This window comes from Cavia porcellus, unplaced genomic scaffold, assembly GCF_034190915.1.
Source record: "Cavia porcellus strain 051 isolate PalLab524CR breed Dunkin Hartley unplaced genomic scaffold, mCavPor4.1 scaffold_96, whole genome shotgun sequence".
Lineage (NCBI taxonomy): Eukaryota > Metazoa > Chordata > Mammalia > Rodentia > Caviidae > Cavia > Cavia porcellus.
In genome coordinates, this window is record NW_026947579.1 from 1,016,582 (window position 1) to 1,160,760 (window position 144,179).

Sequence of the window (144,179 nt, forward strand, 5' to 3'; positions counted from 1 at the left end):
TTTTACATTGCCACTGCATGTTTCCTGACCTCCACATGCTGACCAACCCGTGGTGCTTTTCTCCATTTTACATTGCGACTCAATGCCTTTCCTAATTCAGGCCCTCCGATTCACACCACCCCATGATGTTTTTATCACTCCTACTAGTGAATGGCCTGTTAGAAACCCTTACAATGCGCACCACCCCGCGATGTTTTTCAGAAACCTATCTTACATTGCCACTGCATGTTTCCTGACATCCCCATCCTGACCACCGCGTGGTGCTTTTCTCCATCCTACATTGCCACTCACTGCATATACAGATTCAGGCCCTCTGATTCACACCCCCCCGTGATGTTTTTCTCACTCCTACTAGTGAATGGCCTGTTAGAAACCCTTACAATGCGCACCACCCGCATTCTTTTTCAGAAACATATCCTACTTTTCCACTGCATGATTCCTGACCTCACCATGCTGACCACCCTGTGGTTCCTTTCTTCATCCTACATTGCCACACACTGCATATCCTAATTCAGGACCTCCGATTCACACCACCCCGTGATGTTTTTCTCACTCCTACTAGTGAATGGCCTGTTAGAAACACTTACAATGCGCACAACCCCTGATGTTTTTCGGAAACCTATCCTACAGTGCCACTGCATGTTTCCTTACCTCCCAATCCTCACCACCCCATGGTGCTTTTCTCCATTTTACCTTACCACTCACTGCCTATCCTGATTCAGACCCTTCGGTTCACACCACACCATGATGTAGTTCTCACTTCTACAATTTTTTTTTCTTTTTTTTTTTGCAGTGTAAGGTTACATATAATACAGAACTACAAAAAAAATACATAACAGTAAGAAATCACCTGTTAATAGATTACATATTATCATCTTGGAAATAGTTGCTCAAATCACAGTATCAAAGAATACAAAGTAGACATTTAAACAGAGAGACTACAAACAGCTGTGTTCAATGTTCCAAAAACATTAATATAGTCAGCTATTCGACATCCCTATACACACTTGCTGTTATATCCATTAGAGCTCTTTTTTCCCTTCCTCTCTTTTTACAACAAAATTTACACATTTTAGATTTTATTACTCCTTAGTTCTTATTACTTTTTTTTGGGGGGGGGAGAATAAAGTCAAATATGGCAGAACAAAGCTGTCAGTCAAAACCAAGGATAGACTTAGCACATGATGTAGAACAGAGTACACGGTTATTAACAGTAGTTATCAACGTTGTCTCTTGTTTCATTAAAAAGATTTGTCTATCTCATTAGATATTATAAAGTTTGACAAAACAGTAGAGAACAAGACCAATAAAACTTAGACATTGTAAACATTACAGGACTTCCAAAGGAGACAATAGTTAAACCAGAATGGGCATCTTAGTGAATCTTATTGCCTTCAAAGTAGTTGCCTATACTCTCAGACTTGATACTACCCCACAGAATGGAACAGAGTCTAATCAGTCAAAACAAGATCGTGGGAGCATTACAGGACTTCAAAACTAGTTAATAGGAAATCGAAAAGAGTTACTATTATATATCCTAATTTTTTTAATTTTTCCCTTAATTAAAATAAACATAAGAAATAACTAAATAATTTTTTTAAAGAATAATATTTACCATAGTGTCTGTCTTTTTCCTTGAGATATTTGGATAAAACTTCATATACTATAGCTTCAAATATTTCCATATCAAGAAGCCCAGAATAAAGCCTTTCTAATTAATAAGTGAAAAATTTTATAAGGCTTCAAGGCCACATAATGGGGAATCATGATTGCCACATATTTTCATATATTTGAATCATTACTTACATTAGGGAAACTATTCGGTATTCATACATGCGGGATTGATTTATTTCACTTATGAGTATGGTCTCAAGCTGCGCCCATTTATTGATAAATATCTCAATGTGATCCTTCTTTATAGCTGAATAATATTCCATTGTATAGAAATACCACAACTTTTTTATCCATTCTTCAGTTGATGGACACTTGGGTTGTTTCCAAGATCTGGCGATTACAAATTGTGCTGCTATAAACTTAGGTGCACATAAATCACTGTGGTATGATGCTTTCAGTTCTTCTGGGAATATGCCTAGAAGTGGAATAGCTGGAATAAATGGGATTTCCAATCCCAACTTTTTGAGAAACTTCCAGACAGACCTCCACAAAGGCTGTACCAGTCTACACTCCCACCAACAGTGCAGGAGAGTTCCTTTTTCCCCACATCCTCTCCAGCATTTGCTGTTGTTGGTTTTCTTGATCCTGGCCATTCTTTCAGGAGTGAGATGGAATCTCAGTGTGGTTTTAATTTGCATTTCTCTGATGACCAATGATGATGAGCATGTTTTCATATATTTATTTGCCATTTGCATTTCTTCATCTGAGAATTGCGTATTCATCTCAGATGCCCATTTTTGGATTGGATCTTTGAATTTTGGAGGTCTGAGTTTTTTTAATTCTTTATATGTTTTAGACAAGAGTCCCTTGTCTGAGAGAGAGTTCACTAAAATCTTTTCCCAGTTTGTGGGTTTTCTTTTCACTATGCTGGAGATTTCTTTTGACATGCAGAAACTTTTTAATAAGAAGTGGTCCCAGTTATTGATTCTGGGAAGTGTTTCCCGTGCGGTTTGAGTCCTGTTCATGAATTCTCTACCTACTCCTATGTCTCCAAGGTTTCTACCCACTTTGTCTTCCAATAGATTTAGTGTTTCTGTTTTAATATTCAGATCTTTGACCCATTTAGATTTTAATTTAGTACATGGTGATAGACATGGGTCTAGCTTTAGTTTTCGGCAAATGGAGAGCCAGTTTTTCCAGCACCATTTATTAAAGAGACTGTCATTCTTCCAGTGAACCTGCTTGGCTCCTTTATCAAAGATAAGGTGGTTGAGTGTGTTTGTAGTTGTGGTTGTATCTTCTAATCTATTCCATTGATCTTCGCCTCTGTTTTGATTCCAATACCATGTTGATTTTACTACTGTTGCTTTGTAGTATAATTTCAAGTCAGGGATTGTGATGCCTCCTGCTTTGCCTTTGCTGCTTAGAATTGCCTTTGCGATTCTAGGTCTCTTCTGGTTCCAGATGAAATTTAGGAGTGATTTCTCTAGATCTATAAGGTATGTTGATGGTATTTCTATTGGGATTGCATTGAATCTGTATAAGAGTTTTGGGAGAATGGCCATCTTCACAATGTTTGTTCTTCCTATCCATGAGCAAGGGATGTCTTTCCATTTTCTGAGATCATCTTCAATTTCCTTTTTCAGTGTATTATAGTTTTCACTGTATAAGTCTTTCACTTCTTTCGTAAGAGTAATTCCTAAATATTTCATTTTTTTGCTTGCTAATGTGAATAATCCAGTTTCTCTTATTTCCCTCTCTGTGATTTTGTTGTTTGAGTATAGGAATGCTATTGATTTCTGAGTATTGATTTTGTATCCAGCCACATTACTGAATTTATTTATTGTATCTAAGAGTCTTTCAATGGAACTTAGGGGGTCTTCTATGTAGAGTATCATGTCATCTGCAAACAACGACATCTTAACTTCTTCTTTTCCTATCTTTACCCCTTTTATTTCTCTTTCTTGCCTAATTGCTCTGGCTAGTACTTCCAGTACTATATTAAATAGGAGTGGTGATAAAGGACATCCTTGTCTTGTGCCTGATTTTAATGTAAAGGCTTTCAATTTTTGGCCATTTAGAATGATGCTGGCTGTTGGTTTGTCATAAATGGCCTTTATTATATTGAGGTAAAGACCATCTATTCCAATTTTCTGTAGAGTTTTTATCATGAATAAATGTTGGACCTTATCGAAGGCTTTTTCTGCATCTATAGAAATGATCATGTGATTCTTATTTTTGGCTTTATTGATATGGTGGATTACATTTATTGATTTGCGTATGTTGAACCATCCTTGCATTCCTGGGATGAATCCCACTTGGTCATGGTGTATAATCTTCTTGATGATTTGCTGGATCCTATTTGCCAATATTTTATTGAGGATTTTTGCATCTGTGTTCATTAGGGAGATCGGTCTATAGTTCTCTTTTTTAGTTGGGTCTTTCTCAGGTTTTGGTACTAGAGTAATATTTGCTTCCAGGAACGACTTAGGAAGGATTGCTTCCCTTTCAATTTCATTGAACAGTTTGAGGAGTGTCGGCATTAGGTCTTCTTTGTATTTCTTGTAGAATTCTGCAGTGAATCCATCTGGGCCTGGGCTCTTCTTGGTGGGTAAGGACTTAATTACATTTTCAATTTCAGTAACAGAGATTGGGTTATTCAACAGTTTTGCATCCTCTTGATCTAGCTTTGGCACTTCATATGCTTCTAAGAATCTGTCTATTTCTTCTGTGTTATCAAACTTTTGAGAGTAGAGGTTTTCGAAATAGGTGTTGATGATCTTCTGTATTTCTATTGGGTCTGTAGTGATTTCTCCTTTTTCATTTCTTATTGCATGAATTTGAGCTTTTTCTTCCCTTTTTTTAATAAGGTTGGCTAGGGGCTTATCGATTTTATTTATTCTTTCAAAGAACCAACTCTTTGATTTGTTGATTCTTTGGATTGTTTTCTTAGTCTCTATTGCATTGATTTCTGCTCTGATTTTTATAATTTCCTCTCTTCTTTTGGCTTTGGGCTTGACTTGCTCTTCTTTTTCTAGCTGTTTGAGGTGTAGCATCAAGTTATTTATTTGTATTCATTCTGTTTTCCTGATGTGGGAACTCAGTGCAATAAATTTTCCTCTCAGGACGGCTTTCATTGCATCCCACAGGTTCCGGTAAGTTGTATCTGTATTTTCATTTTCTTTTAGGTATTGTTTGATTTCTTCTTTAATTTCCTCTGTGACCCACTGATTACTCAAGAGTGTGTTATTCAGTTTCCATGTGTTTGTGGGATTTTTGCAGTATCTTTTATCATTAATTTCTAATTTCAGAGCGCTATGATCCGATAACATGCAAGGGATGATTTCAGCTCTTTTGCACTTGTTTAAATATGTTCTGTGAGCTAATATATGGTCTATTTTAGAAAATGATCCATGTACTGCTGAGAAGAATGTGTATTCCGATGTTGTTGGGTGGAACATCCTGTATATGTCTATCAAACCCATTTGTTCACAGGTATGATTCAGTTCTGTTATTTCTTTGCTCATTTTCTGTCTGGTTGATCTGTCCCTTGGTGTCAATGGCGTATTAAGGTCTCCTGTTACAATTGTGTTACTGATAATTTGAGTTTTCATTTCTGTTAATAATTGTTTTATATAACTTGGTGCTCTGGAGTTTGGTGCATATATATTTAAGATAGTTATCTCTTCCTCTTGGAGTTTTCCCCTTACAAGTATGTAGTGACCTTCTTTGTCCTTTATGGTCATTGTTGGTTTAAAGTTCACGTTGTCTGCAAACAGAATGGCTACTCCTGCCTTTTTTTGGATTCCTGCTGCATGAAGAATTGTTTTCCATCCTTTGACTTTCAGTCTGTGAGTATCTTTCTGGGTTAGATGGGTTTCCTGTAAACAGCATATGGTTGGATTTTGTTTCTTGATCCATTCTTCTAGTCTGTTTCTTTTGATTGGTGCATTGAGACCATTTACATTAATGGTTATTACTGTTAAATGCTGGTTAATTGTAGGAATGTTATCTCTCTGCTGTTGCATCTTTATCTTTCTGTTCTGTTTAATTATTTGCTTTGCTTAGTGGTTTTTTCCTTTGTGTATCTAAACTGTCTTTCAATATTTTTTGCAGGGTTGGTTTGGTGTTCATGAAGTTCTTCAGCTGTTCTTTGTCATGGAAGTATCGTATTGCACCATCTATTTTGAATGATAGTTTTGCAGGATATATCAGTCTTGGTTGGAAATCATTTTGCTTTAGGATCTGGAATATTTCACTCCATGCTCTTCTTGACTTTATCGTTTGTGCTGAGAAGTCTGCTGTGATTCTGATAGGTTTTCCTTTATAAGTGATCTGTCTTTTCTCTCTGACAGCTTTTAGTAATCTATTCTTGTGTTGGATTTCTGGGATGGTGATTATTATATGTCTGGATGTAGTTTTATTTTGGTTATGAGTGTTTGGAGTTCTATATGCTTCACTGATCTTGATGTCAGTTTCTGATCTCATGCTTGGGAAATTTTCAGCTATTACTTCTCTAAATATCCTCTTGACATCCTTTATGTTGTCTCCCTCTCTTTCATTAATCCCTATCATTCTTATGTTATTCTTCTTTGCATCGTCTTGCAGTTGTTGAATTGTTGTTTCCTGATTCCTTGTTATTTTCAAAAGATCTTTCCTTTCCTGTTCACTAGCTGCAATCATGTCTTCAAGGTCTGAAATTCTATCTTCACTTTCATTAAGGTGGTTTTTACAACTTTCAGTGGAGTTTTTTATTTCCTTTATATCTCTGTGCATCTGCATTATGTATTCTGTTTGTTTCTTATATTGCTCGTCTAGGGATTCTATCTTTTTGTTTAGTTCCTCCAATTTTTTATCTGTGTTTTCTTTAGATATATTTAGAATCTCTTTCATTTCTTTTATCATTTCTTCTTTTATCTGGGAGATTATTTCGAGCTTGAATTTCTTTAAAGCTTCCTGGAGTTGTTTGTCAACTTCAGTAGCTATTATGTCTGATATATAAGGTGGATGGGATATATTTTCTTCTATATACATTGCTCCTAGGGTTTCCTGAGATGGACTGGAGGTTTGAGGTTGTAATTTGGTCTTTCGTTTTGTCATTTTGTATATTTCTGTGTTTCAAGTGTTATTTGAAAGCTTCCTCAGGATCTGTTGAAAATCCCCTTCTATGCTTGGAGCTACTGAGACTCTGACACCACACTACCCCAAGCCATTGGGCCTGCAGAACCAGTGTCCCTCCTCTGCCTGCTCAGAACTCCGCAGTTCCAGACAAGCTGGGCCTCAGGGACACTGTGCGCCCACCTGCCCCTTGGAAGATCCACAGCTCTTCAATTGCAGCCGGGTTAGGGTGCTCTCCACAGGCCGCAGTGCCTCAGGAGCCTGTGTTCCCTCCCTGCTTGCAGAGATATCCACAGTCCTCTAGGCAAAGGAAGGGACTTCTGCAGGCACTCCAGTTCCGCCCAGCTCCTCCTCTGCAGGAGATGGCTAGGTGCGGCTGGGCTCGGGGGTTAGTGTAGGCCCGCCCATCCGTCAGGAGCTCAGCAGACTTCCAAGTGTAGCCGGGGGGGGGGATGGGGAGGCAGCTGTAGTGGCCTCTAACCCACTGCTCCACTTCTCTGCACCCAGAAGCCTGGGGGGTCCGGAACAGTCAGAGATTTGGGCAGACTGTGCTGAGCACTCACTACAGGCTGAGGTGCCTCAGGAAGCTGCGATGCCTCCTTGCTTGCAGAAGTATTCAGTCCTTCAGACAAAGGAACGGGCTTCAGCAGGGACTCCGGATCTGCCCAGCTCCTCCTCTGCAGTCACTTCTACAATTTAATGGCCTGTTAGAAACCCTTACAATGCGCACCACCCCACGATGTTTTTGAGAAACCCATCCTGCATTGCCACTGCATGATTCATGATCTCCCCATGCTGACCAACCTGTGGTGCTTTCTCCATTTTACATTACCACTCACTGCCTATCCTGATTCAGGCCCTCTGATTCACACCACACCATGATGTATTTCTCACTCCTACTAGCTAATGGCCTGGTAGAAACCCTTACAATGCGCACCACCCAACGATATTTTACAGAAACCTATCCTACATTGCCACTGCATGTTTCCTGACCTCCGGGTCCTGACCACCTCCTCATGTTGATCACCCCATGGTGCTTTTCTCAATTTTACATTGCCACTCACTGCCTATCCTGATTCAGGCCCTCCGATACATACCAACCTGTGAGGTTTTTCTCACTCCTATTAGTGAATGGCCTGTTAGAAACCATTTCAATGCGCACCACCACACGATTTTTTTCAGAAACCTAACTTACATTGCCACTGCATGTTTCCTGCCCTGCCCATGCTGACCACCCGTGGTGCTTCTCTCCATGCTACATTACCACTCACAGTCTATCCTGATTCAGGCCCTTTGATTCACACCACATCATGATGTATTTCTCACCCCTACTAGTGAATGGCCTGTTAGAAACACTTACAATGGGCACCACACCGCAGTGTTTTTCAGAAACCTATCCTACATTGCCTCTGCATGTTTCCTGACCTCCCCATGCTGACCACCCCTTGTTGCTTTTCTCCATCCTACATTGCCACTCACTGCCTATCCTGATTCAGGCCCTCTGATTCACACCACCCCGTGATGTTTTTCTCACTCCTACTAGTGAATGGCATGTTAGAAACCCTTACAATGCGCACCACCCGCGTTGTTTTTCAGAAACCTATCCTACATTCCCACTGCGTGTTTCCTGACCTTCTCATGCTGACAACCCCCTGGTGCTTTTCTCCATCGTACATTGCGACTCCCTGCCTATCATAATTCAGGCCCTCCGATTCAACCACCCTGTAATGTTTTTCTCACTCCTACTATTAAATGGCCTGTTAGAAACACGTACAATGCGCACCACCCCGCGATGATTTTCAAAACCTATACTACATTGCCACTGCATGTTTCCTGACCTACCCATGCTGAACATCACGTGCTGCTTTTCTTCATCCTACATTGCCAATCACTGCCTATCCTAATTCAGGCCCTCCGATTCACACCAGCCCGGGATGTTTTTCTGACTCCTAATAGTGAATGGCCTGTTAGAAACACTTACATTGCGCACCACCCAGGCGATGTTTTTCAGAAACCTATCCTACATTGCCACTGCATGTTTCCTGACCTCACCATCCTGACCAACTTGTGAAGCTTTTCTCCATGCTACATTGCCAATCACTGCCTATGCTAATTCAGAACATCTGATTCACACCACCCCGTGATGTTTTTCTCACTCCTACGAGTGAATGGCCTGTTACAAACCCTTACAATGCGCACAACCCCATGATGTTTTTCAGAAAAAAATATCCTACATTGCCACTGCATGTTTACAGCCCTCCCCATGCTGACTACCACTGGTGATTTTCTCCATCCTACATTGCCACTTGCTGCCTATCCTGATTCATCCCCTTCGATTCACACCACACCGCGATGTTTTTCTCGCTCGTACTAGTCAATGGCCTGTTAGAAACCCTTACAATTCGCACCACCCCGTGATGTTTTTCAGAAATCTATCCTACATTGACAATGCATGTTTCCTGACCTCCCCATGATGACCGACCCGTTGTGCCTTTCTCCATCCTACATCGCCACTCACTGCCTATCCTAATTCAGGCCCTCCAATTCTCACCACCCTGTGATGTTTTTCTCATTCCTACTAGTGAATGGCCTGTTAGAAACCTTTACAATTCTGACGACCCTGCGATGTTTTTCAGAAACCTATCCTACATTGCCACTGCATGTTTTATGATCTCCCCATGATGACCAACCTTTGGTGCTTTCTCCATTTTACATTACCACTCACTGCCTATCCTTATTCAGGCCCTGTGATTCACAAAACACCATGATGTATTTCTCACTCCTACTAGCTAATGGCCTGGTAGAAACCCTTACAATGCGCACAACCACACGATGTTTTGCAGAAACCTATCCTACATTGCCAGTGCATGTTTGTTGACCTCCCCATCCTGACCACACCGTGGTGCTTTTCTCCATCCTACATTCCCACTCACTGCCTATCCTGATTCAGGCCCTCTGATTCACACCACCCGGTGATGTTTTTCTTAGTCCTACTAGTAAATTTCCTGTTATAAACCTAACAATGCGCACCACCCTGCGGTGTTTATCAGAAACCTATCCTACATTGCCACTGCATGTTTCCTGACCTCCCCATGCTGACCACCCCTTGGTGCTTTTCTCCATCCTACATTACCTCTCACTGCCTATCATAATTCAGGCCCTTCGATTCAAACCACCCCGTGATGTTTTTCTCACTCCTACTAGTTAATGGCCTGCAAGAAAACTTTACATTGCGCACCACCATGCGATGTTTTACAGAAACCTATCTTACATTGTCACTGCATGTTTCCTGTCCTCCCCATGCTGACCACCCCGTGGTGCTTTTCTCCATTTCACATTGCCACTCACTGCCTTTCTTAATTTAGGCCTTCCGATTAACACCACCCCCTGATGTTTTGCTCACTCCTACTAGTGAATGGCCTGTTAGAAACCCTTACAATGCGCACACCCCGCGATGTTTTTCAGAAACCTATCCTACATTACACTGCAAGTTTCCTGACCTCCCCATCCTGACCAACCCGTGGTGCTTTTCTCCATCCTACATTGCCACTCACTGCCTATACAGATTCAGGCCCTCTGATTCACACCACGCCGTGATGTTTTTCTCACTCCTACTAGTGAATGGCCTGTTAGAAACCCTTACAATGCCCACCACCCGCGTTCTTTTTCAGAAACCTATCCTACATTGCCACTGCATGTTTCCTGACCTCACAATGCTGACCACCCCGTGGTCCTTTTCTTCATCCTACATTGCCACTCACTGCATATCCTAATTCAGGACATCTGATTCACACCACCCCTTGATGTTTTTCTCACTCCTAGTAGTGAATGGCCTGTTAGAAACACAATGCACACCACCCCGCGATGTTTTTCAGAAACCTATCCTACAGTGCCACTGCATGTTTCCTGACCTCACCATCCTGACCACATTCTGGTGCTGTTCTCCATGCTAAATTGCCAATCACTGCGTATACTAATTCAGAACATCTGATTCACACCACCCCGAGATTTTCTCACTCCTACCAATGAATGGCCTGTTAGAAACCCTTACAATGCGCACCATTCCGTGATGTTTTTCAGAAAAAGTATCCTACATTGCCACTGCGTGTTTCCTGACCTCACCATGCTGACCACCCCATGGTGCTTTTCTCCATCCTACATTGCCACTCACTGCCTATCATAATTCAGGCCCTCCGATTCAAACCACCCCGTGATGTTTTTCTCACTCCTTCTATTGAATGGCCTGTTAGAAACATGTACAATGCGCACCACCCCGCGATGATTTTCAAAACCTATCCTACATTGCCACTACATGTTTCCTGACCTCCCCATGCTGAAAACCCCGTGGTGCTTTTCTTCATCCTACATTGCCACTCACTGCCTATCCTAATTCAGGACCTCCGATTCACACCAGCCCGGGATGTTTTTCTGACTCCTACTAGTGAATGGCCTGTTAGAAACACTTACAATGCGCACCACCCAGGCGATGTTTTTCAGAAATCTATCCTACATTGCCACTGCATGTTTTCTGACCTCCCCATCCTGACAAACTTTTGGAGCTTTTCTCCATGCTACATTGCGAATCACTGCCTATGCTTATTCAGAACGTCTGATTCACACTACCCCGTGATGTTTTTCCCACTCCTACTAGTGAATGGCCTGTTAGAAACCCTTACAATGCGCACCACCCCGTGATGTTTTAAACAAAAATATCCTACATTGCCACTGCATGTTTCCTGCCCTTCCATGCTGACCACCGCTGGTGCTTTTCTCCATCCTACATTGCCACTCACTGCCTACCCTAATTCAGGCACTCTGATTCACACCACCCGGTGATGTTTTTCTTAATCTTACTAGTGAATGGAATGTTAGAAAACCTTACAATTCGCAACACCCCGCGATGTTTTTCAGAAACCTGTCCTACATTGCCAATGCATGTTTCCTGACCTCCCCGTGATGACCAAACCGTGGTGCTTTTCTCCAGTCTTCATTGCCACTCACCGCCTATCCTAATTCAGGCCCTCGGATTCACATCGGCCCATGATGTTTTTCTCCCTCCTACTAGTGAATGGCCTGTTAGAAACCATTACAATTCTCACCACGCCGCGATGTTTGTCAGAAACCTATCCTACATTGCCACTGCATGTTTCCTGACCTCCCCATGATGACCAACACGTGGTGCTTTTCTCCATTTTACATTATCACTCACTGTCTATCCTGGTTCAGGCCCTCCGATTCACATCACACCATGATGTAGTTCTCACTTCTAATAGTGAATGGCCTTTTAGAAACCCTTACAATGGGCACCACCCCGCCATGTTTTTCAGAAACCTATCCTACATTGCCACTGCATGTTTTCTGACCTCCGCATGCTGACCACCCCGTGGTGCTTTTCTCCATCCTACATTCCCACTCACTGCCTATCATTATTCAGGCCCTCTGATTCAAACCACCCCGTGATATTTTTCTCACTCCTACTAGTTAATGGCCTGTTAGAAAACATTATAATGTGCACCACCCCGCGATGTTTTTCAGAAACCTATCCTACATTGCCACTGCATATTTCCTGACTTCCCCATCCTGACCACCCCGTGGTGCTTTTCTCCATCCTACAGTGCCATTCACTGCCTATCCTGATTCAGGCCCTCCGATTCACACCACCACGTGATGTTTTTCTCAGTCCTACTAGTAAATTTCCTGTTAGAAACACTTACAATGTGCACCACCCTGCGATGTTTTTCAGAAACCTATCATACAGTGCCAATGCATGTTTCGTGACTTCCCCATCCTGACCACCTTCTGGTGCTTTTATCCATGCTACATTGCCAATCACTGCCTATCCTAATTCAGAACTTCTGATTCACACCACTCCGTGATGTTTTTCTTACTCCTACCAATGAATGGCCTTTTAGAAACCCTTACAATGCGCACCACCCCGTGATGTTTTTCAGAAAAATATCCTACATTGCCACTGCATGTTTCCTGCCCTCCCCATGCTGACCACCCCTGGTGCTTTTCTCCATCCTACATTGCAACTTACTGCCTATCCTGATTCAGCCCCTCTGATTCACACCACACCGTGATGTTTTGCTCGCTCCTAGTAGTCAATGGCCTGTTAGAAAACCTTACAATTCGCAACACCCCGCGATATTTTTCAGAAACCTGTCCTACATTGCCAATACATGTTTCCTGACCTCCACATGATGACCAAACCGTGGTGCTTTTCTCCATCCTTCATTGCCACTCACGGCCTATCCTAATTCAGGCGCAAGGATTACACCGCGCCGTGATGTTTTTCTCACTCCTACTAGTGAATGGCCTGTTAGAAACCCTTACAATGCGCACCACCCGTGTTGTTTTTCAGAAACCTATCCTACATTGCCACTGCGTGTTTCCTGACCTCCGCATGCTGATCACCCCATGGTGCTTTTCTCAATTTTACATTGCCACTCACTGCCTATCCTGATTCAGGCCCTCCGATACACACCAACCTGTGATGTTTTTCTCACTCCTATTAGTGAATGGCCTGTTAGAAACTATTTCAATGCGCACCACCAAACGATTTTTTTCAGAAACCTATCTTACATTGCCACTGCATGTTTCCTGCCTTCCCCATGCTGACCACCCGTGGTGCTTTTCTCCATGCTACATTACCATTCACTGTCTATCCTGATTTAGGCCCTTTGATTCACACCACACCATGATGTATTTCTCAATCCTACTAGTGAATGGCCAGTTAGAAACCCTGACAATTGGCACCACCCCGCAATGTTTTTCAGAAACCTATCCTACATTGCCACTGCATGTTTCCTGACCTCCCCATGCTGACCACCCCTTGTTGCTTTTCTCCATCCTACATTGCCACTTACTGCCTCTCCTGATTCAGACCCTCGGATTCACACCACCCCGTGATGTTATTCTCACTCCTACTAGTGAATGGCCTGTTAGAAACCCTTACAATTCGCACTACCCGCGTTGTTTTTCAGAAACCTATCCTACATTGCCACTGCGTGATTCCTGACCTCCCCATGCTGACCACCCCGTGTTGCTTTTCTCCATCCCACATTGCCACACACTGCCTATCGTAATTCAGGCCCTCCGATTCAAACCACCCTGTGATGTTTTTCTCACTCCTACTATTGAATGGCCTGTTAGAAACACGTACAATGCGCACCACCCCGCGATGATTTTCAAAACCTATCCTACATTGCCACTGCATGTTTCCTGACCTCCCCATGCTGAACACCCCGTGGTCCTTTTCTTCATCCTACATTGCCACTCACTGCCTATCCAATTCAGGACCTCTGATTCACACCAGCCCGGGATGTTATTCTGAATCCAACTAGTGAATGGCCTGTTAGAAACACTTACAATGCGCACCACCCAGGCGATGTTTTTCAGAAACCTATCCTATATTGAAACTGCATGTTTCCTGACCTCCCCATTCTGACCAACTTGTGGAGCTTTTCTCCATGCTACATTGCCAATCACTGCTTATCCTAATTCAGAACATGTGATTCACACCACCCCGTGATGTTTTTCTCCCTCCTCCTTGTGAATGGCCTGTAAGAAACCCTTACAATGCACACCACCCCGTGATGTTTTTCAGAAAAATATCCTAAATTGCCACTGCATGTTTCCTGCCCTCCTCATGCTGACCTCCCCTGGTGATTTTCTCCACCTACATTGCCACTTACTGCCTATCCTGATTCAGCCCCTCTGATTCACACCACATCGTGATGTTTTTCTCGCTCGTACTAGTCAATGGCCTGTTAGAAAACCTTACAATCGCAACACCGCGCGATCTTTTTCAGAAACCTGTCCTACATTGCCAATGCATGTTTCCTGACGTAACCATGATGAGCAAACCATGGTGCTTTTCTCCATCCTTCATTGCCACTCACCGCCTATCCTAATTCAGGTCCTCGGATTCACACCGCCCCGTGATGCTTTTCTCACTCCTACTAGTGAATGGCCTGTTAGAAACACTTACAATGCGCACCACCCCGCGATGTTTTTCAGAAACCTATTCTACAGTGCCACTGCATGTTTCGTGACCTCCCAATCCTGACCATTTTCTGGTGCTTTTCTCCATGCTACATTGCCAGTCACTGCCTTTCCTAATTCAGAACATCTGATTCACACCACCCCGTGATGTTTTTCTCACTCCTACCAATGAATGGCCTTTTAAAAATCCCTTACACTGCGCACCAGCCCGTGATAATTTTCAGAAAAATATCCTACATTGCCACTGCATGTTTCCTGCCCTCCCCATGCTGACCACCCCTGGTGCTTTTCTCCATCCTACATTGCCACTTACTGCCTATCCTGATTCAGCCCCTCTGATTCACAACACAACGTGATATTTTTCTCGCCCCTACTAGTGAATGGCCTGTTAGAAACCCTTACAGTGCGCATCACTCCGCGATGTTTTTCAGAAACCTGTCCTACATTCCCAATGCATGTTTCTTGACCTCCCCATGATGACAAAACCGTGGTGCTTTTCTCCATCCTTCATTGCCACTCACCGCCTATCCTAATTCAGGCCCTTGGATTCACACCGCCCCGTGATGTTTTTCTCACTCCTACTACTGAATGGCCTGTTAGAAACCCTTACAATTCTCACCACCCCGCGTTGTTTTTCAGAAACCTATCCTACATTGCCACTGCATGTTTCCTGCCCTCCCCATGCTGACCACCCCTGGTGCTTTTCTCCATCCTACATTACCACTTACTGCCTATCGTGATTCAGCCCCTCCGATTCACACCACACCGTGATATTTTTCTCGCCCCTACTAGTGAATGGCCAGTTAGAAACCCTTACAGTGCGCATCACTCCGCGATGTTTTTCAGAATCCTATCCTACATTGGCACTGCATGTTTCTTTAATTCCCCATCCTGACCACACCGTGGTGCTTTTCTCTTTCCTACATTGCCACTCAGTGCCTATCCTAATTCAGGCCCTCCGATTCACACAACCCCGTGATGTTTTTCTCACTCCTACAAGTGAATGGCCTCTTAAAAACCCTTACAATGCGCACCACCCCGGGATTATTTTCAGAAACATATCCTACATTGCCACTGCATGTTTCCTGACATCTCCATGCTGACCACCCCGTGGTGCTTTTCTCCATCCTACATTGCCACTCACTGCCTCTCCTAATTCAGCCCCTCCGATTCACACCCCCCCATGATGTTTTTCTCACTCCTACTAGTGAATGGCCTTTTAGAAACCATTTCAATGGGCACCAACAAGCGATTTTTTACAGAAACCTATCTTACATTGTCCCTGCATGTTTCCTGACTTCCACATCCTAATCAACCCGTGGTGCTTTTCTACATCCTACATTGCCACTCACTGCCTATCCTGATTCAGGGCGTCCGATTCGCACCACCCTGTGATGTTTTTCTCACACCTACTTGTGAATGGCCTGTTAGAAACGCTTACAATTCGCACCACCCCACGATGTTTTTGAGAAAACTAACCTACATTGTCATTGCATGTTTCCTGACTTGTCCACGCTGACCAACCCGTGGTGCTTTTCTCCTTCCTACATTGCCACTGACTGCCTATCCGAATTCAGGGCCTCTGATTCGCACCACCCTGTGATGTTTTTCTCACTCCTACTAGTGAATTGTCTGTTAGAAACCCTTACAATACGCACCCCCCCCGCGATGTTTTTCAGAAACCTATCCTACATTGCCACTGCATGTTTCCTGACCTCCCCATGCTGACCAACCCATGGTGCTTTTCTCAATCCTACATTGTCACTCACTGCCTATCCTGATTCAGGCCTTCCGATTCACACCACCCCTGATGTTTTTCTGACTCCTACTACTGAATGGCCTGTTAGAAAACTTACAATGTGCACCACCGGGTGATGTTTTTCAGAAACCAATCGTACATTTCCACTGCAAGTTTCCTGACCTCCCCATGTTGACTGCCCATTGGAGCTTTACTCCATCCTACATTGCCACTCACTGCCTATCCTAATTCAGGCCCTCCGATTCACACCACCACATGATGTTTTTCTCACTCCTACTAGTGAATGGCGTGTAAGAAACCCTTACAATGCGCACCGGCCCGCTATTTTTTTCAGAAACCTATCCTACATTGCCACTGCATGTTTCCTGACTTCCCCATGCCGACCACGCCGTGGTGCTTTTCTCCGTCCTATATTGCCACTCACTGCCTATTCAGATTCAGGCCTTCCGATTCACACCACCCGGTTATGTTTTTCTCACTCCTACTAGTGAATGACCTTTTAGAAACCCTTACAAGGCGCACCACCCCGCTATGTTTTTCAGAAACCTATCCTACGTTGCCACTCCATGTTTCTTGCCCTCCCCATGCTGACCACCACTGGTGCTTTTCTCCATCCTACATTGCCACTTACTGGCTATCCTGATTCAGCCCCTAAGATTCACACCACACTGTGATGTTTTTCTCGCTCCTAATATTCAATGGCCTGTTAGAAACCTTTACAATGGGCACCATCCCGTGGTGGTTTCAGAAACCTATCCTACATTGGCAATGCATGTTTCCTGACTTCCCCAGGCGGACCAACCCGTGGTGATTTTCTCCATCCTACATTGCCACTCACTGCCTATCCTAATTCAGGTCCTCTGATTAACACCACCCCGTGATGTTTTTCTCACGCCTACTAGTGAATGGCCTGTTAGAAAGCCTTACAATGCGCACCACCCAGCGATGTTTTTCAGAAACCTACCCTATTTGCCTACTGAACGTTTCCTGACCTCTACATGCTGAACACGCCTGGTGCTTTTCTCCTTCCTACATTGTCACTTACTGCCGATCCTATTTCAGGCCCTCCGATGCACAACACCCCTGATGTTTTTCTCACTCCTACTAGTGAAGGGCCTTTAAGAAACCCTTACAAAGCGCACCACAACGTGATGTTTTTCAGAAACATATCCTACATTGCCACTCCATGTTTCTTGCCCTCCCCATGCTGACCACCCCTGGTGCTTTTCACCATCCTACTTTGCCACTTACTGCCTATCCTGATTCAGCCACTCCAATTCACACCACACCGTGATGTTTTTCTCGCTCCTAATATTGAATGGCCTGTTAGAAAGCCTTACAATGCGAACCACCCCGCGGTGTTTTTCAGAAACCTATACTACATTGGGAATGCATGTTTCCTGACCTCCCCCGGCTGACCATCCTGTGTTGCTTTTCTCCATCCTACATTGCCACTCACTGCCTATCCTAATTCAGGCCCTCCGATTCACACAACCCCGTGATGTTTTTCTCACTCATACTAGTGAATGGCCTGTTAGAAAGCCTTACAATGCTCACCACCCGGCGATGTTTTTCAGAAACCTATCCTTCATTGCCACTGCATGTTTCCTGACCTCCCCATGCTGACCACCCGCTGGTGCTTTTGTCCATCCTGCATTGCCACTCACTGCCTATCCTAATTCAGGCCCTACGATTCACACCACCCCGTGATGTTTTTCTCACTGCTACAAGTGAATTGCCTGTTGGCAAACCTTACAATGTGCACCGCCCTGCGATGTTTTTCAGAAACCTATCCTACATTTCCACTGCATGTTTCCTGACCTCCCCATGCTGGCCACGCTGTGGGGCTTTTCTGCATGCTTCATTGTCACTCACTGACTATCCTTATTTTGGCCCTCCAATTAACACCTCCCCAGGATGTTTTTCTCACTCCTAATACTGAATGGCCTGTTAGAAACCCTTACAATGCGCACCACCCCGCTATGGTTTTCAGAAACCTATCCTATATTGCCACTGCATGCTTCCTGACTTCCCCATGCTGACAACGCCATGGGACTTTTCTCCATCCTACATTGTCACTCACTGCCTATCCTAATTCAGGCCCTCCGATTCACACGACCCCTGATGATTTTCTCACTCCTACAAGTGAATGGCCTGTTAGAAACCTTTACAATGCGCACCACCGGGCGATGATATTCAGAAACCTATCCTACATTGCCACTGCAAGTTTCCTGCCCTCCCCATGTTGACTGCCCCATGGTGCTTTTCTCCATCCTACATTGCCATTCACTGCGTATCCTAATTCAGGCCCTCCGATTCACACCACCCCTGATGATTTTCTCACTCCTACTAGTGAAAGGCCTGTTAGAAACCCTTACAATGTGCACCACCCCACGATGTTTTTCACAAACCTAACCTACATTGCCACTGCATGTTTCCTGACCTCCCAATGCTGACCACCCCCGGGTGCTTTTCTCCATCCTACATTGCCACTCACTGACTATTCTGATTCAGGCCCTCCGATTCACACCACCCCGTGATGTTTTTCTCACTGCTCTTAGTGAATGGCCTGTTAGAAACCTTTACAATACACACCACCCCGCGATATTTTTCAGAAACATATCCTGCATTGCCACTGCATGTTTTCTGACATCTCCATGCGGACCACCCCCTGGTGCTTTTCTCCATCCTACATTGCCACTCACTGCCTATCCTAATTCAGCCCCTCCTATTCACACCACCCCATGATGTTTTTCTCACTCCTACTAGTGAATGGCCTGTTAGAAACCCTTTCAATGGGCACCACCACCCGATTTTTATCGGAAACCTATGTTACTTTGGCCCTGCATGTTTCCTGACTTCCACATCCTAATCACACCGCGGTGCTTTACTACATCCTACATTGCCACTCACTGCCTATCCTGATTCAGGCCATCCAATTCACACCACCGCGTGATGTTTTTCTCACTCCTACTTGTGAATGACCTATTATAAACACTTACAATTCACACCAAACCTCGATGTTTTTCAGAAAACTATTCTACATTGCCACTGCATGTTTCCTGACCTCCCCATGCTGACCACCCCGTGGTGCTTTTCTCAGTCCTATATTGCCACTCACTTCCTAACCAAATTCAGGCCCTCTGATTCACACAACTCCGTGATGTTTTTCTCACTCTTACTAGTGAATGGCCTGTTAGAATCCCTTACAATGCTCACCACCCCGCGATGTTTTTCAGAAACATATCCTACATTGCCACTGCATGTTTCCTGACCTCCCCATGCTAACCAGCCTGTGGTGTTTTTCTCCATCCTAAATTGCCTCTCACTGCCTATCCTAATTCAGGTCTCCCGATTCACAACACCCCATGATGTTTTTCTCACTCCTACTAGTGAAGCGCCTTTAAGAAACCTTGCAATGCTCACCACCGCACGATGTTTTTCAGAAACCTAACCTACATTGCCACTGCATGTTTCTTACCATCCCCATGCTGACCACACCTGGTGCTTTTCTCCATCCTATATTACCACTCAGTGCCTATCATAATTCAGGTTCTCCGACTCACACCACCCCGTGATGTTATTCTCACTCCTAATAGTGAATGGCCTGTTAGAAACACTTTCAATGGGCACCACCACCCGATTTTTATCGGAAACCTATGTTACTTTGGCCCTGCATGTTTCCTGACTTCCACATCCTAATCACGCCGTGGTGCTTTTCTACATCCTACATTGCCACTCACTGCCTATCCTGATTCAGGCCATCCAATTCACACCAGCCCGTGATGTTTTTCTCTCTCCTACTTGTGAATGGCCTGTTATAAACACTTACAAATCACACCAAACCGCGATGTTTTTCAGAAAACTATTCTACATTGCCACTGCATGTTTCCTGACCTCCCCATGATGACCACCCCGTGTGCTTTTCTCCTTCCTACATTGCCACTCACTGCCTAACCTAATTCAGGCCCTCCGATTCACAGAACCCCGTGATGTTTTTCTCACTCTTACTAGTGAATGGCCTGTTAGAAACCCTTACAATGCTCACCAGCCCGCGATGTTTTTCAGAAACATATCCTACATTGCCACTGCATGTTTCCTGACCTCCCCATGCTAACCAGCCTGTGGTGTTTTTCTCCATCCTAAATTGCCTCTCACTGCCTATCCTAATTCAGGTCTCCCGATTCACACCATCCCGTGCTGTTTTTCTCACTCCTACTAGTGAAGCGCCTTTAAGAAACCTTGCAATGCTCACCACCGCACGATGTTTTTCAGAAACCTAACCTACATTGCCACTGCATGTTTCTTACCCTCCCCATGCTGACCACACCTGGTGCTTTTCTCCATCCTATATTACCACTCAGTGCCTATCATAATTCAGGTTCTCCGACTCACACCACCCCGTGATGTTATTCTCACTCCTAATAGTGAATGGCCTGTTAGAAACACTTTTAATGGGCACCACCACCCGATTTTTATCGGAAACCTATGTTACTTTGGCCCTGCATGTTTCCTGACTTCCACATCCTAATCACGCCGTGGTGCTTTTCTACATCCTACATTGCCACTCACTGCCTATCCTGATTCAGGCCATCCAATTCACACCACCCCGTGATGTTTTTCTCTCTCCTACTTGTGAATGGCCTGTTATAAACACTTACAAATCACACCAAACCGCGATGTTTTTCAGAAAACTATTCTACATTGCCACTGCATGTTTCCTGACCTCCCCATGATGACCACCCCGTGTGCTTGTCTCCTTCCTACATTGCCACTCACTGCCTAACCTAATTCAGGCCCTCCGATTCACAGAACCCCGTGATGTTTTTCTCACTCTTACTAGTGAATGGCCTGTTAGAAACCCTTACAATGCTCACCAGCCCGCGATGTTTTTCAGAAACATATCCTACATTGCCACTGCATGTTTCCTGACCACCCCATGCTAACCAGCCTGTGGTGTTTTTCTCCATCCTAAATTGCCTCTCACTGCCTATCCTAATTCAGGTCTCCCGATTCACACCATCCCGTGCTGTTTTTCTCACTCCTACTAGTGAAGCGCCTTTAAGAAACCTTACAATGCTCACCACCCCACGATGTTTTTCAGAAACCTAACCAACATTGCCACTGCAAGTTTCCTGCCCTCCCCATGCTGACCACCCCTGGTGCTTTTCTCCATCCTATATTACCACTCATTGCCTATCCTAATTCAGGTTCTCCAACTCACACCACACCGTGATGTTTTTGTAACTCGTAGTCGTGAATGTCTTGTTAGAAACCCTTACAATAAGCACCATCCCGCAATGTTTCTCAGAAATGAATCCTACATTGCCACTGCATGTTTCCTGACCTCCCAATGCTGACCAGCCCGAGGTGCTTTTCTCCATCCTACATTGCCACTCACTGACTATCCTAATTCAGGTCTCCCGATTCACACCACCCCGTGATGTTATTCTCACTCCTACTAGTGAATGGCCTTTTAGAAACCCTTACAATGAGCACCACCCGGCGATGTTTTTCAGAAACCTATCCTAGATTGGCACGGCATGTTTCCTGACCTCCCCATGCTGACCACACTGTGGTGCTTTTCTCCATCCTACATTGCCACTCACTGCCTATCCTAATTCATGCCCTCCGATTCACACCACACCGTGATGTTTTACTCACTCCTACTAGTGAATAGCCTCATAGAAACCCTTACAATGTGTACCACCCCGCGATGTTTTTCAGAAACATATCCTGCATTTCCACTGCATGTTTCCTGACCTCCCCATGCTGACCACCCCGCCGTGCTTTTCTCCATCCTACATTGCCACTCCCTGCCTATCCAAATTCAGGCCCTTCGATTCACACAACACTGTGATGTTTTTCTCACTCCTACTAGTGAATGGCCTGTTAGAAACCCTTACAATGCGCACCAACACGCTATTTTTTTTTCAGAAACCTATCCTACATTGCCACTGCAAGTTTCCTGACCTCCCCATGTTGACCGCCCCATGGTGATTTTCTCCATCCTATATTGCCACTCACTGCCTATCCTAAGTCAGCCCTGCGATTCACACCACCCCATGATGTTTTTCTCACTTCTACTAGTGAATGGTCTGTTAGAAACCCTTTCAATGTGCACCACCACGCGATTTTTCTCAGAAACCTATCTTACTTTGGCACTGCATGTTTCCTGACTTCCACATCCTAATCACCCCGTGGTGCTGTTCTATATACTACATTGCCACTCACTGCCTATCCTGATTCAGGCCGTCCGATTCACACCACCCCGTGATGTTTTTCTCACTCCTACTTGTGAATGGCCTGTTAGAAACACTTACAATTCGCAACACCCCGCGATGTTATTCAGAAAACTATCCTACATTGCCACTGCATGTTTCATGACCTCCCCATGCTAACCAGCGTGTGGTGTTTTTCTCCATCCTACATTACCACTCACTGCCTATCCTAATTCAGGTCCTCCGACTCACACCACACCGTGATGTTTTTCTCACTCCTAGTCGTGAATGGCATGTTAGAAACCTTTACAAAGCGCACCACCCCACGATGCTTTTCAGAAACATATCCTGCATTGCCACTGCATGTTTTCTAACATCTCCATGCTGCCCAAGATGTGGTGCTTTTCTCCATCCTACATTGTCACTCACTGCCTATCCTAATTCAGCCCCTATGATTCCCACCACCCCATGATGTTTTTCTCACTCCTACTAGTGAATGGCCTGTTGAAAGCCTTACAATGCGCACCACCCCGCGATTTTTTTCAGAAACCTAAATTACATTGGCCCTGCATGTTTCGTGACTTCCACATGCTGACCCCCCAATGGTGCTTTTCTCCAACTTACATTGCCACTCACTGCCTATCCTGATTCAGGCCATCCGATTCACACCACCCCGTGATGTTTTTCTCACTCTTACTTGTGAATGGCCTGTTAGAAACACTTACAATGCGCACCACGCCACGATGTTTTTCAGAAACATATCCTACATTGCCCTGCATGTTTCCTGACCTCCACATGCTGACCACCCCGTGGTGCTTTTCTCCATCTTACATTGCCACTCACTGCCTATCCTGATTCAGGCCCTCTGATTCACACCACCCGTGATGTTCTTCTCACTCCTACTAGTGAATGGCCTGTTAGAAACCCTTACATTGCGCACCCTCCTGCAATGTTTTTCAGAAACCTATCCTAGATTGGCACTGCATGTTCTCTGACTTCCACATGCGGACCACCGAGTGGTGCTTTTCTCCATCTTACATTGCCACTCACTGCCTATCTTGATGAAGGCCACCCGAATCACAGCACCCCGTGATGTTTTTCTCACTCTTACTCGTGAATGGCCTGTTAGAAACCCATAAATGCGCACCACCCCGCGATGTTTTTCAGAAACCTATCCTACATTGCCACTGCTTGTTTCCTGAAATCCCCATGCACGACCCGTGGTGCTTTTCTCCATCCTACATTGCCACTCACTGCCTCTCCTGATTCAGGCCATCCGATTCACACAATCTGTGGTGTTTTTCTCACTCCTACTATTGAATGGCCTGATAGAAACCAGTACAGGGCGCACTTACCCCCGATGTTTTTCAGAAACCTATCATACATTGCCACTGCATGTTTCCTGACCTCCCCATGCTGACCACCCCATGGTGCTTTTCTCCTTCCCAGATTGCCACTCACTGCCTAATATAATTCAGGCCCTCCGATTCACACAACCCCGTGATGTTTTTCTCACTCCTACTAGTGAATGGCCTGTTGGAAACCCTTACAATGCGCACCACCCCGCGATGTTTTTCAGAAACATATCCTGCATTGCCACTGCATGTTTTCTGACATCTCCATGCTGACCACACCGTGGTGCTTTTCTCCATCCTACATTGCCACTCACTGCCTATCCTAATTCAGCAACCCCGATTCACACCACTCCATGATGTTTTTCTCACTCCTACTAGTGAATGGCCTGTTGGAAACCCTTACAATGCGCACCACCCCGCTATGTTTTTCAGAAACATATCCTGCATTGCCACTGCATGTTTTCTGACATCTCCATGCTGACCACACCGTGGTGCTTTTCTCCATCCTACATTGCCACTCAATGCCTATCCTAATTCAGCAACCCCGATTCACACCACTCCATGATGTTTTTCTAACTCCTACTAGTGAATGGCCTGTTAGAAACCCTTTCAATGGGCACCACCACGCGATTATTTCAGAAACCTATCTTACATTGGAACTGCATGTTTCCTAACCTCCACATCCTAAACTCCCCGTGGTGCTTTTCTACATACTACATTGCCACTCACTGCCTATCCTGATTCAGGCCGTCCGATTCACACCACCCCGTGATGTTTTTCTCACTCCTACTTGTGAATGGCCTGTTAGAAACACTTACAATTTGCACCACCCCGCGATGTCTTTCAGAATACTATCCTACATTGCCACTGCATGTTTCCTGACCTGTCCATGCTGACGACCCCGTGGTGCTGTTCTCCATCCTACATTGCCACTAACTGCTTATCCTAATCCAGGCCCTCCGATTCACAACACCCTGTGATGTTTTTCTCACTCCTACTAGTGAATGGCCTGTTAGAAACACTTACAATTCGTACCACCCCGCGATGTTTTTCAGAATCCTATCCTACATTGACACTGCATGTGTCCTGAACACCCCATGCTGAACCACACCGTTGTACTTTTCTCCATGCTACATTGCCACTCACTGTGTATCCTAATTCAGGCCCTCCAATTCACACCACCACGTGTTTTCCTCACTCCTACTAGTGAATGGCCAGTTAGAAACCCGTACAATGCACACCACCCTTCGATGTTTTTCAGAAACTTGTCCTACATTGCCACTGCATGTTTCCTGACCTCCCCATGATGACCACCCCATTGTGCTTTTCTCCTTCCTAAATTGCCACTCACTGCCTATCCTAATTCAGGCACTCCGATTCACACAACCCCGTGATGTTTTTCTCACTCTTACTAGTGAATGGCCTGTTATAAACCCTTACAATGCTCAGCACCGCATGATATATTTCAGAAACATATCCGACATTGCCACTGCATGTTTCCTGACCTCGCCATGCAAACCAACCCGTGGTGTTTTTCTCCATCCTACATTGCCACTCGATGCCTATCAGAATTCAGGCCTTCTGATTCACACCACCCCATGATGTTTTTCTCACTCCTACTAGTGAAACGCCTTTAAGAATCATTACAATGCTCACCACCCCACGATGTTTTTCAGAAACCTAACGTACATTGCCACTGCATGTTTCCTGCCCTCCCCATGATGACCACCCCGTGGTGCTTTTCTCCTTCCTAAATTGCCACTCACCGCCTATCCTAATTCAGGCCTTCTGATTCACACCACCCCGTGATGTTTTTCTCACTCCTACTAGTGAAACGCCTTTAAGAAACCTTACAATGCTCACCACCCCACGATGTTTTTCAGAAACCTAACCTACAGTGCCACTGCATGTTTCCTGCCCTCCCCATGCTTAACACCCCTGGTGCTTTTCTTCATCCTACATTACCACTTACTGCCTATTCTGATTCAGCCCCTCAAATACACACCACACTGTGATGTTTTTTTCGCCCCTACTAGTGAGTTGCCTGTTAGAAACCCTTACAGTGCGCACAACCCTGCGATGTTTTTCAGAAACATATCCTACCTGCCACTGCATATTTCCAGACCTCCCCATGCTGACCACCCTATGGTGCTTTTCTCCTCCTACACTGCCACTCCATGCCTATCCTAACTAAGTCCCTCCAATTCACACCACCCCGTGATGTCTTTCTCAATCCTACTAGTGAATGGCCTGTTAGAAACCCTTACAATGTGCACCGCCCCGCGATGTTTTTCAGAAACATATCCTACATAGCCACTGCATGTTTCCTGACATCTCCATGCTGACCACCCCGTGGTGCTTTTCTCCATCCTACATTGCCACTCACTGTCTAACTTGATTCAGGCCCTCCAATTCACACCACACCATGATGTATTTCCCTCTTCTACTAGTAAATGGCCTGTTAGAAACCATTACCATGCGCACTACGCAGCGATGTTTTTCAGAAACCTATCCTACATTGCCACTGAATATTTCCTGACCTCCCCATGTTGACCACCCCATGGTGCTTTTCTCCATTCTACAATGCCACTCACTGCTTATCCTAATCCAGGCCCTCTGATTCACAACACCCTGTGATGTTTTTCTCACTTCTACTAGTGAATGGCCTGTTAGAAACCCTTACAATGCACACCACACTGCGATGTTTTTCAGAAAGCTATCCTACATTGCCACTGCATGTGTCCTGACCTCCACATGCTGACCACCCCTGGCGCTTTTCTCCTACCTACATTGCCACTCACTGCCTATCCTAATTCAGGCCCTCTGATTCACACCAGCACGTGATGTTATTCTCACTCCTACTAGTGAATGGCCTGTTAGAAACCCTTACAATGCGCAACAACGGGCGATGTTTTTCAGAAACCTATCCTTCATTGCCACTGCAAGTTTCCTGACCTCCTCATGTTGACCGCTCAATGGTGCTTTTCTCCATCCTTCATTGCCACTCACCGCATATCCAAATTCAGGCCCTTCGATTCACACAACACGCTGATGTTTTTCTCACTCCTACTAGTGAATGGCCTGTTAGAAACCCTTATAATGCACACCAACATGCTATTTTTTTTCAGAAACCTATCCTACATTGCCACTGCATGTGTCCTGACCTCCCCATGCTGAACCACCCCGTGGTACTTTTCTTCATGCTACATTGCCACTCACTGTCTATCCTAATTCAGGCCCTCCGATTCACACCACCACGTGATGTTTTTCTCACTCCTACTAGTGAATGGCTTGTTAGAAACCCGTACAATGCGCACCACCCCGCGATGTTTTACAGAAACCTGTCCTACATTGCCACTGCATGTTTCCTGACCTCCACATGGTGACCACCCCATGGTGCTTTTCTCTTTTCTACATTGCCACTCACTGCCTATCATAATTCAGGCCCTCCGATTCACACAACCCCGTGATGTTTTTCTCACTCCTACTAGTGAATGGCCTGTTAGAAACCCTTACAATGCACATCAACCTGCGATGTTTTTCATAAACATATCCTAATTGCCACTGCATGTTTCCTGCATCTCCATGCTGACCACCCCGTGGTTCTTTTCTCCATCCTACATTGCCACGACTGCCTATCCTAATTCTGCCCCTCCGATTCACACCACCCCATGATGTTTTCCTCACTCCTACTAGTGAATGACCTTTTGAAACCCTTACAATGCGCACCACCCCGCGATTTTTTTCAGAAACCTATCCTAGATTGGCACTGCATGTTCTCTGACTTCCACATGCTGACCACCCACTGGTGCTTTTCTCCATCTTACATTGCCACTCACTGCCTATCTTAATGCAGGCCACCCGAATCACAGCACCCCATGATGTTTTTTCTCACTCTTACTCGTGAATAGCCTGTTAGAAATCCATAAATGCGCACCACCCCGCGATGTTTTTCAGAAACCTATCCTATATTGCCACTGCTTGTTTTCTGAACTCCCCATGCACAACCCGTGGTGCTTTTCTCTATCCTACATTGCCACTCAATGCCTATCCTAATTGTGCCCCTCCGATTCACACCACCCCATGATGTTTTTCTCACTCCTACTAGTGAATGGCCTGTTAGAAACCATTTCAATGGGCACCACCACGCGATTTTTTTCAGAAACCTATCTTACATTGGCCCTGCATGTTTCCTGACTTCACATCCTAATCAGCCCGTTGTACTTTTCTCCATCCTACACTACCACTCACTGCCTATCCTGATTCAGGCCCTCTGATTCACACCACCCGGTGATGTTCTTATCACGCCTACTAGTGAATGGCCTGTTAGAAACCCTTACAATGCGCACCATCTCGTGATGTTTTTCAGAAACCTATCCTAGATTGGCACTGCATGTTCTCTGACTTCCACATGCTGACTACCCAGTGGTGCTTTTTTCCATCTTACATTGCCACTCACTGCCTATCCTGATGCAGGCATCCGATTCACAGCACCCCGTGATGTTTTTCTCACCCCTACTCGTGAATGGCCTGTCAGAAACCCATAAATGCGCACCACCCCGCGATGTTTTTCAGCAACCTATCCTAAATTGCCACTGCATGTTTCCTGACCTCCCCATGCTGACCACCCCATGGTGCTTTTCTCCTTCCTACATTGCCACTCACTGCCTAATATAATTCAGGCCCTCTGATTCACACAACCCCGTGATGTTTTTCTCACTCCTACTAGTGAATGGCCTGTTAGAAACCCTTACAATGCGCACCACCCCACGATATGTTTCAGAAACATTTCCTGCATTTCCACTGCATGTTTCCTGACATCTCCATGCTAACCACACCGTGGTGCTTTTCTCCATTCTACATTGCCTCTCACTGGCTATTCTAATTAAGCCCCTCCATTTCACACCACCCCTTGATGTTTTTCTCACTACTACTAGTGAATGTCCTGTTAGAAACCCTTTCAATGGGCACCAACACGCGATTTTTTTCAGAAACCCATCTTGCATTGTCCCTGCATGTTTCCTGACTTCCACATTCTAATCACCCCGTGGTGCTTTTCTACATCCTACATTGCCACTCACTGCCTATCCTGATGCAGGCCGTCCGATTCACACCACCCCGTGATGTTTTTCTCAATCCTACTTGTGAATGGCCTGTTAGAAATCCATACAATGTGCACCTCCCCGCGATGTTTTTCAGAAACCTATCCTACATTGCCACTGCATGTTCCCTGACCTCCCCATGCTGACCACCCCGCCATGCATTTCTCCATCCAACATTGCCACTCACTGCCTATCCAAATTCAGGCCCTTCGATTCACACAACACTCTGATGTTTTTCTCACTCCTACAAGTGAATGGCCTGTTAGAAACCCTTACAATGCGCACCAACACGCTATTTTTTTTTTCAGAAATATATCCTACATTGCCACTGCATGTTTCCTGCATCTCCATGCTGACCACCCCGTGGTGCTTTTCTCCATCCTACATTGCCACTCACTGCCTATCCTAATTCTGCACCTCCGATTCACACCACCCCATGATGTTTTTCTCACTCCTACTAGTGAATGGCCTGTTGAAACCCTTACAAAGCGCACCACCGCGCGATTTTTTTCAGAAACCTAAATTACATTGCCCTGCATGTTTCCTGACTTCCACATGCTGACCACCCTGTGGTGCATTTCTCCATCTTACATTGCCACTCACTGCCTATCCTGATTCAGGCCATCCGATTCACACCACCTCGTGTTGTTTTTCTCACTCCTACTAGTGAATGGCCTGTTAGAAACACTTACAATGCGCACCACGCCGCGATGTTTTTCAGAAACATATCCTACATTGCCACTGCATGTTTCCTGACCTCCACATGCTGACCACCCCGTGGTGCTTTTCTCCATCTTACATTGCCACTCACTGCCTATCCTGATTCAAGCCCTCTGATTCACACCACCCGTGATGTTTTTCTCACTCCTACTAGTGAATGGCCTGTTAGAAACCCTTACATTGCACACAATCCTGAAATGTTTTTCAGAAACCTATCCTAGATTGGCACTGCATGTTCTCTGACTTCCACATGCTGACCACCGAGTGGTGCTTTTCTCCATCTTACATTGCCACTCACTGCCTATCCTGATGCAGGCCACCCGAATCACAGCAACCCGTGATGTTTTTCTCACTCTTACTCGTGAATGGCCTGTTAGAAACACATAAATGCGCACCACCCCGCGATGTTTTTCAGAAACCTATCCTACATTGCCACTGCTTGTTTCCTGAACTCCCCATGCTGAACCACCCCGTTGTACTTTTCTCCATGCTACATTGCCACTAACTGCTTATCCTAAACCAGGCCCTCTGATTCTTAACACCCTGTGATGTTTTTCTCACTCCTACTAGTGAATGGCCTGTTAGAAACACTTACAATGCGTACCACCCCGCGAACTTTTTCAGAATCCTATCTTACATTGACACTGCATGTGTCCTGAACTCCCCATGCTGAACCACCCCGTTGTACTTTTCTCCATGCTAAATTGCCACTCACTGTGTATCCTAATTCAGGCCCTCCAATTCACACCACCACGTGTTTTCATCACTCCTGCTAGTGAATGGCCTGTTAGAAACCCGTACAATGCGCACCACCCCTCGATGTTTTTCAGAAACTTATCCTACATTGCCACTGCATGTTTCCTGACCTCGCCATGCTAACCACCCCGTGGTGTTTTTCTCCATCCTACATTGCCACTCGATGCCTATCCTAATTCAGGCCTTCCGATTCACACCACCCCGTGATGTTTTTCTCACTCCTACTAGTGAAACGCCTTTAAGAAACCTTACAATGCTCACCACCCCACGATGTTTTTCAGAAACCTAACGTACATTGCCACTGCATGTTTCCTGACCTCCCCATGCTGACCACCCCGTGGTGTTTTTCTCCTTCCTACATTGCCACTCACTGCCTAATATAATTCAGGACCTCTGATTCACACAACCCCGTGATGTTTTTCTCACTCCTACTAGTGAATGACCTGTTAGAAACCCTTACAATGCGCACCGCCCCGCGATGTTTTTCAGAAACATATCCTGCATTGCCACTGCATGTTTCCTGACATCTCCATGCTCACCACACCGTGGTGCTTTTCTCCATTCTACATTGCCTCTCACTGGCTATTCTAATTAAGCCCCTCCGTTTCACAACACCCCTTGATGTTTTTCTCACTACTACTAGTGAATGGCCTGTTAGAAACCTTTCAATGGGCACCACCACGAGATTTTTTTCAGAAACCCATCTTGCTTTGTCCCTGCATGTTTCCTGACTTCCACATTCTAATCACCCCGTGGTGCTTTTCTACATCCTACATTGCCACTCACTGCCTATCCTGATGCAGGCCATCCGATTCACACCACCCCGTGATGTTTTTCTCAATCCTACTTGTGAATGGCCTGTTAGAAATCCATACAATGCGCACCACACCGCGATGTTTTTCAGAAACCTATCCTACATTGCCACTGCATGTTCCCTGACCTCCCCATGCTGACCACCCTGCGGTGCTTTTCTCCATCCTACATTGCCACTCACTGCCTATCCAAATTCAGGCCCTTCGATTCACACAACACTCTGATGTTTTTCTCACTCCTACTAGTTAATGGCCTCTTAGAAACCCTTACAATGCGCACCAACATGCTATTTTTTTCAGAAACCTATCCTACATTGCCACTGCAAGTTTCCTGACCTCCCCATGTTGACCGCCCCATGGTGCTTTTCTCCATCCTAAATTGCCACTCACTGCCTATCCTAAGTCAGCCCTGCGATTCACACCACCCCATGATGTTTTTCTCACTCCTACTAGTGAATGGTCTGTTAGAAACCCTTTCAATGTGCACCACCACGCCATTTTTCTCAGAAACCTATCTTACTTTGGCACTGCATGTTTCCTGTCTTCCACATCCTAATCACCCCATAGTGCTGTTCTATATACTACATTGCCATTCACTGCCTATCCTGATTCAGGCCGTCTGATTCACACCACCCCGTGATGTTTTTTTCACTCCTACTTGTGAATGGCCTGTTAGAAACACTTACAATTCGCAACACCCCGCGATGTTATTCAGAAAACTATCCTACATTGCCACTGCATGTTTCATGACCTCCCCATGCTAACCAGCGTGTGGTGTTTTTCTCCATCCTACATTGCCACTCATTGCCTATCCTAATTCATGCCTCCCGTTTCACTCCACCCTGTGATGTTTATCTCACTCCTACTAGTGAAGTGCCTTTAAGAAACCTTACAATGCTAACCACCCCACGATGTTTTTCAGAAACCTAACCTACATTGCCACTGCATGTTTCCTGCCCTCCACATGCTGACCACCCCTGGTGCTTTTGTCCATCCTACATTACCACTCACTGCCTATCCTAATTCAGGTCCTCCGACTCACACCACACCGTGGTGTTTTTCTCACTCCTAGTCGTGAATGGCATGTTAGAAACCTTTACAAAGCTCACCACCCCACGATGCTTTTCAGAAACATATCCTGCATTACCACTGCATGTTTTCTAACATCTCCATGCTGACCAAGCTGTTTTGCTTTTCTCCATCCTACATTGTCACTCACTGCCTATCCTAATTCAGCCCCTCCGAATCCCACCACCCCATGATGTTTTTCTCACTCCTACTAGTGAATGGCCTGTTAGAAACCCTTACAATGCGCACCACACCGCGGTGTTTTTCAGAAAACTATCCTAAATTGCCACTGCATGTGTCCTGACCTCCCCATGCTGAACCACCCCGTGGTACTTTTCTTCATGCTACATTGCCACTCACTGTCTATCCTAATTCAGGCCCTCCGATTCACACCACCACGTGATGTTTTTCTCACTCCTACTAGTGAATGGCTTGTTAGAAACCCGTACAATGCGCACCACCCCGCGATGTTTTACAGAAACCTGTCCTACATTGACGCTGCATGTTTCCTGACCTCCACATGGTGACCACCCCATGGTGCTTTTCTCTTTTCTACATTGCCACTCACTGCCTATCCTAATTCAGGCCCTCCGATTCACACAATCCCGTGATGTTTTTCTCACTCCTACTAGTGAATGGCCTGTTAGAAACCCTTACAATGCACACCAACCTGCGATATTTTTCAGAAACATATCCTATATTGCCACTGCATATTTCCTGCATCACCATGCTGACCACCCCGTGGTGCTTTTCTCCATCCTACATTGCCACGACTGCCTATCCTAATTCTGCCCCTCTGATTCACACCACCCCATGATGTTTTTCTCACTCCTACTAGTGAATGGCCTGTGGATACCCTTACAATGCGCACCACCCCGCAATTTTTTTCAGAAACCTAAATTACATTGGCCCTGCATGTTTCGTGACTTCCACATGCTGACCACCCAGTGGTGCTTTTCTCCATCTTACATTGCCACTCACTGCCTATCCTGATTCAGGCCATCCGATTCACACCACCCTGTGTTGTTTTTCTCACTCTTACATGTGAATGGCCTGTTAGAAACACTTACAATGCACACCACGCCGCAATGTTTTTCAGAAACATATCCTACATTGCCACTGCATGTTTCCTGACCTCCACATGCTGACCACCCCGTGGTGCTTTTCTCCATCTTACATTGCCACTCACTGCCTATCCTGATTCAGGCCCTCTGATTCACACCACCCGTGATGTTCTTCTCACTCCTACTAGTGAATGGCCTGTTAGAAACCCTTACATTGCGCACCATCCTGCAATGTTTTTCAGAAACCTATCCTAGATTGGCACTGCATATTCTCTGATTTCCACCTGCTGACCACCGAGTGGTGCTTTTCTCCATCTTACATTGCCACTCACTGCCTATCCTGATGCAGGCCACCCGAATCACAGCACCCCGTGATGTTTTTCTCACTCTTACTCGTGAATGGCCTGTTAGAAACCCATAAATGTGCACCACCCTGCGATGTTTTTCAGGAACCTATCCTACATTGCCACTGCTTGTTTCCGGAACTCCCCATGCACAACCCGTGGTGCTTTTCTTCATCCTTCATTGCCACTCACTGCCTATCCTGATTCAGGCCATCCGATTCACACAACCCGGTGGTGTTTTTCTCACTCCTACTAGTGAATGGCCTGTTAGAAACCCGTACAGTGCGCACTAAGCCCCGTTGTTTTTCAGAAGCCTATCCTACATTGCCACTGCATGAGTCCTGAACTCCCCATGCTGACCACCCCATGGTGCTTTTCTCCTTCCTACATTGCCACTCACTGCCTAATATAATTCAGGCCCTCCGATTCACACAACCCCGTGATGTTTTTCTCACTCCTACTAGTGAATGGCCTGTTAGAAACCCTTACAATGCGCACCACCCCACGATGTTTTTCAGAAACCTATCCTGTATTGCCACTGCATGTTTTCTGACATCTCCATGCTGACCACACCGTGGTGCTTTTCTCCATCCTACATTGCCACTCACTGTCTATCCTGATTCAGGCCGTCCGATTCACACCACCCCGTGATGTTTTTCTCACTCCTACTTGTGAATAGCCTGTTAGAAACACTTACAATTTGCACCACCCCGCGATGTCTTTCGGAATACTATCCTACATTGCCACTGCCTGTTTCCTGACCTGTCCATGCTGACCACCCCGTGGTGCTGTTCTCCATCCTACATTGACACTAACTGCTTATCCTAATCCAGGCCCTCCGATTCACAACACCCTGTGATGTTTTATTCACTCCTACTAGTGAATGGCCTGTTAGAAACACTTACAATGCGTACCACCCCGGATGTTTTTCAGAATCCTATCCTACATTGACACTGCATGTGTCCTGAAATCTCCATGCTGAACCACCCCGTTGTACTTTTCTCCATGCTGCATTGCCACTCACTGCGTATCCTAATTCAGGCCCTCCAATTCACACCACCACGTGTTTTGCTCACTCCTACTAGTGAATGGCCTGTTAGAAACCCGTACAATGCGCACCACCCTTCGATGTTTTTCAGAAACTTATCCTACATTGCCACTGCATGTTTCCTGACCTCCCCATGATGACCACCCCGTGGTGCTTTTCTCCTTCCTAAATTGCCACTCACTACCTATCCTAATTTAGGCACTCCGATTCACACAACCCCGTGATGTTTTTCTCACTCTTACTAGTGAATGGCCTGTTAGAAACCCTTACAATGCTCAGCACCGCACGATATATTTCAGAAACATATCCGACATTGCCACTGCATGTTTCCTGACCTCGCCATGCTAACCACCCCGTGGTGTTTTTCTCCATCCTACATTGCCACTCGAGGCCTATCCTAATTCAGGCCTTCCGATTCACACCACCCCGTGATGTTTTTCTCACTCCTACTAGTGAAACGCCTTTAAGAAACCTTACAATGCTCACCACCCCACGATGTTTTTCAGAAACCTAAAGTACATTGCCACTGCATGTTTCCTGCCCTCCCCATGATGACCACCCCGTGGTGCTTTTCTCCTTCCCAAATTGCCACTCACTGCCTATCCTAATTCAAGCCTTCTGATTCACACCAACCCGTGATGTTTTTCACACTCCTACTAGTGAAACGCCTTTAAGAAACCTTACAATGCTCACCACCCCACGATGTTTTTCAGAAACCTAACCTACAGTGCCACTGCATGTTTCCTGCCCTCCCCATGCTGAACACCCCTGGTGCTTTTCTTCATCCTACATTACCACTTACTGCCGATTCTGATTCAGCCCCTCCAATTCACACCACACCGTGATGTTTTTTTCGCCCCTACTAGTGAGTTGCCTGTTAGCAACCCTTACAGTGCGCACAAGCCTGCGATGTTTTTCAGAAACATATCCTACCTGCCACTGCATATTTCCAGACCTCCCCATGCTGAGCACCTTATGGTGCTTTTCTCCTCCTGCACTGCCACTCCATGCCTATCCTAACTAAGTCCCTCCAATTCACACCACCCCGTGATATCTTTCTCACTCCTACTAGTGAATGGCCTGTTAGAAACCCTTACAATGCGCACCGCCCCGCGATGTTTTTCAGAAACATATCCTACATAGCCACTGCATGTTTCCTGACATCTCCATGCTGACCACCCCGTGGTGCTTTTCTCCATCCTACATTGCCACTCACTGCCTATCCTAATTCTGCCCCTCCGATTCACACCACCCCATGATGTTTTTCTCACTCCTACTAGTGAATGGCCTGTTAGAAACCTTTTCAATGGGCACCACCACGCGATTTTTTTCAGAAACCTATCTTACATTGACCCTGCATGTTTCCTGACTTCACATCCTAATCACCCCGTCGTGCTTTTCTCCATTCTACACTGCCCCTCACTGCCTATCCTGATTCAGGCCCTCTGATTCACCCCACCCGGTGATGTTCTTATCACGGCTACTAGTGAATGGCCTGTTAGAAACACTTACAATGCGCATCATCTCGCGATGTTTTTCAGAAACCTATCCTAGTTTGGCACTGCATGTTCTCTGACTTCCACATGCTGACTACCCAGTGGTGCTTTTCTCCATCTTACATTGCCACTCACTGCCTATCCTGATGCAGGCATCCGGTTCACAGCACCCCGTTATGTTTTTCTCACCCCTACTCGTGAATGGCCTGTTAGAAACCCATAAATGCGCCCCACCCCGCGATGTTTTTCAGAAACCTATCCTACATTGCCACTGCATGTTTCCTGACCTCCTCATGCTGACCACCCCGTGGTGTTTTTCTCCTTCCTACATTGCCACTCACAGCCTAATATAATTCAGGCCCTCTGATTCACACAACCCCGTGATGTTTTTCTCACTCCTACTACTGAATGGCCTGTTAGAAACCCTTACAATGCGCACCGCTCCGCGATGTTTTTCAGAAACATATCCTGCATTTCCACTGCATGTTTCCTGACCTCCCCATGCTGACCACCCCGCGGTGCTTTTCTCCATCCTACATTGCCACTCACTGCCTATCCAAATTCAGGCCCTTCGATTCACACAACACTCTGATGTTTTTCTCACTCCTACTAGTGAATGGCCTGTTAGAAACCCTTACAATGCGCACCAACACGCTATTTTTTTTTCAGAAACCTATCCTACATTGCCACTGCAAGTTTCCTGACATCCCCATGTTGACCGCCCCATGGTGATTTTCTCCATCCTATATTGCCACTCACTGCCTATCCTAAGTCAGCCCTGCGATTCACACCACCCCATGATGTTTTTCTCACTCCTACTAGTGAATGGTCTGTTAGAAACCCTTTCAATGTGCACCACCACGCAATTTTTCTCAGAAACCTATCTTACTTTGGCACTGCATGTTTCCTGACTTCCACATCCTAATCACCCCGTGGTGCTGTTCTATATACTACATTGCCACTCACTGCCTATCCTGATTCAGGCCGTCCGATTCACACCACCCCGTGATGTTTTTCTCACTCCTACTTGTGAATGGACTGTTAGAAACACTTACATTTCGCAACACCCCGCGATGTTATTCAGAAAACTATCCTACATTGCCACTGCATGTTTCCTGACCTCCCCATGCTAACCAGCGTGTGGTGTTTTTCTCCATCCTACATTACCACTCACTGCCTATCCTAATTCAGGTCCTCCGACTCACACCACACAGTGATGTTTTTCTCACTCCTAGTCGTGAATGGCAGGTTAGAAACCTTTACAAAGCGCACCACCCCACGATGCTTTTCAGAAACATATCCTGCATTGCCACTGCATGTTTTCTAACATCTCCATGCTGCCCAAGATGTGGTGCTTTTCTCCATCCTACATTGTCACTCACTGCCTATCCTAATTCAGCCCCTATGATTCCCACCACCCCATGATGTTTTTCTCACTCCTACTAGTGAATGGCCTGTTAGAAACCCTTACAATGCGCACCACACCGCGGTGATTTTCAGAAAACTATCCTACATTGCCACTGCATGTGTCCTGACCTCCCCATGCTGACCCACCCCGTGGTACTTTTCTTCATGCTACATTGCCAATCACTGTCTATCCTGATTCAGGCCCTCCAATTCACACCACCACGTGATGTTTTTCTCACTCCTACTAGTGAATGGCTTGTTAGAAACCCGTACAATGCGCACCACCCCGCGATGTTTTACAGAAACCTGTATTACATTGCCACTGCATGTTTCCTGACCTCCACATGGTGACCACCCCATGGTGCTTTTCTCTTTTCTACATTGCCACTCACTGCCTATCCTAATTCAGGCCCTCCGATTCACACAACCCCGTGATGTTTTTCTCACTCCTACTAGTGAATGGCCTGTTAGAAACCCTTACAATGCACACCAACCTGCGATGTTTTTCAGAAACATATCCTACATTGCCACTGCATGTTTCCTGCATCTCCATGCTGACCACCCCGTGGTGCTTTTCTGCATCCTACATTGCCACGACTGCCTATCCTAATTCTGCCCCTCCGATTCACACCACCCCATGATGTTTTTCTCACTCCTACTAGTGAATGGCCTGTTGAAACCCTTACAATGCGCACCACCCTGCGATTTTTTTCAGAAACCTAAATTACATTGGCCCTGCATGTTTCGTGACTTCCACATGCTGACCACCCAATGGTGCTTTTCTCCATCTTACATTGCCACTCACTGCCTATCCTGATTCAGGCCATCCGATTCACACCACCCCGTGTTGTTTTTCTCACTCTTACTTGTGAATGGCCTGTTAGAAACACTTACAATGCGCACCACGCCACGATGTTTTTCAGAAACATATCCTACATTGCCACTGCATGTTTCCTGACCTCCACATGCTGACCACCCCGTCGTGCTTTTCTCCATCTTACATTGCCACTCACTGCCTATCCTGATTCAGGCCCTCTGATTCACACGACCCGTGATGTTCTTCTCATTCCTACTAGTGAATGGCCTGTTAGAAACCCTTACATTGCGCACCATCCTGCAATGTTTTTCAGAAACCTATCCTAGATTGGCACTGCATGTTCTCTGACTTCCACATGCTGACCACCGAATGGTGCTTTTCTCCATCTTACATTGCCACTCACTGCCTATCCTGATGCAGGCCACCCGAATCACAGCACCCCGTGATGTTTTTCTCACTCTTACTCGTGAATGGCCTGTTAGAAACCCATAAATGCGCACCACCCCGCGATGTTTTTCAGAAACCTATCCTACATTGCCACTGCTTGTTTCCTGAAATCACCATGCACAACCTGTGGTGCTTTTCTCCATCCTACATTGCCACTCACTGCCTATCCTGATTCAGGCCATCCGAATCACACAACCCCGTGGTGTTTTTCTCACTCCTACTAGTGAATGGCCTGTTAGAAACCCGTACAGTGCGCACTAACCCCCGATGTTTTTCAGAAACCTATCCTACATTGCCACTGCATGTTTCCTGACCTCCCCATGCTGACCACCCCATGGTGCTTTTCTCCTTCCCAGATTGCCACTCACTGCCTAATATAATTCAGGCCCTCCGATTCACACAACCCCGTGATGTTTTTCTCACTCCTACTAGTGAATGGCCTGTTAGAAACCCTTACAATGCGCACCACCCCGCGATGTTTTTCAGAAACATATCCTGCATTGCCACTGCATGTTTTCTGACATCTCCATGCTGACCACACCGTGGTGCTTTTCTCCATCCTACATTGCCACTCACTGCCTATCCTAATTCAGGAACCCCGATTCACACCACCCCATGATGTTTTTCTCACTCCTACTAGTGAATGGCCTGTTAGAAACTCTTTCAATGGGCACCACCACGCGATTTTTTTCAGAAACCTATCTTATATTGGCCCTGCATGTTTCCTAACCTCCACATCCTAATCACCCCGTGGTGCTTTTCTACATCCTACATTGCCACTCACTGCCTATCCTGATTCAGGCCGTCCGATTCACACCACCCCGTGATGTTTTTCTCACTCCTACTTGTGAATGGCCTGCTAGAATCACTTACAATTTGCACCACCCCGCGATGTCTTTCAGAATACTATCCTACATTGCCACTGCATGTTTCCTGACCTGTCCATGCTGACCACCCCGTTTTGCTGTTCTCCATCCTACATTGACACTAACTCCTTATCCTAATCCAGGCCCTCCGATTCACAACACCCTGTGATGTTTTTCTCACTCCTACTAGTGAATGGCCTGTTAGAAACACTTACAATGCGTAGCACCCCGCGATGTTTTTCAGAATCCTATCCTACATTGACACTGCATGTGTCCTGAACTCCCCATGCTGAACCACCCCGTTGTACTTTTCGCCATGCTACATTGCCACTCACTGCGTATCCTAATTCAGGCCCTCCAATTCACACCACCACGTGTTTTCCTCACTCCTACTAGTGAATGGCCTGTTAGAAACCCGTACAATGCGCACCACCCTTCGATGTTTTTCAGAAACTTATCCTACATTGCCACTGCATGTTTCCTGACCTCCCCATAATGACCACCCCATTGTGCTTTTCTCCTTCCTAAATTGCCACTCACTGCCTATCCTAATTTAGGCACTCCGATTCACACAACCCCGTGATGTTTTTCTCACTCCTACTAGTGAAACGCCTTTAAGAAACCTTACAATGCTCACCACCCCACGATGTTTTTCAGAAACCTAACCTACAGTGCCACTGCATGTTTCCTGCCCTCCCCATGCTGAACACCCCTGGTGCTTTTCTTCATCCTACATTACCACTTACTGCCTATTCTGATTCAGCCCCTCAAATTCACACCACACTGTGATGTTTTTTTCGCGCCTACTAGTGAGTTGCCTGTTAGAAACCCTTACAGTGCGCACAACCCTGCGATGTTTTTCAGAAACATATCCTACCTGCCACTGCATATTTCCAGACCTCCCCATGCTGACCACCCTATGGTGCTTTTCTCCTCCTACACTGCCACTCCATGCCTATCCTAACTAAGTCCCTCCAATTCACACCACCCCGTGATGTCTTTCTCACTCCTACTAGTGAATGGCCTGTTAGAAACCCTTACAATGCGCACCGCCCCGCGATGTTTTTCAGAAACATATCCTACATAGCCACTGCATGTTTCCTGACATCTCCATGCTGACCACCCCGTGGTGCTTTTCTCCATCCTACATTGCCACTCACTGCCTATCCTAATTCTGCCCCTCCGATTCACACCACCCCATGATGTTTTTCTCACTCCTACTAGTGAATGGCCTGTTAGAAACCTTTTCAATGGGCACCACCACCCGATTTTTTTCAGAAACCTATCTACATTGGCCCTGCATGTTTCCTGACTTCACATCCTAATCACCTCGTGGTACTTTTCTCCATCCTACACTGCCACTCACTTCCTATCCTGATTCAGGTCCTCAGATTCACACCACCCGGTGATGTTCTTATCACGGCTACTAGTGAATGGCCTGTTAGAAACACTTACAATGTGCACCATCTCGCGATGATTTTCAGAAACCTATCCTAGTTTGGCATTGCATGTTCTCTGACTTCCACATGCTGACTAACCAGTGGTGCTTTTCTCCATCTTACATTGCCACTCACTGCCTATCCTGATGTAGGCATCCGGTTCACAGCACCCCGTGATGTTTTTCTCACCCCTACTCGTGAATGGCCTGTTAGAAACCCATAAATGCGCACCATCCCGCGATGTTTTTCAGAAACCTATCCTACCTTGCCACTGCATATTTCCTGACCTCCCCATGCGGACCACTCCGTGGTGATTTTTCTCCTACCTACATTGCCACTCACTGTCTAATATAATTCAGGCCCTCTGATTCACACAACCCCGTGATGTTTTTCTCACTCCTACTAGTGAATGGCCGGTTAGAAACCCGTACAGTGCGCACTAACCCCCGATGTTTTTCAGAAACATATCCTGCATTTCCACTGCATGTTTCCTGACCTCCCCATGCTGACCACCCCGCGGTGCTTTTCTCCATCCTATATTGCCACTCACTGCCTATGCAAATTCAGGCCCTTCGCTTCACACAACACTCTGTTTTTCTCACTCCTACTAGTGAAAGGCCTGTTAGAAACCCTTACAATGCGCACCAACACGCTATTTTTTTCAGAAACCTATCCTACATTGCCACTGCAAGTTTCCTGACCTCCCCATGTTGACCGCCCCATGGTGATTTTCTCCATCCTATATTGCCACTCACTGCCTATCCTAAGTCAGCCCTGCGATTCACACCACCCCAAGATGTTTTTCTCACTCCTACTAGTGAATGGTCTGTTAGAAACCCTTTCAATGTGCACCACCACACGATTTTTCTCAGAAACCTATCTTACTTTGGCACTGCATGTTTCCTGACTTCCACATCCTAATCACCCCGTGGTGCTGTTCTATATACTACATTGCCACTCACTGCCTATCCTGATTCAGGCCGTCCGATTCACACCACCCCGTGATGTTTTTCTCACTCCTACTTGTGAATGGCCTGTTAGAAACACTTACAATTCGCAACACCCCGCGATGTTATTCAGAAAACTATCCTACATTGCCACTGCATGTTTCCTGACCTCCCCATGCTAACCAGCGTGTGGTGTTTTTCTCCATCCTACATTACCACTCACTGCCTATCCTAATTCAGGTTCTCCGACTCACACCACACCGTGATGTTTTTCTCACTCCTAGTCGTGAATGGCATGTTAGAAACCTTTACAAAGCGCACCACCCCACGATGCTTTTCAGAAACATATACTGCATTGTCACTGCATGTTTTCTAACATCTCCATGCTGACCAAGCTGTGGTGCTTTTCTCCATCCTACATTGTCACTCACTGCCTATCCTAATTCAGCCCCTAGGATTCCCACCACCCCATGATGTTTTCTCACTCCTACTAGTGAATGGCCTGTTAGAAACCTTTACAATGCGCACCACACCGCGGTGTTTTTCAGAAAACTATCCTACATTGCCACTGCATGTGTCCTGACCTCCCCATGCTGACCCACCCCGTGGTACTTTTCTTCATGCTACATTGCCAATCACTGTCTATCCTAATTCAGGCCCTCCAATTCACACCACCACGTGATGTTTTTCTCACTCCTACTAGTGAATGGCTTGTTAGAAACCCGTACAATGCGCACCACCCCGCGATGTTTTACAGAAACCTTTCCTACATTGCCACTGCATGTTTCCTGACCTCCACATGGTGACCACCCCATGGTGCTTTTCTCTTTTCTACATTGCCACTCACTGCCTATCCTAATTCAGGCCCTCTGATTCACACAACCCCGTGATGTTTTCCTCACTCCTACTAGTGAATGGCCTGTTGAAACCCTTACAATGCGCACCACCCCGCGATTTTTTTTAGAAACCTAAATTACATTGGCCCTGCATGTTTCGTGACTTTCACATGCTGACCACCCAATGGTGCTTTTCTCCATCTTACATTGCCACTCACTGCCTATCCTGATGCAGGCCACCCGAATCACAGCACCCCGTGATGTTTTTCTCACTCTTACTCGTGAATGGCCTGTTAGAAACCCATAAATGCGCACCACACCGCGATGTTTTTCAGAAACCTATCCTACATTGCCACTGCTTGTTTCCTGAAATCCCCATGCACAACCCGTGGTGCTTTTCTCCATCCTACATTGCCACTCACTGCCTATCCTGATTCAGGCCATCCAATTCACACAACCCCGTGGTGTTTTTCTCACTCCTACTAGTGAATGGCCTGATAGAAACCCGTACAGTGCGCACTAACCCCCAATGTTTTTCAGAAACCTATCCTACATTGCCACTGCATGTTTCCTGACCTCCCCATGCTGACCACCCCATGGTGCTTTTCTCCTTCCCAGATTGCCACTCACTGCCTAATATAATTCAGGCCCTCCGATTCACACAACCCCGTGATGTTTTTCTCACTCCTACTAGTGAATGGCCTGTTAGAAACCCTTACAATGTGCACCACCCCGCGATGTTTTTCAGAAACATATCCTGCATTGCCACTGCATGTTTTCTGACATCTCCATGCTGACCACACCGTGGTGCTTTTCTCCATCCTACATTGCCACTCACTGCCTATCCTAATTCAGCAACCCCGATTTACACCACTCCATGATGTTTTTCTAACTCCTACTAGTGAATGTCCTGTTAGAAACCCTTTCAATGGGCACCACCACGCGATTTGTTTCAGAAACCTATCTTACATTGGCCCTGCATGTTTCCTAACCTCCACATCCTAATCACCCCGTGGTGCTTTTCTACATACTACATTGCCACTCACTGCCTATCCTGATTCAGGCCGTCCGATTCACACCACCCCGTGATGTTTTTCTCACTCCTACTTGTGAATGACCTGTTAGAAACACTTACAATTTGCACCACCTCGCGATGTCTTTCAGAATACTATCCTATATTGCCACTGCATGTTTCCTGACCTGTCCATGCTGACCACCCCGTGGTGCTGTTCTCCATCCTACATTGACACTAACTGCTTATCCTAATCCAGGCCCTCCGATTCACAACACCTTGTGATGGTTTTCTCACTCCTACTAGTGAATGGCCTGTTAGAAACACTTACAATGCGTACCACCCCGCGAAGTTTTTCAGAATCCTATCCTACATTGACACTGCATGTGTCATGAACTTCCCATGCTGAACCACCCCGTTGTACTTTTCTCCATGCTACATTGCCACTCACTGCGTATCCTAATTCAGGCCCTCCAATTCACACCACCACGTGTTTTGCTCACTCCTACTAGTGAATGGCCTGTTAGAAACCCGTACAATGCGCACCACCCCTCGATGTTTTTCAGAAACTTATCCTACATTGCCACTGCATGTTTCCTGACCTCCCCATGATGACCACCCCATGGTGCTTTTCTCCTTCCTAAATTGCCACTCACTGCCTATCCTAATTCAGGCACTCCGATTCACACAACCCCGTGATGTTTTTCTCACTCTTACTAGTGAATGGCCTGTTAGAAATCCTTACAATGCTCCACACCGCACGATATATTTCAGAAACATATCCGACATTGCCACTGCATGTTTCCTAACCTCGCCCTGCTAACCACCCCGTGGTGTTTTTCTCCATCCTACATTGCCACTCGATGCCTATCCTAATTCAGGCCTTCTGATTCACACCACCCCGTGATGTTTTTCTCACTCCTACTAGTGAAACGCCTTTAAAAACCTTACAATGCTCACCACCCCACGATGTTTTTCAGAAACCTAACGTACATTGCCAGTGAATGTTTCCTGACGACCCCATGGTGGCCACCCGGTGGTGCTTTTCTCCTTCCTACATTGCCACTCACTGCCTAATATAATTCAGGCCCTCTGATTCACACAACCCCGTGATGTTTTTCTCACTCCTACTTGTGAATGGCCTGTTAGAAACCCTTACAATGCGCACCACCCTGCGATGTTTTTCGAAAACATATCCTGCATTGCCACTGCATGTTTCCTGACATCTCCATGCTCACCACACCGTGGTGCTTTTCTCCATTCTACATTGCCTCTCACTGCCTATCCTAATTAAGCCCCTCCATTTCACACCAACCATTGATGTTTTTCTCACTACTACTAGTGAATGGACTGTTAGAAACGCTTTCAATGGGCACCACCACGCGATTTTTTTCAGAAACCAATCTTACATTGGCCCTGCATGTTTCCTGACGTCCACATCCTAATCACCCTGTGGTGCTTTTCTACATCCTACATTGCCACTCACTGCCTATCCTGATGCAGGCCGTCCGATTCACACCACCCCGTGATGTTTTTCTCACTCCTACTTGTGAATGGCCTAGAAACCCGTACAATGCACACCACCCCGCGATGTTTTTCAGAAACCTATCCTACATAGCCACTGCATGTTTCCTTACCTCCCCATGCTGACTATCCCGAGGTGCTTTTCTCTTTCCTACATTGCCACTCACTGCCTATTCTAATTCAGGCCCTCTGATTCACACAAACCCGTGATGTTTTTCTCACTCCTACTAGTTTTTGGCCTGTTAGAAACCTTTACAATGCGCAGCACCCCGCGATGTTTTTCAGAAACATATCCTACATTGCTACTGCATGTATGCTGCATCTCCATGCTGACCACCCCGTGATGCTTTTCTCCATCCTAAATTGCCACTCATTGCTTATCCTTATTCTGCCCCTCCAATTCACACCACCCCATGATGTTTTCCTCCCTCCTACTAGTGAATGGCCTGTTAGAAACCTTTTCAATGGGCACCACCACGCGATTTTTTTCAGAAACACATCTTACATTGGCCCTGCATGTTTCCTGACTTTCACATCCTAATCACCCCGTGGTGCATATCTACATCCTACATTGCCTCTCACTGCCTATCCTGATTCAGGCCATCCAATTGACACCACCCCGTGTTGTTTTTCTCACTCCTACTTGTGAATGGCCTGTTAGAAACGCTTACAATTCGCACCACCCCACAATGTTTTTCAGAAACCTATCTTACATTGCCACTGCATGTTTCCTGACCTCCCCATGCTGAACTAACCCGTGGAAGTTTTCTCCATTCTACATTGCCACTCACTGCCTATCCTAATTCAGGCACTCCAATTCACACCACCACGTGATGTTTTTGTCACTCCTACTAGTGAATGGCCTGTTAGAAACCTGTACAATGCGCACCACCCCGCGATGTTTTTCAGAAATATATCCTACATTGCCACTGGATGTTTCCTGACATCTCCATGCTGACCACCCCGTGGTACTTTTCTCCATCCTACATTGCCACTCACTGCCTATCCTAATTCTGCCCATCAGATTCACACCAACCCATGATGTTTTTCTCACTCCTACTTGTGAATGACCTGCTAAAAATGCTTATATTTCGCACAACCACGCGACGTTTTTCAGAAACCTATGCTACATTGCCACTGCATGTTTCCTGACTTCGACATGCTGACCACCCCGTGGTGCTTTTCTCCATCCTACATTGCCACTCACTGCCTATCCTGATTCAGGCCCTCCGATTCACACCACCTCGTGATGTTCTTCTAACTCCTACTCGTGAATGGCATTTTAGAAACCTATAAATGTGCACCAGCCCGCGATGTTTTTCAGAAACCTATCCTACATTGCCACTGCATGTTTCCTGACCTCCCCATGCTGACCACCCCATGGTGCTTTTCTCCTTCCCAGATTGCCACTCACTGCCTAATATAATTCAGGCCCTCCGATTCACACAACCCCGTGATGTTTTTCTCACTCCTACTAGTGAATGGCCTGTTAGAAACCCTTACAATGCGCACCACCCCGCGATGTTTTTCAGAAACATATCCTGCATTGCCACTGTATGTTTTCTGACATCTCCATGCTGACCACACCGTGGTGCTTTTCTCCATCCTACATTGCCACTCACTGCCTATCCTAATTCAGGAACCCCGATTCACACCACCCCATGATGTTTTTCTCACTCCTACTAGTGAATGGCCTGTTAGAAACTCTTTCAATGGGCACCACCACGCGATTTTTTTCAGAAACCTATCTTATATTGGCCCTGCATGTTTCCTAACCTCCACATCCTAATCACCCCGTGGTGCTTTTCTACATACTACATTGCCACTCACTGCCTATCCTGATTCAGGCCGTCCGATTCACACCACCCCGTGATGTTTTTCTCACTCCTACTTGTGAATGGCCTGTTAGAAACACTTACAATTTGCACCACCCCGCGATGTCTTTCAGAATACTATCCTACATTGCCACTGCATGTTTCCTGACCTGTCCATGCTGACCACCCCGTTTTGCTGTTCTCCATCCTACATTGACACTAACTCCTTATCCTAATCCAGGCCCTCCGATTCACAACACCCTGTGATGTTTTTCTCACTCCTACTAGTGAATGGCCTGTTAGAAACACTTACAATGCGTAGCACCCCGCGATGTTTTTCAGAATCCTATCCTACATTGACACTGCATGTGTCCTGAACTCCCCATGCTGAACCACCCCGTTGTACTTTTCGCCATGCTACATTGCCACTCACTGCGTATCCTAATTCAGGCCCTCCAATTCACACCACCACGTGTTTTCCTCACTCCTACTAGTGAATGGCCTGTTAGAAACCCGTACAATGCGCACCACCCTTCGATGTTTTTCAGAAACTTATCCTACATTGCCACTGCATGTTTCCTGACCTCCCCATAATGACCACCCCATTGTGCTTTTCTCCTTCCTAAATTGCCACTCACTGCCTATCCTAATTTAGGCACTCCGATTCACACAACCCCGTGATGTTTTTCTCACTCCTACTAGTGAAACGCCTTTAAGAAACCTTACAATGCTCACCACCCCACGATGTTTTTCAGAAACCTAACCTACAGTGCCACTGCATGTTTCCTGCCCTCCCCATGCTGAACACCCCTGGTGCTTTTCTTCATCCTACATTACCACTTACTGCCTATTCTGATTCAGCCCCTCAAATTCACACCACACTGTGATGTTTTTTTCGCGCCTACTAGTGAGTTGCCTGTTAGAAACCCTTACAGTGCGCACAACCCTGCGATGTTTTTCAGAAACATATCCTACCTGCCACTGCATATTTCCAGACCTCCCCATGCTGACCACCCTATGGTGCTTTTCTCCTCCTACACTGCCACTCCATGCCTATCCTAACTAAGTCCCTCCAATTCACACCACCCCGTGATGTCTTTCTCACTCCTACTAGTGAATGGCCTGTTAGAAACCCTTACAATGCGCACCGCCCCGCGATGTTTTTCAGAAACATATCCTACATAGCCACTGCATGTTTCCTGACATCTCCATGCTGACCACCCCGTGGTGCTTTTCTCCATCCTACATTGCCACTCACTGCCTATCCTAATTCTGCCCCTCCGATTCACACCACCCCATGATGTTTTTCTCACTCCTACTAGTGAATGGCCTGTTAGAAACCTTTTCAATGGGCACCACCACCCGATTTTTTTCAGAAACCTATCTACATTGGCCCTGCATGTTTCCTGACTTCACATCCTAATCACCTCGTGGTACTTTTCTCCATCCTACACTGCCACTCACTTCCTATCCTGATTCAGGTCCTCAGATTCACACCACCCGGTGATGTTCTTATCACGGCTACTAGTGAATGGCCTGTTAGAAACACTTACAATGTGCACCATCTCGCGATGATTTTCAGAAACCTATCCTAGTTTGGCATTGCATGTTCTCTGACTTCCACATGCTGACTAACCAGTGGTGCTTTTCTCCATCTTACATTGCCACTCACTGCCTATCCTGATGTAGGCATCCGGTTCACAGCACCCCGTGATGTTTTTCTCACCCCTACTCGTGAATGGCCTGTTAGAAACCCATAAATGCGCACCATCCCGCGATGTTTTTCAGAAACCTATCCTACCTTGCCACTGCATATTTCCTGACCTCCCCATGCGGACCACTCCGTGGTGATTTTTCTCCTACCTACATTGCCACTCACTGTCTAATATAATTCAGGCCCTCTGATTCACACAACCCCGTGATGTTTTTCTCACTCCTACTAGTGAATGGCCGGTTAGAAACCCGTACAGTGCGCACTAACCCCCGATGTTTTTCAGAAACATATCCTGCATTTCCACTGCATGTTTCCTGACCTCCCCATGCTGACCACCCCGCGGTGCTTTTCTCCATCCTATATTGCCACTCACTGCCTATGCAAATTCAGGCCCTTCGCTTCACACAACACTCTGTTTTTCTCACTCCTACTAGTGAAAGGCCTGTTAGAAACCCTTACAATGCGCACCAACACGCTATTTTTTTCAGAAACCTATCCTACATTGCCACTGCAAGTTTCCTGACCTCCCCATGTTGACCGCCCCATGGTGATTTTCTCCATCCTATATTGCCACTCACTGCCTATCCTAAGTCAGCCCTGCGATTCACACCACCCCAAGATGTTTTTCTCACTCCTACTAGTGAATGGTCTGTTAGAAACCCTTTCAATGTGCACCACCACACGATTTTTCTCAGAAACCTATCTTACTTTGGCACTGCATGTTTCCTGACTTCCACATCCTAATCACCCCGTGGTGCTGTTCTATATACTACATTGCCACTCACTGCCTATCCTGATTCAGGCCGTCCGATTCACACCACCCCGTGATGTTTTTCTCACTCCTACTTGTGAATGGCCTGTTAGAAACACTTACAATTCGCAACACCCCGCGATGTTATTCAGAAAACTATCCTACATTGCCACTGCATGTTTCCTGACCTCCCCATGCTAACCAGCGTGTGGTGTTTTTCTCCATCCTACATTACCACTCACTGCCTATCCTAATTCAGGTTCTCCGACTCACACCACACCGTGATGTTTTTCTCACTCCTAGTCGTGAATGGCATGTTAGAAACCTTTACAAAGCGCACCACCCCACGATGCTTTTCAGAAACATATACTGCATTGTCACTGCATGTTTTCTAACATCTCCATGCTGACCAAGCTGTGGTGCTTTTCTCCATCCTACATTGTCACTCACTGCCTATCCTAATTCAGCCCCTAGGATTCCCACCACCCCATGATGTTTTCTCACTCCTACTAGTGAATGGCCTGTTAGAAACCTTTACAATGCGCACCACACCGCGGTGTTTTTCAGAAAACTATCCTACATTGCCACTGCATGTGTCCTGACCTCCCCATGCTGACCCACCCCGTGGTACTTTTCTTCATGCTACATTGCCAATCACTGTCTATCCTAATTCAGGCCCTCCAATTCACACCACCACGTGATGTTTTTCTCACTCCTACTAGTGAATGGCTTGTTAGAAACCCGTACAATGCGCACCACCCCGCGATGTTTTACAGAAACCTGTCCTACATTGCCACTGCATGTTTCCTGACCTCCACATGGTGACCACCCCATGGTGCTTTTCTCTTTTCTACATTGCCACTCACTGCCTATCCTAATTCAGGCCCTCTGATTCACACAACCCCGTGATGTTTTCCTCACTCCTACTAGTGAATGGCCTGTTGAAACCCTTACAATGCGCACCACCCCGCGATTTTTTTTAGAAACCTAAATTACATTGGCCCTGCATGTTTCGTGACTTTCACATGCTGACCACCCAATGGTGCTTTTCTCCATCTTACATTGCCACTCACTGCCTATCCTGATGCAGGCCACCCGAATCACAGCACCCCGTGATGTTTTTCTCACTCTTACTCGTGAATGGCCTGTTAGAAACCCATAAATGCGCACCACACCGCGATGTTTTTCAGAAACCTATCCTACATTGCCACTGCTTGTTTCCTGAAATCCCCATGCACAACCCGTGGTGCTTTTCTCCATCCTACATTGCCACTCACTGCCTATCCTGATTCAGGCCATCCAATTCACACAACCCCGTGGTGTTTTTCTCACTCCTACTAGTGAATGGCCTGATAGAAACCCGTACAGTGCGCACTAACCCCCAATGTTTTTCAGAAACCTATCCTACATTGCCACTGCATGTTTCCTGACCTCCCCATGCTGACCACCCCATGGTGCTTTTCTCCTTCCCAGATTGCCACTCACTGCCTAATATAATTCAGGCCCTCCGATTCACACAACCCCGTGATGTTTTTCTCACTCCTACTAGTGAATGGCCTGTTAGAAACCCTTACAATGTGCACCACCCCGCGATGTTTTTCAGAAACATATCCTGCATTGCCACTGCATGTTTTCTGACATCTCCATGCTGACCACACCGTGGTGCTTTTCTCCATCCTACATTGCCACTCACTGCCTATCCTAATTCAGCAACCCCGATTTACACCACTCCATGATGTTTTTCTAACTCCTACTAGTGAATGTCCTGTTAGAAACCCTTTCAATGGGCACCACCACGCGATTTGTTTCAGAAACCTATCTTACATTGGCCCTGCATGTTTCCTAACCTCCACATCCTAATCACCCCGTGGTGCTTTTCTACATACTACATTGCCACTCACTGCCTATCCTGATTCAGGCCGTCCGATTCACACCACCCCGTGATGTTTTTCTCACTCCTACTTGTGAATGACCTGTTAGAAACACTTACAATTTGCACCACCTCGCGATGTCTTTCAGAATACTATCCTATATTGCCACTGCATGTTTCCTGACCTGTCCATGCTGACCACCCCGTGGTGCTGTTCTCCATCCTACATTGACACTAACTGCTTATCCTAATCCAGGCCCTCCGATTCACAACACCTTGTGATGGTTTTCTCACTCCTACTAGTGAATGGCCTGTTAGAAACACTTACAATGCGTACCACCCCGCGAAGTTTTTCAGAATCCTATCCTACATTGACACTGCATGTGTCATGAACTTCCCATGCTGAACCACCCCGTTGTACTTTTCTCCATGCTACATTGCCACTCACTGCGTATCCTAATTCAGGCCCTCCAATTCACACCACCACGTGTTTTGCTCACTCCTACTAGTGAATGGCCTGTTAGAAACCCGTACAATGCGCACCACCCCTCGATGTTTTTCAGAAACTTATCCTACATTGCCACTGCATGTTTCCTGACCTCCCCATGATGACCACCCCATGGTGCTTTTCTCCTTCCTAAATTGCCACTCACTGCCTATCCTAATTCAGGCACTCCGATTCACACAACCCCGTGATGTTTTTCTCACTCTTACTAGTGAATGGCCTGTTAGAAATCCTTACAATGCTCCACACCGCACGATATATTTCAGAAACATATCCGACATTGCCACTGCATGTTTCCTAACCTCGCCCTGCTAACCACCCCGTGGTGTTTTTCTCCATCCTACATTGCCACTCGATGCCTATCCTAATTCAGGCCTTCTGATTCACACCACCCCGTGATGTTTTTCTCACTCCTACTAGTGAAACGCCTTTAAAAACCTTACAATGCTCACCACCCCACGATGTTTTTCAGAAACCTAACGTACATTGCCAGTGAATGTTTCCTGACGACCCCATGGTGGCCACCCGGTGGTGCTTTTCTCCTTCCTACATTGCCACTCACTGCCTAATATAATTCAGGCTCTCTGATTCACACAACCCCGTGATGTTTTTCTCACTCCTACTTGTGAATGGCCTGTTAGAAACCCTTACAATGCGCACCACCCTGCGATGTTTTTCGAAAACATATCCTGCATTGCCACTGCATGTTTCCTGACATCTCCATGCTCACCACACCGTGGTGCTTTTCTCCATTCTACATTGCCTCTCACTGCCTATCCTAATTAAGCCCCTCCATTTCACACCAACCATTGATGTTTTTCTCACTACTACTAGTGAATGGACTGTTAGAAACGCTTTCAATGGGCACCACCACGCGATTTTTTTCAGAAACCAATCTTACATTGGCCCTGCATGTTTCCTGACGTCCACATCCTAATCACGCTGTGGTGCTTTTCTACATCCTACATTGCCACTCACTGCCTATCCTGATGCAGGCCGTCCGATTCACACCACCCCGTGATGTTTTTCTCACTCCTACTTGTGAATGGCCTAGAAACCCGTACAATGCACACCACCCCGCGATGTTTTTCAGAAACCTATCCTACATAGCCACTGCATGTTTCCTTACCTCCCCATGCTGACTATCCCGAGGTGCTTTTCTCTTTCCTACATTGCCACTCACTGCCTATCCTAAGTCAGCCCTGCGATTCACACCACCCCAAGATGTTTTTCTCACTCCTACTAGTGAATGGTCTGTTAGAAACCCTTTCAATGTGCACCACCACACGATTTTTCTCAGAAACCTATCTTACTTTGGCACTGCATGTTTCCTGACTTCCACATCCTAATCACCCCGTGGTGCTGTTCTATATACTACATTGCCACTCACTGCCTATCCTGATTCAGGCCGTCCGATTCACACCACCCCGTGATGTTTTTCTCACTCCTACTTGTGAATGGCCTGTTAGAAACACTTACAATTCGCAACACCCCGCGATGTTATTCAGAAAACTATCCTACATTGCCACTGCATGTTTCCTGACCTCCCCATGCTAACCAGCGTGTGGTGTTTTTCTCCATCCTACATTACCACTCACTGCCTATCCTAATTCAGGTTCTCCGACTCACACCACACCGTGATGTTTTTCTCACTCCTAGTCGTGAATGGCATGTTAGAAACCTTTACAAAGCGCACCACCCCACGATGCTTTTCAGAAACATATACTGCATTGTCACTGCATGTTTTCTAACATCTCCATGCTGACCAAGCTGTGGTGCTTTTCTCCATCCTACATTGTCACTCACTGCCTATCCTAATTCAGCCCCTAGGATTCCCACCACCCCATGATGTTTTCTCACTCCTACTAGTGAATGGCCTGTTAGAAACCTTTACAATGCGCACCACACCGCGGTGTTTTTCAGAAAACTATCCTACATTGCCACTGCATGTGTCCTGACCTCCCCATGCTGACCCACCCCATGGTACTTTTCTTCATGCTACATTGCCAATCACTGTCTATCCTAATTCAGGCCCTCCAATTCACACCACCACGTGATGTTTTTCTCACTCCTACTAGTGAATGGCTTGTTAGAAACCCGTACAATGCGCACCACCCCGCGATGTTTTACAGAAACCTGTCCTACATTGCCACTGCATGTTTCCTGACCTCCACATGGTGACCACCCCATGGTGCTTTTCTCTTTTCTACATTGCCACTCACTGCCTATCCTAATTCAGGCCCTCTGATTCACACAACCCCGTGATGTTTTCCTCACTCCTACTAGTGAATGGCCTGTTGAAACCCTTACAATGCGCACCACCCCGCGATTTTTTTTAGAAACCTAAATTACATTGGCCCTGCATGTTTCGTGACTTTCACATGCTGACCACCCAATGGTGCTTTTCTCCATCTTACATTGCCACTCACTGCCTATCCTGATGCAGGCCACCCGAATCACAGCACCCCGTGATGTTTTTCTCACTCTTACTCGTGAATGGCCTGTTAGAAACCCATAAATGCGCACCACACCGCGATGTTTTTCAGAAACCTATCCTACATTGCCACTGCTTGTTTCCTGAAATCCCCATGCACAACCCGTGGTGCTTTTCTCCATCCTACATTGCCACTCACTGCCTATCCTGATTCAGGCCATCCAATTCACACAACCCCGTGGTGTTTTTCTCACTCCTACTAGTGAATGGCCTGATAGAAACCCGTACAGTGCGCACTAACCCCCAATGTTTTTCAGAAACCTATCCTACATTGCCACTGCATGTTTCCTGACCTCCCCATGCTGACCACCCCATGGTGCTTTTCTCCTTCCCAGATTGCCACTCACTGCCTAATATAATTCAGGCCCTCCGATTCACACAACCCCGTGATGTTTTTCTCACTCCTACTAGTGAATGGCCTGTTAGAAACCCTTACAATGTGCACCACCCCGCGATGTTTTTCAGAAACATATCCTGCATTGCCACTGCATGTTTTCTGACATCTCCATGCTGACCACACCGTGGTGCTTTTCTCCATCCTACATTGCCACTCACTGCCTATCCTAATTCAGCAACCCCGATTTACACCACTCCATGATGTTTTTCTAACTCCTACTAGTGAATGTCCTGTTAGAAACCCTTTCAATGGGCACCACCACGCGATTTGTTTCAGAAACCTATCTTACATTGGCCCTGCATGTTTCCTAACCTCCACATCCTAATCACCCCGTGGTGCTTTTCTACATACTACATTGCCACTCACTGCCTATCCTGATTCAGGCCGTCCGATTCACACCACCCCGTGATGTTTTTCTCACTCCTACTTGTGAATGACCTGTTAGAAACACTTACAATTTGCACCACCTCGCGATGTCTTTCAGAATACTATCCTATATTGCCACTGCATGTTTCCTGACCTGTCCATGCTGACCACCCCGTGGTGCTGTTCTCCATCCTACATTGACACTAACTGCTTATCCTAATCCAGGCCCTCCGATTCACAACACCTTGTGATGGTTTTCTCACTCCTACTAGTGAATGGCCTGTTAGAAACACTTACAATGCGTACCACCCCGCGAAGTTTTTCAGAATCCTATCCTACATTGACACTGCATGTGTCATGAACTTCCCATGCTGAACCACCCCGTTGTACTTTTCTCCATGCTACATTGCCACTCACTGCGTATCCTAATTCAGGCCCTCCAATTCACACCACCACGTGTTTTGCTCACTCCTACTAGTGAATGGCCTGTTAGAAACCCGTACAATGCGCACCACCCCTCGATGTTTTTCAGAAACTTATCCTACATTGCCACTGCATGTTTCCTGACCTCCCCATGATGACCACCCCATGGTGCTTTTCTCCTTCCTAAATTGCCACTCACTGCCTATCCTAATTCAGGCACTCCGATTCACACAACCCCGTGATGTTTTTCTCACTCTTACTAGTGAATGGCCTGTTAGAAATCCTTACAATGCTCCACACCGCACGATATATTTCAGAAACATATCCGACATTGCCACTGCATGTTTCCTAACCTCGCCCTGCTAACCACCCCGTGGTGTTTTTCTCCATCCTACATTGCCACTCGATGCCTATCCTAATTCAGGCCTTCTGATTCACACCACCCCGTGATGTTTTTCTCACTCCTACTAGTGAAACGCCTTTAAAAACCTTACAATGCTCACCACCCCACGATGTTTTTCAGAAACCTAACGTACATTGCCAGTGAATGTTTCCTGACGACCCCATGGTGGCCACCCGGTGGTGCTTTTCTCCTTCCTACATTGCCACTCACTGCCTAATATAATTCAGGCTCTCTGATTCACACAACCCCGTGATGTTTTTCTCACTCCTACTTGTGAATGGCCTGTTAGAAACCCTTACAATGCGCACCACCCTGCGATGTTTTTCGAAAACATATCCTGCATTGCCACTGCATGTTTCCTGACATCTCCATGCTCACCACACCGTGGTGCTTTTCTCCATTCTACATTGCCTCTCACTGCCTATCCTAATTAAGCCCCTCCATTTCACACCAACCATTGATGTTTTTCTCACTACTACTAGTGAATGGACTGTTAGAAACGCTTTCAATGGGCACCACCACGCGATTTTTTTCAGAAACCAATCTTACATTGGCCCTGCATGTTTCCTGACGTCCACATCCTAATCACGCTGTGGTGCTTTTCTACATCCTACATTGCCACTCACTGCCTATCCTGATGCAGGCCGTCCGATTCACACCACCCCGTGATGTTTTTCTCACTCCTACTTGTGAATGGCCTAGAAACCCGTACAATGCACACCACCCCGCGATGTTTTTCAGAAACCTATCCTACATAGCCACTGCATGTTTCCTTACCTCCCCATGCTGACTATCCCGAGGTGCTTTTCTCTTTCCTACATTGCCACTCACTGCCTATCCTAAGTCAGCCCTGCGATTCACACCACCCCAAGATGTTTTTCTCACTCCTACTAGTGAATGGTCTGTTAGAAACCCTTTCAATGTACACCACCACACGATTTTTCTCAGAAACCTATCTTACTTTGGCACTGCATGTTTCCTGACTTCCACATCCTAATCACCCCGTGGTGCTGTTCTATATACTACATTGCCACTCACTGCCTATCCTGATTCAGGCCGTCCGATTCACACCACCCCGTGATGTTTTTCTCACTCCTACTTGTGAATGGCCTGTTAGAAACACTTACAATTCGCAACACCCCGCGATGTTATTCAGAAAACTATCCTACATTGCCACTGCATGTTTCCTGACCTCCCCATGCTAACCAGCGTGTGGTGTTTTTCTCCATCCTACATTACCACTCACTGCCTATCCTAATTCAGGTTCTCCGACTCACACCACACCGTGATGTTTTTCTCACTCCTAGTCGTGAATGGCATGTTAGAAACCTTTACAAAGCGCACCACCCCACGATGCTTTTCAGAAACATATACTGCATTGTCACTGCATGTTTTCTAACATCTCCATGCTGACCAAGCTGTGGTGCTTTTCTCCATCCTACATTGTCACTCACTGCCTATCCTAATTCAGCCCCTAGGATTCCCACCACCCCATGATGTTTTCTCACTCCTACTAGTGAATGGCCTGTTAGAAACCTTTACAATGCGCACCACACCGCGGTGTTTTTCAGAAAACTATCCTACATTGCCACTGCATGTGTCCTGACCTCCCCATGCTGACCCACCCCGTGGTACTTTTCTTCATGCTACATTGCCAATCACTGTCTATCCTAATTCAGGCCCTCCAATTCACACCACCACGTGATGTTTTTCTCACTCCTACTAGTGAATGGCTTGTTAGAAACCCGTACAATGCGCACCACCCCGCGATGTTTTACAGAAACCTGTCCTACATTGCCACTGCATGTTTCCTGACCTCCACATGGTGACCACCCCATGGTGCTTTTCTCTTTTCTACATTGCCACTCACTGCCTATCCTAATTCAGGCCCTCTGATTCACACAACCCCGTGATGTTTTCCTCACTCCTACTAGTGAATGGCCTGTTGAAACCCTTACAATGCGCACCACCCCGCGATTTTTTTTAGAAACCTAAATTACATTGGCCCTGCATGTTTCGTGACTTTCACATGCTGACCACCCAATGGTGCTTTTCTCCATCTTACATTGCCACTCACTGCCTATCCTGATGCAGGCCACCCGAATCACAGCACCCCGTGATGTTTTTCTCACTCTTACTCGTGAATGGCCTGTTAGAAACCCATAAATGCGCACCACACCGCGATGTTTTTCAGAAACCTATCCTACATTGCCACTGCTTGTTTCCTGAAATCCCCATGCACAACCCGTGGTGCTTTTCTCCATCCTACATTGCCACTCACTGCCTATCCTGATTCAGGCCATCCAATTCACACAACCCCGTGGTGTTTTTCTCACTCCTACTAGTGAATGGCCTGATAGAAACCCGTACAGTGCGCACTAACCCCCAATGTTTTTCAGAAACCTATCCTACATTGCCACTGCATGTTTCCTGACCTCCCCATGCTGACCACCCCATGGTGCTTTTCTCCTTCCCAGATTGCCACTCACTGCCTAATATAATTCAGGCCCTCCGATTCACACAACCCCGTGATGTTTTTCTCACTCCTACTAGTGAATGGCCTGTTAGAAACCCTTACAATGTGCACCACCCCGCGATGTTTTTCAGAAACATATCCTGCATTGCCACTGCATGTTTTCTGACATCTCCATGCTGACCACACCGTGGTGCTTTTCTCCATCCTACATTGCCACTCACTGCCTATCCTAATTCAGCAACCCCGATTTACACCACTCCATGATGTTTTTCTAACTCCTACTAGTGAATGTCCTGTTAGAAACCCTTTCAATGGGCACCACCACGCGATTTGTTTCAGAAACCTATCTTACATTGGCCCTGCATGTTTCCTAACCTCCACATCCTAATCACCCCGTGGTGCTTTTCTACATACTACATTGCCACTCACTGCCTATCCTGATTCAGGCCGTCCGATTCACACCACCCCGTGATGTTTTTCTCACTCCTACTTGTGAATGACCTGTTAGAAACACTTACAATTTGCACCACCTCGCGATGTCTTTCAGAATACTATCCTATATTGCCACTGCATGTTTCCTGACCTGTCCATGCTGACCACCCCGTGGTGCTGTTCTCCATCCTACATTGACACTAACTGCTTATCCTAATCCAGGCCCTCCGATTCACAACACCTTGTGATGGTTTTCTCACTCCTACTAGTGAATGGCCTGTTAGAAACACTTACAATGCGTACCACCCCGCGAAGTTTTTCAGAATCCTATCCTACATTGACACTGCATGTGTCATGAACTTCCCATGCTGAACCACCCCGTTGTACTTTTCTCCATGCTACATTGCCACTCACTGCGTATCCTAATTCAGGCCCTCCAATTCACACCACCACGTGTTTTGCTCACTCCTACTAGTGAATGGCCTGTTAGAAACCCGTACAATGCGCACCACCCCTCGATGTTTTTCAGAAACTTATCCTACATTGCCACTGCATGTTTCCTGACCTCCCCATGATGACCACCCCATGGTGCTTTTCTCCTTCCTAAATTGCCACTCACTGCCTATCCTAATTCAGGCACTCCGATTCACACAACCCCGTGATGTTTTTCTCACTCTTACTAGTGAATGGCCTGTTAGAAATCCTTACAATGCTCCACACCGCACGATATATTTCAGAAACATATCCGACATTGCCACTGCATGTTTCCTAACCTCGCCCTGCTAACCACCCCGTGGTGTTTTTCTCCATCCTACATTGCCACTCGATGCCTATCCTAATTCAGGCCTTCTGATTCACACCACCCCGTGATGTTTTTCTCACTCCTACTAGTGAAACGCCTTTAAAAACCTTACAATGCTCACCACCCCACGATGTTTTTCAGAAACCTAACGTACATTGCCAGTGAATGTTTCCTGACGACCCCATGGTGGCCACCCGGTGGTGCTTTTCTCCTTCCTACATTGCCACTCACTGCCTAATATAATTCAGGCCCTCTGATTCACACAACCCCGTGATGTTTTTCTCACTCCTACTTGTGAATGGCCTGTTAGAAACCCTTACAATGCGCACCACCCTGCGATGTTTTTCGAAAACATATCCTGCATTGCCACTGCATGTTTCCTGACATCTCCATGCTCACCACACCGTGGTGCTTTTCTCCATTCTACATTGCCTCTCACTGCCTATCCTAATTAAGCCCCTCCATTTCACACCAACCATTGATGTTTTTCTCACTACTACTAGTGAATGGACTGTTAGAAACGCTTTCAATGGGCACCACCACGCGATTTTTTTCAGAAACCAATCTTACATTGGCCCTGCATGTTTCCTGACGTCCACATCCTAATCACCCTGTGGTGCTTTTCTACATCCTACATTGCCACTCACTGCCTATCCTGATGCAGGCCGTCCGATTCACACCACCCCGTGATGTTTTTCTCACTCCTACTTGTGAATGGCCTAGAAACCCGTACAATGCACACCACCCCGCGATGTTTTTCAGAAACCTATCCTACATAGCCACTGCATGTTTCCTTACCTCCCCATGCTGACTATCCCGAGGTGCTTTTCTCTTTCCTACATTGCCACTCACTGCCTATTCTAATTCAGGCCCTCTGATTCACACAAACCCGTGATGTTTTTCTCACTCCTACTAGTTTTTGGCCTGTTAGAAACCTTTACAATGCGCAGCACCCCGCGATGTTTTTCAGAAACATATCCTACATTGCTACTGCATGTATGCTGCATCTCCATGCTGACCACCCCGTGATGCTTTTCTCCATCCTAAATTGCCACTCATTGCTTATCCTTATTCTGCCCCTCCAATTCACACCACCCCATGATGTTTTCCTCCCTCCTACTAGTGAATGGCCTGTTAGAAACCTTTTCAATGGGCACCACCACGCGATTTTTTTCAGAAACACATCTTACATTGGCCCTGCATGTTTCCTGACTTTCACATCCTAATCACCCCGTGGTGCATATCTACATCCTACATTGCCTCTCACTGCCTATCCTGATTCAGGCCATCCAATTGACACCACCCCGTGTTGTTTTTCTCACTCCTACTTGTGAATGGCCTGTTAGAAACGCTTACAATTCACACCACCCCACAATGTTTTTCAGAAACCTATCTTACATTGCCACTGCATGTTTCCTGACCTCCCCATGCTGAACTAACCCGTGGAAGTTTTCTCCATTCTACATTGCCACTCACTGCCTATCCTAATTCAGGCACTCCAATTCACACCACCACGTGATGTTTTTGTCACTCCTACTAGTGAATGGCCTGTTAGAAACCTGTACAATGCGCACCACCCCGCGATGTTTTTCAGAAATATATCCTACATTGCCACTGGATGTTTCCTGACATCTCCATGCTGACCACCCCGTGGTACTTTTCTCCATCCTACATTGCCACTCACTGCCTATCCTAATTCTGCCCATCAGATTCACACCAACCCATGATGTTTTTCTCACTCCTACTTGTGAATGACCTGCTAAAAATGCTTATATTTCGCACAACCACGCGACGTTTTTCAGAAACCTATGCTACATTGCCACTGCATGTTTCCTGACTTCGACATGCTGACCACCCCGTGGTGCTTTTCTCCATCCTACATTGCCACTCACTGCCTATCCTGATTCAGGCCCTCCGATTCACACCACCTCGTGATGTTCTTCTAACTCCTACTCGTGAATGGCATTTTAGAAACCTATTAATGTGCACCAGCCCGCGATGTTTTTCAGAAACCTATCCTACATTGCCACTGAATGTTTCCTGACCTCCCCATGCTAGCCACGCCGTGGTGCTTTTCTCCTTCCTACATTGCCACTCACTGCTTAATATAATTCAGGCCCTCCGAATCACACAACCCCGTGATGTTTTTCTCACTCCTACTAGTGAATGGCCTGTTAGATACCCTTACAATGCGCACCACCCCGCGGTGTTTTTCAGAAACGTATCCTACATTGCCAATGCATGTTTCCTGCATCTCCATGCTGACCACCCCGTGGTGCTTTTCTCCATCCTACATTGCCATTCACTGCTTATCCTAATTCTGCCCCTCCGATTCACACCACCTAGTGATGTTTTTCTCACTCCTACTTATGAATGGCCTGTTAGAAACCCTTACAATGCGCACCACCCTGCAATGCTTTTCAGAAACATATCCTGCATTGCCACTGCATGTTTCCTGACATCTCCATGCTCACCACACCGTGGTGCTTTTCTCCATTCTACATTGCCTCTCACTGCCTATCCTAATTAAGCCCCTCCATTTCACACCACCCATTGATGTTTTTCTCACTACTACTAGTGAATGGCCTGTTAGAAACGCTTTCAATGGGCACCACCACTCGATTTTTTTCAGAAAGCCATCTTACATTGGCCATGCATGTTTCCTGACGTCCACATCCTAATCACCCCGTGGTGCTTTTCTACATCCTACATTGCCACTCACTGCCTATCCTGATTCAGGCCATCCGATTCACACCACCCCGTGATGTTTTTCTCACTCCTACTTGTGAATGGCCTGTTAGAAACCCGTACAATGCGCACCGCCCCGCTATGTTTTTCAGAAACCTATCCCACATTGCCACTGCATGTTTCTTGACCTCCCCATGCTGACCATCCCGTGGTGCTTTTCTCTATCCTAAATTGCCCCTCACTGCCTATCCTAATTCAGGCCCTCCGATTCACACCACCACGTGATGTTTTTCTCACTCCTACTAGTGAATGGCCTGTTAGAAACCCTTACAATGCTCACCACCCAGCGATGCATATCAGAAACCTATTCTACATTGCCACTGCATATTTCCTTGCCTCTCCATGCTGACAAACCCGTGGTGCTTTTCTCCATCCTACATTGCCACTCACAGCCTATACTAATTCAGACCCTCCGATTCACACCACCCCGTGATGTTTTTCTCACTCTTACTAGTGAATGGCCTGTTAGAAAGCCTTAAAATGCGCAATACCCGGCGATGTTTTACAGAAACCTATCCTACTTTGCCAATGCATGTTTCCTGATCTCCCCATGCTGACCACCCCGTGGTGCTTTTCTCCATCCTACATTGCCACTCACTGCCTATCCTAATTCAGAACATCTGATTCAAACCACCCCGTGATGCTTTTCTCACTCCTACTAGTGAATGGCCTTTTAGAAACCCATAAATGCGCTTCACCCCGTCATGTTTTTCAGAAAACTATCCTACATTGCCACTGCATGTTTCCTGACCTCCCCTTGCAGACCACCCTGTGATGCTTTTTTCCATCCTACATTGCCACTCAGTGCCTATCCTAATTCAGGCCCTCCGATTCACACCACGCCGTGATGTTTTTCTCACTCCTAAAAATGAATGGCCTGTTAGAAACCCTTACAATGCGCACCACCCCGCTTTTTTTTCATAAACCTATCTTACATTACCACTGCATGTTTCCTTACCTCCCCATGTTGACAAACCCGTGTTGCTTTTCTCCATCCTACATTGCCACTCACAGCCTATCCTAAATCAGACCCTCCGATTCACATCACCCTGTGATGTTTTTTTCACTCCTACTTGTGAATGGCTTTTTAGAAAGCCGTAAAATGTGCACCACCCCGTGATGTTTTTCAGAAACCTATCCTACCTTGCCATTACATGTTTCCTGACATCCCCATGTTGACAACCCCGTGGTGCTTTTCTCCATCCTACATTGCTACTCACTGCCTATCCTAATTCAGAACATCTGATTCAAACCACCCCTTGATGTTTTTCTCACTCCTACTAGTGAATGGCCTGTTAGAAACCCTTGCAATGCGCACCACCCCGTCATGTTTTTCAGAAAACTATCCTACATTGCCTGTGCATGTTTCCTGACCTCCCCATGCCGACCAACCTGTATAGCTTTTCTCCATCCTACATTGCCACTCACTGCCTATCCTAATTCAGGCCCACCGATTCACACCACCCCGCGATGTTTTTCTCACTCCTAATAGTGAATGGCCTGTTAGAAACCTTTACAATGCGCACCACCCCGCTTTTTTTTTCAGAAACCTATCCTACGTAACCACTGCATGTTTCCTGACCTCCCCATGCTGACCACCCTGGGGTGTTTTCTCCATCCTAAATTGCCACTCACTGCCTATCCTAATTCAGAACATCTGATTCAAACCACCCCGTGATGCTTTTCTCACTCCTACTAGTGAATGGCCTTTTAGAAACCCTTACAATGCGCAACACCCCGTCATGTTTTTCAGAAAACTATCCTACATTGCCACTGCATGTTTCCTGACCTCCCCATGCAGACCACCCTGTGGTGCTTTTTTCCATCCTACATTGCCACTCACTGCCTATCCTAATTCAGGCCCTCCGATTCACACCACGCCGTGATGTTTTTCTCACTCCTACTAGTAAATGGCCAGTTAGAAACCCTTAAAATGCACACCACCCCACTTTTTTTTCAGAAACCTATCATACATTACCACTGCATGTTTCCTAACCTCCCCATGCTGACCTCCCTGTGGTGTTTTCTACATCCTAAATTGCCACTCACTGCCTACCCTAATTCAGGGCCTCCGATTCACACCACCGCGTGATGTTGTTCTCACTCCTACTAGTGAATGGCCTGTTAGAAATCCTTACAATGCGTTCCACCCATCGATGCTTATCAGAAACCTATTCTACATTGCCTCTTCATGTTTCCTTTCCTCCCCATGCTGACAAACCCGTGGTGCTTTTCTCCATCCTACATTGCCACCCACAGCCTATCCTATTTCAGGCCCCCCGATTCACCCCACCTTCTGATGTTTTTTCACTCCTACTTGTGAATGGCTTGTTAGAAAGCCTTACAATTGTCGTGAGTGTCTAGAGCACTCTGAACTCCGGGCAAGGTAAACACGCACGCCTTGTCGGGACACGGGGGGTACAGCGCTTGGAAAAGAAAGACAGGAGAGACACCTTTGCTGTCTGCACCGCGTTACACTGCACTGCACTGCACTGTACTGTACGCACAATCTTTATTTTAGGATTCATATATAGTAAACCCGATCAATTCACAGAGCCCAGATAATTAAGTAGTGAAAAGGCATTCTTTGTGGCAAGCTACAACGTGACAGACTACAATGTTTATTCTAAAACTATCTAAGTGAAGTAAATAATCACAACCAGTTCTCACAACTTCTCTAGCCCAGGAAGAAATTCATTAGCTCAAGAATGTTGTTAATTTGTCTGCTGTTAGTGTCACAAAGGGTGGCCAGCCACTTCCTCAAGACTTCTGCAAAACAAAGCCAGCTCACAGTATGGATTCCAGAGGGTGAGGGCTCACTGAGAACAGGCATTCCCGTTCTACCTCCTTCTCGCATACCAGGGCGGCTATTGTAAATTGCAGGTTAGAGGGGGTTGGGCCTACAAAGTGACACCTCATCCCCCACATTTCCTTCCTTTTTATTTTTTAACAACAATTTCCATAAGATCAGGTTATTAATAGCATTTCGTCTTATGCAGTAAAAATACACAAGAACTATGGCAATGAGAACTATAATTAAACTAAGTCCCATGCCATTAAAAGTGTGGGTAATGCTCTGCCAGATTCCTTTGGAATCTAATCCTTTCAAAGATTGAGCAAGCAATTGCGCGAATTGTGCTAGAGATTCATCATCATTTTGCTTTGCAAAATCCTTGTCAATTTGATTATGCAAAGATTCTATTTCCTCCTGGGCAGAGGTGTTTCCATTTAAATACATTCTAATCATTTCCCATTCATGTTCTGTCTGATTATAAGGTCGTTGGGTTATACAGAAAGTAGTTGAATTCCAATCACATTTTAAAAACACTTGATGCTGAAGAGCCAATATTTTTCTACCCATCCATTCAACTGTTTGTTTAAGGAGGTCTATTTGTTGTTGTAGTTTGGCGCTTATTTGCCATTGAGTTAACCAAAGTTCATGAGAATTCTCATGCCATAATTTGACAACATGTTTTTCTTGCAAAGAGGTTTGTAAAGCTACTCCTGAGACTGCTGCTAGAGAGGCTATAGTTATCAGACTTAACAGTACAGCAACCACTATTCCAATAAATCTTTTTGTACGTTTTAACAGATGTTTAAAAAATTCAGTAGTAACAGAAATTACCGGGTCTTGAGACCAAGGTCGAGTTAAATTTACAGGCAACCAAATATGAGTTTTTTGTTGTAACAGCATAACTGTATAAGGCTTAGTGAAATTTAGTGTGTTATTTAAGCATGTAAACAATTGACAATTTAAACAAGTACAAGAAAAATGTGTAAAATTAAAAGTTCCCACTAAAAAGACATAAGGTAGAGGTGCACAAACAGTAATATTATACATTTTAAACCTAGTAAAATTATAAGTAGTAGATACAGATCGACTAGTCCCTGAATATGAAACATTGTACAAGGTTACAGGTTGCATAGCGGCTGGGATCTTCCAAATATGATTTTGAAGGTGATGAGGGTATTCTTCGGCTGCAACAGCAGGGTTAGCGATTCCACCATCTCCCCACCACAAGAGAGCCGTCTTTTGTTGAAATATAGGAGCTCCGTCAGTTATTTTCTTTGGATCTGGAAGACTATACACAACAGAGAGATTACATCTTGTCTCATTCCATTCAGCACATCCATTAACGAATTTTCCAAATGGTCCCCAAATAATATACCCATCAATATTTTTAGCAAATTTTCCCATACATAGTTGCCAAATTATGGGATTATAAGAAATATTTTTATAAGTGAATTCAGGGCATACAGGAAATGTATTTGTATCAGGTGCTGTTAAATTTCTCCAGGTAACATTAAAGGTTTGAGCAGCCAAGGCTTGAAGCCTTGTCCTTTTGTTGCCTGCTTTTATTCCATGTTGAATCCAATACTGCCATCCCAGAGGGATGCAAGGCGGTTCCCCAATGCAAATAGGCCTTTGATTACCATAATAAGTAAAATTGAATAGTGTCCCATCATCTTGATTGTGGGGGGTTAAATCAGCCCACGGTGCTGACAAAATTTCTCTAGGTGTGGTATAAAGTAAAATATCACTAGTTCCCCATTTTACAGGTTCTAATAAAGGGGGGTTTGGAATATATGCCCAGTACGAATGCGGAGGTACCTCAGTCCCCGATGCAACGGTGAGCAAGGCACATAAAGCTAAAAACAAGTTTTCAGGGTTTAAAGGCTTTCCTGCTTGAAGGACAAGCCGTTGCCCTTCTATGGTCAATTTCTTTAATTGTCCCCATGTAGGGAGGGGATTTAAATTTGGTCGCTGTGAGCGGCGGGATTTTTTTAGCTGTAATCTGGCCATGGCTGCGATAGGAACAAACTCAGCATCCTCAGCTTCTAGCTGGTTTCGCGCTCGCTTCTGAAGGCACGGTTCCGGTTCCTTGGGGAGTTGTCTCCGGGGCTGGTGAACAGGATCTGGAGACGCGGGTCCTGATCCATCGTCCAGGGACCCACTGCTGAATTCCATTTTCTGTGGAGATATAACCAAAACCTTTCCCCCTATAGAGCAATGTGCCCCTCTCCCATTCAGCCTCTGGAGCTGTTTTAGTCCAAATAGGTTCATTAATCACAAAAGGCTGTTGTTGCTGTTCAAAATGTTTTTCAGCTCTTGTTAATATTTCACCTTGTGGTAAATTGAGAAAATTTAAAATAAACAATGCTTGATGCAGTAATGTTTTTGGACTGTTTTGCAATTTAAACAGTATTGGTATCTGAATATCCTCCTGACTCCTCCTTTTTAATTTTTTAATTTGCAACTTAAGAGTGTCATGTGCTCTTTCAACAATAGCTTGACCCTGGGGGTTATATTCAATCCCTGTAATATGAATAATATTATGGAGATCACAAAATTGTTTAAATGTTCTGCTAGTATAAGCAGGTCCATTATCTGTTTTGATTTTAGAAGGAATTCCCATAACTGCAAAAGTCTCCAATAAATGTATAATAACATTTTTAGTGGATTCTCCCTGTTGAGCAGTAGCCCATAGAAATGAAGAATAGGTATCAATAACTACATGTACATAAGAAAGCCGACCAAAAGAAGGTACATGTGTAATATCCATTTGCCATAATTCATTAGGTTGAGTTCCTCGAGGGTTGACACCTGTGGGAATAATTCTTAAATGTAATGGTCTACAAATAGGGCAGGCTTTTACAATTTGTTTAGCTTTTGTAAAAGGTATCTTATATTTAAGATGCAAATGTCCTGCATTTGCATGATTAAATTGATGTTCTTTAACGGGTGTGGTGAACATAACTAAGGAATCTACTGCATTGTTACTTGATACTAATGGTCCGGGTAACTGAGAATGAGAACGTAAATGAGTAATAAAATAAGAATGATTTCTTTTTTGAACATGTATTTGTAAATTTTGAAATAAAGACAATAAAGCAGGCTTATTAGAATATAACACAGCTGAATAGATATTTGTCACTACTCCAACAGAATAGGCCGAATCGGCTATAATATTAATAGGTTGGTTATGAAAATCTAAAAACACTTGTAATATAGCAAAAAGTTCATTTTGTTGTACAGAGTTAAAATTTGTCTGACGTACCCAGTAAGATTTTTGAGTCCAATATGCAGCTTTATTTTTAGATCCATCTGTAAATATAGTCAAAGCTTGTGGAATTGGCTGTACAGCTAATAAGGTATTAACCACAAATTGTTGACGTCTAAAAAAATCCCATAATTTATTTTTAGGAAAATGATATGAAAAAGTTCCCATGAAATCTGCTAAAGCAATTTGTAAGGTTTCAGTAATTGACAACAAATATTTTCATTGTTCCTTAGTTAAAGGGATAACTATATTGTTTATATCTTCTCCTATCAAAGTTATAGAACGAGCTCTACCATTTATAATTAAAGCTGCAACCATGTCAATATAAGGCATAACATTTTTAGATTGCTTAGTTTTAGTGAATACCCATTCTATTGGCATAGCATTTTGACCTAAAACTGTAGAGGGATATTGAAAAGTATTAATAATATATAAAGTTAGAGGCAATTTAGGATCAATCCTAATTAAAAATGCATCCTTAATTTGTTGTTCTACAAACTGTAATTCTTGCTCGGCTTTTGTTGTTAAAGAACGAGGGCTGGATGGATCTGAAGAGCCCTGTAGAGTAGCAAACAAATGCTGTAATGCATGGGTAGGAATATCTAGTGTGGGACGAAGCCAATTAATATCCCCTAATAATTTTTGAAAATCATTTAAAGTGGATAACTTATCTCTCCTAATAGACATTTTTTGTGGAATCACCTTTTGTCTAGTAAGAATATATCCCAAATAATGACTAACTTCTTCCTTTTGAATTTTATCCTGTGCTATTACAAGTCCAAACGGAGAAAAATATTGAGGTAAAGTTTTTAAAATATCTTTTAAAACATTTCTATCACTATATGAGAATAAAATATCATCCATGAAATGAGCCGTATAAACCTGAGGCCATCGTGCACGCACTGGTTTTAATGCTGCATCAACATAAATTTGACATATAGTTGGGGAATTTTTCATTCCTTGGGGTAAAGTCCTCCATTGATATCTTTGATAAGGTCTTTGATAATTTGTTTGAGGAATTGAAAAAGCAAACCGTTTTCTATCTTCTGGATGTAATGGGATGTTAAAAAAACAATCTTGCAAATCTATAACATATACAAACCAACCAGCAGGGAGCGCTGAGGGTAAAGGAATACCGGGCTGAAGGGCTCCCATTTGAATTAAGGATGAATTTACAGCACGTAAGTCCGTTAAAAGTCTCCACTTGCCTGATTTCTTTTTTATCACAAATATTGGAGAATTCCAAGGAGATGTGGATGGTTCTATGTGATGTAGAAAAAGCTGTTGATCAATCAATTCCTGCGCTGCCTGTAACTTTTGAGTAGTCATAGGCCACTGATCTATCCAAATTGGGTCATCATTTTTTCAATTAAGCTTTAAAGGATTCATTTCCCTAGGCTGTAGAAACATGTAAAATATTAAAAATGTATATAAGCTCCCCATTGTTCTAATACATCTCTTTCTAAAATAGAAACTGGTACCTCTAAGATATAAGGTTTAATAACAGCAACTTGACCCTCTTTATTTTTTATATGTATATGCATTGTGGCTTGTCCAATTGTATTTACTGGAGTTTTACTTACTCCTTTTATATTACATGGAATAATAGTATAAGTAATATGAGAAGGCCAATCAGTAGGTTTAACAATAGTAATATCCGAGCCTGTATCTATAAGAGCCTGAATTTTCTTATGCTCAATAAAAATATTAATAAGAGGTTGTTGTTGAGATAATTTAGCTGTCCACATTACATTAATAGGGTTAGTGCTGCCGAACCCTCCTGTTCGCTGAACAACAGAGGATCCTATTGGGATATAAGGCAGTAAAATGAGTTGAGCTATACGTTCTCCCTTTAATAATTTATAATCTGTAAGTGAGGACATCAGAATCTGAATTTCTCCAGTATAATCTGCATCTATAATTCCTAAGTGAACAGTAATGCCTTTTTGATTTAAACTAGATCTACCCGTGAGCAAGCCAAAAGTTCCCGCAGGCAGAGGACCAAAAATTCCTGTAGGAATTCTCACGGGAGATTGTCCTCCTCTTAATTCTACATCTTTTAAGGCTGGTATGTCCACTGCGGCACTGTGTTGGGTGGCTGGCTGTAGGGAGAATACGGTAGAGTTACCCCATTGATTTGTCCGGGGCCCGGGGTAGGGCCCGTTCTCCCGTTTCCCTTTTGTTCAGCTGAATTAACTTGTTTACTCCTGCATTCACGAGCCCAATGATTTCCCTTCTTGCATTTTGGACATAAGCCAGGAGCTCTAGATCTCTTTTTTTGATCATTGCCTACAAGTTTTGGACAGGCCCTCTTTATATGTCCTATCTGACCACAATTAAAACATTTTAAAGACTGTTCCTTTTTAGATTGCCAATTAGTCCACGTGGTTGCCATGGTCTCAGCAAACAGTTGTATTTTCCTAGATTCTGAATTTAAATCTTTACATTGTTTTATAAAATTGTCAATCGTTCCAGTATCTTTTATTGGAATTAAAGCCCTTTTGCATTCATCATTAGCATTTTCAAAAGCTAACATTTTTAAGAGATGCTCTTGTAAGTCTTGTCCCACTACTGTTTTTTCTATAACATTTTGAAGTCTTGCAACGAACTCAACATATGGTTCATTGGCTCCTTGCAGAACTTTAGCCCAAGATCCATATTCTGATCTTTTAGGCCGTATTTTATCCCAAGCTTTTAAAGCAATATCTTTTAATTGAGCATGAATCTCTCTTGGAGCTCCTGCCTGATGCTCAACAGTATCAAAGAAACCTGTACCAGAGAGCATGGGATAAGAAAGGAGTCTAATATTCGGATCTCGATCGTCAGCATTTTGTCTTGCCTTTTCCGCACAACCTTCCATAAACCACATGTGCCACTGTAAATATTCTGGCTCCTTTAAAAGAATTTTGGCCAAGGCTTTCCAATCATAAGGAGCAAGATTACCATAGTGATCTGCTACCGATGTTATTAATTCTCTAGTGTAATGAGCCTGAGGGCCATAAAGGGTTACAGCCTTTTTTAATTTTGCTAAATCATCCATATTAAATGCTTCCCATCTAGGGGGAACTGCCTCTCCATCTATTGGCTGAGGCCTGATTACAGGGAAAGCAAAGGCAGGCTTTTCCTCATCAGAATCCCCTAATTTTGGTAAATCAGCCAAAGCTAGCTTGGCTTTACTCCAATTAGGGTTAGATGGAGGAGGTGCAGAGGGAACTACAGGCGGGTTCTGCTTAACGGAGAGTTGTTTCACCTCTTGTGTTAAATGCTGTATAGCCTGTAAAATTGGGCGATTGTCATAATTTGATATTGCTGCGGCAGCTAAAGCTGAGTCGGCTGTAGCGGATTTTACTTTTGGTTTGGACGCCTTTTCACTACTTAAAGCGATAGCGTCATTTTGAACTACATTCTGCTCCTCCTCTGTGAGGGGCAATTCCTGAATAACTGGCTTAATTTCTAGTTGAAGATTTTCTACAATATGTTCATCTTCCATAGCTTTTAATAAAGAGTACACAACCGACCAAATAGCCCAAAAACGTAAAGGAATCTTTTCCTCCTGTTGCATAGCCCTTTCTATACTAACCCTTGCCTTTCTCCATACTTCTACATCCAAAGTTCCTTCATCTGGAAACCAAGGATTATATTCTTTAATTGTATCAATACACATATCCAAGTCAGCTGACCTGAGCGATATGCCATATATAGATAATAAATGTTTAAGAATTTTTAAGAAAGGAGAGGAAGCAGATTGTCCCATTTCCCCGTAATAAAATTATACTTACCTTCCTAAGCGACCTTCGGAGTCCCTGAATTCGGGCGCCACTTATCGTGAGTGTCTAGAGCACTCTGAACTCCGGGCAAGGTAAACACGCACGCCTTGTCGGGACACGGGGGGTACAGCGCTTGGAAAAGAAAGACAGGAGAGACACCTTTGCTGTCTGCACCGCGTTACACTGCACTGCACTGCACTGTACTGTACGCACAATCTTTATTTTAGGATTCATATATAGTAAACCCGATCAATTCACAGAGCCCAGATAATTAAGTAGTGAAAAGGCATTCTTTGTGGCAAGCTACAACGTGACAGACTACAATGTTTATTCTAAAACTATCTAAGTGAAGTAAATAATCACAACCAGTTCTCACAACTTCTCTAGCCCAGGAAGAAATTCATTAGCTCAAGAATGTTGTTAATTTGTCTGCTGTTAGTGTCACAAAGGGTGGCCAGCCACTTCCTCAAGACTTCTGCAAAACAAAGCCAGCTCACAGTATGGATTCCAGAGGGTGAGGGCTCACTGAGAACAGGCATTCCCGTTCTACCTCCTTCTCGCATACCAGGGCGGCTATTGTAAATTGCAGGTTAGAGGGGGTTGGGCCTACAAAGTGACACCTCATCCCCCACATACAATGTCCAACACAGCGATGTTTTTAAGAATCCTATGCAAAATTTCTGTTACATGTTTCCTGACCTCCCCATGTTGACCACCCCGTGGTGCTTTTCTCCATTCTTCATTGCCATTCACTGCCTATTCTAATTCAGCCCCTCCGATTCACACCACCCCTTGATGTTTTTCTCACTCCTACAAGTGAATGGCCTGTTAGAAACCCTTACAATGTGCACCACCCTACTTTTTTTTTCAGAAACCTATCCTACTTTGCCACTGCATGTTTCCTCACCTCCCCATGCTGACCACACCATGGTGCTTTTCTCCATCCTACATTGCCACTAACAGCCTATACTAATTCAGGCCCTTCTATTCACACCACCCGGTGATGTTTTTTTCACTCCTACTTGTGAATGGCTTGTTAGAAATCCTTACAATGGGCACCACCCCGCGATGTTTTTCAGAAACCTATCCTAAATTGCCACTGCATGTTTCCTGACCTCCCCATGCAGACCACCCAGTGGTGCTTTTCTCCATCCTGCATTGCCACTCACTGCCTATCCTGATTCAGGCCCTCCGATTCACACCACCCTCTGATGTTTTTCTCACTTCTACTCGTGAATGGCCGGTTAGAAACCCTTACAATGCGCACCACCCGGCGATGTTTTTCAGAAACCTATTCTACATTGCCAATGCATGTTTCCTGACCTCCCCATGCTGACTACCACGTGGTGCTTTTCTCCATCCTACATTGCCACTCAGTGCCTATCCTGATTCAGGCCCTCCAATTCACACCACCCCGTTATATTTTTCTCACTCCTTCTACTGAATGGCCTTTTAGAAACTCTTACAATGCCCACAACACTTTGATGTTTTTCAGAAACCTATACTACATTGCCACTGCATTTTGTCTTGCCTCCCCATGATGACCATTCCGTGGTGCGTTTCTCCATCCTACATGGCCACTCACAGCCTATCCTCATTCAGGCCCTTCGATTCACACCACCCCGTGATGTTTTTTCACTCTTATTCGTGAATGGCTTTTTAGAAATCCTTACAATGGGCACCACCCCGCGATGTTTTTCAGAAACCTATCCTACATTGCCACTGCATGTTTCCTGAACTCCCCATATTGACCACCCCGTGGTGCTTTTCTCCATTCTTCATTGCCACTCATTGCCTATCCTAATTCAGGCCATTAGATTCACACCACCCCGTGATGTTTTTCTCAATCCTACTAGTGAAAGACCTTTTAGAAACCCTTACAATGTGCACCACCCCGCAATGTTTTTCAGAAACCTATCCTACCCTGCCACTGCATGTTTCCTGACCTCCGCATCCTGAGCACCCCGTGGTGCCCTTCTCCATCCTACGTTGCCACTCACTGCCTATCCTGATTCAGGCCCTCCGATTCACACCAGCCCATTATATTTTTCTCACTCCTACTAGGGAATGCCCCCACCCCGCGATGTTTTTCAGAAACCTATCCTACATTGCCACTGCATGATTCCTGACCTCCCAATGTTGACCACCCCATGGTGCTTTTCTCCATCCTACGTTGCCACTCACGCCCTATCCTATTTCAGGCCCTCCTATTCACACCACCCCGTGATGTTTTTCTCACTCCTACTAATGAATGTCATGTTAGAAAGCCTTACAATGCACACCACCCGGCGATGTTTTTCAGAAACCTATCCTACATTGCCAATGCATGGGTCCTGACCTCCCCATGCTGACCACCCTGTGGTGCTTTTCTCCATCCTACATTGCCAATCACTGCCTATCCTAATTCAGGCCCTCTGATTCACAACACCCCGTGATATTTTTCTCACTCTTCCAAGTGAATGGCTTGTTAGAAACCCTTACAATGCGCACCACACCGCTTTTTTTTTTCAGAAACCTATCCTACATTACCACTGCATGTTTCCTGACAACCCAATGTTGAACACGCTGTGATGCTTCTCTCCATTCTTCATTGCCACTCACTGCCTATCCTCATTCAGGCTGTCTTATTCACACCACCCCGTGATGTTTTTTTCACTTCTACTTGGTAATGGCTTGTTAGAAAGCCTTACAATGCGCACCACCCCGCGATGTTTTTCAAAAACCTATAATACATTGCCATAGCATGTTTCCTGACCTCGCCATGCTGACCACCCTGTGGTGCTTTTCTCCATCCTACATTGCCACTCACAGCCTATCCTAAGTCAGGCCCCCCGATTCACACCACCTTCTGATGTTTTTTCTCTCCTTCTCGTGAATGGCTTTTTAGAAAGCCTTACAATGCGCACCACCCCGCGATGTTCTTAAGAAACCTATCCTAAATTGCCATTACATGTTTCCTGACCTCCCCATGTTGACGACCCCGTGGTGCTTTTCTCCATTCTTCATTGAAATTCACTGCCTATCCTAATTCAGGCCCTCTGATTCACACCACCCCGTGATGTTTTTTTCACTTCTACTTGGGAATGGCTTGTTAGAAAGCTTTACAATGCGCACCTCCCCGCGATGTTTTTCAGAAACCTATCCTACATTGCCATTGCATGTTTCCTGACCTCCCCATGCTGACCACCCTGTGGTGCTTTTCTCCATCCTACGTAGCCACCCACAGCCTATCCTAATTCAGGCCCCCCGATTCACCCCACCTTCTGATGTTTTTTCACTCCTACTTGTGAATGGCTTGTTAGAAAGCCTTACAATGTCCACCACACCACGATGTTTTTAAGAATCCTATGCAAAATTTCTGTTACATGTTTCCTGACCTCCCCATGTTGACCACCCCGTGGTGCTTTTCTCCATTCTTCATTGCCATTCACTGCCTATTCTAATTCAGCCCCTCCGATTCACACCACCCCTTGATGTTTTTCTCACTCCTACAAGTGAATGGCCTGTTAGAAACCCTTACAATGTGCACCACCCTACTTTTTTTTTCAGAAACCTATCCTACTTTGCCACTGCATGTTTCCTCACCTCCCCATGCTGACCACACCATGGTGCTTTTCTCCATCCTACATTGCCACTAACAGCCTATACTAATTCAGGCCCTTCTATTCACACCACCCGGTGATGTTTTTTTCACTCCTACTTGTGAATGGCTTGTTAGAAATCCTTACAATGGGCACCACCCTGCGATGTTTTTCAGAAACCTATCCTAAATTGCCACTGCATGTTTCCTGACCTCACCATGCAGACCACCCAGTGGTGCTTTTCTCCATCCTGCATTGCCACTCACTGCCTATCCTGATTCAGGCCCTCCGATTCACACCACCCTCTGATGTTTTTCTCACTTCTACGCGTGAATGGCCGGTTAGAAACCCTTACAATGCGCACCACCCGGCGATGTTTTTCAGAAACCTATTCTACATTGCTAATGCATGTTTCCTGACCTCCCCATGCTGACTACCACGTGGTGCTTTTCTCCATCCTACATTGCCACTCAGTGCCTATCCTGATTCAGGCCCTCCAATTCACACCACCCCGTTATATTTTTCTCACTCCTTCTACTGAATGGCCTGTTAGAAACTCTTACAATGCCCACAACACTTTGATGTTTTTCAGAAACCTATACTACATTGCCACGGCATTTTGTCTTGCCTCCCCATGATGACCATTCCGTGGTGCGTTTCTCCATCCTACATTGCCACTCACAGCCTATCCTCATTCAGGCCCTTCGATTCACACCACCCCGTGATGTTTTTTCACTCTTATTCGTGAATGGCTTTTTAGAAATCCTTACAATGGGCACCACCCCGCGATGTTTTTCAGAAACCTATCCTACATTGCCATTGCATGTTTCCTGACCTCCCCATATTGACCACCCCGTGGTGCTTTTCTCCATTCTTCATTGCCACTCATTGCCTATCCTAATTCAGGCCATCCGATTCACACCACCCCGTGATGTTTTTCTCAATCCTACTAGTGAGAGACCTTTTAGAAACCCTTACAATGTGCACCACCCCGCAATGTTTTTCAGAAACCTATCGTACCCTGCCACCGCATGTTTCCTGACCTCCGCATCCTGAGCACCCCGTGGTGCCCTTCTCCATCCTACGTTGCCACTCACTGCCTATCCTGATTCAGGCCCTCCGATTCACACCACCCTGTGATGTTTTTCTCACTTTTACTAGGGAATGCCCTGTTAGAAACCGTTACAATGCACCCAACCCCACGATGTTTTTCAGAAACCTATCCTACATTGCCACTGCATGTTTCCTGAGCTCCCCATGCTGAACATGCTGTGCTGATTTTCTCTATCCTACATTGCCTCTCAATGCCTATCCTAATTCAGGCCCTCCGATTCACACAACCCCTTGATGTTTTTCTCACTCCTAGTAGTGAATGGCCTGTTAGAAACCCCTTCAATGCGCACCACCCAGCGATGTTTTTCAGAAACCTATCCTACATTGCCAATGCATGTTTCCTGATCTCCCCATGCTGACCAACCCGTGGTGCTTTTCTCCATCCAACATTGACACTCACTGCTTTTCCTAATTCAGGCCCTTTGACTCACACCACCCCGTGATGTTTTTTTCACTCCTACTTGTGAATGGCTTGTTAGAAATCCTTTCAATTGGCACCACCCCACGATGTTTTTCAGAAACCTATCCTACATTGTCAGTGTATGTTTCCTGACTTCCCCATGTTGACCACCCCGTGGTGCTTTTCTCCATCCTACATTGCCACTCACTGCCTATCCTAATTCAGGCCCTCCGATTAAGACCACCCCGTGATGTTTTTCTCACTCCTACTAGTGAATGGCCTGTTACATACCCTTACAATGCGTCCAACCCCGTGATGTTTTTCAGAAACTGATCCTGCATTGCCACTGCATGTTTTCTGACCTTCCCATCCTGACCACCCCGTGGTGCTTTTCTCCCTCCTACATTGCCACCCACGGCCTATCCTGACTCAGACCCTTCGATTCACAACACCCCGTGATGTTTTTTTCACTCCTACTAGGGAAAGGCATGCTACAAACCTTTACCATGCGCACCACCCCGCGATGTTTTTCAGAAACATATCCTACATTGCCACTGCATGATTCCTGACGTCCCCATGCTGACCACCCCATGGTGCTTTTCTCCATCGTACGTTGCCACTCACTGCCTATCCTAATTCAGGCCCTCTATTCACACCACCCCGTGATGTTTTTCTCACTCCTACTAGTGAATGGCCTGTTAGAAAGCGTTACAATGCTCACCACCCAGCGATGTTTTTCAGAAACCTATCCTACATTGCCTATGCATGTTTCCTGACCTCCGCATGCTGACCATCCCTTGGTGCATTTCTCCATCCTACATTGCCACTCACTGTCTATCGTAATTCAGAACATCTGATTCAAACTGCCCCGTGATGTTTTTCTCACTCCTACTAGTGAATGGCCTGTTAGAAAAAACCTTACAATGCGCACCACCCCTGATGTATTTCAGAAAACTATCCTACCCTGCCACTGCATGTTTCCTGACCTAAGCATCCTGAGCACCCCGTGGTGCCCTTCTCCATCCTACGTTGCCACTCACTGCCTATCCTGATTCAGGCCCTCCGATTCACACCAGCCCATTATATTTTTCTCACTCCTACTAGGGAATGCCCCCACCCCGAGATGTTTTTCAGAAACCTATCCTACATTGCCACTGCATGATTCCTGACCTCCCCATGTTGACCACCCCATGGTGCTTTTCTCCATCCTACGTTGCCACTCACGGCCTATCCTATTTCAGGCCCTCCTATTCACACCACCCCGTGATGTTTTTCTCACTCCTACTAGTGAATGTCCTGTTAGAAAGCCTTACAATGCACACCACCCAGCGATGTTTTTCAGAAACCTATCCTACATTGCCAATGCATGGGTCCTGACCTCCCCATGCTGACCACCCTGTGGTGCTTTTCTCCATTCTTCATTGCCACTCACTGCCTATCCTCATTCAGGCTGTCTTATTCACACCACCCCGTGATGTTTTTTTCACTTCTACTTGGGAATGGCTTGTTAGAAAGCCTTACAATGCGCACCACCCCGCGATGTTTTTCAAAAACCTATAATACATTGCCATTGCATGTTTCCTGAGCTCGCCATGCTGACCACCCTGTGGTGCTTTTCTCCATCCTACATTGCCACTCACAGCCTATCCTAAGTCAGGCCCCCTGATTCACACCACCTTCTGATGTTTTTTCTCTCCTTCTCGTGAATGGCTTGTTAGAAAGCCTTACAATGCGCACCACCCCGCGATGTTTTTAAGAAACCTATCCTAAATTGCCATTACATGTTTCCTGACCTCCCCATGTTGACGACCCCGTGGTGCTTTTCTCCATTCTTCATTGCCATTCACTGCCTATCCTAATTCAGCCCCTCTGATTCACACCACCCCGTGATGTTTTTTTCACTTCTACTTGGGAATGGCTTGTTAGAAAGCTTTACAATGCGCACCTCCCCGCGATGTTTTTCAGAAACCTATCCTACATTGCCATTGCATGTTTCCTGACCTCCCCATCCTGACCACCCTGTGGTGCTTTTCTCCATCCTACATAGCCACCCACAGCCTATCCTAATTCAGGCCCCCCGATTCACCCCACCTTCTGATGTTTTTTCACTCCTACTTGTGAATGGCTTGTTAGAAAGCCTTACAATGTCCAACACAGCGATGTTTTTAAGAATCCTATGCAAAATTTCTGTTACATGTTTCCTGACCTCCCCATGTTGACCACCCCGTGGTGCTTTTCTCCATTCTTCATTACCATTCACTGCCTATTCTAATTCAGCCCCTCGGATTCACACCACCCCTTGATGTTTTTCTCACTCCTACAAGTGAATGGCCTGTTAGAAACCCTTACAATGTTCACCACCCTACTTTTTTTTTCAGAAACCTATCCTACTTTGCCACTGCATGTTTCCTCACCTCCCCATGCTGACCACACCATGGTGCTTTTCTCCATCCTACATTGCCACTAACAGCCTATACTAATTCAGGCCCTTCTATTCACACCACCCGGTGATGTTTTTTTCACTCCTACTTGTGAATGGCTTGTTAGAAATCCTTACAATGGGCACCACCCCGCGATGTTTTTCAGAAACCTATCCTAAATTGCCACTGCATGTTTCCTGACCTCCCCATGCAGACCACCCAGTGGTGCTTTTCTCCATCCTGCATTGCCACTCACTGCCTATCCTGATTCAGGCCCTCCGATTCACACCACCCTCTGATGTTTTTCTCACTTCTACTCGTGAATGGCCGGTTAGAAACCCTTACAATGCGCACCACCCGGCGATGTTTTTCAGAAACCTATTCTACATTGCCAATGCATGTTTCCTGACCTCCCCATATTGACCACCCCGTGGTGCTTTTCTCCATTCTTCATTGCCACTCATTGCCTATCCTAATTCAGGCCATCCGATTCACACCACCCCGTGATGTTTTTCTCACTCCTACTAGTGAATGTCCTGTTAGAAAGCCTTACAATTCACACCACCCGGCGATGTTTTTCAGAAACCTATCCTACATTGCCAATGCATGGGTCCTGACCTCCCCATGCTGACCACCCTGTGGTGCTTTTCTCCATCCTACATTGCCAATCACTGCCTATCCTAATTCAGGCCCTCTGATTCACAACACCCCGTGATATTTTTCTCACTCCTTCAAGTGAATGGCCTGTTAGAAACCCTTACAATGCGCACCACCCCGCTTTTTTTTTTCAGAAACCTATCCTACATTACCACTGCATGTTTCCTGACAACCCAATGTTGAACACCCTGTGATGCTTTTCTCCATTCTTCATTGCCACTCACTGCCTATCCTCATTCAGGCTGTCTTATTCACACCACCCCGTGATGCTTTTTTCACTTCTACTTGGGAATGGCTTGTTAGAAAGCCTTACAATGCGCACCACCCCGCGATGTTTTTCAGAAACCTATAATACATTGCCATTGCATGTTTCCTGACCTCGCCATGCTGACCACCCTGTGGTGCTTTTCTCCATCCTACATTGCCACTCACAGCCTATCCTAAGTCAGGCCCTCCGATTCACACCACCTTCTGATGATTTTTCTCTCCTTCTCGTGAATGGCTTGTTAGAAAGCCTTACAATGCGCACCACCCCGCGATGTTTTTAAGAAACCTATCCTAAATTGCCATTACATGTTTCCTGGCCTCCCCATGTTGACGACCCCGTGGTGCTTTTCTCCATTCTTCATTGCCATTCACTGCCTATCCTAATTCAGCCCCTCTGATTCACACCACCGCGTGATGTTTTTTTCACTTCTACTTGGGAATGGCTTGTTAGAAAGCTTTACAATGCGCACCTCCCCGCGATGTTTTTCAGAAACCTATCCTACATTGCCATTGCATGTTTCCTGACCTCCCCATGCTGACCACCCTGTGGTGCTTTTCTCCATCCTACATTGCCACCCACAGCCTATCCTAATTCAGGCCCCCCGATTCACCCCACCTTCTGATGTTTTTTCACTCCTACTTGTGAATGGCTTGTTAGAAAGCCTTACAATGTGCACCATACCGCGATGTTTTTAAGAAACCTATGCAAAATTTCTGTTACATGTTTCCTGACCTCCCCATGTTGACTACCCCGTGGTGCTTTTCTTCATTCTTCATTGCCATTCACTGCCTCTTCTAATTCAGCCCCTCCGATTCACACCACCCCTTGATGTTTTTCTCACTCCTACAAGTGAATGGCCTGTTAGAAACCCTTACAATGTGCACCACCCCACTTTTTTTTTTCAGAAACCTATCCTACTTTGCCACTGCATGTTTCATGACCTCCCCATGCTTACCACCCCGTGGTGCTTTTCTCCATCCTACATTGCAACTCACTGCCTATCCTAATTCAGAACATCTGATTCACACCACCCCGTGATGTTTTTCTCACTCCTACTTGTGAATGGCCTGTTAGAAACCCATACAATTCTCACCACCCGCGATTTTTTCAGAAACCTATCCTACATTGCCACTGCCTGAGTCCTGACCTCCCCATGATGACCACCCCGCGGTGCTTTTCTCCATCCTTCATTGCCACTCACTGCCTATCCTGATTCAGGCCCTCCGATTCACACCATCCTCTGATGTTTTTCTCACTTCTACTCGTGAATGGCCGGTTAGAAACCCTTACAATGCGCACCACCCGGCGATGTTTTTCAGAAACTTATTCTACATTGCCAATGCATGTTTCCTGACCTCCCCATTCTGACTACCACGTGGTGCTTTTCTCCATCCTACATTGCCACTCAGTGCCTATCCTGATTCAGGCCCTCCAATTCACACCACCCCGTTATATTTTTCTCACTCCTTCTACTGAATGGCCTGTTAGAAACTCTTACAATGCCCACAACACTTTGATGTTTTTCAGAAACCTATACTACATTGCCACGGCATTTTGTCTTGCCTCCCCATGATGACCATTCCGTGGTGCGTTTCTCCACCCTACATTGCCACTCACAGCCTATCCTCATTCAGGCCCTTCGATTCACACCACCCCGTGATGTTTTTTCACTCTTATTTGTGAATGGCTTTTTAGAAATCCTTATAATGGGCACCACCCCGCGATGTTTTTCAGAAACCTATCCTACATTGCCATTGCATGTTTCCTGACCTCCCCATATTGACCACCCCGTGGTGCTTTTCTCCATTCTTCATTGCCACTCATTGCCTATCCTAATTCAGGCCATCCGATTCACACCACCCCGTGATGTTTTTCTCAATCCTACTAGTGAAAGACCTTTTAGAAACCCTTACAATGTGCACCACCCCGCAATGTTTTTCAGAAACCTATCCTACCCTGCCACTGCATGTTTCCTGACCTCCGCATCCTGAGTACCCCGTGGTGCCCTTCTCCATCCTACGTTGCCACTCACTGCCTATCCTGATTCAGGCCCTCCGATTCACACCACCCTGTGATGTTTTTCTCACTTTTACTAGGGAATGCCCTGTTAGAAACCGTTACAATGCACCCAACCCCACGATGTTTTTCAGAAACCTATCCTACATTGCCACTGCATGTTTCCTGAGCTCCCCATGCTGAACATGCTGTGCTGATTTTCTCTATCCTACATTGCCTCTCAATGCCTATCCTAATTCAGGCCCTCCGATTCACACAACCCCGTGATGTTTTTCTCACTCCTAGTAGTGAATGGCCTGTTAGAAACCCCTTCAATGCGCACCACCCAGCGATGTTTTTCAGAAACCTATCCTACATTGCCAATGCATGTTTCCTGATCTCCCCATGCTGACCAACCCTTGGTGCTTTTCTCCATCCAACATTGACACTCACTGCTTTTCCTAATTCAGGCCCTTTGACTCACACCACCCCGTGATGTTTTTTTCACTCCTACTTGTGAATGGCTTGTTAGAAATCCTTACAATTGGCACCACCCCACGATGTTTTTCAGAAACCTATCCTACATTGTCAGTGTATGTTTCCTGACTTCCCCATGTTGACCACCCCGTGGTGCTTTTCTCCATCCTACATTGCCACTCACTGCCTATCCTAATTCAGGCCCTCCGATTAAGACCACCCCGTGATGTTTTTCTCACTCCTACTAGTGAATGGCCTGTTACATACCCTTACAATGCGTCCAACCCCGTGATGTTTTTCAGAAACTGATCCTGCATTGCCACTGCATGTTTTCTGACCTTCCCATCCTGACCACCCCGTGGTGCTTTTCTCCCTCCTACATTGCCACCCATGGCCTATCCTGACTCAGACCCTTCGATTCACAACACCCCGTGATGTTTTTTTCACTCCTACTAGGGAAAGGCATGCTACAAACCTTTACCATGCGCACCACCCCGCGATGTTTTTCAGAAACATATCCTACATTGCCACTGCATGATTCCTGACGTCCCCATGCTGACCACCCCATGGTGCTTTTCTCCATCGTACGTTGCCACTCACTGCCTATCCTAATTCAGGCCCTCTATTCACACCACCCCGTGATGTTTTTCTCACTCCTACTAGTGAATGGCCTGTTAGAAAGCGTTACAATGCTCACCACCCAGCGATGTTTTTCAGAAACCTATCCTACATTGCCTATGCATGTTTCCTGACCTCCGCATGCTGACCATCCCTTGGTGCATTTCTCCATCCTACATTGCCACTCACTGTCTATCGTAATTCAGAACATCTGATTCAAACTGCCCCGTGATGTTTTTCTCACTCCTACTAGTGAATGGCCTGTTAGAAAAAACCTTACAATGCGCACCACCCCTGATGTATTTCAGAAAACTATCCTACCCTGCCACTGCATGTTTCCTGACCTAAGCATCCTGAGCACCCCGTGGTGCCCTTCTCCATCCTACGTTGCCACTCACTGCCTATCCTGATTCAGGCCCTCCGATTCACACCAGCCCATTATATTTTTCTCACTCCTACTAGGGAATGCCCCCACCCCGAGATGTTTTTCAGAAACCTATCCTACATTGCCACTGCATGATTCCTGACCTCCCCATGTTGACCACCCCATGGTGCTTTTCTCCATCCTACGTTGCCACTCACGGCCTATCCTATTTCAGGCCCTCCTATTCACACCACCCCGTGATGTTTTTCTCACTCCTACTAGTGAATGTCCTGTTAGAAAGCCTTACAATGCACACCACCCGGCGATGTTTTTCAGAAACCTATCCTACATTGCCAATGCATGGGTCCTGACCTCCCCATGCTGACCACCCTGTGGTGCTTTTCTCCATTCTTCATTGCCACTCACTGCCTATCCTCATTCAGGCTGTCTTATTCACACCACCCCGTGATGTTTTTTTCACTTCTACTTGGGAATGGCTTGTTAGAAAGCCTTACAATGCGCACCACCCCGCGATGTTTTTCAAAAACCTATAATACATTGCCATTGCATGTTTCCTGACCTCGCCATGCTGACCACCCTGTGGTGCTTTTCTCCATCCTACATTGCCACTCACAGCCTATCCTAAGTCAGGCCCCCTGATTCACACCACCTTCTGATGTTTTTTCTCTCCTTCTCGTGAATGGCTTGTTAGAAAGCCTTACAATGCGCACCACCCCGCGATGTTTTTAAGAAACCTATCCTAAATTGCCATTACATGTTTCCTGACCTCCCCATGTTGACGACCCCGTGGTGCTTTTCTCCATTCTTCATTGCCATTCACTGCCTATCCTAATTCAGCCCCTCTGATTCACACCACCCCGTGATGTTTTTTTCACTTCTACTTGGGAATGGCTTGTTAGAAAGCTTTACAATGCGCACCTCCCCGCGATGTTTTTCAGAAACCTATCCTACATTGCCATTGCATGTTTCCTGACCTCCCCATCCTGACCACCCTGTGGTGCTTTTCTCCATCCTACATAGCCACCCACAGCCTATCCTAATTCAGGCCCCCCGATTCACCCCACCTTCTGATGTTTTTTCACTCCTACTTGTGAATGGCTTGTTAGAAAGCCTTACAATGTCCAACACAGCGATGTTTTTAAGAATCCTATGCAAAATTTCTGTTACATGTTTCCTGACCTCCCCATGTTGACCACCCCGTGGTGCTTTTCTCCATTCTTCATTACCATTCACTGCCTATTCTAATTCAGCCCCTCGGATTCACACCACCCCTTGATGTTTTTCTCACTCCTACAAGTGAATGGCCTGTTAGAAACCCTTACAATGTTCACCACCCTACTTTTTTTTTCAGAAACCTATCCTACTTTGCCACTGCATGTTTCCTCTCCTCCCCATGCTGACCACACCATGGTGCTTTTCTCCATCCTACATTGCCACTAACAGCCTATACTAATTCAGGCCCTTCTATTCACACCACCCGGTGATGTTTTTTTCACTCCTACTTGTGAATGGCTTGTTAGAAATCCTTACAATGGGCACCACCCCGCGATGTTTTTCAGAAACCTATCCTAAATTGCCACTGCATGTTTCCTGACCTCCCCATGCAGACCACCCAGTGGTGCTTTTCTCCATCCTGCATTGCCACTCACTGCCTATCCTGATTCAGGCCCTCCGATTCACACCACCCTCTGATGTTTTTCTCACTTCTACTCGTGAATGGCCGGTTAGAAACCCTTACAATGCGCACCACCCGGCGATGTTTTTCAGAAACCTATTCTACATTGCCAATGCATGTTTCCTGACCTCCCCATATTGACCACCCCGTGGTGCTTTTCTCCATTCTTCATTGCCACTCATTGCCTATCCTAATTCAGGCCATCCGATTCACACCACCCCGTGATGTTTTTCTCACTCCTACTAGTGAATGTCCTGTTAGAAAGCCTTACAATTCACACCACCCGGCGATGTTTTTCAGAAACCTATCCTACATTGCCAATGCATGGGTCCTGACCTCCCCATGCTGACCACCCTGTGGTGCTTTTCTCCATCCTACATTGCCAATCACTGCCTATCCTAATTCAGGCCCTCTGATTCACAACACCCCGTGATATTTTTCTCACTCCTCCAAGTGAATGGCCTGTTAGAAACCCTTACAATGCGCACCACCCCGCTTTTTTTTTTCAGAAACCTATCCTACATTACCACTGCATGTTTCCTGACAACCCAATGTTGAACACCCTGTGATGCTTTTCTCCATTCTTCATTGCCACTCACTGCCTATCCTCATTCAGGCTGTCTTATTCACACCACCCCGTGATGCTTTTTTCACTTCTACTTGGGAATGGCTTGTTAGAAAGCCTTACAATGCGCACCACCCCGCGATGTTTTTCAGAAACCTATAATACATTGCCATTGCATGTTTCCTGACCTCGCCATGCGGACCACCCTGTGGTGCTTTTCTCCATCCTACATTGCCACTCACAGCCTATCCTAAGTCAGGCCCTCCGATTCACACCACCTTCTGATGATTTTTCTCTCCTTCTCGTGAATGGCTTGTTAGAAAACCTTACAATGCGCACCACCCCGCGATGTTTTTAAGAAACCTATCCTAAATTGCCATTACATGTTTCCTGGCCTCCCCATGTTGACGACCCCGTGGTGCTTTTCTCCATTCTTCATTGCCATTCACTGCCTATCCTAATTCAGCCCCTCTGATTCACACCACCGCGTGATGTTTTTTTCACTTCTACTTGGGAATGGCTTGTTAGAAAGCTTTACAATGCGCACCTCCCCGCGATGTTTTTCAGAAACCTATCCTACATTGCCATTGCATGTTTCCTGACCTCCCCATGCTGACCACCCTGTGGTGCTTTTCTCCATCCTACATTGCCACCCACAGCCTATCCTAATTCAGGCCCCCCGATTCACCCCACCTTCTGATGTTTTTTCACTCCTACTTATGAATGGCTTGTTAGAAAGCCTTACAATGTGCACCATACCGCGATGTTTTTAAGAAACCTATGCAAAATTTCTGTTACATGTTTCCTGACCTCCCCATGTTGACTACCCCGTGGTGCTTTTCTTCATTCTTCATTGCCATTCACTGCCTATTCTAATTCAGCCCCTCCGATTCACACCACCCCTTGATGTTTTTCTCACTCCTACAAGTGAATGGCCTGTTAGAAACCCTTACAATGTGCACCACCCCACTTTTTTTTTCAGAAACCTATCCTACTTTGCCACTGCATGTTTCATGACCTCCCCATGCTTACCACCCCGTGGTGCTTTTCTCCATCCTACATTGCAACTCACTGCCTATCCTAATTCAGAACATCTGATTCACACCACCCCGTGATGTTTTTCTCACTCCTACTTGTGAATGGCCTGTTAGAAACCCATACAATTCTCACCACCCGCGATTTTTTCAGAAACCTATCCTACATTGCCACTGCCTGAGTCCTGACCTCCCCATGATGACCACCCCGCGGTGCTTTTCTCCATCCTTCATTGCCACTCACTGCCTATCCTGATTCAGGCCCTCCGATTCACACCACCCTCTGATGTTTTTCTCACTTCTACTCGTGAATGGCCGGTTAGAAACCCTTACAATGCGCACCACCCGGCGATGTTTTTCAGAAACTTATTCTACATTGCCAATGCATGTTTCCTGACTCTGACTACCACGTGGTGCTTTTCTCCATCCTACATTGCCACTCAGTGCCTATCCTGATTCAGGCCCTCCAATTCACACCACCCCGTTATATTTTTCTCACTCCTTCTACTGAATGGCCTGTTAGAAACTCTTACAATGCCCACAACACTTTGATGTTTTTCAGAAACCTATACTACATTGCCACGGCATTTTGTCTTGCCTCCCCATGATGACCATTCCGTGGTGCGTTTCTCCACCCTACATTGCCACTCACAGCCTATCCTCATTCAGGCCCTTCGATTCACACCACCCCGTGATGTTTTTTCACTCTTATTTGTGAATGGCTTTTTAGAAATCCTTATAATGGGCACCACCCCGCGATGTTTTTCAGAAACCTATCCTACATTGCCATTGCATGTTTCCTGACCTCCCCATATTGACCACCCCGTGGTGCTTTTCTCCATTCTTCATTGCCACTCATTGCCTATCCTAATTCAGGCCATCCGATTCACACCACCCCGTGATGTTTTTCTCAATCCTACTAGTGAAAGACCTTTTAGAAACCCTTACAATGTGCACCACCCCGCAATGTTTTTCAGAAACCTATCCTACCCTGCCACTGCATGTTTCCTGACCTCCGCATCCTGAGTACCCCGTGGTGCCCTTCTCCATCCTACGTTGCCACTCACTGCCTATCCTGATTCAGGCCCTCCGATTCACACCACCCTGTGATGTTTTTCTCACTTTTACTAGGGAATGCCCTGTTAGAAACCGTTACAATGCACCCAACCCCACGATGTTTTTCAGAAACCTATCCTACATTGCCACTGCATGTTTCCTGAGCTCCCCATGCTGAACATGCTGTGCTGATTTTCTCTATCCTACATTGCCTCTCAATGCCTATCCTAATTCAGGCCCTCCGATTCACACAACCCCGTGATGTTTTTCTCACTCCTAGTAGTGAATGGCCTGTTAGAAACCCCTTCAATGCGCACCACCCAGCGATGTTTTTCAGAAACCTATCCTACATTGCCAATGCATGTTTCCTGATCTCCCCATGCTGACCAACCCTTGGTGCTTTTCTCCATCCAACATTGACACTCACTGCTTTTCCTAATTCAGGCCCTTTGACTCACACCACCCCGTGATGTTTTTTTCACTCCTACTTGTGAATGGCTTGTTAGAAATCCTTACAATTGGCACCACCCCACGATGTTTTTCAGAAACCTATCCTACATTGTCAGTGTATGTTTCCTGACTTCCCCATGTTGACCACCCCGTGGTGCTTTTCTCCATCCTACATTGCCACTCACTGCCTATCCTAATTCAGGCCCTCCGATTAAGACCACCCCGTGATGTTTTTCTCACTCCTACTAGTGAATGGCCTGTTACATACCCTTACAATGCGTCCAACCCCGTGATGTTTTTCAGAAACTGATCCTGCATTGCCACTGCATGTTTTCTGACCTTCCCATCCTGACCACCCCGTGGTGCTTTTCTCCCTCCTACATTGCCACCCATGGCCTATCCTGACTCAGACCCTTCGATTCACAACACCCCGTGATGTTTTTTTCACTCCTACTAGGGAAAGGCATGCTACAAACCTTTACCATGCGCACCACCCCGCGATGTTTTTCAGAAACATATCCTACATTGCCACTGCATGATTCCTGACGTCCCCATGCTGACCACCCCATGGTGCTTTTCTCCATCGTACGTTGCCACTCACTGCCTATCCTAATTCAGGCCCTCTATTCACACCACCCCGTGATGTTTTTCTCACTCCTACTAGTGAATGGCCTGTTAGAAAGCGTTACAATGCTCACCACCCAGCGATGTTTTTCAGAAACCTATCCTACATTGCCTATGCATGTTTCCTGACCTCCGCATGCTGACCATCCCTTGGTGCATTTCTCCATCCTACATTGCCACTCACTGTCTATCGTAATTCAGAACATCTGATTCAAACTGCCCCGTGATGTTTTTCTCACTCCTACTAGTGAATGGCCTGTTAGAAAAAACCTTACAATGCGCACCACCCCTGATGTATTTCAGAAAACTATCCTACCCTGCCACTGCATGTTTCCTGACCTAAGCATCCTGAGCACCCCGTGGTGCCCTTCTCCATCCTACGTTGCCACTCACTGCCTATCCTGATTCAGGCCCTCCGATTCACACCAGCCCATTATATTTTTCTCACTCCTACTAGGGAATGCCCCCACCCCGAGATGTTTTTCAGAAACCTATCCTACATTGCCACTGCATGATTCCTGACCTCCCCATGTTGACCACCCCATGGTGCTTTTCTCCATCCTACGTTGCCACTCACGGCCTATCCTATTTCAGGCCCTCCTATTCACACCACCCCGTGATGTTTTTCTCACTCCTACTAGTGAATGTCCTGTTAGAAATCCTTACAATGCACACCACCCGGCGATGTTTTTCAGAAACCTATCCTACATTGCCAATGCATGGGTCCTGACCTCCCCATGCTGACCACCCTGTGGTGCTTTTCTCCATTCTTCATTGCCACTCACTGCCTATCCTCATTCAGGCTGTCTTATTCACACCACCCCGTGATGTTTTTTTCACTTCTACTTGGGAATGGCTTGTTAGAAAGCCTTACAATGCGCACCACCCCGCGATGTTTTTCAAAAACCTATAATACATTGCCATTGCATGGTTCCTGACCTCGCCATGCTGACCACCCTGTGGTGCTTTTCTCCATCCTACATTGCCACTCACAGCCTATCCTAAGTCAGGCCCCCTGATTCACACCACCTTCTGATGTTTTTTCTCTCCTTCTCGTGAATGGCTTGTTAGAAAGCCTTACAATGCGCACCACCCCGCGATGTTTTTAAGAAACCTATCCTAAATTGCCATTACATGTTTCCTGACCTCCCCATGTTGACGACCCCGTGGTGCTTTTCTCCATTCTTCATTGCCATTCACTGCCTATCCTAATTCAGCCCCTCTGATTCACACCACCCCGTGATGTTTTTTTCACTTCTACTTGGGAATGGCTTGTTAGAAAGCTTTACAATGCGCACCTCCCCGCGATGTTTTTCAGAAACCTATCCTACATTGCCATTGCATGTTTCCTGACCTCCCCATCCTGACCACCCTGTGGTGCTTTTCTCCATCCTACATAGCCACCCACAGCCTATCCTAATTCAGGCCCCCCGATTCACCCCACCTTCTGATGTTTTTTCACTCCTACTTGTGAATGGCTTGTTAGAAAGCCTTACAATGTCCAACACAGCGATGTTTTTAAGAATCCTATGCAAAATTTCTGTTACATGTTTCCTGACCTCCCCATGTTGACCACCCCGTGGTGCTTTTCTCCATTCTTCATTACCATTCACTGCCTATTCTAATTCAGCCCCTCGGATTCACACCACCCCTTGATGTTTTTCTCACTCCTACAAGTGAATGGCCTGTTAGAAACCCTTACAATGTTCACCACCCTACTTTTTTTTTCAGAAACCTATCCTACTTTGCCACTGCATGTTTCCTCACCTCCCCATGCTGACCACACCATGGTGCTTTTCTCCATCCTACATTGCCACTAACAGCCTATACTAATTCAGGCCCTTCTATTCACACCACCCGGTGATGTTTTTTTCAATCCTACTTGTGAATGGCTTGTTAGAAATCCTTACAATGGGCACCACCCCGCGATGTTTTTCAGAAACCTATCCTAAATTGCCACTGCATGTTTCCTGACCTCCCCATGCAGACCACCCAGTGGTGCTTTTCTCCATCCTGCATTGCCACTCACTGCCTATCCTGATTCAGGCCCTCCGATTCACACCACCCTCTGATGTTTTTCTCACTTCTACTCGTGAATGGCCGGTTAGAAACCCTTACAATGCGCACCACCCGGCGATGTTTTTCAGAAACCTATTCTACATTGCCAATGCATGTTTCCTGACCTCCCCATATTGACCACCCCGTGGTGCTTTTCTCCATTCTTCATTGCCACTCATTGCCTATCCTAATTCAGGCCATCCGATTCACACCACCCCGTGATGTTTTTCTCACTCCTACTAGTGAATGTCCTGTTAGAAAGCCTTACAATTCACACCACCCGGCGATGTTTTTCAGAAACCTATCCTACATTGCCAATGCATGGGTCCTGACCTCCCCATGCTGACCACCCTGTGGTGCTTTTCTCCATCCTACATTGCCAATCACTGCCTATCCTAATTCAGGCCCTCTGATTCACAACACCCCGTGATATTTTTCTCACTCCTCCAAGTGAATGGCCTGTTAGAAACCCTTACAATGCGCACCACCCCGCTTTTTTTTTTCAGAAACCTATCCTACATTACCACTGCATGTTTCCTGACAACCCAATGTTGAACACCCTGTGATGCTTTTCTCCATTCTTCATTGCCACTCACTGCCTATCCTCATTCAGGCTGTCTTATTCACACCACCCCGTGATGCTTTTTTCACTTCTACTTGGGAATGGCTTGTTAGAAAGCCTTACAATGCGCACCACCCCGCGATGTTTTTCAGAAACCTATAATACATTGCCATTGCATGTTTCCTGACCTCGCCATGCTGACCACCCTGTGGTGCTTTTCTCCATCCTACATTGCCACTCACAGCCTATCCTAAGTCAGGCCCTCCGATTCACACCACCTTCTGATGATTTTTCTCTCCTTCTCGTGAATGGCTTGTTAGAAAGCCTTACAATGCGCACCACCCCGCGATGTTTTTAAGAAACCTATCCTAAATTGCCATTACATGTTTCCTGGCCTCCCCATGTTGACGACCCCGTGGTGCTTTTCTCCATTCTTCATTGCCATTCACTGCCTATCCTAATTCAGCCCCTCTGATTCACACCACCCCGTGATGTTTTTTTCACTTCTACTTGGGAATGGCTTGTTAGAAAGCTTTACAATGCGCACCTCCCCGCGATGTTTTTCAGAAACCTATCCTACATTGCCATTGCATGTTTCCTGACCTCCCCATGCTGACCACCCTGTGGTGCTTTTCTCCATCCTACATTGCCACCCACAGCCTATCCTAATTCAGGCCCCCCGATTCACCCCACCTTCTGATGTTTTTTCACTCCTACTTGTGAATGGCTTGTTAGAAAGCCTTACAATGTGCACCATACCGCGATGTTTTTAAGAAACCTATGCAAAATTTCTGTTACATGTTTCCTGACCTCCCCATGTTGACTACCCCGTGGTGCTTTGCTTCATTCTTCATTGCCATTCACTGCCTATTCTAATTCAGCCCCTCCGATTCACACCACCCCTTGATGTTTTTCTCACTCCTACAAGTGAATGGCCTGTTAGAAACCCTTACAATGTGCACCACCCCACTTTTTTTTTCAGAAACCTATCCTACTTTGCCACTGCATGTTTCATGACCTCCCCATGCTTACCACCCCGTGGTGCTTTTCTCCATCCTACATTGCAACTCACTGCCTATCCTAATTCAGAACATCTGATTCACACCACCCCGTGATGTTTTTCTCACTCCTACTTGTGAATGGCCTGTTAGAAACCCATACAATTCTCACCACCCGCGATTTTTTCAGAAACCTATCCTACATTGCCACTGCCTGAGTCCTGACCTCCCCATGATGACCACCCCGCGGTGCTTTTCTCCATCCTTCATTGCAACTCACTGCCTGTCCTCATTCAGGCCCTCCAATTCACACCACGCCGTGATATTTTTCTCACTCCTACTAGTGAATGGAATGTTAGAAAGCCTGACAATGCGCACCATCCCGTGATGTTTTTCAGAAACCTATCCTAAATTACCATTACATCTTTCCTGACCTCCCCATGTTGACCACCCCTGATGCTTTTCTCCGTTCTTCATTGCCCCTCAATACTTATCCTAATTCAGGCCCTCCGATTCACACCACCCCGTGATGTTTTTCTCACTCCTACTAGTGAATGGCCTGTTACAAACCCTTACAATGCACACCACCCCACTTTTTTTTTCAGATACCTATCCTACATTGACACTGCATGTTTCCTCACCTCCCCATGCTGACCAGCCTGTGGTGCTTTTCTGCATCCTACATTGCCCCTCAATGCTTATCCTAATTCAGGCCCTCCGATTCACACCACCCAGTTATGTTTTTCTCACTCCTACTAGTGAATGGCCTGTTAGAAAGTCTTACAATGCGCAATTTCCGGCGATGTTTTTCAGAAACATATCATACTTTGCCAATCATATTTCTTGACCTCCCCATGCTGACCACCCCGTGGTGCTTTTCTCCATCCTACATTGCACTCATTGCCTATCATAATTCAGGCCCTCCGATTCACACCACCCTGTGATGTTTTTCTCACTTTTACTAGGGAATGCCCTGTTAGAAACCGTTACAATGCACCCAACCCCACGATGTTTTTCAGAAACCTATCCTACATTGCCAATGCATGTTTCCTGAGCTCCCCATGCTGAACATGCTGTGCTGATTTTCTCTATCCTACATTGCCTCTCAATGCCTATCCTAATTCAGGCCCTCCGATTCACACAACCCCGTGATGTTTTTCTCACTCCTAGTAGTGAATGGCCTGTTAGAAACACCTTCAATGCGCACCACCCAGCGATGTTTTTCAGAAACCTATCCTACATTGCCAATGCATGTTTCCTGATCTCCCCATGCTGACCAACCCGTGGTGCTTTTCTCCATCCTACATTGACACTCACTGCTTTTCCTAATTCAGGCCCTTTGACTCACACCACCCCGTGATGTTTTTTTCACTCCTACTTGTGAATAGCTTGTTAGAAATCCTTACAATTGGCACCACCCCACGATGTTTTTCAGAAACCTATCCTACATTGTCACTGTATGTTTCCTGACTTCCCCATGTTGACCACCCCGTGGTGCTTTTCTCCATCCTACATTGCCACTCACTGCCTATCCTAATTCAGGCCCTCGGATTAAGACCACCCCGTGATGTTTTTCTCACTCCTACTAGTGAATGGCCTGTTACATACCCTTACAATGCGTCCAACCCCGTGATTTTTTTCAGAAACTGATCCTGCATTGCCACTGCATGTTTTCTGACCTTCCCATCCTGACCACCCCGTGGTGCTTTTCTCCCTCCTACATTGCCACCCACGGCCTATCCTGACTCAGGCCCTTTGATTCACAACACCCCGTGATGTTTTTTTCACTCCTACTAGGGAAAGGCATGCTACAAACCTTTACCATGCGCACCACCCCGCGATGTTTTTCAGAAACATATCCTACATTGCCACTGCATGATTCCTGACGTCCCCATGCTGACCACCCCATGGTGCTTTTCTCCATCGTACGTTGCCACTCACTGCCTATCCTAATTCAGGCCCTCTATTCACACCACCCCGTGATTTTTTTTCTCACTCCTACTAGTGAATGGCCTGTTAGAAAGCGTTACAATGCTCACCACCCAGCGATGTTTTTCAGAAACCTATCCTACATTGCCTATGCATGTTTCCTGACCTCCGCATGCTGACCATCCCTTGGTGCATTTCTCCATCCTACATTGCCACTCACTGTCTATCGTAATTCAGAACATCTGATTCAAACCGCCCCGTGATGTTTTTCTCACTCCTACTAGTGACTGGCCTGTTAGAAAAAACCTTACAATGCGCACCACCCCTGATGTATTTCAGAAAACTATCCTACATTGCCACTGCATGTTTCCTGACCTCAACATGCTGACCACCCCGTGGTGCTTTTCTCCATCCTACATTGCCACTCAATGCCTATGCTAATTCAGGCCGTCCGATTCACACCACCCCGTGATGTTTTTTTCACTTCTACTTGGGAATGGCTTGTTAGAAAGCCTTACAATGCGCACCTCCCCGCGATGTTTTTCAGAAACCTATCCTACATTGCCATTGCATGTTTCCTGACCTCCCCATGCTGACCACCCTGTGGTGCTTTTCTCCATCCTACATTGCCACCCACAGCCTATCCTAATTCAGGCCCCCCGATTCACCCCACCTTCTGATGTTTTTTCACTCCTACTTGTGAATGGCTTGTTAGAAAGCCTTACAATGTCCACCACACCGCGATGTTTTTAAGAATCCTATGCAAAATTTCTGTTACATGTTTCCTGACCTCCCCATGTTGACCACCCCGTGGTGCTTTTCTCCATTCTTCATTGCCATTCACTGCCTATTCTAATTCAGCCCCTCCGATTCACACCACCCCTTGATGTTTTTCTCACTCCTACAAGTGAATGGCCTGTTAGAAACCCTTACAATGTGCACCACCCTACTTTTTTTTTCAGAAACCTATCCTACTTTGCCACTGCATGTTTCCTCACCTCCCCATGCTGACCACACCATGGTGCTTTTCTCCATCCTACATTGCCACTAACAGCCTATACTAATTCAGGCCCTTCTATTCACACAACCCGGTGATGTTTTTTTCACTCCTACTTGTGAATGGCTTGTTGGAAATCCTTACAATGGGCACCACCCCGCGATGTTTTTCAGAAACCTATCCTAAATTGATACTGCATGTTTCCTGACCTCCCCATGCAGACCACCCAGTGGTGCTTTTCTCCATCCTGCATTGCCACTCACTGCCTATCCTGATTCAGGCCCTCCGATTCACACCACCCTCTGATGTTTTTCTCACTTCTACTCGTGAATGGCCGGTTAGAAACCCTTACAATGCGCACCACCCGGCGATGTTTTTCAGAAACTTATTCTACATTGCCAATGCATGTTTCCTGACCTCCCCATTCTGACTACCACGTGGTGCTTTTCTCCATCCTACATTGCCACTCAGTGCCTATCCTGATTCAGGCCCTCCAATTCACACCACCCCGTTATATTTTTCTCACTCCTTCTACTGAATGGCCTGTTAGAAACTCTTACAATGCCCACAACACTTTGATGTTTTTCAGAAACCTATACTACATTGCCACTGCATTTTGTCTTGCCTCCCCATGATGACCATTCCGTGGTGCGTTTCTCCATCCTACATTGCCACTCACAGCCTATCCTCATTCAGGCCCTTCGATTCACACCACCCCATGATGTTTTTTCACTCTTATTCGTGAATGGCTTTTTAGAAACCCTTACAATGTGCACCACCCCGCAATGTTTTTCAGAAACCTATCCTACCCTGCCACTGCATGTTTCCTGACCTCCGCATCCTGAGCACCCCGTGGTGCCCTTCTCCATCCTACGTTGCCACTCACTGCCTATCCTGATTCAGGCCCTCCGATTCACACCAGCCCATTATATTTTTCTCACTCCTACTAGGGAATGCCCCCACCCCGTGATGTTTTTCAGAAACCTATCCTACATTGCCACTGCATGATTCCTGACCTCCCCATGTTGACCACCCCATGTTGCTTTTCTCCATCCTACGTTGCCACTCACGGCCTATCCTATTTCAGGCCCTCCTATTCACACCACCCAGTGATGTTTTTCTCTCTCCTACTAGTGAATGTCCTGTTAGAAAGCCTTACAATTCACACCACCCGGCGATGTTTTTCAGAAACCTATCCTACATTGCCAATGCATGGGTCCTGACCTCCCCATGCTGACCACCCTGTGGTGCTTTTCTCCATCCTACATTGCCAATCACTGCCTATCCTAATTCAGGCCCTCTGATTCACAACACCCCGTGATATTTTTCTCACTCCTCCAAGTGAATGGCCTGTTAGAAACCCTTACAATGCGCACCACCCCGCTTTTTTTTTTCAGAAACCTATCCTACATTACCACTGCATGTTTCCTGACAACCCAATGTTGAACACCCTGTGATGCTTTTCTCCATTCTTCATTGCCACTCACTGCCTATCCTCATTCAGGCTGTCTTATTCACACCACCCCGTGATGCTTTTTTCACTTCTACTTGGGAATGGCTTGTTAGAAAGCCTTACAATGCGCGCCACCCCGCGATGTTTTTCAGAAACCTATAATACATTGCCATTGCATGTTTCCTGACCTCGCCATGCTGACCTCCCTGTGGTGCTTTTCTCCATCCTACATTGCCACTCACAGCCTATCCTAAGTCAGGCCCTCCGATTCACACCACCTTCTGATGTTTTTTCTCTCCTTCTCGTGAATGGCTTGTTAGAAAGCCTTACAATGCGCACCACCCCGCGATGTTTTTAAGAAACCTATCCTAAATTGCCATTACATGTTTCCTGACCTCCCCATGTTGACGACCCCGTGGTGCTTTTCTCCATTCTTCATTGCCATTCACTGCCTATCCTAATTCAGCCCCTCTGATTCACACCACCCCGTGATGTTTTTTTCACTTCTACTTGGGAATGGCTTGTTAGAAAGCTTTACAATGCGCACCTCCCCGCGATGTTTTCCAGAAACCTATCCTACATTGCCATTGCATGTTTCCTGACCTCCCCATGCTGACCACCCTGTGGTGCTTTTCTCCATCCTACATTGCCACCCACAGCCTATCCTAATTCAGGCCCCCCGATTCACCCCACCTTCTGATGTTTTTTCACTCCTACTTGTGAATGGCTTGTTAGAAAGCCTTACAATGTGCACCATACCGCGATGTTTTTAAGAAACCTATGCAAAATTTCTGTTACATGTTTCCTGACCTCCCCATGTTGACTACCCCGTGGTGCTTTTCTTCATTCTTCATTGCCATTCACTGCCTATTCTAATTCAGCCCCTCCGATTCACACCACCCCTTGATGTTTTTCTCACTCCTACAAGTGAATGGCCTGTTAGAAACCCTTACAATGTGCACCACCCCACTTTTTTTTTCAGAAACCTATCCTACTTTGCCACTGCATGTTTAATGACCTCCCCATGCTTACCACCCCGTGGTGCTTTTCTCCATCCTACATTGCAACTCACTGCCTATCCTAATTCAGAACATCTGATTCACACCACCCCGTGATGTTTTTCTCACTCCTACTTGTGAATGGCCTGTTAGAAACCCATACAATTCTCACCACCCGCGATTTTTTCAGAAACCTATCCTACATTGCCACTGCCTGAGTCCTGACCTCCCCATGATGACCATCCCGTGGTGCTTTTCTCCATCCTTCATTGCAACTCACTGCCTGTCCTCATTCAGGCCCTCCAATTCACACCACGCCGTGATATTTTTCTCACTCCTACTAGTGAATGGAATGTTAGAAAGCCTGACAATGCGCACCATCCCGTGATGTTTTTCAGACACCTATCCTAAATTACCATTACATCTTTCCTGACCTCCCCATGTTGACCACCCCTGATGCTTTTCTCCGTTCTTCATTGCCCCTCAATACTTATCCTAATTCAGGCCCTCCGATTCACACCACCCCGTGATGTTTTTCTCACTCCTACTAGTGAATGGCCTGTTACAAACCCTTACAATGCACACCACCCCACTTTTTTTTTCAGATACCTATCCTACATTGACACTGCATGTTTCCTCACCTCCCCATGCTGACCAGCCTGTGGTGCTTTTCTGCATCCTACATTGCCCCTCAATGCTTATCCTAATTCAGGCCCTCCGATTCACACCACCCAGTTATGTTTTTCTCACTCCTACTAGTGAATGGCCTGTTAGAAAGTCTTACAATGCGCAATTTCCGGCGATGTTTTTCAGAAACATATCATACTTTGCCAATCATATTTCTTGACCTCCCCATGCTGACCACCCCGTGGTGCTTTTCTCCATCCTACATTGCACTCATTGCCTATCATAATTCAGAACTTCTGATTCACACGACCCCGTGATATTTTACTCACTCCTACTAGTGAAAGGCCTTTAAGAAACCCTTACATTGCGCCCCACCCTGCGATGTTTTTCAGAAACCTATCCTACATTTCCACTGCATGTTTTCTGACCTCCCCATCTGACCACCCCTTGATCCTTTTCTCCATCCTACATTGTCACTCACTGCCTATCCTGATTCAGGCCCTCCGATTCACACCACCCTGTGATGTTTTTCTCACTTTTACTAGGGAATGCCCTGTTAGAAACCGTTACAATGCACCCAACCCCACGATGTTTTTCAGAAACCTATCCTACATTGCCACTGCATGTTTCCTGAGCTCCCCATGCTGAACATGCTGTGCTGATTTTCTCTATCCTACATTGCCTCTCAATGCCTATCCTAATTCAGGCCCTCCGATTCACACAACCCCGTGATGTTATTCTCACTCCTAGTAGTGAATGGCCTGTTAGAAACCCCTTCAATGCGCACCACCCAGCGATGTTTTTCAGAAACCTATCCTACATTGCCAATGCATGTTTCCTGATCTCCCCATGCTGACCAACCCGTGGTGCTTTTCTCCATCCTACATTGACACTCACTGCTTTTCCTAATTCAGGCCCTTTGACTCACACCACCCCGTGATGTTTTTTTCACTCCTACTTGTGAATGGCTTGTTAGAAATCCTTACAATTGGCACCACCCCACGATGTTTTTCAGAAACCTATCCTACATTGTCACTGTATGTTTCCTGACTTCCCCATGTTGACCACCCCGTGGTGCTTTTCTCCATCCTACATTGCCACTCACTGCCTATCCTAATTCAGGCCCTCCGATTAAGACCACCCCGTGATGTTTTTCTCACTCCTACTAGTGAATGGCCTGTTACATACCCTTACAATGCGTCCAACCCCGTGATGTTTTTCAGAAACTGATCCTGCATTGCCACTGCATGTTTTCTGACCTTCCCATCCTGACCACCCCGTGGTGCTTTTCTCCCTCCTGCATTGCCACCCACGGCCTATCCTGACTCAGGCCCTTCGATTCACAACACCCCGTGATGTTTTTTTTCACTCCTACTAGGGAAAGGCATGCTACAAACCTTTACCATGCGCACCACCCCGCGATGTTTTTCAGAAACATATCCTACATTGCCACTGCATGATTCCTGACGTCCCCATGCTGACCACCCCATGGTGCTTTTCTCCATCCTACATTGCCACTCACAGCCTATCCTAAGTCAGGCCCCCCGATTCACACCACCTTCTGATGTTTTTTCTCTCCTTCTCGTGAATGGCTTGTTAGAAAGCCTTACAATGCGCACCACCCCGCGATGTTTTTAAGAAACCTATCCTAAATTGCCATTACATGTTTCCTGACCTCCCCATGTTGACGACCCCGTGGTGCTTTTCTCCATTCTTCATTGCCATTCACTGCCTATCCTAATTCAGCCCCTCTGATTCACACCACCCCGTGATGTTTTTTTCACTTCTACTTGGGAATGGCTTGTTAGAAAGCTTTACAATGCGCACCTCCCCGCGATGTTTTTCAGAAACCTATCCTACATTGCCATTGCATGTTTCCTGACCTCCCCATGCTGACCACACTGTGGTGCTTTTCTCCATCCTACATAGCCACCCACAGCCTATCCTAATTCAGGCCCCCCGATTCACCCCACCTTCTGATGTTTTTTCACTCCTACTTGTGAATGGCTTGTTAGAAAGCCTTACAATGTCCACCACACCGCGATGTTTTTAAGAATCCTATGCAAAATTTCTGTTACATGTTTCCTGACCTCCCCATGTTGACCACCCCGTGGTGCTTTTCTCCATTCTTCATTGCCATTCACTGCCTATTCTAATTCAGCCCCTCCGATTCACACCACCCCTTGATGTTTTTCTCACTCCTACAAGTGAATGGCCTGTTAGAAACCCTTACAATGTGCACCACCCTACTTTTTTTTTCAGAAACCTTTCCTACTTTGCCACTGCATGTTTCCTCACCTCCCCATGCTGACCACACCATGGTGCTTTTCTCCATCCTACATTGCCACTAACAGCCTATACTAATTCAGGCCCTTCTATTCACACCACCCGGTGATGTTTTTTTCACTCCTACTTGTGAATGGCTTGTTAGAAATCCTTACAATGGGCACCACCCCGCGATGTTTTTCAGAAACCTATCCTAAATTGCCACTGCATGTTTCCTGACCTCCCCATGCAGACCACCCAGTGGTGCTTTTCTCCATCCTGCATTGCCACTCACTGCCTATCCTGATTCAGGCCCTCCGATTCACACCACCCTCTGATGTTTTTCTCACTTCTACTCGTGAATGGCCGGTTAGAAACCCTTACAATGCGCACCACCTGGCGATGTTTTTCAGAAACCTATTCTACATTGCCAATGCATGTTTCCTGACCTCCCCATGCTGACTACCACGTGGTGCTTTTCTCCATCCTACATTGCCACTCAGTGCCTATCCTGATTCAGGCCCTCCAATTCACACCACCCCGTTATATTTTTCTCACTCCTTCTACTAAATGGCCTGTTAGAAACTCTTACAATGCCCACAACACTTTGATGTTTTTCAGAAACCTATACTACATTGCCACTGCATTTTGTCTTGCCTCCCCATGATGACCATTCCGTGGTGCGTTTCTCCATCCTACATTGCCAGTCACAGCCTGTCCTCATTCAGGCCCTTCGATTCACACCACCCCGTGATGTTTTTTCACTCTAATTCGTGAATGGCTTTTTAGAAATCCTTACAATGGGCACCACCCCGCGATGTTTTTCAGAAACCTATCCTACATTGCCACTGCATGTTTCCTGACCTCCCCATATTGACCACCCCGTGGTGCTTTTCTCCATTCTTCATTGCCACTCATTGCCTATCCTAATTCAGGCCATCCGATTCACACCACCCCGTGATGTTTTTCTCAATCCTACTAGTGAAAGACCTTTTAGAAACCCTTACAACGTGCACCACCCCGCAATGTTTTTCAGAAACCTATCCTACCCTGCCACTGCATGTTTCCTGACCTCCGCATCCTGAGCACCCCGTGGTGCCCTTCTCCATCCTACGTTGCCACTCACTGCCTATCCTGATTCAGGCCCTCCGATTCACACCAGCCCATTATATTTTTCTCACTCCTACTAGGGAATGCCCCCACCCCGTGATGTTTTTCAGAAACCTATCCTACATTGCCACTGCATGATTCCTGACCTCCCCATGTTGACCACCCCATGTTGCTTTTCTCCATCCTACGTTGCCACTCACGGCCTATCCTATTTCAGGCCCTCCTATTCACACCACCCAGTGATGTTTTTCTCTCTCCTACTAGTGAATGTCCTGTTAGAAAGCCTTACAATTCACACCACCCGGCGATGTTTTTCAGAAACCTATCCTACATTGCCAATGCATGGGTCCTGACCTCCCCATGCTGACCACCCTGTGGTGCTTTTCTCCATCCTACATTGCCAATCACTGCCTATCCTAATTCAGGCCCTCTGATTCACAACACCCCGTGATATTTTTCTCACTCCTCCAAGTGAATGGCCTGTTAGAAACCCTTACAATGCGCACCACCCCGCTTTTTTTTTTCAGAAACCTATCCTACATTACCACTGCATGTTTCCTGACAACCCAATGTTGAACACCCTGTGATGCTTTTCTCCATTCTTCATTGCCACTCACTGCCTATCCTCATTCAGGCTGTCTTATTCACACCACCCCGTGATGCTTTTTTCACTTCTACTTGGGAATGGCTTGTTAGAAAGCCTTACAATGCGCGCCACCCCGCGATGTTTTTCAGAAACCTATAATACATTGCCATTGCATGTTTCCTGACCTCGCCATGCTGACCTCCCTGTGGTGCTTTTCTCCATCCTACATTGCCACTCACAGCCTATCCTAAGTCAGGCCCTCCGATTCACACCACCTTCTGATGTTTTTTCTCTCCTTCTCGTGAATGGCTTGTTAGAAAGCCTTACAATGCGCACCACCCCGCGATGTTTTTAAGAAACCTATCCTAAATTGCCATTACATGTTTCCTGACCTCCCCATGTTGACGACCCCGTGGTGCTTTTCTCCATTCTTCATTGCCATTCACTGCCTATCCTAATTCAGCCCCTCTGATTCACACCACCCCGTGATGTTTTTTTCACTTCTACTTGGGAATGGCTTGTTAGAAAGCTTTACAATGCGCACCTCCCCGCGATGTTTTCCAGAAACCTATCCTACATTGCCATTGCATGTTTCCTGACCTCCCCATGCTGACCACCCTGTGGTGCTTTTCTCCATCCTACATTGCCACCCACAGCCTATCCTAATTCAGGCCCCCCGATTCACCCCACCTTCTGATGTTTTTTCACTCCTACTTGTGAATGGCTTGTTAGAAAGCCTTACAATGTGCACCATACCGCGATGTTTTTAAGAAACCTATGCAAAATTTCTGTTACATGTTTCCTGACCTCCCCATGTTGACTACCCCGTGGTGCTTTTCTTCATTCTTCATTGCCATTCACTGCCTATTCTAATTCAGCCCCTCCGATTCACACCACCCCTTGATGTTTTTCTCACTCCTACAAGTGAATGGCCTGTTAGAAACCCTTACAATGTGCACCACCCCACTTTTTTTTTCAGAAACCTATCCTACTTTGCCACTGCATGTTTAATGACCTCCCCATGCTTACCACCCCGTGGTGCTTTTCTCCATCCTACATTGCAACTCACTGCCTATCCTAATTCAGAACATCTGATTCACACCACCCCGTGATGTTTTTCTCACTCCTACTTGTGAATGGCCTGTTAGAAACCCATACAATTCTCACCACCCGCGATTTTTTCAGAAACCTATCCTACATTGCCACTGCCTGAGTCCTGACCTCCACATGATGACCATCCCGTGGTGCTTTTCTCCATCCTTCATTGCAACTCACTGCCTGTCCTCATTCAGGCCCTCCAATTCACACCACGCCGTGATATTTTTCTCACTCCTACTAGTGAATGAAATGTTAGAAAGCCTGACAATGCGCACCATCCCGTGATGTTTTTCAGAAACCTATCCTAAATTACCATTACATCTTTCCTGACCTCCCCATGTTGACCACCCCTGATGCTTTTCTCCGTTCTTCATTGCCCCTCAATACTTATCCTAATTCAGGCCCTCCGATTCACACCACCCCGTGATGTTTTTCTCACTCCTACTAGTGAATGGCCTGTTACAAACCCTTACAATGCACACCACCCCACTTTTTTTTTCAGATACCTATCCTACATTGACACTGCATGTTTCCTCACCTCCCCATGCTGACCAGCCTGTGGTGCTTTTCTGCATCCTACATTGCCCCTCAATGCTTATCCTAATTCAGGCCCTCCGATTCACACCACCCAGTTATGTTTTTCTCACTCCTACTAGTGAATGGCCTGTTAGAAAGTCTTACAATGCGCAATTTCCGGCGATGTTTTTCAGAAACATATCATACTTTGCCAATCATATTTCTTGACCTCCCCATGCTGACCACCCCGTGGTGCTTTTCTCCATCCTACATTGCACTCATTGCCTATCATAATTCAGAACTTCTGATTCACACGACCCCGTGATATTTTACTCACTCCTACTAGTGAAAGGCCTTTAAGAAACCCTTACATTGCGCCCCACCCTGCGATGTTTTTCAGAAACCTATCCTACATTTCCACTGCATGTTTTCTGACCTCCCCATCTGACCACCCCTTGATCCTTTTCTCCATCCTACATTGTCACTCACTGCCTATCCTGATTCAGGCCCTCCGATTCACACCACCCTGTGATGTTTTTCTCACTTTTACTAGGGAATGCCCTGTTAGAAACCGTTACAATGCACCCAACCCCACGATGTTTTTCAGAAACCTATCCTACATTGCCACTGCATGTTTCCTGAGCTCCCCATGCTGAACATGCTGTGCTGATTTTCTCTATCCTACATTGCCTCTCAATGCCTATCCTAATTCAGGCCCTCCGATTCACACAACCCCGTGATGTTATTCTCACTCCTAGTAGTGAATGGCCTGTTAGAAACCCCTTCAATGCGCACCACCCAGCGATGTTTTTCAGAAACCTATCCTACATTGCCAATGCATGTTTCCTGATCTCCCCATGCTGACCAACCCGTGGTGCTTTTCTCCATCCTACATTGACACTCACTGCTTTTCCTAATTCAGGCCCTTTGACTCACACCACCCCGTGATGTTTTTTTCACTCCTACTTGTGAATGGCTTGTTAGAAATCCTTACAATTGGCACCACCCCACGATGTTTTTCAGAAACCTATCCTACATTGTCACTGTATGTTTCCTGACTTCCCCATGTTGACCACCCCGTGGTGCTTTTCTCCATCCTACATTGCCACTCACTGCCTATCCTAATTCAGGCCCTCCGATTAAGACCACCCCGTGATGTTTTTCTCACTCCTACTAGTGAATGGCCTGTTACATACCCTTACAATGCGTCCAACCCCGTGATGTTTTTCAGAAACTGATCCTGCATTGCCACTGCATGTTTTCTGACCTTCCCATCCTGACCACCCCGTGGTGCTTTTCTCCCTCCTGCATTGCCACCCACGGCCTATCCTGACTCAGGCCCTTCGATTCACAACACCCCGTGATGTTTTTTTTCACTCCTACTAGGGAAAGGCATGCTACAAACCTTTACCATGCGCACCACCCCGCGATGTTTTTCAGAAACATATCCTACATTGCCACTGCATGATTCCTGACGTCCCCATGCTGACCACCCCATGGTGCTTTTCTCCATCCTACATTGCCACTCACAGCCTATCCTAAGTCAGGCCCCCCGATTCACACCACCTTCTGATGTTTTTTCTCTCCTTCTCGTGAATGGCTTGTTAGAAAGCCTTACAATGCGCACCACCCCGCGATGTTTTTAAGAAACCTATCCTAAATTGCCATTACATGTTTCCTGACCTCCCCATGTTGACGACCCCGTGGTGCTTTTCTCCATTCTTCATTGCCATTCACTGCCTATCCTAATTCAGCCCCTCTGATTCACACCACCCCGTGATGTTTTTTTCACTTCTACTTGGGAATGGCTTGTTAGAAAGCTTTACAATGCGCACCTCCCCGCGATGTTTTTCAGAAACCTATCCTACATTGCCATTGCATGTTTCCTGACCTCCCCATGCTGACCACACTGTGGTGCTTTTCTCCATCCTACATAGCCACCCACAGCCTATCCTAATTCAGGCCCCCCGATTCACCCCACCTTCTGATGTTTTTTCACTCCTACTTGTGAATGGCTTGTTAGAAAGCCTTACAATGTCCACCACACCGCGATGTTTTTAAGAATCCTATGCAAAATTTCTGTTACATGTTTCCTGACCTCCCCATGTTGACCACCCCGTGGTGCTTTTCTCCATTCTTCATTGCCATTCACTGCCTATTCTAATTCAGCTCCTCCGATTCACACCACCCCTTGATGTTTTTCTCACTCCTACAAGTGAATGGCCTGTTAGAAACCCTTACAATGTGCACCACCCTACTTTTTTTTTCAGAAACCTTTCCTACTTTGCCACTGCATGTTTCCTCACCTCCCCATGCTGACCACACCATGGTGCTTTTCTCCATCCTACATTGCCACTAACAGCCTATACTAATTCAGGCCCTTCTATTCACACCACCCGGTGATGTTTTTTTCACTCCTACTTGTGAATGGCTTGTTAGAAATCCTTACAATGGGCACCACCCCGCGATGTTTTTCAGAAACCTATCCTAAATTGCCACTGCATGTTTCCTGACCTCCCCATGCAGACCACCCAGTGGTGCTTTTCTCCATCCTGCATTGCCACTCACTGCCTATCCTGATTCAGGCCCTCCGATTCACACCACCCTCTGATGTTTTTCTCACTTCTACTCGTGAATGGCCGGTTAGAAACCCTTACAATGCGCACCACCTGGCGATGTTTTTCAGAAACCTATTCTACATTGCCAATGCATGTTTCCTGACCTCCCCATGCTGACTACCACGTGGTGCTTTTCTCCATCCTACATTGCCACTCAGTGCCTATCCTGATTCAGGCCCTCCAATTCACACCACCCCGTTATATTTTTCTCACTCCTTCTACTAAATGGCCTGTTAGAAACTCTTACAATGCCCACAACACTTTGATGTTTTTCAGAAACCTATACTACATTGCCACTGCATTTTGTCTTGCCTCCCCATGATGACCATTCCGTGGTGCGTTTCTCCATCCTACATTGCCAGTCACAGCCTGTCCTCATTCAGGCCCTTCGATTCACACCACCCCGTGATGTTTTTTCACTCTAATTCGTGAATGGCTTTTTAGAAATCCTTACAATGGGCACCACCCCGCGATGTTTTTCAGAAACCTATCCTACATTGCCACTGCATGTTTCCTGACCTCCCCATATTGACCACCCCGTGGTGCTTTTCTCCATTCTTCATTGCCACTCATTGCCTATCCTAATTCAGGCCATCCGATTCACACCACCCCGTGATGTTTTTCTCAATCCTACTAGTGAAAGACCTTTTAGAAACCCTTACAACGTGCACCACCCCGCAATGTTTTTCAGAAACCTATCCTACCCTGCCACTGCATGTTTCCTGACCTCCGCATCCTGAGCACCCCGTGGTGCCCTTCTCCATCCTACGTTGCCACTCACTGCCTATCCTGATTCAGGCCCTCCGATTCACACCAGCCCATTATATTTTTCTCACTCCTACTAGGGAATGCCCCCACCCCGTGATGTTTTTCAGAAACCTATCCTACATTGCCACTGCATGATTCCTGACCTCCCCATGTTGACCACCCCATGTTGCTTTTCTCCATCCTACGTTGCCACTCACGGCCTATCCTATTTCAGGCCCTCCTATTCACACCACCCAGTGATGTTTTTCTCTCTCCTACTAGTGAATGTCCTGTTAGAAAGCCTTACAATTCACACCACCCGGCGATGTTTTTCAGAAACCTATCCTACATTGCCAATGCATGGGTCCTGACCTCCCCATGCTGACCACCCTGTGGTGCTTTTCTCCATCCTACATTGCCAATCACTGCCTATCCTAATTCAGGCCCTCTGATTCACAACACCCCGTGATATTTTTCTCACTCCTCCAAGTGAATGGCCTGTTAGAAACCCTTACAATGCGCACCACCCCGCTTTTTTTTTTCAGAAACCTATCCTACATTACCACTGCATGTTTCCTGACAACCCAATGTTGAACACCCTGTGATGCTTTTCTCCATTCTTCATTGCCACTCACTGCCTATCCTCATTCAGGCTGTCTTATTCACACCACCCCGTGATGCTTTTTTCACTTCTACTTGGGAATGGCTTGTTAGAAAGCCTTACAATGCGCGCCACCCCGCGATGTTTTTCAGAAACCTATAATACATTGCCATTGCATGTTTCCTGACCTCGCCATGCTGACCTCCCTGTGGTGCTTTTCTCCATCCTACATTGCCACTCACAGCCTATCCTAAGTCAGGCCCTCCGATTCACACCACCTTCTGATGTTTTTTCTCTCCTTCTCGTGAATGGCTTGTTAGAAAGCCTTACAATGCGCACCACCCCGCGATGTTTTTAAGAAACCTATCCTAAATTGCCATTACATGTTTCCTGACCTCCCCATGTTGACGACCCCGTGGTGCTTTTCTCCATTCTTCATTGCCATTCACTGCCTATCCTAATTCAGCCCCTCTGATTCACACCACCCCGTGATGTTTTTTTCACTTCTACTTGGGAATGGCTTGTTAGAAAGCTTTACAATGCGCACCTCCCCGCGATGTTTTCCAGAAACCTATCCTACATTGCCATTGCATGTTTCCTGACCTCCCCATGCTGACCACCCTGTGGTGCTTTTCTCCATCCTACATTGCCACCCACAGCCTATCCTAATTCAGGCCCCCCGATTCACCCCACCTTCTGATGTTTTTTCACTCCTACTTGTGAATGGCTTGTTAGAAAGCCTTACAATGTGCACCATACCGCGATGTTTTTAAGAAACCTATGCAAAATTTCTGTTACATGTTTCCTGACCTCCCCATGTTGACTACCCCGTGGTGCTTTTCTTCATTCTTCATTGCCATTCACTGCCTATTCTAATTCAGCCCCTCCGATTCACACCACCCCTTGATGTTTTTCTCACTCCTACAAGTGAATGGCCTGTTAGAAACCCTTACAATGTGCACCACCCCACTTTTTTTTTCAGAAACCTATCCTACTTTGCCACTGCATGTTTAATGACCTCCCCATGCTTACCACCCCGTGGTGCTTTTCTCCATCCTACATTGCAACTCACTGCCTATCCTAATTCAGAACATCTGATTCACACCACCCCGTGATGTTTTTCTCACTCCTACTTGTGAATGGCCTGTTAGAAACCCATACAATTCTCACCACCCGCGATTTTTTCAGAAACCTATCCTACATTGCCACTGCCTGAGTCCTGACCTCCACATGATGACCATCCCGTGGTGCTTTTCTCCATCCTTCATTGCAACTCACTGCCTGTCCTCATTCAGGCCCTCCAATTCACACCACGCCGTGATATTTTTCTCACTCCTACTAGTGAATGGAATGTTAGAAAGCCTGACAATGCGCACCATCCCGTGATGTTTTTCAGAAACCTATCCTAAATTACCATTACATCTTTCCTGACCTCCCCATGTTGACCACCCCTGATGCTTTTCTCCGTTCTTCATTGCCCCTCAATACTTATCCTAATTCAGGCCCTCCGATTCACACCACCCCGTGATGTTTTTCTCACTCCTACTAGTGAATGGCCTGTTACAAACCCTTACAATGCACACCACCCCACTTTTTTTTTCAGATACCTATCCTACATTGACACTGCATGTTTCCTCACCTCCCCATGCTGACCAGCCTGTGGTGCTTTTCTGCATCCTACATTGCCCCTCAATGCTTATCCTAATTCAGGCCCTCTGATTCACACCACCCAGTTATGTTTTTCTCACTCCTACTAGTGAATGGCCTGTTAGAAAGTCTTACAATGCGCAATTTCCGGCGATGTTTTTCAGAAACATATCATACTTTGCCAATCATATTTCTTGACCTCCCCATGCTGACCACCCCGTGGTGCTTTTCTCCATCCTACATTGCACTCATTGCCTATCATAATTCAGAACTTCTGATTCACACGACCCCGTGATATTTTACTCACTCCTACTAGTGAAAGGCCTTTAAGAAACCCTTACATTGCGCCCCACCCTGTGATGTTTTTCAGAAACCTATCCTACATTTCCACTGCATGTTTTCTGACCTCCCCATCTGACCACCCCTTGATCCTTTTCTCCATCCTACATTGTCACTCACTGCCTATCCTGATTCAGGCCCTCCGATTCACACCACCCTGTGATGTTTTTCTCACTTTTACTAGGGAATGCCCTGTTAGAAACCGTTACAATGCACCCAACCCCACGATGTTTTTCAGAAACCTATCCTACATTGCCACTGCATGTTTCCTGAGCTCCCCATGCTGAACATGCTGTGCTGATTTTCTCTATCCTACATTGCCTCTCAATGCCTATCCTAATTCAGGCCCTCCGATTCACACAACCCCGTGATGTTTTTCTCACTCCTAGTAGTGAATGGCCTGTTAGAAACCCCTTCAATGCGCACCACCCAGCGATGTTTTTCAGAAACATATCCTACATTGCCAATGCATGTTTCCTGATCTCCCCATGCTGACCAACCCGTGGTGCTTTTCTCCATCCTACATTGACACTCACTGCTTTTCCTAATTCAGGCCCTTTGACTCACACCACCCCGTGATGTTTTTTTCACTCCTACTTGTGAATGGCTTGTTAGAAATCCTTACAATTGGCACCACCCCACGATGTTTTTCAGAAACCTATCCTACATTGTCACTGTATGTTTCCTGACTTCCCCATGTTGACCACCCCGTGGTGCTTTTCTCCATCCTACATTGCCACTCACTGCCTATCCTAATTCAGGCCCTCCGATTAAGACCACCCCGTGATGTTTTTCTCACTCCTACTAGTGAATGGCCTGTTACATACCCTTACAATGCGTCCAACCCCGTGATGTTTTTCAGAAACTGATCCTGCATTGCCACTGCATGTTTTCTGACCTTCCCATCCTGACCACCCCGTGGTGCTTTTCTCCCTCCTGCATTGCCACCCATGGCCTATCCTGACTCAGGCCCTTCGATTCACAACACCCCGTGATGTTTTTTTCACTCCTACTAGGGAAAGGCATGCTACAAACCTTTACCATGCGCACCACCCCGCGATGTTTTTCAGAAACATATCCTACATTGCCACTGCATGATTCCTGACGTCCCCATGCTGACCACCCCATGGTGCTTTTCTCCATCGTACGTTGCCACTCACTGCCTATCCTAATTCAGGCCCTCTATTCACACCACCCCGTGATGTTTTTCTCACTCCTACTAGTGAATGGCCTGTTAGAAAGTGTTACAATGCTCACCACCCAGCGATGTTTTTCAGAAACCTATCCTACATTGCCTATGCATGTTTCCTGACCTCCGCATGCTGACCATCCCTTGGTGCATTTCTCCATCCTACATTGCCACTCACTGTCTATCGTAATTCAGAACATCTGATTCAAACTGCCCCGTGATGTTTTTCTCACTCCTACTAGTGAATGGCCTGTTAGAAAAAACCTTACAATGCGCACCACCCCTGATGTATTTCAGAAAACTATCCTACCCTGCCACTGCATGTTTCCTGACCTAAGCATCCTGAGCACCCCGTGGTGCCCTTCTCCATCCTACGTTGCCACTCACTGCCTATCCTGATTCAGGCCCTCCGATTCACACCAGCGCATTATATTTTTCTCACTCCTACTAGGGAATGCCCCCACCCCGAGATGTTTTTCAGAAACCTATCCTACATTGCCACTGCATGATTCCTGACCTCCCCATGTTGACCACCCCATGGTGCTTTTCTCCATCCTACGTTGCCACTCACGGCCTATCCTATTTCAGGCCCTCCTATTCACACCACCCCGTGATGTTTTTCTCACTCCTACTAGTGAATGTCCTGTTAGAAAGCCTTACAATGCACACCACCCGGCGATGTTTTTCAGAAACCTATCCTACATTGCCAATGCATGGGTCCTGACCTCCCCATGCTGACCACCCTGTGGTGCTTTTCTCCATTCTTCATTGCCACTCACTGCCTATCCTCATTCAGGCTGTCTTATTCACACCACCCCGTGATGTTTTTTTCACTTCTACTTGGGAATGGCTTGTTAGAAAGCCTTACAATGCGCACCACCCCGCGATGTTTTTCAAAAACCTATAATACATTGCCATTGCATGTTTCCTGACCTCGCCATGCTGACCACCCTGTGGTGCTTTTCTCCATCCTACATTGCCACTCACAGCCTATCCTAAGTCAGGCCCCCCGATTCACACCACCTTCTGATGTTTTTTCTCTCCTTCTCGTGAATGGCTTGTTAGAAAGCCTTACAATGCGCACCACCCCGCGATGTTTTTAAGAAACCTATCCTAAATTGCCATTACATGTTTCCTGACCTCCCCATGTTGACGACCCCGTGGTGCTTTTCTCCATTCTTCATTGCCATTCACTGCCTATCCTAATTCAGCCCCTCTGATTCACACCACCCCGTGATGTTTTTTTCACTTCTACTTGGGAATGGCTTGTTAGAAAGCTTTACAATGCGCACCTCCCCGCGATGTTTTTCAGAAACCTATCCTACATTGCCATTGCATGTTTCCTGACCTCCCCATCCTGACCACCCTGTGGTGCTTTTCTCCATCCTACATAGCCACCCACAGCCTATCCTAATTCAGGCCCCCCGATTCACCCCACCTTCTGATGTTTTTTCACTCCTACTTGTGAATGGCTTGTTAGAAAGCCTTACAATGTCCACCACACCGCGATGTTTTTAAGAATCCTATGCAAAATTTCTGTTACATGTTTCCTGACCTCCCCATGTTGACCACCCCGTGGTGCTTTTCTCCATTCTTCATTGCCATTCACTGCCTATTCTAATTCAGCCCCTCCGATTCACACCACCCCTTGATGTTTTTCTCACTCCTACAAGTGAATGGCCTGTTAGAAACCCTTACAATGTGCACCACCCTACTTTTTTTTTCAGAAACCTATCCTACTTTGCCACTGCATGTTTCCTCACCTCCCCATGCTGACCACACCATGGTGCTATTCTCCATCCTACATTGCCACTAACAGCCTATACTAATTCAGGCCCTTCTATTCACACCACCCGGTGATGTTTTTTTCACTCCTATTTGTGAATGGCTTGTTAGAAATCCTTACAATGGGCACCACCCCGCGATGTTTTTCAGAAACCTATCCTAAATTGCCACTGCATGTTTCCTGACCTCCCCATGCAGACCACCCAGTGGTGCTTTTCTCCATCCTGCATTGCCACTCTCTGCCTATCCTGATTCAGGCCCTCCGATTCACACCACCCTCTGATGTTTTTCTCACTTCTACTCGTGAATGGCCGGTTAGAAACCCTTACAATGCGCACCACCCGGCGATGTTTTTCAGAAACCTATTCTACATTGCCAATGCATGTTTCCTGACCTCCCCATGCTGACTACCACGTGGTGCTTTTCTCCATCCTACATTGCCACTCAGTGCCTATCCTGATTCAGGCCTTCCAATTCACACCACCCCGTTATATTTTTCTCACTCCTTCTACTGAATGGCCTGTTAGAAACTCTTACAATGCCCACAACACTTTGATGTTTTTCAGAAACCTATACTACATTGCCACGGCATTTTGTCTTGCCTCCCCATGATGACCATTCCGTGGTGCGTTTCTCCATCCTACATTGCCACTCACAGCCTATCCTCATTCAGGCCCTTCGATTCACACCACCCCGTGATGTTTTTTCACTCTTATTCGTGAATGGCTTTTTAGAAATCCTTACAATGGGCACCACCCCGCGATGTTTTTCAGAAACCTATCCTACATTGCCACTGCATGTTTCCTGACGTCCCCATATTGACCACCCCGTGGTGCTTTTCTCCATTCTTCATTGCCACTCATTGCCTATCCTAATTCAGGCCATCCGATTCACACCACCCCGTGATGTTTTTCTCACTCCTACTCGTGAATGTCCTGTTAGAAAGCCTTACAATTCACACCACCCGGCGATGTTTTTCAGAAACCTATCCTACATTGCCAATGCATGGGTCCTGACCTCCCCATGCTGACCACCCTGTGGTGCTTTTCTCCATCCTACATTGCCAATCACTGCCTATCCTAATTCAGGCCTTCTGATTCATAACACCCCGTGATATTTTACTCACTCCTCCAAGTGAATGGCCTGTTAGAAACCCTTACAATGCGCACCACCCCGCTTTTTTTTTTCAGAAACCTATCCTACATTACCACTGCATGTTTCCTGACAACCCAATGTTGAACACCCTGTGATGCTTTTCTCCATTCTTCATTGCCACTCACTGCCTATCCTCATTCAGGCTGTCTTATTCACACCACCCCGTGATGCTTTTTTCACTTCTACTTGGGAATGGCTTGTTAGAAAGCCTTACAATGCGTACCACCCCGCGATGTTTTTCAGAAACCTATAATACATTGCCATTGCATGTTTCCTGACCTCGCCATGCTGACCACCCTGTGGTGCTTTTCTCCATCCTACATTGCCACTCACAGCCTATTCTAAGTCAGGCCCTCCGATTCACACCACCTTCTGATGTTTTTTCTCTCCTTCTCGTGAATGGCTTGTTAGAAAGCCTTACAATGCGCACCACCCCGCGATGTTTTTAAGAAACCTATCCTAAATTGCCATTACATGTTTCCTGACCTCACCATGTTGACGACCCCGTGGTGCTTTTCTCCATTCTTCATTGCCATTCACTGCCTATCCTAATTCAGCCCCTCTGATTCACACCACCCCGTGATGTTTTTTTCACTTCTACTTGGGAATGGCTTGTTAGAAAGCTTTACAATGCGCACCTCCCCGCGATGTTTTTCAGAAACCTATCCTACATTGCCATTGCATGTTTCCTGACCTCCCCATGCTGACCACCCTGTGGTGCTTTTCTCCATCCTACATTGCCACCCACAGCCTATCCTAATTCAGGCCCCCCGATTCACCCCACCTTCTGATGTTTTTTCACTCCTACTTGTGAATGGCTTGTTAGAAAGCCTTACAATGTGCACCATACCGCGATGTTTTTAAGAAACCTATGCAAAATTTCTGTTACATGTTTCCTGACCTCCCCATGTTGACTACCCCGTGGTGCTTTTCTTCATTCTTCATTGCCATTCACTGCCTATTCTAATTCAGCCCCTCCGATTCACACCACCCCTTGATGTTTTTCTCACTCCTACAAGTGAATGGCCTGTTAGAAACCCTTACAATGTCTACCACCCCTCTTTTTTTTTCAGAAACCTATCCTACTTTGCCACTGCATGTTTCATGACCTCCCCATGCTTCCCACCCCGTGGTGCTTTTCTCCATCCTACATTGCAACTCACTGCCTATCCTAATTCAGAACATCTGATTCACACCACCCCGTGATGTTTTTCTCACTCCTACTTGTGAATGGCCTGTTAGAAACCCATACAATTCTCACCACCCGCGATTTTTTCAGAAACCTATCCTACATTGCCACTGCCTGAGTCCTGACCTCCCAATGATGACCATCCCGTGGTGCTTTTCTCCATCCTTCATTGCAACTCACTGCCTGTCCTCATTCAGGCCCTCCAATTCACACCACGCCGTGATATTTTTCTCATTCCTACTAGTGAATGGAATGTTAGAAAGCCTGACAATGCGCACCATCCCGTGATGTTTTTCAGAAACCTATCCTAAATTACCATTACATCTTTCCTGACCTCCCCATGTTGACCACCCCTGATGCTTTTCTCCGTTCTTCATTGCCCCTCAATACTTATCCTAATTCAGGCCCTCCGATTCACACCACCCCGTGATGTTTTTCTCACTCCTACTAGTGAATGGCCTGTTACAAACCCTTACAATGCACACCACCCCACTTTTTTTTTTCAGATACCTATCCTACATTGACACTGCATGTTTCCTCACCTCCCCATGCTGACCAGCCTGTGGTGCTTTTCTGCATCCTACATTGCCCCTCAATGCTTATCCTAATTCAGGCCCTCCGATTCACACCACCCAGTTATGTTTTTCTCACTCCTACTAGTGAATGGCCTGTTAGAAAGTCTTACAATGCGCAATTTCCGGCAATGTTTTTCAGAAACATATCATACTTTGCCAATCATATTTCTTGACCTCCCCATGCTGACCACCCCGTGGTGCTTTTCTCCATCCTACATTGTACTCATTGCCTATCATAATTCAGAACTTCTGTTTCACATGACCACGTGATATTTTACTCACTCCTACTAGTGAAAGGCCTTTAAGAAACCCTTACATTGCGCCCCACCCTGCGATGTTTTTCAGAAACCTATCCTACATTTCCACTGCATGTTTTCTGACCTCCCCATCTGACCACCCCTTGATCCTTTTCTCCATCCTACATTGTCACTCACTGCCTATCCTGATTCAGGCCCTCCGATTCACACCACCCTGTGATGTTTTTCTCACTTTTACTAGGGAATGCCCTGTTAGAAACCGTTACAATGCACCCAACAGCACGATGTTTTTCAGAAACCTATCCTACATTGCCACTGCATGTTTCCTGAGCTCCCCATGCTGAACATGCTGTGCTGATTTTCTCTATCCTACATTGCCTCTCAATGCCTATCCTAATTCAGGCCCTCCGATTCACACAACCCCGTGATGTTTTTCTCACTCCTAGTAGTGAATGGCCTGTTAGAAACCCCTTCAATGCGCACCACCCAGCGATGTTTTTCAGAAACCTATCCTACATTGCCAATGCATGTTTCCTGATCTCCCCATGCTGACCAACCCGTGGTGCTTTTCTCCATCCTACATTGACACTCACTGCTTTTCCTAATTCAGGCCCTTTGACTCACACCACCCCGTGATGTTTTTTTCACTCCTACTTGTGAATGGCTTGTTAGAAATCCTTACAATTGGCACCACCCCACGATGTTTTTCAGAAACCTATCCTACATTGTCACTGTATGTTTCCTGACTTCCCCATGTTGACCACCCCGTGGTGCTTTTCTCCATCCTACATTGCCACTCACTGCCTATCCTAATTCAGGCCCTCCGATTAAGACCACCCCGTGATGTTTTTCTCACTCCTACTAGTGAATGGCCTGTTACATACCCTTACAATGCGTCCAACCCCGTGATGTTTTTCAGAAACTGATCCTGCATTGCCACTGCATGTTTTCTGACCTTCCCATCCTGACCACCCCGTGGTGCTTTTCTCCCTCCTGCATTGCCACCCACGGCCTATCCTGACTCAGGCCCTTCGATTCACAACACCCCGTGATGTTTTTTTCACTCCTACTAGGGAAAGGCATGCTACAAACCTTTACCATGCGCACCACCCCGCGATGTTTTTCAGAAACATATCCTACATTGCCACTGCATGATTCCTGACGTCCCCATGCTGACCACCCCATGGTGCTTTTCTCCATCGTACGTTGCCACTCACTGCCTATCCTAATTCAGGCCCTCTATTCACACCACCCCGTGATGTTTTTCTCACTCCTACTAGTGAATGGCCTGTTAGAAAGCGTTACAATGCTCACCACCCAGCGATGTTTTTCAGAAACCTATCCTACATTGCCTATGCATGTTTCCTGACCTCCGCATGCTGACCATCCCTTGGTGCATTTCTCCATCCTACATTGCCACTCACTGTCTATCGTAATTCAGAACATCTGATTCAAACTGCCCCGTGATGTTTTTCTCACTCCTACTAGTGAATGGCCTGTTAGAAAAAACCTTACAATGCGCACCACCCCTGATGTATTTCAGAAAACTATCCTACCCTGCCACTGCATGTTTCCTGACCTAAGCATCCTGAGCACCCCGTGGTGCCCTTCTCCATCCTACGTTGCCACTCACTGCCTATCCTGATTCAGGCCCTCCGATTCACACCAGCCCATTATATTTTTCTCACTCCTACTAGGGAATTCCCCCACCCCGAGATGTTTTTCAGAAACCTATCCTACATTGCCACTGCATGATTCCTGACCTCCCCATGTTGACCACCCCATGGTGCTTTTCTCCATCCTACGTTGCCACTCACGGCCTATCCTATTTCAGGCCCTCCTATTCACACCACCCCGTGATGTTTTTCTCACTCCTACTAGTGAATGTCCTGTTAGAAAGCCTTACAATGCACACCACCCGGCGATGTTTTTCAGAAACCTATCCTACATTGCCAATGCATGGGTCCTGACCTCCCCATGCTGACCACCCTGTGGTGCTTTTCTCCATTCTTCATTGCCACTCACTGCCTATCCTCATTCAGGCTGTCTTATTCACACCACCCCGTGATGTTTTTTTCACTTCTACTTGGGAATGGCTTGTTAGAAAGCCTTACAATGCGCACCACCCCGCGATGTTTTTCAAAAACCTATAATACATTGCCATTGCATGTTTCCTGACCTCGCCATGCTGACCACCCTGTGGTGCTTTTCTCCATCCTACATTGCCACTCACAGCCTATCCTAAGTCAGGCCCCCCGATTCACACCACCTTCTGATGTTTTTTCTCTCCTTCTCGTGAATGGCTTGTTAGAAAGCCTTACAATGCGCACCACCCCGCGATGTTTTTAAGAAACCTATCCTAAATTGCCATTACATGTTTCCTGACCTCCCCATGTTGACGACCCCGTGGTGCTTTTCTCCATTCTTCATTGCCATTCACTGCCTATCCTAATTCAGCCCCTCTGATTCACACCACCCCGTGATGTTTTTTTCACTTCTACTTGGGAATGGCTTGTTAGAAAGCTTTACAATGCGCACCTCCCCGCGATGTTTTTCAGAAACCTATCCTACATTGCCATTGCATGTTTCCTGACCTCCCCATCCTGACCACCCTGTGGTGCTTTTCTCCATCCTACATAGCCACCCACAGCCTATCCTAATTCAGGCCCCCCGATTCACCCCACCTTCTGATGTTTTTTCACTCCTACTTGTGAATGGCTTGTTAGAAAGCCTTACAATGTCCACCACACCGCGATGTTTTTAAGAATCCTATGCAAAATTTCTGTTACATGTTTCCTGACCTCCCCATGTTGACCACCCCGTGGTGCTTTTCTCCATTCTTCATTGCCATTCACTGCCTATTCTAATTCAGCCCCTCGGATTCACACCACCCTTTGATGTTTTTCTCACTCCTACGAGTGAATGGCCTGTTAGAAACCCTTACAATGTGCACCACCCTACTTTTTTTTTCAGAAACCTATCCTACTTTGCCACTGCATGTTTCCTCACCTCCCCATGCTGACCACACCATGGTGCTTTTCTCCATCCTACATTGCCACTAACAGCCTATACTAATTCAGGCCTTTCTATTCACACCTCCCGGTGATGTTTTTTTCACTCCTACTTGTGAATGGCTTGTTAGAAATCCTTACAATGGGCACCACCCCGCGATGTTTTTCAGAAACCTATCCTAAATTGCCACTGTATGTTTCCTGACCTCCCCATGCAGACCACCCAGTGGTGCTTTTCTCCATCCTACATTGCCACTCACTGCCTATCCTGATTCAGGCCCTCCGATTCACACCACCCTCTGATGTTTTTCTCACTTCTACTCGTGAATGGCTGGTTAGAAACCCTTACAATGCGCACCACCCGGCGATGTTTTTCAGAAACCTATTCTACATTGCCAATGCATGTTTCCTGACCTCCCCATGCTGACTACCACGTGGTGCTTTTCTCCATCCTACATTGCCACTCAGTGCTTATCCTGATTCAGGCCCTCCAATTCACACCACCCCGTTATATTTTTCTCACTCCTTCTACTGAATGGCCTGTTAGAAACTCTTACAATGCCCACAACACTTTGATGTTTTTCAGAAACCTATAGTACATTGCCATGGCATTTTGTCTTGCCTCCCCATGATGACCATTCCGTGGTGCGTTTCTCCATCCTACATTGCCACTCACAGCCTATCCTCATTCAGGCCCTTCGATTCACACCACCCCGTGATGTTTTTTCACTCTTATTCGTGAATGGCTTTTTAGAAATCCTTACAATGGGCACCACCCCGCGATGTTTTTCAGAAACCTATCCTACATTGCCATTGCATGTTTCCTGACCTCCCCATATTGACCACCCCGTGGTGCTTTTCTCCATTCTTCATTGCCACTCATTGCCTATCCTAATTCAGGCCATCCGATTCACACCACCCCGTGATGTTTTTCTCAATCCTACTAGTGAGAGACCTTTTAGAAACCCTTACAATGTGCACCACCCCGCAATGTTTTTCAGAAACCTATCGTACCCTGCCACCGCATGTTTCCTGACCTCCGCATCCTGAGCACCCCGTGGTGCCCTTCTCCATCCTACGTTGCCACTCACTGCCTATCCTGATTCAGGCCCTCCGATTCACACCACCCTGTGATGTTTTTCTCACTTTTACTAGGGAATGCCCTGTTAGAAACCGTTACAATGCACCCAACCCCACGATGTTTTTCAGAAACCTATCCTACATTGCCACTGCATGTTTCCTGAGCTCCCCATGCTGAACATGCTGTGCTGATTTTCTCTATCCTACATTGCCTCTCAATGCCTATCCTAATTCAGGCCCTCCGATTCACACAACCCCTTGATGTTTTTCTCACTCCTAGTAGTGAATGGCCTGTTAGAAACCCCTTCAATGCGCACCACCCAGCGATGTTTTTCAGAAACCTATCCTACATTGCCAATGCATGTTTCCTGATCTCCCCATGCTGACCAACCCGTGGTGCTTTTCTCCATCCAACATTGACACTCACTGCTTTTCCTAATTCAGGCCCTTTGACTCACACCACCCCGTGATGTTTTTTTCACTCCTACTTGTGAATGGCTTGTTAGAAATCCTTACAATTGGCACCACCCCACGATGTTTTTCAGAAACCTATCCTACATTGTCAGTGTATGTTTCCTGACTTCCCCATGTTGACCACCCCGTGGTGCTTTTCTCCATCCTACATTGCCACTCACTGCCTATCCTAATTCAGGCCCTCCGATTAAGACCACCCCGTGATGTTTTTCTCACTCCTACTAGTGAATGGCCTGTTACATACCCTTACAATGCGTCCAACCCCGTGATGTTTTTCAGAAACTGATCCTGCATTGCCACTGCATGTTTTCTGACCTTCCCATCCTGACCACCCCGTGGTGCTTTTCTCCCTCCTACATTGCCACCCACGGCCTATCCTGACTCAGACCCTTCGATTCACAACACCCCGTGATGTTTTTTTCACTCCTACTAGGGAAAGGCATGCTACAAACCTTTACCATGCGCACCACCCCGCGATGTTTTTCAGAAACATATCCTACATTGCCACTGCATGATTCCTGACGTCCCCATGCTGACCACCCCATGGTGCTTTTCTCCATCGTACGTTGCCACTCACTGCCTATCCTAATTCAGGCCCTCTATTCACACCACCCCGTGATGTTTTTCTCACTCCTACTAGTGAATGGCCTGTTAGAAAGCGTTACAATGCTCACCACCCAGCGATGTTTTTCAGAAACCTATCCTACATTGCCTATGCATGTTTCCTGACCTCCGCATGCTGACCATCCCTTGGTGCATTTCTCCATCCTACATTGCCACTCACTGTCTATCGTAATTCAGAACATCTGATTCAAACTGCCCCGTGATGTTTTTCTCACTCCTACTAGTGAATGGCCTGTTAGAAAAAACCTTACAATGCGCACCACCCCTGATGTATTTCAGAAAACTATCCTACCCTGCCACTGCATGTTTCCTGACCTAAGCATCCTGAGCACCCCGTGGTGCCCTTCTCCATCCTACGTTGCCACTCACTGCCTATCCTGATTCAGGCCCTCCGATTCACACCAGCCCATTATATTTTTCTCACTCCTACTAGAGAATGCCCCCACCCCGAGATGTTTTTCAGAAACCTATCCTACATTGCCACTGCATGATTCCTGACCTCCCCATGTTGACCACCCCATGGTGCTTTTCTCCATCCTACGTTGCCACTCACGGCCTATCCTATTTCAGGCCCTCCTATTCACACCACCCCGTGATGTTTTTCTCACTCCTACTAGTGAATGTCCTGTTAGAAAGCCTTACAATGCACACCACCCGGCGATGTTTTTCAGAAACCTATCCTACATTGCCAATGCATGGGTCCTGACCTCCCCATGCTGACCACCCTGTGGTGCTTTTCTCCATTCTTCATTGCCACTCACTGCCTATCCTCATTCAGGCTGTCTTATTCACACCACCCCGTGATGTTTTTTTCACTTCTACTTGGGAATGGCTTGTTAGAAAGCCTTACAATGCGCACCACCCCGCGATGTTTTTCAAAAACCTATAATACATTGCCATTGCATGTTTCCTGACCTCGCCATGCTGACCACCCTGTGGTGCTTTTCTCCATCCTACATTGCCACTCACAGCCTATCCTAAGTCAGGCCCCCTGATTCACACCACCTTCTGATGTTTTTTCTCTCCTTCTCGTGAATGGCTTGTTAGAAAGCCTTACAATGCGCACCACCCCGCGATGTTTTTAAGAAACCTATCCTAAATTGCCATTACATGTTTCCTGACCTCCCCATGTTGACGACCCCGTGGTGCTTTTCTCCATTCTTCATTGCCATTCACTGCCTATCCTAATTCAGCCCCTCTGATTCACACCACCCCGTGATGTTTTTTTCACTTCTACTTGGGAATGGCTTGTTAGAAAGCTTTACAATGCGCACCTCCCCGCGATGTTTTTCAGAAACCTATCCTACATTGCCATTGCATGTTTCCTGACCTCCCCATCCTGACCACCCTGTGGTGCTTTTCTCCATCCTACATAGCCACCCACAGCCTATCCTAATTCAGGCCCCCCGATTCACCCCACCTTCTGATGTTTTTTCACTCCTACTTGTGAATGGCTTGTTAGAAAGCCTTACAATGTCCAACACAGCGATGTTTTTAAGAATCCTATGCAAAATTTCTGTTACATGTTTCCTGACCTCCCCATGTTGACCACCCCGTGGTGCTTTTCTCCATTCTTCATTACCATTCACTGCCTATTCTAATTCAGCCCCTCGGATTCACACCACCCCTTGATGTTTTTCTCACTCCTACAAGTGAATGGCCTGTTAGAAACCCTTACAATGTTCACCACCCTACTTTTTTTTTCAGAAACCTATCCTACTTTGCCACTGCATGTTTCCTCACCTCCCCATGCTGACCACACCATGGTGCTTTTCTCCATCCTACATTGCCACTAACAGCCTATACTAATTCAGGCCCTTCTATTCACACCACCCGGTGATGTTTTTTTCACTCCTACTTGTGAATGGCTTGTTAGAAATCCTTACAATGGGCACCACCCCGCGATGTTTTTCAGAAACCTATCCTAAATTGCCACTGCATGTTTCCTGACCTCCCCATGCAGACCACCCAGTGGTGCTTTTCTCCGTCCTGCATTGCCACTCACTGCCTATCCTGATTCAGGCCCTCCGATTCACACCACCCTCTGATGTTTTTCTCACTTCTACTCGTGAATGGCTGGTTAGAAACCCTTACAATGCGCACCACCCGGCGATGTTTTTCAGAAACCTATTCTACATTGCCAATGCATGTTTCCTGACCTCCCCATGCTGACTACCACGTGGTGCTTTTCTCCATCCTACATTGCCACTCAGTGCTTATCCTGATTCAGGCCCTCCAATTCACACCACCCCGTTATATTTTTCTCACTCCTTCTACTGAATGGCCTGTTAGAAACTCTTACAATGCCCACAACACTTTGATGTTTTTCAGAAACCTATAGTACATTGCCATGGCATTTTGTCTTGCCTCCCCATGATGACCATTCCGTGGTGCGTTTCTCCATCCTACATTGCCACTCACAGCCTATCCTCATTCAGGCCCTTCGATTCACACCACCCCGTGATGTTTTTTCACTCTTATTCGTGAATGGCTTTTTAGAAATCCTTACAATGGGCACCACCCCGCGATGTTTTTCAGAAACCTATCCTACATTGCCATTGCATGTTTCCTGACCTCCCCATGTTGACCACCCCGTGGTGCTTTTCTCCATTCTTCATTGCCACTCATTGCCTATCCTAATTCAGGCCATCCGATTCACACCACCCCGTGATGTTTTTCTCAATCCTACTAGTGAGAGACCTTTTAGAAACCCTTACAATGTGCACCACCCCGCAATGTTTTTCAGAAACCTATCGTACCCTGCCACCGCATGTTTCCTGACCTCCGCATCCTGAGCACCCCGTGGTGCCCTTCTCCATCCTACGTTGCCACTCACTGCCTATCCTGATTCAGGCCCTCCGATTCACACCACCCTGTGATGTTTTTCTCACTTTTACTAGGGAATGCCCTGTTAGAAACCGTTACAATGCACCCAACCCCACGATGTTTTTCAGAAACCTATCCTACATTGCCACTGCATGTTTCCTGAGCTCCCCATGCTGAACATGCTGTGCTGATTTTCTCTATCCTACATTGCCTCTCAATGCCTATCCTAATTCAGGCCCTCCGATTCACACAACCCCTTGATGTTTTTCTCACTCCTAGTAGTGAATGGCCTGTTAGAAACCCCTTCAATGCGCACCACCCAGCGATGTTTTTCAGAAACCTATCCTACATTGCCAATGCATGTTTCCTGATCTCCCCATGCTGACCAACCCGTGGTGCTTTTCTCCATCCAACATTGACACTCACTGCTTTTCCTAATTCAGGCCCTTTGACTCACACCACCCCGTGATGTTTTTTTCACTCCTACTTGTGAATGGCTTGTTAGAAATCCTTACAATTGGCACCACCCCACGATGTTTTTCAGAAACCTATCCTACATTGTCAGTGTATGTTTCCTGACTTCCCCATGTTGACCACCCCGTGGTGCTTTTCTCCATCCTACATTGCCACTCACTGCCTATCCTAATTCAGGCCCTCCGATTAAGACCACCCCGTGATGTTTTTCTCACTCCTACTAGTGAATGGCCTGTTACATACCCTTACAATGCGTCCAACCCCGTGATGTTTTTCAGAAACTGATCCTGCATTGCCACTGCATGTTTTCTGACCTTCCCATACTGACCACCCCGTGGTGCTTTTCTCCCTCCTACATTGCCACCCACGGCCTATCCTGACTCAGACCCTTCGATTCACAACACCCCGTGATGTTTTTTTCACTCCTACTAGGGAAAGGCATGCTACAAACCTTTACCATGCGCACCACCCCGCGATGTTTTTCAGAAACATATCCTACATTGCCACTGCATGATTCCTGACGTCCCCATGCTGACCACCCCATGGTGCTTTTCTCCATCGTACGTTGCCACTCACTGCCTATCCTAATTCAGGCCCTCTATTCACACCACCCCGTGATGTTTTTCTCACTCCTACTAGTGAATGGCCTGTTAGAAAGCGTTACAATGCTCACCACCCAGCGATGTTTTTCAGAAACCTATCCTACATTGCCTATGCATGTTTCCTGACCTCCGCATGCTGACCATCCCTTGGTGCATTTCTCCATCCTACATTGCCACTCACTGTCTATCGTAATTCAGAACATCTGATTCAAACTGCCCCGTGATGTTTTTCTCACTCCTACTAGTGAATGGCCTGTTAGAAAAAACCTTACAATGCGCACCACCCCTGATGTATTTCAGAAAACTATCCTACCCTGCCACTGCATGTTTCCTGACCTAAGCATCCTGAGCACCCCGTGGTGCCCTTCTCCATCCTACGTTGCCACTCACTGCCTATCCTGATTCAGGCCCTCCGATTCACACCAGCCCATTATATTTTTCTCACTCCTACTAGGGAATGCGCCCACCCCGAGATGTTTTTCAGAAACCTATCCTACATTGCCACTGCATGATTCCTGACCTCCCCATGTTGACCACCCCATGGTGCTTTTCTCCATCCTACGTTGCCACTCACGGCCTATCCTATTTCAGGCCCTCCTATTCACACCACCCCGTGATGTTTTTCTCACTCCTACTAGTGAATGTCCTGTTAGAAAGCCTTACAATGCACACCACCCGGCGATGTTTTTCAGAAACCTATCCTACATTGCCAATGCATGGGTCCTGACCTCCCCATGCTGACCACCCTGTGGTGCTTTTCTCCATTCTTCATTGCCACTCACTGCCTATCCTCATTCAGGCTGTCTTATTCACACCACCCCGTGATGTTTTTTTCACTTCTACTTGGGAATGGCTTGTTAGAAAGCCTTACAATGCGCACCACCCCGCGATGTTTTTCAAAAACCTATAATACATTGCCATTGCATGTTTCCTGACCTCGCCATGCTGACCACCCTGTGGTGCTTTTCTCCATCCTACATTGCCACTCACAGCCTATCCTAAGTCAGGCCCCCTGATTCACACCACCTTCTGATGTTTTTTCTCTCCTTCTCGTGAATGGCTTGTTAGAAAGCCTTACAATGCGCACCACCCCGCAATGTTTTTAAGAAACCTATCCTAAATTGCCATTACATGTTTCCTGACCTCCCCATGTTGACGACCCCGTGGTGCTTTTCTCCATTCTTCATTGCCATTCACTGCCTATCCTAATTCAGCCCCTCTGATTCACACCACCCCGTGATGTTTTTTTCACTTCTACTTGGGAATGGCTTGTTAGAAAGCTTTACAATGCGCACCTCCCCGCGATGTTTTTCAGAAACCTATCCTACATTGCCATTGCATGTTTCCTGACCTCCCCATCCTGACCACCCTGTGGTGCTTTTCTCCATCCTACATAGCCACCCACAGCCTATCCTAATTCAGGCCCCCCGATTCACCCCACCTTCTGATGTTTTTTCACTCCTACTTGTGAATGGCTTGTTAGAAAGCCTTACAATGTCCACCACACCGCGATGTTTTTAAGAATCCTATGCAAAATTTCTGTTACATGTTTCCTGACCTCCCCATGTTGACCACCCCGTGGTGCTTTTCTCCATTCTTCATTGCCATTCACTGCCTATTCTAATTCAGCCCCTCGGATTCACACCACCCTTTGATGTTTTTCTCACTCCTACGAGTGAATGGCCTGTTAGAAACCCTTACAATGTGCACCACCCTACTTTTTTTTTCAGAAACCTATCCTACTTTGCCACTGCATGTTTCCTCACCTCCCCATGCTGACCACACCATGGTGCTTTTCTCCATCCTACATTGCCACTAACAGCCTATACTAATTCAGGCCTTTCTATTCACACCTCCCGGTGATGTTTTTTTCACTCCTACTTGTGAATGGCTTGTTAGAAATCCTTACAATGGGCACCACCCCGCGATGTTTTTCAGAAACCTATCCTAAATTGCCACTGCATGTTTCCTGACCTCCCCATGCAGACCACCCAGTGGTGCTTTTCTCCATCCTGCATTGCCACTCACTGCCTATCCTGATTCAGGCCCTCCGATTCACACCACCCTCTGATGTTTTTCTCACTTCTACTCGTGAATGGCTGGTTAGAAACCCTTACAATGCGCACCACCCGGCGATGTTTTTCAGAAACCTATTCTACATTGCCAATGCATGTTTCCTGACCTCCCCATGCTGACTACCACGTGGTGCTTTTCTCCATCCTACATTGCCACTCAGTGCTTATCCTGATTCAGGCCCTCCAATTCACACCACCCCGTTATATTTTTCTCACTCCTTCTACTGAATGGCCTGTTAGAAACTCTTACAATGCCCACAACACTTTGATGTTTTTCAGAAACCTATAGTACATTGCCATGGCATTTTGTCTTGCCTCCCCATGATGACCATTCCGTGGTGCGTTTCTCCATCCTACATTGCCACTCACAGCCTATCCTCATTCAGGCCCTTCGATTCACACCACCCCGTGATGTTTTTTCACTCTTATTCGTGAATGGCTTTTTAGAAATCCTTACAATGGGCACCACCCCGCGATGTTTTTCAGAAACCTATCCTACATTGCCATTGCATGTTTCCTGACCTCCCCATATTGACCACCCCGTGGTGCTTTTCTCCATTCTTCATTGCCACTCATTGCCTATCCTAATTCAGGCCATCCGATTCACACCACCCCGTGATGTTTTTCTCAATCCTACTAGTGAGAGACCTTTTAGAAACCCTTACAATGTGCACCACCCCGCAATGTTTTTCAGAAACCTATCGTACCCTGCCACCGCATGTTTCCTGACCTCCGCATCCTGAGCACCCCGTGGTGCCCTTCTCCATCCTACGTTGCCACTCACTGCCTATCCTGATTCAGGCCCTCCGATTCACACCACCCTGTGATGTTTTTCTCACTTTTACTAGGGAATGCCCTGTTAGAAACCGTTACAATGCACCCAACCCCACGATGTTTTTCAGAAACCTATCCTACATTGCCACTGCATGTTTCCTGAGCTCCCCATGCTGAACATGCTGTGCTGATTTTCTCTATCCTACATTGCCTCTCAATGCCTATCCTAATTCAGGCCCTCCGATTCACACAACCCCTTGATGTTTTTCTCACTCCTAGTAGTGAATGGCCTGTTAGAAACCCCTTCAATGCGCACCACCCAGCGATGTTTTTCAGAAACCTATCCTACATTGCCAATGCATGTTTCCTGATCTCCCCATGCTGACCAACCCGTGGTGCTTTTCTCCATCCAACATTGACACTCACTGCTTTTCCTAATTCAGGCCCTTTGACTCACACCACCCCGTGATGTTTTTTTCACTCCTACTTGTGAATGGCTTGTTAGAAATCCTTACAATTGGCACCACCCCACGATGTTTTTCAGAAACCTATCCTACATTGTCAGTGTATGTTTCCTGACTTCCCCATGTTGACCACCCCGTGGTGCTTTTCTCCATCCTACATTGCCACTCACTGCCTATCCTAATTCAGGCCCTCCGATTAAGACCACCCCGTGATGTTTTTCTCACTCCTACTAGTGAATGGCCTGTTACATACCCTTACAATGCGTCCAACCCCGTGATGTTTTTCAGAAACTGATCCTGCATTGCCACTGCATGTTTTCTGACCTTCCCATCCTGACCACCCCGTGGTGCTTTTCTCCCTCCTACATTGCCACCCACGGCCTATCCTGACTCAGACCCTTCGATTCACAACACCCCGTGATGTTTTTTTCACTCCTACTAGGGAAAGGCATGCTACAAACCTTTACCATGCGCACCACCCCGCGATGTTTTTCAGAAACATATCCTACATTGCCACTGCATGATTCCTGACGTCCCCATGCTGACCACCCCATGGTGCTTTTCTCCATCGTACGTTGCCACTCACTGCCTATCCTAATTCAGGCCCTCTATTCACACCACCCCGTGATGTTTTTCTCACTCCTACTAGTGAATGGCCTGTTAGAAAGCGTTACAATGCTCACCACCCAGCGATGTTTTTCAGAAACCTATCCTACATTGCCTATGCATGTTTCCTGACCTCCGCATGCTGACCATCCCTTGGTGCATTTCTCCATCCTACATTGCCACTCACTGTCTATCGTAATTCAGAACATCTGATTCAAACTGCCCCGTGATGTTTTTCTCACTCCTACTAGTGAATGGCCTGTTAGAAAAAACCTTACAATGCGCACCACCCCTGATGTATTTCAGAAAACTATCCTACCCTGCCACTGCATGTTTCCTGACCTAAGCATCCTGAGCACCCCGTGGTGCCCTTCTCCATCCTACGTTGCCACTCACTGCCTATCCTGATTCAGGCCCTCCGATTCACACCAGCCCATTATATTTTTCTCACTCCTACTAGGGAATGCCCCCACCCCGAGATGTTTTTCAGAAACCTATCCTACATTGCCACTGCATGATTCCTGACCTCCCCATGTTGACCACCCCATGGTGCTTTTCTCCATCCTACGTTGCCACTCACGGCCTATCCTATTTCAGGCCCTCCTATTCACACCACCCCGTGATGTTTTTCTCACTCCTACTAGTGAATGTCCTGTTAGAAAGCCTTACAATGCACACCACCCGGCGATGTTTTTCAGAAACCTATCCTACATTGCCAATGCATGGGTCCTGACCTCCCCATGCTGACCACCCTGTGGTGCTTTTCTCCATTCTTCATTGCCACTCACTGCCTATCCTCATTCAGGCTGTCTTATTCACACCACCCCGTGATGTTTTTTTCACTTCTACTTGGGAATGGCTTGTTAGAAAGCCTTACAATGCGCACCACCCCGCGATGTTTTTCAAAAACCTATAATACATTGCCATTGCATGTTTCCTGACCTCGCCATGCTGACCACCCTGTGGTGCTTTTCTCCATCCTACATTGCCACTCACAGCCTATCCTAAGTCAGGCCCCCTGATTCACACCACCTTCTGATGTTTTTTCTCTCCTTCTCGTGAATGGCTTGTTAGAAAGCCTTACAATGCGCACCACCCCGCGATGTTTTTAAGAAACCTATCCTAAATTGCCATTACATGTTTCCTGACCTCCCCATGTTGACGACCCCGTGGTGCTTTTCTCCATTCTTCATTGCCATTCACTGCCTATCCTAATTCAGCCCCTCTGATTCACACCACCCCGTGATGTTTTTTTCACTTCTACTTGGGAATGGCTTGTTAGAAAGCTTTACAATGCGCACCTCCCCGCGATGTTTTTCAGAAACCTATCCTACATTGCCATTGCATGTTTCCTGACCTCCCCATCCTGACCACCCTGTGGTGCTTTTCTCCATCCTACATAGCCACCCACAGCCTATCCTAATTCAGGCCCCCCGATTCACCCCACCTTCTGATGTTTTTTCACTCCTACTTGTGAATGGCTTGTTAGAAAGCCTTACAATGTCCAACACAGCGATGTTTTTAAGAATCCTATGCAAAATTTCTGTTACATGTTTCCTGACCTCCCCATGTTGACCACCCCGTGGTGCTTTTCTCCATTCTTCATTACCATTCACTGCCTATTCTAATTCAGCCCCTCGGATTCACACCACCCCTTGATGTTTTTCTCACTCCTACAAGTGAATGGCCTGTTAGAAACCCTTACAATGTTCACCACCCTACTTTTTTTTTCAGAAACCTATCCTACTTTGCCACTGCATGTTTCCTCACCTCCCCATGCTGACCACACCATGGTGCTTTTCTCCATCCTACATTGCCACTAACAGCCTATACTAATTCAGGCCCTTCTATTCACACCACCCGGTGATGTTTTTTTCACTCCTACTTGTGAATGGCTTGTTAGAAATCCTTACAATGGGCACCACCCCGCGATGTTTTTCAGAAACCTATCCTAAATTGCCACTGCATGTTTCCTGACCTCCCCATGCAGACCACCCAGTGGTGCTTTTCTCCGTCCTGCATTGCCACTCACTGCCTATCCTGATTCAGGCCCTCCGATTCACACCACCCTCTGATGTTTTTCTCACTTCTACTCGTGAATGGCTGGTTAGAAACCCTTACAATGCGCACCACCCGGCGATGTTTTTCAGAAACCTATTCTACATTGCCAATGCATGTTTCCTGACCTCCCCATGCTGACTACCACGTGGTGCTTTTCTCCATCCTACATTGCCACTCAGTGCTTATCCTGATTCAGGCCCTCCAATTCACACCACCCCGTTATATTTTTCTCACTCCTTCTACTGAATGGCCTGTTAGAAACTCTTACAATGCCCACAACACTTTGATGTTTTTCAGAAACCTATAGTACATTGCCATGGCATTTTGTCTTGCCTCCCCATGATGACCATTCCGTGGTGCGTTTCTCCATCCTACATTGCCACTCACAGCCTATCCTCATTCAGGCCCTTCGATTCACACCACCCCGTGATGTTTTTTCACTCTTATTCGTGAATGGCTTTTTAGAAATCCTTACAATGGGCACCACCCCGCGATGTTTTTCAGAAACCTATCCTACATTGCCATTGCATGTTTCCTGACCTCCCCATGTTGACCACCCCGTGGTGCTTTTCTCCATTCTTCATTGCCACTCATTGCCTATCCTAATTCAGGCCATCCGATTCACACCACCCCGTGATGTTTTTCTCAATCCTACTAGTGAGAGACCTTTTAGAAACCCTTACAATGTGCACCACCCCGCAATGTTTTTCAGAAACCTATCGTACCCTGCCACCGCATGTTTCCTGACCTCCGCATCCTGAGCACCCCGTGGTGCCCTTCTCCATCCTACGTTGCCACTCACTGCCTATCCTGATTCAGGCCCTCCGATTCACACCACCCTGTGATGTTTTTCTCACTTTTACTAGGGAATGCCCTGTTAGAAACCGTTACAATGCACCCAACCCCACGATGTTTTTCAGAAACCTATCCTACATTGCCACTGCATGTTTCCTGAGCTCCCCATGCTGAACATGCTGTGCTGATTTTCTCTATCCTACATTGCCTCTCAATGCCTATCCTAATTCAGGCCCTCCGATTCACACAACCCCTTGATGTTTTTCTCACTCCTAGTAGTGAATGGCCTGTTAGAAACCCCTTCAATGCGCACCACCCAGCGATGTTTTTCAGAAACCTATCCTACATTGCCAATGCATGTTTCCTGATCTCCCCATGCTGACCAACCCGTGGTGCTTTTCTCCATCCAACATTGACACTCACTGCTTTTCCTAATTCAGGCCCTTTGACTCACACCACCCCGTGATGTTTTTTTCACTCCTACTTGTGAATGGCTTGTTAGAAATCCTTACAATTGGCACCACCCCACGATGTTTTTCAGAAACCTATCCTACATTGTCAGTGTATGTTTCCTGACTTCCCCATGTTGACCACCCCGTGGTGCTTTTCTCCATCCTACATTGCCACTCACTGCCTATCCTAATTCAGGCCCTCCGATTAAGACCACCCCGTGATGTTTTTCTCACTCCTACTAGTGAATGGCCTGTTACATACCCTTACAATGCGTCCAACCCCGTGATGTTTTTCAGAAACTGATCCTGCATTGCCACTGCATGTTTTCTGACCTTCCCATCCTGACCACCCCGTGGTGCTTTTCTCCCTCCTACATTGCCACCCACGGCCTATCCTGACTCAGACCCTTCGATTCACAACACCCCGTGATGTTTTTTTCACTCCTACTAGGGAAAGGCATGCTACAAACCTTTACCATGCGCACCACCCCGCGATGTTTTTCAGAAACATATCCTACATTGCCACTGCATGATTCCTGACGTCCCCATGCTGACCACCCCATGGTGCTTTTCTCCATCGTACGTTGCCACTCACTGCCTATCCTAATTCAGGCCCTCTATTCACACCACCCCGTGATGTTTTTCTCACTCCTACTAGTGAATGGCCTGTTAGAAAGCGTTACAATGCTCACCACCCAGCGATGTTTTTCAGAAACCTATCCTACATTGCCTATGCATGTTTCCTGACCTCCGCATGCTGACCATCCCTTGGTGCATTTCTCCATCCTACATTGCCACTCACTGTCTATCGTAATTCAGAACATCTGATTCAAACTGCCCCGTGATGTTTTTCTCACTCCTACTAGTGAATGGCCTGTTAGAAAAAACCTTACAATGCGCACCACCCCTGATGTATTTCAGAAAACTATCCTACCCTGCCACTGCATGTTTCCTGACCTAAGCATCCTGAGCACCCCGTGGTGCCCTTCTCCATCCTACGTTGCCACTCACTGCCTATCCTGATTCAGGCCCTCCGATTCACACCAGCCCATTATATTTTTCTCACTCCTACTAGGGAATGCCCCCACCCCGAGATGTTTTTCAGAAACCTATCCTACATTGCCACTGCATGATTCCTGACCTCCCCATGTTGACCACCCCATGGTGCTTTTCTCCATCCTACGTTGCCACTCACGGCCTATCCTATTTCAGGCCCTCCTATTCACACCACCCCGTGATGTTTTTCTCACTCCTACTAGTGAATGTCCTGTTAGAAAGCCTTACAATGCACACCACCCGGCGATGTTTTTCAGAAACCTATCCTACATTGCCAATGCATGGGTCCTGACCTCCCCATGCTGACCACCCTGTGGTGCTTTTCTCCATTCTTCATTGCCACTCACTGCCTATCCTCATTCAGGCTGTCTTATTCACACCACCCCGTGATGTTTTTTTCACTTCTACTTGGGAATGGCTTGTTAGAAAGCCTTACAATGCGCACCACCCCGCGATGTTTTTCAAAAACCTATAATACATTGCCATTGCATGTTTCCTGACCTCGCCATGCTGACCACCCTGTGGTGCTTTTCTCCATCCTACATTGCCACTCACAGCCTATCCTAAGTCAGGCCCCCTGATTCACACCACCTTCTGATGTTTTTTCTCTCCTTCTCGTGAATGGCTTGTTAGAAAGCCTTACAATGCGCACCACCCCGCGATGTTTTTAAGAAACCTATCCTAAATTGCCATTACATGTTTCCTGACCTCCCCATGTTGACGACCCCGTGGTGCTTTTCTCCATTCTTCATTGCCATTCACTGCCTATCCTAATTCAGCCCCTCTGATTCACACCACCCCGTGATGTTTTTTTCACTTCTACTTGGGAATGGCTTGTTAGAAAGCTTTACAATGCGCACCTCCCCGCGATGTTTTTCAGAAACCTATCCTACATTGCCATTGCATGTTTCCTGACCTCCCCATCCTGACCACCCTGTGGTGCTTTTCTCCATCCTACATAGCCACCCACAGCCTATCCTAATTCAGGCCCCCCGATTCACCCCACCTTCTGATGTTTTTTCACTCCTACTTGTGAATGGCTTGTTAGAAAGCCTTACAATGTCCAACACAGCGATGTTTTTAAGAATCCTATGCAAAATTTCTGTTACATGTTTCCTGACCTCCCCATGTTGACCACCCCGTGGTGCTTTTCTCCATTCTTCATTACCATTCACTGCCTATTCTAATTCAGCCCCTCGGATTCACACCACCCCTTGATGTTTTTCTCACTCCTACAAGTGAATGGCCTGTTAGAAACCCTTACAATGTTCACCACCCTACTTTTTTTTTCAGAAACCTATCCTACTTTGCCACTGCATGTTTCCTCACCTCCCCATGCTGACCACACCATGGTGCTTTTCTCCATCCTACATTGCCACTAACAGCCTATACTAATTCAGGCCCTTCTATTCACACCACCCGGTGATGTTTTTTTCACTCCTACTTGTGAATGGCTTGTTAGAAATCCTTACAATGGGCACCACCCCGCGATGTTTTTCAGAAACCTATCCTAAATTGCCACTGCATGTTTCCTGACCTCCCCATGCAGACCACCCAGTGGTGCTTTTCTCCGTCCTGCATTGCCACTCACTGCCTATCCTGATTCAGGCCCTCCGATTCACACCACCCTCTGATGTTTTTCTCACTTCTACTCGTGAATGGCTGGTTAGAAACCCTTACAATGCGCACCACCCGGCGATGTTTTTCAGAAACCTATTCTACATTGCCAATGCATGTTTCCTGACCTCCCCATGCTGACTACCACGTGGTGCTTTTCTCCATCCTACATTGCCACTCAGTGCTTATCCTGATTCAGGCCCTCCAATTCACACCACCCCGTTATATTTTTCTCACTCCTTCTACTGAATGGCCTGTTAGAAACTCTTACAATGCCCACAACACTTTGATGTTTTTCAGAAACCTATAGTACATTGCCATGGCATTTTGTCTTGCCTCCCCATGATGACCATTCCGTGGTGCGTTTCTCCATCCTACATTGCCACTCACAGCCTATCCTCATTCAGGCCCTTCGATTCACACCACCCCGTGATGTTTTTTCACTCTTATTCGTGAATGGCTTTTTAGAAATCCTTACAATGGGCACCACCCCGCGATGTTTTTCAGAAACCTATCCTACATTGCCATTGCATGTTTCCTGACCTCCCCATGTTGACCACCCCGTGGTGCTTTTCTCCATTCTTCATTGCCACTCATTGCCTATCCTAATTCAGGCCATCCGATTCACACCACCCCGTGATGTTTTTCTCAATCCTACTAGTGAGAGACCTTTTAGAAACCCTTACAATGTGCACCACCCCGCAATGTTTTTCAGAAACCTATCGTACCCTGCCACCGCATGTTTCCTGACCTCCGCATCCTGAGCACCCCGTGGTGCCCTTCTCCATCCTACGTTGCCACTCACTGCCTATCCTGATTCAGGCCCTCCGATTCACACCACCCTGTGATGTTTTTCTCACTTTTACTAGGGAATGCCCTGTTAGAAACCGTTACAATGCACCCAACCCCACGATGTTTTTCAGAAACCTATCCTACATTGCCACTGCATGTTTCCTGAGCTCCCCATGCTGAACATGCTGTGCTGATTTTCTCTATCCTACATTGCCTCTCAATGCCTATCCTAATTCAGGCCCTCCGATTCACACAACCCCTTGATGTTTTTCTCACTCCTAGTAGTGAATGGCCTGTTAGAAACCCCTTCAATGCGCACCACCCAGCGATGTTTTTCAGAAACCTATCCTACATTGCCAATGCATGTTTCCTGATCTCCCCATGCTGACCAACCCGTGGTGCTTTTCTCCATCCAACATTGACACTCACTGCTTTTCCTAATTCAGGCCCTTTGACTCACACCACCCCGTGATGTTTTTTTCACTCCTACTTGTGAATGGCTTGTTAGAAATCCTTACAATTGGCACCACCCCACGATGTTTTTCAGAAACCTATCCTACATTGTCAGTGTATGTTTCCTGACTTCCCCATGTTGACCACCCCGTGGTGCTTTTCTCCATCCTACATTGCCACTCACTGCCTATCCTAATTCAGGCCCTCCGATTAAGACCACCCCGTGATGTTTTTCTCACTCCTACTAGTGAATGGCCTGTTACATACCCTTACAATGCGTCCAACCCCGTGATGTTTTTCAGAAACTGATCCTGCATTGCCACTGCATGTTTTCTGACCTTCCCATCCTGACCACCCCGTGGTGCTTTTCTCCCTCCTACATTGCCACCCACGGCCTATCCTGACTCAGACCCTTCGATTCACAACACCCCGTGATGTTTTTTTCACTCCTACTAGGGAAAGGCATGCTACAAACCTTTACCATGCGCACCACCCCGCGATGTTTTTCAGAAACATATCCTACATTGCCACTGCATGATTCCTGACGTCCCCATGCTGACCACCCCATGGTGCTTTTCTCCATCGTACGTTGCCACTCACTGCCTATCCTAATTCAGGCCCTCTATTCACACCACCCCGTGATGTTTTTCTCACTCCTACTAGTGAATGGCCTGTTAGAAAGCGTTACAATGCTCACCACCCAGCGATGTTTTTCAGAAACCTATCCTACATTGCCTATGCATGTTTCCTGACCTCCGCATGCTGACCATCCCTTGGTGCATTTCTCCATCCTACATTGCCACTCACTGTCTATCGTAATTCAGAACATCTGATTCAAACTGCCCCGTGATGTTTTTCTCACTCCTACTAGTGAATGGCCTGTTAGAAAAAACCTTACAATGCGCACCACCCCTGATGTATTTCAGAAAACTATCCTACCCTGCCACTGCATGTTTCCTGACCTAAGCATCCTGAGCACCCCGTGGTGCCCTTCTCCATCCTACGTTGCCACTCACTGCCTATCCTGATTCAGGCCCTCCGATTCACACCAGCCCATTATATTTTTCTCACTCCTACTAGGGAATGCGCCCACCCCGAGATGTTTTTCAGAAACCTATCCTACATTGCCACTGCATGATTCCTGACCTCCCCATGTTGACCACCCCATGGTGCTTTTCTCCATCCTACGTTGCCACTCACGGCCTATCCTATTTCAGGCCCTCCTATTCACACCACCCCGTGATGTTTTTCTCACTCCTACTAGTGAATGTCCTGTTAGAAAGCCTTACAATGCACACCACCCGGCGATGTTTTTCAGAAACCTATCCTACATTGCCAATGCATGGGTCCTGACCTCCCCATGCTGACCACCCTGTGGTGCTTTTCTCCATTCTTCATTGCCACTCACTGCCTATCCTCATTCAGGCTGTCTTATTCACACCACCCCGTGATGTTTTTTTCACTTCTACTTGGGAATGGCTTGTTAGAAAGCCTTACAATGCGCACCACCCCGCGATGTTTTTCAAAAACCTATAATACATTGCCATTGCATGTTTCCTGACCTCGCCATGCTGACCACCCTGTGGTGCTTTTCTCCATCCTACATTGCCACTCACAGCCTATCCTAAGTCAGGCCCCCTGATTCACACCACCTTCTGATGTTTTTTCTCTCCTTCTCGTGAATGGCTTGTTAGAAAGCCTTACAATGCGCACCACCCCGCGATGTTTTTAAGAAACCTATCCTAAATTGCCATTACATGTTTCCTGACCTCCCCATGTTGACGACCCCGTGGTGCTTTTCTCCATTCTTCATTGCCATTCACTGCCTATCCTAATTCAGCCCCTCTGATTCACACCACCCCGTGATGTTTTTTTCACTTCTACTTGGGAATGGCTTGTTAGAAAGCTTTACAATGCGCACCTCCCCGCGATGTTTTTCAGAAACCTATCCTACATTGCCATTGCATGTTTCCTGACCTCCCCATCCTGACCACCCTGTGGTGCTTTTCTCCATCCTACATAGCCACCCACAGCCTATCCTAATTCAGGCCCCCCGATTCACCCCACCTTCTGATGTTTTTTCACTCCTACTTGTGAATGGCTTGTTAGAAAGCCTTACAATGTCCAACACAGCGATGTTTTTAAGAATCCTATGCAAAATTTCTGTTACATGTTTCCTGACCTCCCCATGTTGACCACCCCGTGGTGCTTTTCTCCATTCTTCATTACCATTCACTGCCTATTCTAATTCAGCCCCTCGGATTCACACCACCCCTTGATGTTTTTCTCACTCCTACAAGTGAATGGCCTGTTAGAAACCCTTACAATGTGCACCACCCTACTTTTTTTTTCAGAAACCTATCCTACTTTGCCACTGCATGTTTCCTCACCTCCCCATGCTGACCACACCATGGTGCTTTTCTCCATCCTACATTGCCACTAACAGCCTATACTAATTCAGGCCCTTCTATTCACACCACCCGGTGATGTTTTTTTCACTCCTACTTGTGAATGGCTTGTTAGAAATCCTTACAATGGGCACCACCCCGCGATGTTTTTCAGAAACCTATCCTAAATTGCCACTGCATGTTTCCTGACCTCCCCATGCAGACCACCCAGTGGTGCTTTTCTCCATCCTGCATTGCCACTCACTGCCTATCCTGATTCAGGCCCTCCGATTCACACCACCCTCTGATGTTTTTCTCACTTCTACTCGTGAATGGCCGGTTAGAAACCCTTACAATGCGCACCACCCGGCGATGTTTTTCAGAAACCTATTCTACATTGCCAATGCATGTTTCCTGACCTCCCCATGCTGACTACCACGTGGTGCTTTTCTCCATCCTACATTGCCACTCAGTGCCTATCCTGATTCAGGCCCTCCAATTCACATCACCCCGTTATATTTTTCTCACTCCTTCTACTGAATGGCCTGTTAGAAACTCTTACAATGCCCACAACACTTTGATGTTTTTCAGAAACCTATACTACATTGCCACGGCATTTTGTCTTGCCTCCCCATGATGACCATTCCGTGGTGCGTTTCTCCATCCTACATTGCCACTCACAGCCTATCCTCATTCAGGCCCTTCGATTCACACCACCCCGTGATGTTTTTTCACTCTTATTCGTGAATGGCTTTTTAGAAATCCTTACAATGGGCACCACCCCGCGATGTTTTTCAGAAACCTATCCTACATTGCCACTGCATGTTTCCTGACCTCCCCATATTGACCACCCCGTGGTGCTTTTCTCCATTCTTCATTGCCACTCATTGCCTATCCTAATTCAGGCCATCCGATTCACACCACCCCGTGATGTTTTTCTCACTCCTACTAGTGAATGTCCTGTTAGAAAGCCTTACAATTCACACCACCCGGCGATGTTTTTCAGAAACCTATCCTACATTGCCAATGCATGGGTCCTGACCTCCCCATGCTGACCACCCTGTGGTGCTTTTCTCCATCCTACATTGCCAATCACTGCCTATCCTAATTCAGGCCCTCTGATTCACAACACCCCGTGATATTTTTCTCACTCCTCCAAGTGAATGGCCTGTTAGTAACCCTTACAATGCGCACCACCCCGCTTTTTTTTTTCAGAAACCTATCCTACATTACCACTGCATGTTTCCTGACAACCCAATGTTGAACACCCTGTGATGCTTTTCTCCAATCTTCATTGCCACTCACTGCCTATCCTCATTCAGGCTGTCTTATTCACACCACCCCGTGATGCTTTTTTCACTTCTACTTGGGAATGGCTTGTTAGAAAGCCTTACAATGCGTACCACCCCGCGATGTTTTTCAGAAACCTATAATACATTGCCATTGCATGTTTCCTGACCTCGCCATGCTGACCACCCTGTGGTGCTTTTCTCCATCCTACATTGCCACTCACAGCCTATTCTAAGTCAGGCCCTCCGATTCACACCACCTTCTGATGTTTTTTCTCTCCTTCTCGTGAATGGCTTGTTAGAAAGCCTTACAATGCGCACCACCCCGCGATGTTTTTAAGAAACCTATCCTAAATTGCCATTACATGTTTCCTGACCTCCCCATGTTGACGACCCCGTGGTGCTTTTCTCCATTCTTCATTGCCATTCACTGCCTATCCTAATTCAGCCCCTCTGATTCACACCACCCCGTGATGTTTTTTTCACTTCTACTTGGGAATGGCTTGTTAGAAAGCTTTACAATGCGCACCTCCCCGCGATGTTTTTCAGAAACCTATCCTACATTGCCATTGTATGTTTCCTGACCTCCCCATGCTGACCACCCTGTGGTGCTTTTCTCCATCCTACATTGCCACCCACAGCCTATCCTAATTCAGGCCCCCCGATTCACCCCACCTTCTGATGTTTTTTCACTCCTACTTGTGAATGGCTTGTTAGAAAGCCTTACAATGTGCACCATACCGCGATGTTTTTAAGAAACCTATGCAAAATTTCTGTTACATGTTTCCTGACCTCCCCATGTTGACTACCCCGTGGTGCTTTTCTTCATTCTTCATTGCCATTCACTGCCTATTCTAATTCAGCCCCCCCGATTCACACCACCCCTTGATGTTTTTCTCACTCCTACAAGTGAATGGCCTGTTAGAAACCCTTACAATGTGCACCACCCCACTTTTTTTTCAGAAACCTATCCTACTTTGCCACTGCATGTTTCCTCACCTCCCCATGCTGACCACACCATGGTGCTTTTCTCCATCCTACATTGCCACTAGCAGCCTATACTAATTCAGGCCCTTCTATTCACACCACCCGGTGATGTTTTTTTCACTCCTACTTGTGAATGGCTTGTTAGAAATCCTTACAATGGGCACCACCCCGCGATGTTTTTCAGAAACCTATCCTAAATTGCCACTGCATGTTTCCTGACCTCCCCATGCAGACCACCCAGTGGTGCTTTTCTCCATCCTGCATTGCCACTCACTGCCTATCCTGATTCAGGCCCTCCGATTCACACCACCCTCTGATGTTTTTCTCACTTCTACTCGTGAATGGCCGGTTAGAAACCCTTACAATGCGCACCACCCGGCGATGTTTTTCAGAAACCTATTCTACATTGCCAATGCATGTTTCCTGACCTCCCCATGCTGACTACCACGTGGTGCTTTTCTCCATCCTACATTGCCACTCAGTGCCTATCCTGATTCAGGCCTTCCAATTCACACCACCCCGTTATATTTTTCTCACTCCTTCTACTGAATGGCCTGTTAGAAACTCTTACAATGCCACAACACTTTGATGTTTTTCAGAAACCTATACTACATTGCAACGGCATTTTGTCTTGCCTCCCCATGATGACCATTCCCTGTGATGCTTTTCTCCATCCTACATTGCCACTCACAGCCTATCCTCATTCAGGCCCTTCGATTCACACCACCCCGTGATGTTTTTTCACTCTTATTCGTGAATGGCTTTTTAGAAATCCTTACAATGGGCACCACCCCGCGATGATTTTCAGAAACCTATCCTACATTGCCACTGCATGTTTCCTGACCTCCCCATATTGACCACCCCGTGGTGCTTTTCTCCATTCTTCATTGCCACTCATTGCCTATCCTAATTCAGGCCATCCGATTCACACCACCCCGTGATGTTTTTCTCACTCCTACTAGTGAATGTCCTGTTAGAAAGCCTTACAATTCACACCACCCGGCGATGTTTTTCAGAAACCTATCCTACATTGCCAATGCATGGGTCCTGACCTCCCCATGCTGACCACCCTGTGGTGCTTTTCTCCATCCTACATTGCCAATCACTGCCTATCCTAATTCAGGCCCTCTGATTCATAACACCCCGTGATATTTTTCTCACTCCTCCAAGTGAATGGCCTGTTAGAAACCCTTACAATGCGCACCACCCCGCTTTTTTTTTTCAGAAACCTATCCTACATTGCCACTGCATGTTTCCTGACAACCCAATGTTGAACACCCTGTGATGCTTTTCTCCATTCTTCATTGCCACTCACTGCCTATCCTCATTCAGGCTGTCTTATTCACACCACCCCGTGATGCTTTTTTCACTTCTACTTGGGAATGGCTTGTTAGAAAGCCTTACAATGCGCACCACCCCGCGATGTTTTTCAGAAACCTATAATACATTGCCATTGCATGTTTCCTGACCTCGCCATGCTGACCTCCCTGTGGTGCTTTTCTCCATCCTACATTGCCACTCACAGCCTATCCTAAGTCAGGCCCTCCGATTCACACCACCTTCTGATGTTTTTTCTCTCCTTCTCGTGAATGGCTTGTTAGAAAGCCTTACAATGCGCACCACCCCGCGATGTTTTTAAGAAACCTATCCTAAATTGCCATTACATGTTTCCTGACCTCCCCATGTTGACGACCCCGTGGTGCTTTTCTCCATTCTTCATTGCCATTCACTGCCTATCCTAATTCAGCCCCTCTGATTCACACCACCCCGTGATGTTTTTTTCACTTCTACTTGGGAATGGCTTGTTAGAAAGCTTTACAATGCGCACCTCCCCACGATGTTTTCCAGAAACCTATCCTA